The 144,179-nt window shown below is 39.0% G+C and overlaps 2 long non-coding RNA genes across 2 annotated transcripts, besides 4 other annotated features; one reads left to right on the forward strand and one right to left on the reverse strand.

Annotated features, from left to right (window-relative positions):
• The first annotated feature begins 26,381 nt into the window (after positions 1 to 26,381).
• Positions 26,382 to 89,119, forward strand: LINC01980 (long intergenic non-protein coding RNA 1980). Its single transcript, NR_146630.1, has 5 exons — positions 26,382 to 26,705; positions 31,558 to 31,644; positions 53,444 to 53,542; positions 77,495 to 77,558; positions 88,881 to 89,119. It is a non-coding gene; the product is annotated as a long intergenic non-protein coding RNA 1980 (long non-coding RNA).
• Positions 49,975 to 50,523: an enhancer, noted in NCBI's record as "NANOG-H3K27ac-H3K4me1 hESC enhancer chr3:27862672-27863220 (GRCh37/hg19 assembly coordinates)". NCBI's record gives its function as "activates a minimal SCP1, AML or CMV promoter by ChIP-STARR-seq in naive and primed H9 embryonic stem cells {active_cell/tissue: H9 hESC(naive and primed)}" and the evidence as "EXISTENCE:reporter gene assay evidence [ECO:0000049][PMID:30033119]".
• Positions 50,524 to 51,071: an enhancer, noted in NCBI's record as "H3K27ac-H3K4me1 hESC enhancer chr3:27863221-27863768 (GRCh37/hg19 assembly coordinates)". NCBI's record gives its function as "activates a minimal SCP1, AML or CMV promoter by ChIP-STARR-seq in naive and primed H9 embryonic stem cells {active_cell/tissue: H9 hESC(naive and primed)}" and the evidence as "EXISTENCE:reporter gene assay evidence [ECO:0000049][PMID:30033119]".
• Positions 51,083 to 51,283: a silencer, noted in NCBI's record as "peak4580 fragment used in MPRA reporter construct". NCBI's record gives its function as "represses an SCP1 promoter by STARR-seq MPRAs in K562 erythroleukemia cells {active_cell/tissue: K562}" and the evidence as "EXISTENCE:reporter gene assay evidence [ECO:0000049][PMID:32103011]".
• On the reverse strand, positions 59,680 to 62,930 carry LINC01981 (long intergenic non-protein coding RNA 1981). Its single transcript, NR_132438.1, has 2 exons — positions 62,793 to 62,930; positions 59,680 to 62,376 (listed from the first exon to the last, which is right to left on the reverse strand). It is a non-coding gene; the product is annotated as a long intergenic non-protein coding RNA 1981 (long non-coding RNA).
• Positions 111,963 to 112,554: an enhancer, noted in NCBI's record as "OCT4-NANOG hESC enhancer chr3:27924660-27925251 (GRCh37/hg19 assembly coordinates)". NCBI's record gives its function as "activates a minimal SCP1, AML or CMV promoter by ChIP-STARR-seq in naive H9 embryonic stem cells {active_cell/tissue: H9 hESC(naive)}" and the evidence as "EXISTENCE:reporter gene assay evidence [ECO:0000049][PMID:30033119]".

Raw genomic sequence — 144,179 nt, forward strand, 5'->3', positions numbered from 1 at the left:
AAATGTATGGCTTCTGTTTTTCCAACCAAAAGAGTACAATAATGTGTGCGGAAGGTGGCCAGTTCTTTGCTGTATTTTATAGGGCTCATAAAAGTAATTCATCTTATCTTTTTATATACATGATGCATTCCTAAAACTAAACTCTCATCAAATGATAGTTTTGCCTGTTATAATGAAATTTTTATCTCAGAGAGATAAAATCTAACATCCTTTATTTCATCTCATGTTTTAGGCATAGTCTTCAACAAGGTATTTCCAGATACTATGTATATTTTTTAATTGTGTCCTTTTTAAAGAAAATTGTGGCTGGGAGTGGTGGCTTATACCTGCAATCCCAGCACTTTGGGAGGCCAAGGAGGATGGATCACCTGAGGTCGGGAGTTCGAGACCAGCCTGACCAACATGGAGAAACCCTGTCTCTACAAAAAATACAAAATTAGCTGGGCGTGGTGGCACATGCCTGTAATCCCAGCTACTCAGGAGGCTGAAGCAGGAGAATCGCTTGAACCTGGGAGGCGGAGGTTGCGGTGAGCCGAGATGGCACCATTGCACTCTAGCCTGGGCAACAAGAGTGAAACTCCATCCAAAAAAAAAAAAGAAAAAAAAAAAAAAGAAAATTGCACACATTGTCAATAAGCTGAAATTCTTCAGCATCTCATTAAAGGTAAAACTGTTTTTGAGATACTGAAAGGTTTTTACCTTTGTGTCATCTGTATTAATTTGTAATACTTATGCTACATAAAAGCAGTGCCAGCACTTTTATTTTTCTGAATGGGATCATTCATCTCCAAAATGTTTATTCATCAAACAGTATGAGAGCATCCATATTTGGGCATACATATATACAAATATACAAACGTATCTATCTATCTATCTATCATCTATCTAGCTACCTTTCTATCTCTCTCTCTACCTGTCTACCTGTCTAGCTATTTATGTATCAAACTAATGAATAAGTATTGTGGATATACAATGTTCAAAAGTCTGAGGCTGCTCAAAAACTGAATAAGTAACATTTTATAATAGTGGCTAATTAGAAAAAAAATGAAATATTGCAAGTAAAATAAGATATCTTGAGAACTGTGCCATAGCATAGTTAAGAATATAGCAATGCATATCTACATAAATAGTTCAAAGCTTTTAATTCAATTATTTAAGTCTATTATTTTCTTAAAATAGTCATCCTAGAAGCACCTTCCACTTATGCTCTTCTCCTTTCCTGTTCCAATGTCATCTTCCCTCCTCCCCTCACTCTCCTTTTACCATACTTCCCTCAATTTCTTTATTCCTTCCACAATTATTTACTAACTGTCTATTTCTGGCTTTGCTCAGTGTTAAGTGTGGATATGGCAAAGTATTAGCAAATGGTCCTTGCCATTTGTAAAGTCATCAGGGAGACCATGTACATGCAGCTCTGTATGAGTTAAGCAGCTGCACATGAGTTAAAGAAACAGATCAGATATTTGTAGTAGAGATATCTAAGGGCAATGTACATAATAAGAGGCCCCAAAGAATCATTCCCATTAAAGGCTATGAGCTCACCAGAGGGGAAGAAAAGGTTCTCTGAGGACTTGAGTAGACAGGGCAAGACTCTTTGAGAAAGTAAATCTTGAGCTGAGCCTACAAGGATTGCTAAGAGCTGGATGAGCAGAGAAGGCTGGGCAGGAAATTTAAGAGGATGATACTGGCCAAAGCAGGCTGGTGTTGCAGAGTTGGAGCATAGGAAAGTCTAGCTAGAGCAGAGAAAGACTCAAAAGACGAGGTGATGGATATGACTGAGGATCCAAATTGAGTTCTTGCTATGGGCCCATTAATTACCAGTCTAATGATCTAGTCCCAAGAGGATTCTTAAACTATGGCTCCTTGTTAGGGGTTCTCCAGGGCCAAATCTGAGTGCCCTATCCATATCCCCTTGGCATTCATTTCTACACATGGATAGCTATTTATACCTATAAATTTTGCCTGTGGAATCTTCCCCCTACTAGATCCCTAGCCATAGGAGCATGCTTGGTTGGTACAAAGGACAGGCTAGAAGTGTCAGAGAGGTAAGCCCCTCAACCAATGTTGTATGGGGACTTGGTGGATACTTATTCCACCTTCATCTCTCAGTTGGGATAATACTATGGCTTGTTCTTCATTGTCTTCTGGAGTTACCCATCAGGAATGGGCTCCAGTTTCCCACAGTGGACACTGTGGTGGTAATGCACCATTTATTGGCTCCCTTCCTTTCCCTATCTCACTTTCCTACTTTTTTACTGGTGTTTCTCGGTGTCACTTTCCGGATAAACTATTTGTGCTTGAATCCATGTCCCAGAGACTACTTCTGGGGAATCCAAACCAAGATACAAAGTTTCCTCCATTTCTGTATATCAATTCTACTTATTGAAATTGGGCCAGGCATGGTGGCTCATGCCTGTGATCCCAGCACTTTGGGAGGCTGAGGTGGCCAGATCACTTGAGATCAGGCATTTGAGACCAGCCTGGCCAACATAGTGAAACCCCGTCTCTACTAAAAATACAAAAATTAGCTAGGCATGGTGGCAGGCACCTGTAATCCCAGCTACTCGGGAGGCTGAGGCAGGAGAATCGTTTGAACCCAGGAGGCAGAGGCTGAAGTGAGCTGAGATTGTGCCACTGCACTCCAGCCTGGGCAACAGAGCGAGACCCCATCTCAAAAAAAAAAAAAAAAAAAAAAGAGAGAAATCTGAATGATTCTCTTTTACATGCCAGACACCTCACTCACTCTTAGAAGACATTTCAGTGGATACAAAGATGGTGACTTTCAGATCAAATGGAAACTTTGATGTATTCGTGTCTAATGCTAGATGTTATAATACCTAAAGCCCCAGTGGAAGTTTATTTCTCACTCATCTAACACTCCAGTGAGGCTTTCTTCTGGACAGCCAGGCAGTTAATTAGGGACTCAGTGTAGCGGAGTCTCTGCCATTGTCATTGTCTGCCATTGCCATGTGACTTCCAGGTTTTCCTGAAGGTCATCTTCACCTCAGCTGGTGGGAAGGAGGAAAGAGTGTGTGGAAAAGTGCTCATGGGAGGGATTTTTGTTTGTTTTGTTTTGTTTGGCTCAGACCTACAAGTGGTACACATCCCTTCCACTAACATTATATTCCACTCAAATTCAACCATGTGGTCAAATCCGAGGGCAAGGGAGGCTGGACAATGTAGTCCAGCTGTGTTCAGAAAGAAGAGGAAATAGGTTTCAATGTACAACAGTCTTCGCTAAAAACGACATATTAATTGAGGTGATGGGCAAAAACAAATGTAAAACCAAAAATAAATATATATTTAATATATGATATGCTTTTAAAAATATATTTTATTGAAAAAATAAATATTCCATAAGGGCAGGGAATGGTGTCTGCCTGGCCCATCATTGTACACTCAGCTGCTTGCACAGTGCTTGACACAGGCAAGGCAGTAAATATGGGTTGAGTGAATGCCATGTCTCACCAGTTCTTCCCTGAAGGGCTACTTTGGGTCCCTACTTGTCTATTACTTCCGTGGTTCCCCTTGATGCTTACCTTGGGGTCTCAATTCATGTGACAATGAACTGGGAGCTGGTGGCATTTCTGTACTGAGGGAGTGTTCAGACCATACTGTCTAAAAGAAGAGAGACTTTCTTTATTTTCCAGACTTCGGAGGTTCAAGTATGATTCTTATTTAGATAGAGAGGTCATTAGAAAGGTAGAAAAAGGGAATGAAGATGTTTATTTCCTAACAAATGCTATATATACCTTAACTGAAATACTGAACTTATCTAAGCTCATGTCACATTTTTCATGCCTTAAATAGAACACACTTTCAAAGCTCTCCCAATGCAAAATAAGCTGACTGTTTGCTGGAATTTTGGAGGAATATTCTTCTAATCCTGATTAATATTTAAAACTTTTCATTGAAGTAAAATACGTATATCAAAAGTCTATAGGTCAATGAATTTTCACAAACTGACCACACGTGTGCAGCCAATGCCTAAATCAAGAAGTAGATATTACCTTTACCCCCAATGCCAACCTCAGGCTTCATTCCTGTCCCTACCTCCTCCTGAGGGGTAAGTGTGATTCTGGCTTTTATCAACATCACCAAGAGTTGCCAGTTTTGTCCTCAGAAAAGTTAAATAATGCAGCATGTACTCTGTCCTGTCTGGCTTCCTTCAGTCAACAGCATATTTATAAGATTCACCCATACTGTTGTACATAGTCTTCATTGCTGTATGGTATCCTGTTATTCAAATATATGACAATTTATTATACAGTTCTACTTTTTGTGGGCCTTTAGGAAGTCTTTGGTTTGGGGCTATTGCAACTGGCTAGTACTGATTAAGTTTTTAAAAAGTAGTTCTTTGTTATGAAGCCAATATACATTCAACCAGTGATTTGGTCACCAGATTCTATTAACAGAGTTATGTTATTGTAAGTTATTCCTTTTTCAGTGCTTAGACTTTTTTCCTATTAGTAAAATAAATGCACCAGGTATGGTAGCTCACACCTGTGGTTCCGGTGCTTTGCGAGGCTGAGGCGGGAGGATTGCCTGAGCCCAGAAGTTTGAGACCAGCCTGGGCAACATAGTGAGACCCTCATCTCTACAAAAAACTTAAAAAATTAGCTGGGCCTGGTGGCATGTACTTGTAGTCTTTACTACTCAGGAAGCTGAGGTGGGAGTATTGCTTGAGCACGGGAAGTTGAGGGTGCAGTGAGCCATGATCGTGCTGCTGTACTCTAGCCTGGGTGACAGAGCCAGACTCTGACTCTACAAAACAAACAAACAAACAAACAAACAAATAAATAAGCAAATAAATAAATAAAGGGCATAGTAGGGAGAGAAATAAGGGAACTAAATAAATTGTTATTTATTGCTGCACAGTAAAGAACCTCAAAACTTAAGGCTTAAGAAAATAACAGTTTTATTATTTCTCACAGTTCTGCGGGTTGACTGGGATCCGCTGAGCAGTTCTTTGGCTTCACATGGTGCAGCTGAATCCCTCATGTGGCTGAAAACCAGCCTGGGAACATCCACGATGACTTCACTCACATGTCTAGAGCCTTGTCTCCACGGTTGGAGTGGCTGAAGGCTGCTTGCATCACTCTTTCTCTCTACGTGATATTCCGTCAGTTAGGAATTGAGCCCAAGTTTCATTATGTGGTGGCTGTGTCCCAAGAGAGGAAAAATGGAAGCTGCCTGGCCTGTTGAGGCCTAGGCTCTAAAACTCAGAGAACATCATCTGTATTTTGCTAGTCAAAGCAAATCGCAGAGCCAAACTCAGATTCAAGATGAGGGGAACTGGACTCCTCCACTTGATGGAGAAGCTGTGTGTCAATTGTTGGTAGCCTTCTTAGCTGATCATCTACCACATAATCTGTCTTGTCCCCTGCCAAAACTTGGGGGAGGAAGGAAGGCTGCCAAGTCTTGCAGGTTTTGTGGAGAAATGAGTCGATATGGAGAAAGGGTGAAGGTGATGGTATAGAGGAGGAAGGGTTGCTACACAGGTTGGGAAGTGGCAATGGGAAGTCAGGATAAACATAACATCTCCTGCTCTTCATTACTTTGGATGTATTCATTCATCTAGCAAATATTTAACGTGGGAGCCTTGAGGCAGTGTGATAGACTGACAGGCAATTTCTGGAAGCAGCATTATTCTAAGAGGCTGCCTGTTCAGAGGGTGGTAAACATTTGGAAATCAAATTGCTCAACCAGAAAACAGAGAGAGGCACTGAAGTAGGGATCCAAATGACATTGGGACACACAAGTGTCAGTAAGTAAGGTGGTTACAGAAGCCATAGAGTGGGGAGGGCCTGAGGCGATTCCTGAGCTTCTCTATGGGCTGCAAGTGACTGGCAGGTTCCTACACATTTTTCATGTGGGTCCAATTTAAGGAGCTAAGTTGAAAGTGTAGGAAATTTCAGTATTGCTGTGGAAGTAGAAAAAAAAAGCAGTCTGTGAAGCTGCTAAGTCAGTGTGTTGGCTGTAGGTGATGGTTCCAGAGGGCTGCAAGGAACTTGGCCATTGGCCAAATTACTGGAGAAGGGTTCGAGATTAGGAGAACCTGGTCGTCATGTATTTTTGTAATTAAATGAAGGTGAGACATAGTTTGGAATCAGTAGTCCTTAAAGTTGCAGTCAATTTCAGGTGACATCACTGGTGGTTACTGGCTCAAAAGGGATGTCAGGGTTCCAGGGTCCAGAAAGAACTGGTCAGTGATAGTGCAGTCGCATTATTGGTGCAGCACTAATATCACCCCTGTACCACTTTAGGGCACCCCAGTCTATCAACTGCCAGCACCTGATTTTCTTTGCCTGAGGGCTCTATCTTGTCATTGGAACCAGCTCTGCCACCAGAATAGACAGAATATTAATGTTTCTCTCTTGTCATCCCCTTACCAGTGACTGATAGGATTTTATGTGTAAATACCCCAAATTCCCTTGCCCCTCAAAGGAATAACTTTGAGGTGTATGTTCTGTTCTGGCTCTAAGTGAAATTAAATTCCAGTAGCTCACATTGGTAGTTGGCTTGAAAATATACCCTTTAGTGACTGCTTTTACTTTTGACTTTCTTTTAAAACATGATGAATTACTAAAAAATATAAGTATAATAAGGACAACAGATCACGAGATGATTCCTATTGTAAAGATAGTTTATTACTCACAGTTCCAGGAGGAGGGGGCATGCCATCCCAGCAGGGGAAGGAGGGTGAAGTATTGGGGGTGGTCAGGAAGCAGAAGGAGGGAGGAACTGTAGGTTTCTGAGGAAAAGAATGGGTGAGGCAGGGTAAACAGGACTGGCTTATTTGAACAATTTCAAAGGGCTCTGAGATATAGGGGCTACCCCATAGTTGTCTGGTATCTGGCTCTGGAATGATTAGACCAGATGGATTATGGCTGGGAATGTGACAGCCTAATAAAGGAGGTGTTTAGGGTGTGGGCTGTGGATTGGTGGGTTTGTATTTGAAAACTGCATTCATAGGCAAGTTGTTAACCATCTCCAGGAACTGGCTAACCCTGCGCGTGGCAGAACTTCCAGAGTCAGCCAGGCCCCAGATGTCAGAGCATCACAATTCAGAAATAGAAGGCATGAGTAATACAGATGCTTGCTTCCCTTCTCCCATGTGAATGATTCTGTCTCCTCTCAAACAAACTACCCGAATTCAAATCCTTTTCTTAGGCTGTGCTTCTGGGGGGAAATCCAAACTAATCTAGACAGTGATGGTGTCTCTTTTAATAATCTGGATTTTAGGTGACTAAGGTGGTGGCAGTAAGAATGGAAAGAAAGGGATTCTCTAGAATGTGTACAATATTTTCAATCTTGGAACATGTTAGTTGAATAGAAATATATATGATTTACATGTATATATTCCTCTAAAATGAATTTAATCCCAGTCATTATTATTAGCTGCTTAAGAAGTGGGCTGGTGCCAGGTTGTATCACCCCTTGAGAATTGATTACTAAATATCCAGAAAACTTGAAAGCTGGTAGTTAAACTTTTGGCAGTTTGAAATTTGCCATGGTGAGAGTATTTACACAACCAAAACTGGCAAATGCTGCAAATCAGAGCTTTTCTCCACAGAGAGATGCTTTACCAGCACACTACTGCAATTATGGCAAGTTTATGAATAAAAGAACATATTGTCATGGAATTTTGGTGTTGAGAAAGTCATCGGGAATCATCTAATCAAAAATCCTGAGTTCAAACAGATAATGACACCCAGATAAATTTAAGGGAATAAATTGCCCAGAATGAGAATTGGTGGCAATGCATAGGCTAATACCAGTCTCTTGGTAAATAAGAATCCTCACAAATGTACTACCTGGGCTGATGCATTAAATCATTATAAATATTACTAGTGTTGGCATTTTTAAATGTTCACATTGTATTTACAGAGTAGTGTGTGTGTGTTGAGGAGGAAGAAGAGGAAAAGAAAAAGGGGGAAAGTTTTTCACACTATTGACAGTGCAATTTAATAAGGGTATTTTGTAAAACGCTGAAAGAAATAAATAAAAATTCCCTGAGCATTCATTGACACTGTAAATATGGAAAGTCTGTTATTGAACAACAGTTAAATAGATGCCAAGGGAGAACATTGTGACAAAATCTCAACAAAATATCGATATGAACATATTTCTGTTTGTGTGAAAATATGTTCTCTCCATATGGGAAGGGAAACTGTAAGGAGAGAAATGTAAACAACACATTGAAGAAATGTTGAGTGGAGAAGCTGTTTATCTGCCAGAGCAAAGCACTCCTCTTCATTCTGTGAATTTTCCTAGAGAGGTTGTCATAAAATTTATTTACACAAATAGGAAGCCAATTCTTCCATTCAAGGAAAAATGACAGATTTTAAGGGCTGTTACTTGGTAAGGATGAAAACACACACAATATGGTTATATTCTGAGCAGGTATTTTAATTGAATCACCAGAACTTTATAAGCTCCAGAGAAAGATTAAATGATTTTATTTTTAGAGAATTATGTATAATAACATATTAACCTATAGAAATTTATATTTGGCATCATTGTTCGTGTTCCCAAGAGTCCAGCATGTCTTAAACTCAGGAGGTCTAACTGGGAATTCAGTCCACAGTTTAAAATATTTCATAACAGGTTCTAGATTAAGAAAAATCGGAATACCATCTTCCTAACAGTTTTCTTCTTCTTTTTTTTTTTTTTTTTGAGACGGAGTTTCACTCTTGTTGCCCAAGCTGGAGTGCAATGGTGCGATCTGGGCTCACTACAACCTCTGCCTCCCAGGTTCAAGTGATTCTCCTGCCTCAGCCTCCTGAGTAGCTGGTATTACAGGTGCGTGACACCACGCCCAGGTAATTTTTTGTATTTTTAGTAGAAATGGAGTTTCACCATGTTAGCTGGGCTGGTCTCAAACTCCTGGCCTCAGGTGATCCACCCACCTTGGCCTCCCAAAGTGCTGGGATTACGGGCATGAGCCACCACGCCTTTCCACTAACAGTTTTCTTTTTTTTCCAAATATAAAACATATTGCTATAGACTGAATGTATGTATTATCCTCAAATTCATATATTGAAACCTCATTCACATATTATGAAAGTAAGAATATAAAAATTCTTATGAAGATAAGAATTAGGTTTCAAAATATGAATGTGTGAGAGCATTTGAAGATAGGGCCTTTAAGAAGTCATGAGGGTAGAGGTTTCATGAATGAAACCAGTGCCTTTATAAAAGAGACCTCAGAAACTCCTTTACACCTTCTGTCATGTGAGAACACAGGGAGAAGAAGGCTGTCCATGAACAAGGAAGCATGGTTGCTAGATACTGAATCTCTTGGCCCTTGATCTTGAACTTCCCAGCTTCCAGAATGGTGAGAAATACATTTCTGTGGCTTATAGGCCAGGCGCGGTGGCTCATGCCTGTAATCCCAGCACTTTGGGAGGCCGAGGCGGGTGGATCACGAGGTCAAGAGATCAAGACCATCCTGGCCAACATGGTGAAACCCCGTCTCTACTAAAAATACAAAAAATTAGCTGGGTGTGGTGGTGGGCAACTGTAGTCCCAGTTACCCGGGAGGCTGAGGCAGGAGAATCACTTGAATCTGGGGGGTGGAGGTTGCAGTGAGCCGAGATTGTGCCACTGCACTCCAGCCTGGAGACAGAGCAAGACTCCATCTGGAAAAAAAAAAAAAAAATTCTGTTGCTTATAATCTATCCAGTCTATGTTATTTTTATTATTGCAGCATGAACAGATTGAGATACGTATTATTGAGACTAATTAAAAGGAAGAGATCAAGCTAGCTAGAAATATGAAAAATAAAACATCTCCAAACACATTCTACTAGCCTAGCCATGAGAAATACCTCAGACAAACTCGGGTAGGGGGACATTCTACAGATATCTGACCAGTATTCCCCAAAACTCTCTAGGTCATCAAAACAAGAGTCTGAGAAACTGTTACGATCAAGAGAAGCACAAGGAGACAGGACACCAACAGTAATGTGCTATCCCAAAAGGGATCTGGGAACAGAAGAACAACATTAGGGAAAACTGACAAAATCTAAGTAAACTATGGACTTAAGTTAATAACATATCAATGTGGATTCATTAATTGTGATAATTCTACCAGGCTAATATAGGAGGTTAATAATAGAAAAAACTGGGGGTGGGGAATACAGGAATTCTGCAATAATTTTATAAATCTAAAACGGTTCTTAAAAGTTTATTAAAAATGAAGCAGAAGCTTACATTTGGGGAAAATAAAAGATGTTCATTTTAGCTTTTGTTTTTTATGCACTATTTATGTACAGTCTTATCACACTGCTGTCATAAGAAACAGCCATGTGCTTTATGCAGGGAATGGAGAAATAAGAGGAGTAAAGAATATAAAGGCAAAAATCAGCGATGACAATTGAGGACTCTGCCACTGACAGTGTACGGTGGGGGTCAGATGAGCTCTGATACGAAAATTACCCAGTATCCCAACCACTGGGCACCTTATGCCCATGAACCCTTTTATTCTCAGTGAATAACTGTGTTAGCAGGAGGTATCTTGAAAAAAAAAAGAAATCAAGATGCAAAGTTCAAAGATCTTTATGGAGCCCTGGTGGGGGAAAAGAGGTCCATTGACAATTAAGAATGCTTTTCACACCTATGTTTGTTTCCTGTGTGTAACCTTTTTTGTAGTAGGCAGTCTCCAAGGATGTCCACCACCAGTTTCTTCCCTCTATGTATATACATGCTGCTCTTCACATTAAGAGTCAGAATCCGGCTGGGTGTGGTGGCTTATGCCTGTAATCCCAGCACTTTGAAAGGCTCAGGCCAGAAGATTGCTTGAGCCCAGGAGTTTGAGACCAGCCTGGGCAACAGTCTCTACAAAAAATAAAAATTAAGAAATTAGTCAGGCATGGTGGTGCATGACTGTGGTCCCAGTTACTCAAGAGGCTAAGGGTGGGAGGATCCCTTGAACCCAGGAGGTGGAGGCTACAATAAACCATGATCATTCCACTGCAGTCCAATCTGGGTGACAGACTGAGACCCTGTCTCAAATAAATAAATAAATAATAAAGAGTTGGAATCCAATCTCTCTTCTCTTGCATCTGGGTTGGGCTGAGTGACCTGCTTCACTAATAGCATGTGAAGGAACTGACATTTTGAAACTTCTGAGGTTGTATCATAAGAAGCATATGGCTCCTCCTGGGCCACTTGGGAGGCTAGCTCGTGTTCTCAGGATTCTCCTTGGAAACCAACTACCATACTGAGAGGAGAGCAAGCCACATGGAGAGGCTATGTATAGGTACTCTGGTTGAGAGTCCCAGCTGAGCTTCCAGCCTCCAGACAGCCAGCATTAGTTGCCAGCTATGTGAGTGAGCCATTTTGGATGTCCAGCCTGTCAAGCATCATATGATTCCAGTGTTCCATACGTCTGTATGGAGATCCCAAGGACTAATATCTCAATGTGCACAGTCGACCCATGGAACTGTGAGAGAAAATAATAAATCATTATTTTAAGCCACGGAGTTTTGGGGTGATTTGTCAATCAGCAATAGATAACTGGAATTCTCCCTAAAAAAAGCAACCTATCTAGATATTTTCCAAAGTTTGACCAGTAGATGAGTTAGGCTTCTGAGATCCAATCTGCACAGTCCCTGTAGTATGTAGCACTATTGAAAATCAATCACACTTAGTTAAACATAGCATACACTGAAAGTATTTAGCACTGGTGTTTGACAATAAACAAGACAGATTTAAATTCTGTTCTTATAAATAAGTGGAATAAAGCTATTAAGGCTCAAAAAAGGTTATATCTTTAACAATTTTTTAATTGGCTATATTTCCCCTCAGTTTTAATACCTCTTTCACTCCCTTAGGATTATAGAACTGTATGTAAGAGTAAGAGCTAGAAAAATTTTTTAAAAAATTAATTGTTACTTTTTTTGGGTCACCCTTAAGTTACAGCATTTTTTGTGTGTTCAAAAGAAGGAAAGGAAGAAAGCAAGAAGGAAAGGAGGGGAGAAGGGAAGGAGGAAGGGAGGAAGAAAGGAAGAAAGAAAACCAGCAAGCACTTCGTAGTTTGAGTTGACTGCCTTCTATGTTTTATCCTTCTATATCTCTGCATATGTTTACCAAAGGAAAAATTATTTATCAAGTTTTTGCTACATACCCTAGGTATTGTTCTAAGTGTTTCATGCATATTAGCTAATTTAATAGCCACAACAACCCTGTGAGTTGGGTACTGTTATCATCTTTACTTTAGAGTTAAAACATACTGAAGCACAGAGTGTTTAAGAAATTTGCCCGGGATCGGCTAGTTAGCATTAAAAGGGGATTTCACACTGAGGGCATCTGATTCCAAGACTTGTTTTTAATTGTCACTAAACATCTGCAAAGTTTAATAAGGCAGATTTCAATTTTAGTTATTTATATTATAAATAAATAATATAAATAAATAAATACAAATAAGTATATTTAAGGCACAGTTACAGTTAGCTATGTATTTCCACCTTTGGTTTATTATCAACTCAACAGCTCAAGATAGCTACTTTTGCAACACTTGAGTAAGGAGACCTGCATTCCTTGTGTGCATGAATATGAACATGTATCCTCTTTCAAAGTTTCAGCTTTGATAGACAAAAGTGTTGGAAAGCAGCAAAAACAAGAACAAGCCACCGCCAGAAAAAACAAACAAACAAAATCAAACCATAGGGTCAGATAGACTTGGTTCTGCACCTTGACTCTAGCTCTTGGGCAAGTTATGAGACCTCTGCTTCATTTCCTCATCAGTGAGGGGGGCCCTAATGGCACTTCACCACAGGGTCACGAGGAGTAAATGCATTTCTGTACATTTAGTACCTGACACATTGTAGAAGCAGCTAAGCACAGTGATTAAAATCTTGGGGTTTGGAATCAGAGAGACTGGGATTGGAAACCTATGCCTGGGTTATCTATGTAACTTTGGACAAATTACTTGATAATTACTGTGAGGAATAAATGGGATAATGTTTGTAACACATCTGGTATACAATGAGAGCGCAGAGTCTAGTTATGGTGATGCTAATGTCAGATCTACTCTGCCCTCTCTACCTCCTTCCATTCCACACCCTCTCATCCTTCAGTAGAAACTGGCATGGTTGTGTCAATGGAAGTTGTCTTCCTCACTTTGTTTTTATTAAGGAATAATCTAGATACAGTAGCTTTACCATTTTTAGTGTACATTTCCATGTTTTGATAAATGCATACAGTTGAGCACAACAAGATGTCATATTCCATCATCCTCCAAAATTCCTACCTACTACTTTCCAGTCAACTCCTAGCTCAATCCTCTTGGCAACCGCTAGTTTGTTTTCTGTCCCTACCATTTTGCCTTTTCTAGAATGTTATATAAATGAAGTCATAGAGCAGGTAGTATTTTGAGTCTGATGACTTTATTCACTTAATATAATACTTTCAGATTCATCCCCAATAGATTTTAGTTGTTTTTAAAAATATACTTTTTTTCTCTCTGTTGCATCATGCTGATTGACATAGATGAACTCATTAAGGGTGGAATCTCAAGAGTCTTTCTTTCACTCAGAAATTATTCATTCTTTGGTTCACTGAAATACCGGCAAACAAAACAAAAACCAAAAAGCACAAAACAGCACTGGGATACGAGTTTCAACAAACTTAAAATAGTATACCATGACAAGAAAAATATAATATCCCCCCCTTTCACAATTAAAAGTTAAAAAAGGAAAAAAATCATTATTCTGATATCCACCTTCCCTAAGTTTTCCCTTCGTTATACAGGAATGCTTTCTTTAGTGACTTGACCACACAAATCTGCTGCATCTCATTTGACTTCAATGACTTGAATACCATTTTGAGGCACTTACATCTTCTGCTTTTAGCCATAATGTGATTTATACATTCATGCTGACTCCATACATGCTAGTTGGCAATGGATTGAAATGAAACCTGCTGAGGAGAATCCGCTGACAGTAGGAATTCAGGAAGATGAACAGGCTTAGGAAAAATGGCCATGATCTTTTCCCATGCTTTTTTCTCATTTTAACTCTTGGAGAATTCAAATCTTGGCTTCTCAGAACTTATTGCAGGTCTTAAATAAGGACATAGAGAAAAAAAGGACATATGAAATTATGTTTTTTTTTCCTGGTATTGGGATGGGGAATGAGAAAAAGAAGGTTAGAGATGATTAAAATGGGATGGCTACAGCAGAATTTGGGTGAATTAAAGCTATTAAACTTATCATCAATTTAGTGCAATAATTCTTCCAAACCATAATCGTAAACTTGAAGTGCATTAGTATTTCTAAATCTTTAGTTGACATTTCTGTTACAGAAACTGATAGTTGATCTCTGATATCCATTCTGATGGCAATCTAGTAGCCCAGTTTGTTCATTCCACAAATAATTTTGAGTGCCTACTAGGCATGATACTAGATATAGGAGTTCAATGGTGAGAAAAACAGCCAGCTCTTGTCCTTATGGAATTTACAAGCTTGTATGCTGATGATAACCTCCCAAGATTTCTAAGAATGCCATGGTACAAATGTACTCACATAACCATCCTCCAAAATATGGCAGTCACTTTGATAGGAGGAGGAACATATGAGAAGTGGTATGTTTGGTTTGAAAAATAAAAGAGCAGGACTTTAGAGACTTTGAAACTGAATATTGTCAGCCAAAGAAATTCCTGGATACACAGAAGGTGTAAAACCTATCTTTATTTTATTGTACCTTATTATTTTCTTACAATGGCACTTTTAAAAAAGATTTGATATGACTATGAAATAGAGAATTACAGCCAGGTAAAACACACACATACAAACGACAAAAACAACAAAGCAAAAAGGGAAAAAAGGCAATTTCCCAAATGAATTAGAAGAAAATCAGGATAGATATTTTGAAATATTGGAACAAAGTTAAAGTGAAATTGTGAAGTTAGAACCCTAAATGCATAGTATAAGAAATGCATTCCCTACAGAATGTATGCTTGCTAGAGGCAGATCACAAATTTGAACCTCCTCTGATTAGTAGCAGGAAAGTATTGATCCCATGATTCACAACACAAATATAAAAGCAAAGAGCTGCTTAGAAGAAGCAAAACTATTCTTGGTACTGAGACACAGGAGACATTTCTTCTGTGAGTCTTTTGAGGAAATGGTAAAGTTGGTGTTAATAAAAGTAAATATCCATTTCTATTGTTATACTTATTGCCTGTGGTAACATGGACACAAAGGGTTGGAAATAAGACATTTATGAATTTTCCTTGGTTCTCTGATAATGCCATGTGTTCCCATATGGAAGATGTATCTAGATATTTTCCTATAAACATAAGGGATGTGTTCTTGCGAGCACCAGAAGACTGAGAACTCTTCGACCTCCAGCCTGGCTCCAAGAGCTCTGCTGTAGGAGGCTACTCCCACCAAATGCTCTTCCTGCCTGTGTCCCAGGGCTTGAGACCATTGGCTACAATGCTGAAGGTGATCCCAGCCATCTATTGTCCTCTTCTATTCAAGGGACCTCCTCTCCTTCTGTCTGCTGCTCCTGACATTCTGCTCGTGTCTTGGTTTCCATGAGACCATGCTTTCTGATGGTCCTCAAAACTTTTTCTTTGGTCTCCGTCTCATGTCATCCCTCTTGACTCATAAGTTTTGGCTTGTTGGTCAGCATTGACATCCCCCATGGGTCATGAAATTAAGGTTCTTCTCCTTTCTATGCTAAATTCTGAAATGAAGCCAGAAACAAATTATCTTATTCTCCTAACTTATTGAAGTCCCTTTACTGGTAGACTTTTTCATTAGCTTGATTGTTAAAGCCATGAAGTCTTTTCTTCTTAGTAACTAGGGTCAAGATTTTTGAAGACTTATCTAGAAGCCAATTTAGTTGCAGAAAGGACTGTTCTGGATCTAAACTGTTTTTTCCCCAAAGCTCAGCCAAAGCTAGCAAATTGAACTTAAGGGCCTTGACCTTCCTTGGGACAGGGACTATCACCACGGTTTTCCTCCCATCTGCTTAGGGATCTTAGCCCTAGAGTTTCTACCGTCGCTCCCAACTAATTCAGTTATTTCGTCTTTTAGGAGGCTCATCAATTCCATATCTCAATAAAATCATAGCTAGCCCCCTTCATCTGCTCACCCAGGTAGGCCAGGACATGCTCAATTCAACCAGTTAGGCAGTCAGTGAATAGTTTTTGAGTGCCTTCTATGTGCCAGGTGCTGCTCCAGGCACAGAATAAACTGGCTTGCTTTCTTCTTTTAGAGATAGTAATTGAGTAATACTTTCAGTGAACAAGCAGATTAGATTCTCTCTGGGACCTTCACTGAATTTTCAGGATGGAAAATTCTTCCACTGTCTTTTTAGTCTCTTATGTAGGCAAGTTCACTTTTTTTTTAATTGTAATTAGACAAGTATACATAACATCTTTTTATATAATTGCCAAAAATATATCATAGCTTCATTTTAGTAGCATTTTCCACTGCTTGTTAACTCTGTCTCATTGGCAATACATTTTCCTTTTTTATGAAGGGCTTTATTATTCTTATGTTACATGTGAGGAGATCTCAGGCACAGCAAGGCGAAATGACATTTCTGAACTCACCTCCTTATAAGAGGTAGTATCAGGAGTGGACGATGTATTTATCCACTTTGTTGTCTCAACAGGTGATACATTTTCTATATATTCATATCCCTTCTCTTTCCTGATGCCTGTTTCTTAGAGTCTGGCTGGGTAATGAGGATGATAACTCAACATCCCTTACAGAAAGTAATAGTTAGGCACATGTGTATGTTGTAACCAGAATAAGAATCCTGGCTACTGCAAATAACCTCTGGATGAAATTTATTCATCCTTCCTAGAACTTAGTTTTTTTATGTGTACAATGGGTAAAAATAATTGCACCCTCTTTCCTCATGAGATAAAAGCAGTCAATAAATAATCTCCATTATTATTACTTAATAGTAACTATAACATAGTAAAATTAAAAAGGATGTTAGAAATAATCTATTGATACATAGTTGATGCCATCTTTTGACATAATTTTTCTTCAAGTTAAACAAAAGTTTTCCAATTACACTTTGCATTTTGGTCTGACTGCATAGATTGACGTGAATATTTGGGATTGAAAAATATTGGAGACCTAAGTAGTTTAAAAATTAAGTTTGGAGCCAGGTGTGACGACCCATGCCTGTAATCCCAGCATTTCGGATGCTGAGGCGGGTGAGTCTCTTGAGCCCAGGAGTTTGATACCAGCCTGGCAACATGGCAAAACCCTGTCTCTAGCAAAAAAAAAAAATACTAAAAATTAACCAGGCATGGTGGTATATGCCTGTAGTCCCAAATACTCAGGAGGTTGAGGTGGGAGAATTGCTGGAGCCTGGGAAGTGGAGCTTGCAGTGAGCCAATATCACACCATTGCGCTTCAGCCTGGGTGACAGGATTGAAACCCTGTCTCAAAAATAAAATAAAATAAAATAAAATAATAAGTTTGGATTTGGCACCTATTAAAAAAGTTTCCTGATTCAATGAAAATAAAAATAGCTCTAAAAGAGTTATTCGCCCCAAGTTGATTCATATCTTAGTTAAGAATGATTACAATAAGGCCAGGTGCAGTGGCTTTCGCCTGTAATCCCAGCACTTTGGAGAGCCAAGGCCGGTGGATCACCTGAGGTCAGGAGTTCAAGACCAGCCTGACCAAGATGGTGAAACCCCCGTCTCTACTAAAAATACAAAACTTAGCTGGATGTGGTGGCCTGTACCTGTAATCCCAGCTACTCAGGAGTCGCTTGAACCCGGGAGGCAGAGGTTGCAGAGAGCCGAAATCACACCACTGCACTCCAGCGTGGGCGACAAGAGCGAAACTCCATCTAAAAAAAAAAAAAAAAAATCACAATGGTTATACCTATCATTTACCTGGTTTCTATTTCAGTTAGGAAATGGCTTGAATAAGGAATATTCTCATCCATCTTGTTTCTCATTTGGTATCGTATAGGACGTTACAAGGCTGGACTGGGACTGTGCCAAGGGGAACTTCCAGAGAAACAGTAGGCTGCCATCTAATTCAGTCTAAGAAGCTTAGCAAGAGTTTATGTGGGAGATACCAGAGATGAAGGGCTTGGTTACAGAATATAGTTGATGTTAAAGAGCTATGTCTCTTGGAAAACATACATGCTAATGGGTATCTATGAAAATTGAGACGGGGGAGACACCATATATGTTACACAAAGTTTTAGACTGATGACCGTTTTCTTTCTGCGTATTTTTCTTAATATTTTTGTTGCGGTGGTAAAATACATGTAGCATAAAATTTATCATCTTAACCATCTTTAAGTATACCATCCAATGGTATTAAGAACAATCATATAGTTGTGCAAACATCACTACCATCCATCTCCATAACTCTTTTCATCTTGCAGAACTGAAACTCAACACCCATTAAACAATAACCCTGCATTCCCCTTGTCCCCTAGTCCCTGGAAACCACCATTCTGCTGCTTCTCTCTGTGGTTCTGACTACTCTAAGTACTTCAAATAAGTGGAATCATATAGTATTTGTCTTTTCATAATTGTCTTATTTCATTTAGCATAATGTTCTCAAGGTTTACCCATGTTGTAGCTTATGTTAGAATTTATTTTCTTTTTAAGAATAAATAATATTCCATTGCATGTTTATACCACACTTGATGTGGAGCGATGGGAACTCTTATATACTGCTGGTGGGGGTGTAATTTGGTAAAACCAATTTGGAAAACTGCTCAACAGTATCTACTAATGATGAATATAAAATCAACAATTAAATAATTCTACTCTTAGGTATATACCTTACAGAAATTTGTACCTGTGTGTACCAAAAATCACGTATGACAATGTTCATAGAGTTTCTATTCATGATAGCCCCAGACTGGAAACTACCAAAATGCCTAATAGTAGAATAGGTAAATAAATTGTTGATATATTCATACAATGGAATCATTTATGGCAATGAAAATGAACAAACTGTTAGTACATGTAACAACACGAATGAATGTCACAAATACAATATTGAGTGTAAGAATCCAGTTACAAAAGAGTACACGCTGTATAATTCCACTTCCCTGAAGGTCAAAAACTGACAACTGATCTATCGAAATAGAAGTCAAGATACTTGTTACCTTTGGAAATTTGAGTATTGATAGGGAGGGGTAATGAGGAGGGCTCTTCGGTTTTTGTTAGTGTTTTGTTTGATCTGGGTACAAATTATGTGAGTATGTTTAGGTTTGGAAAATTTTTGAAGCTGTATACTTAAGATGTGTGTGTTTTGCTGTATGTTTTTAAAAATAAAGATGTGTACTTTAAAAATAATGATTAATAGCCGGGCATGGTGGCGCGTGTCTGTAGTCCCAGCTACTCGGGAGGCTGAGGTAGGAGAATCCCTTGAACCTGGGAGGCGGGGGTTGCAGTGAGCCAAGATCGTGCCACTGCACTCCAGCCTGGTGACAGAGCGAGACTCCATTTCAGAAAAAATAAAATAAAATAAAATAAAATAAAAATAAAAAAAGGATGACTGAGGCCGAGTGTGATGGCTCACTCCTGTAATCCCAGCACTTTGCGAGGCCGAGGTGAGTGGATCACCTGAGGTCAGCAGTTTGAGATCAGCCTGGCCAACATGGTGAAACCCTGTCTCTACTAAAAATACAAAAATTAGCTGGGCTTGGTGGCAAGGTGCCCGTAGTCCCAGCTGCTAGGGAGGCTGAAGCAGGAGAATCGCTTGAATCTGGGAGGCAGAGGTTGCAGTCAGTGGAGATCGCACCACTGGACTCCAACTTGGGTGACAGAGTGAAACTTGGTCTCAATAATAATAATAATAATAATGTAAAAATTATGACTGAATTTTAACTATCATGTGTGTTATATGTAAGTGTTCATGGAGCACATGCAGTTATGTGTCTATTACCTGAGTGGTAGGATTTTTGAATGTGTATCTATTTATACCACCATTTTTACAATATTATTAGTGCAACAGATAATTAAAATTAAAAAGAGACCATTTGATATTTATTTGCCTTTAATTTATCCAATTTTTTTCAGGGAGATAGCTTAAATAGTAGAACAGAGGAGAGACAAGCTAGAGCGGGTGATGACTAGAGTAGAAGATAATGAAAGACATAATCATATCCGTTTTTAAATAAAAAATTACTATGTTGCCAGGCGTAGTGGCTCACACCTGTAATCCCAGCACTTTGGGAGGCCAAGGTGAGAGGATCCCTTAAAGCCAGGAATTCAAGACCAGCCTGCCTGGGCAACCAGGCAAGACCCTATCTCTCCAAAAATAAATTTAAAAATTAGTTGGGCATGTTGACATATGCCTATAATCCTAGCTATTTGGAAGTTGAGGCAGGAGGATCACTTAAGCCCAGGAGTTTGAGGTTGCAGTGAGTTATGATCATGCCACTGCCCTCCAGCCTGGGTGAGGCCCCACCTCCAAGAATAATAAATAAATAAATAAATTACTATGCTTACTTTTCATTGAACTACTGAAAGCAAAGCTGCCTATCCAAGAATCACAGGGCTTTAGTTATGAAAAGGGCCTTAGAGTTTACAGAGTTGATCTCCTTTGCTTCATAGATTTAAAAAAGTCAAAGCCACAGTATTACACAGTTTGATGACAGCAGGATCAGGACAAGAATTCAGATTCCTGACTCAGTCCAGTGCTCTTTTTTCAGATCAGCTGCTGATTGATCCACAAAGCTGTGACAGGACCCAGGACCAAGTGGGGAAAAACAAATCTCACTGGGAAGATAGTCAGAAAAAGTTAGTAATTCTCCACTCCTTCTTGAAGTCATATGCCTTTGCAATATGACTTTAAAAAGATGAAGTACCTTTTTGACCCCTTGAAGCTGAGCTTGGCCATGTGAGTTGCTTTGACCAATAGAATGAGGCAGAAATCATGTTGTGCCAGCTGTGAGTCTAGGCCTCCAGAAGCGTGAGCGATTCAGCTCTGTCTCTTTGAAGCCTGCCAGCTACCAGGTCAACAAGCTTGGACTAGCCTTTTGGAAGCTGAGAGACCATGTGGAGCAGAGATGAATTGTTCTAGCCCCCAGCAGATTCAGCAGCTGACCATAGATGCATGAGTGAGACCAGTCTAGGTCAGAACATCTCAGCCAAGCCCAGTTCAAATTGCTGACCAATAGAATTGTGGGTTAAATAAATGATTTTGTTTCAAGCTACCAAGATTTAGGGTGGTTTGTTTATAGCAAAAGTGAATGGATATCACATCAATTGATCATATTAAGCCATGTCTCATTCATCTTTCGTGTTGCAAATTAGTGTTCCTTCCCTCTAATTTTAAAAAAGAAAATCTCTTCAAATGAAAGATACAAATTGTAAGGAGGCAAAGGAAATATTGGCATTTACAGCATCTTTTCAAATTAGGCCTGGACACTTGCTCCCTTCTCTGGAAAGACCTCCTGAGGACATTTGACATTACATAGCATTCTGTTGTTCATTAAATTCTGTTCTCTTTCTTACTCCAGACAAATAAATTCAGATACTGTATGTTGCTATCACTTTCTCTTTCTTCTTTATTATCACTCAGGGATGACATAGCTCTATCCCCTTCAGAACCCTTTTTATTGCAGTTGCTGTTACTTGTCAGCTAGAAGTTTAGCATTCTGCTCTCAGAAGCTTTTGCAGGTTTGGCAAATGCCTTGCAGAGATGTCCTCTGTTCCTGCAGACAAAAAATCGAGTTAAGGTATATTTCTTTCAAGAGAAATAAGCGTTCATTCTGACCTTTTCCTGCTATTCTGCCCACTCCTAGAGCACTGTGTGTGCTCTGGTGGTGACCATGGCCCTGAGCCAGAGGGAGGGAAGTCTCACCATATTGTTGTCAGAGTAGATAATCAGTGGGGCACATGAAAGGGAAGTGCTCCAGGATTTGTGGGCTGCTTAGGCTCAAAGATGCTCTCTTCTCATCCAGCTAACGGGGACTAATGGAAGCAATAAAACCCATGTTCATTAGTGAATCTCAGGCTCCCAGCACCCTGGTGGGAGGGTGGCTGAGCAAGAAGCCAACTATAGTGGCTTCTCCTTCCTTCTTTGGAACACACATGTGCACACACACACAGACACCCAGCACTCTCACTTAAAAGGTGTGACAGCTTTCGGGAGTAGAGTTGTAGCTATATAAGATTAATGAAATATGGTTATCAGAGGCTTTGGTTCCCATACTTTATTATTTGTTAGTTTTTTCTTTTTTCATTTTCATGGCTGCTTCATGCTTTTATTTTCACAGACAAACCTTGGTGAAGCACCTACTCTGTGCAAGGCAATGTGTTAAGTACTACCATGAGGACACAAAGGAGGACTATAAACTGCCTGTAAGATGGTAAAAGTCTATTAAACAGGAGCGCACCATAAGTAAGTGAAGAAATTAATCATAAAAACTGCTAGTCAAAGAAGAAATACCACGGTAGATTAGAATGTTTCTTTTCTTTTCTTTCTTTCTTTTTTTTTTTTGAGATGGACTCTTACTCTGTCACCCAGGCTAGAGTGCAGTGGCACAATCTCACTACTGCAACCTCCACCTCGTGGGCTCAAGCGTTTCTTTTGTCTCAGTCTCCCAAGCAGCTGAGATTACAGGCTTCTGCTAACACGCACAGCTAATTTTTGTATTTTTAGTAGAGATGGGGTTTCATCAGGTTGGCCAGGCTGATCTCGAACTCCTGGACTCAGGTGATCTGCCTGCCTCGGCCTTCCAAAGTGTTGGGATTACAGGTGTGAGCTACCGTGCCTGGCCAGAATGTTTCTTTTCATGAGAAATTCTTATTCTGTGGATCTATGAACTTTTGGTTCTCTTCCTGAGTATAGTGACTTTTCTCCTTTCTTATTGGTTGGAAACTGCATTCTCTGCCAGTCAACTCTGTCACACCTGAGGAGATAGGGCTGCATTGGACTAGATGGCTGCTGGGAACAAAGAGGAGTGCTTACAATAAAGGAGTGAATGCAAACACTGCCTGAGACACACTGTTTAGGGAGAAAGCCAGAGAAACAGAATTGGTCGCCTAATATATATCGAGTAGTCCCTCTTTATCTATGGTTTCACTTTCCATAGTTTCAGTTACTTGCAGTCAACCATATTCCAATTATATTATCTGGAAAATTCCAGAAATAAAGAATTTATAAGTTTTAAATTGCACGCTGCTCTGAATAGCACAGTACAATCTCAAGCTATACCCTACTCTGTCTAGCCTGGGATGTGAGTCATCCCTTTGTCCAGTGTATTCACACTGTCTACACTAGCCACCCATTAGTTACTTAGCCATCTTGGTTATCAGATTTACTGTCTCAATATCACAGTGCTTGTATTCAAGTAACCCTTATTTTGCTTAGTAATATCCCCGAAGCACAAGAGTGGTGATGCTGGCAATTTGGATATGCCAAAGAGAAGCCATAAAATGCTTTCTTTAAATGAAAAAGTAAAGTTCTTGACTTAAAAAGGAAAGACAAAATGTTGTATCCTGAGGTGACTAAGATCTATGGAAAGAAGAAATCTTCTATCAGTGAAATTGTGAGAAGAGAAAGAAATGCATGCTAGGTTTGCTGTAGCACCTCAAACTGCAAAAGTCACAGCCACAGTGTGTGATAAATGCTTAATTAAGATGGAGAAGGCATTAAATTTGTGGGTGGAAGACATGAACAGAAAATTTTCAATTGATGGTAACATGTTGCGTCAGAAAGCATTGAGCCTATACGAAGACTTCAGCAAGGCATCCCCTGAAACGAGTGACAGCAAGTCATTTACTGAACGTAAGGGATGTTTATACAGATTGAGAAATAGGTTTGAACTGAAAAATATAAAAAGTATTGCAGTCTGCTGAAGAAGTTGCTGCCACATTTCTGGCAGAGTTGAAGAAGTTGATTAAGGAGAAAGAATAGTATCCAAAGCAAGTCCAAATGCAATGAAATCGAGCTCTCCCAGAAGAAGATGCCCAATAGAACCTACATTCATAATGCAAAGGAGGCACCAGGGCATAAGGCATGGAAAGACAAATTAATTCTGGTACTAGGTGGCAATATTACAGGACACATGATAAAGCCAGGTATAGTGTACAGAGGAAAGAACCCATGCATTCTCAAAGACAAAAACAAAAATTATCTGCTCATGTTCTGGCAACAAATCAGAAAGTATGAGTGCCACCCATCTTGATTGTGGAATGGTTCTACCAATGTTTCATCCTAGAAGTGAAAAAAATAATTGGAAGAGAAAAAGTTGGAATGTAAAGTGCTATTAATAACAGACAATGCTCCCTAGCCACCCTGAATCTGTTTGCTATGAATATGAAAATGTTGAGGCTGTATTTTTACCTCCAAATATAACCATGTCATTGTTTCAGCCCCTTGACAAGGGCATCATTTGGTTTTTCAAGGCCACATGCAACCAGCAGGTACGTGATTGCATTTGATCAGCAACTGACACAGACTCTAATCTGAATATAATGCAGTGCTGAAAATCATTCAGTGTTGCTGATGTAAAAACATTCATTAAAATGACAATGGATGAATTAAAACCAGAAACTAAATGCCCACTGGAAGAGCTTATAGAGTGACGCTGTGAATGATTTTAAAGGCTTCCTGGGGATTGATGGAGAAGTTAGGAAAATCATTCATGCAGCATGACAAGTTGGTAGAGAAGGATTTGTCGACATGCTTGATGAAGTGGAAGAACATATTGAAGACCATTGAGAAGTGTTAACAAGTGAGGAATTAGGAAAACTTGTCATCTACAAAGGAAGAAGAAGAAGAAAAAACTGAAGCAGAAACAGCAATGTGGACATTACCAAAATTGGTTGAAGACTTTCAAATTGCAGGGACATTAAAGCACAAAATTATGGAATATGATTCTCATGTGGGACAGTGTCTTAAAGTCACTGGTATGATGATGAAAAGATTACAGTCTCTGCAGCAACACTTTGATGAGTTAAAAAGAAAGAGACAATAACTTCCGATTACAAAGTTCTTTCAGAAGTTTTCTGCAAAAACCTCAACTACTGAGGATCCCTGACTATTGACATTGTCTGTTCCTGACATCAAGCCAATGGTATCATCATGGCCTCACGATCCAGGATAACCCAAAGCAAATAATCCTTTTTCTAACAACATGTCAGAGGGTCGATAGTAGCATCATAATGCCTATATCACTCACCTCACTTTCTGTTTTTTTATAGGGTCTCACTTTGTCACCCAGGCTGGAGTGCAGTGGCATGATCTTAGCTCACTGCAGACTTGTCCTCCTGGGTTCAAGCAGTCCTTCTGCCTCAGCCCCCTACGTAGCTGGGACTACAGGCATACGCCACCACACCTGGCTAATTTTTTTTGTATTTTTTTGTAGAGGAGGGGTTTTATCATGCTGCCCAGGCTGTTTTCAAACTCCTAAGCTCAAGCACTCCACCTGCCTCAGCCTCCCAGAGTGGTAGGATTACAGGCATGATGCAATGGCCATGCCCGGTCTCATTCACCTCACTGCATCTCATCATGTAGGCATTGCATCATCTCACATCATGACATGAACAAGGGTGAGTACAGTACAATCAGTATTTTGAGAGAGAGATTACAGTATATTGTTATAATTGTCTTATTATTAGTTTTGTTGTTAATCTCCTACTGTGCCTAATTTATAAATTAAACTTTATCATAGATACATACGTGTGTATAGAAAAAAATATAACATGTATAGGGTTTGGTATTAACTACAGTTTCAGGCGTCCACTGAGGGTCTTGGAACATATCCTCTGGGATAAGGATGGACTAATGTCAACCTAAAGGAAGCAGCTGAGGCACAAAATGTAATTTTAAAGAGTTTGCTTGAGCCCAAATGAGCACAGGGGCTGGGAAAACACTTCCAAGTTGCCTTGGGAAGTGCTCTGCTCAGCCTTTGTTACAAGCAGGTTTTCAAAGGCAAAAGGGAAGAAGGAGCGGGCTGATACAAAGTTGTTTGACAGGAATCCTCATTGGTTTACAGATATAACATTGATTAGTGATTGGCCATATATGATTGAACTATAGGATATGAGTTATGGTGTCCAGTGTATGGCATTGTTAGGTTAACTTTGTGGCCACTTGGCATTGGTCAGCCTAGAACCCTCATGGTAAGTGGCTTCAAGAGGTAATGACTTAGCTCAAGGGGCAGAATGAGACTGATTGCTGTCACATTTCAATGCCTCTCTCGGCTTGATAATTTAAAGGGGCTTGCATTTTTCAGATTAAAAGTTTCTTTTCTTTATCACTACTGTACTCTGGATAAATGAACGTAAACTTTGCCCTTGTCTTCAAAATTTATCTTAGCTGCTTTTCCTTTCTGATTTTTGACTCTTGAGCTACTTCCTTCTCTTTCATGCTACGGGTCACACTTGGGTTCATCTTCATGAGGTGTAATGGCGCCGGGATGCGCTCTCCTCTTCTCATTTGCCAATTTATTGCAGATCCCTCCTCAAAAAAGTTTTGGGACTAACTCAGCCCCATGGAGATCAAGGTGAATTAGAAAAACAACAAAACAAAACAAGATTCATTTTAACATCTCATTTTTCTATCTCCAACTTTCCCTCCCCTCCTCCCACCCCAGGAAGAAAAGACTACGTTTGTTTCTGGTGATACATTCATTGTAGGTGGGTGGGTGACTTCTAGAAGAGGAAAATCAAGAAGATTTGGAGAAGGAGTCTTGGAAGCTCTGGTGAAGTTTTCCAAAACTGGGAAGGACAGAGGTATGTGATTACTGGCATCCTGCCGCCGCACAGTGCTCCCGGGAGGAGGGGGAGTATCAGAAGGGAACGGCTGGCTGGACCCCCTTTGCAGAGGCTTCCAGAATTGGCAGTCTTTCCTGTGCTACAGCTTTGCACAGCAGCATTGAGGTGACATGTATTTTTTGGACATTTCCAGAGGAACAATTTACACTTGGTCTATGGTGAGTGGTACCCTCTGGAATTGTTTATCGTAGCAGTCCTATTAGGAACCAACTGGACAATGAACTCGTCGGTAGAAACCAGGGCAGAATATCGCAGTGACCTAACACTGCAGGCTGCCTCAGACCCCTGGTGCCTCCTTAAGTTTCCTGAGGTGGTGGCGGAGGTGGTGGCGAAGGTGGTGGTGGTGAGTGCTCATAAAACCCGGGAATTTCTCTACAATCCAGCAGGATGAGCACTTAAAGGAGGCAAAATTTGAATGATCAGAGTAAAAAAGATGATATTTATTCCTTTTAAGTTTTCCAACAGAACAAAATTCACAACGACCTCCATGTGTTTTACTTAATGAGAACTTAAAATGATTATTTTGTTTCCATTTTTGCTGCGGATTCAGAGCAGATACTCATTGGCTAATGACTAATTCAGAGACACAACCATCCTTTTTCGTAGTCACAAAAAGAAACACCGGGCCGAGTGCAGTGGCTCATGCCTGTAATCCCAGCATTCTGGGAGGCTGAGGCGGGTGGATCCCCTGAGGTCAGCAGTTCAAGCCCAGCCTGGCCAACATGGTGAAACTCTGTCTCTATTAAAAATACAAAAAATAGCCAGGTGTGGTGGCACATGCCTGTAATCCCAGCTACTCGGGAGGCTGAGGCAGGAGAATTGCTTGAAGCCGGCAGGTGGAGGTTGCAGTGAGCCGAGATCGTGCTAACCTGGGTGACAAGGCGAGACTCTGTCTCAAATAATAAAAAGAAAAAAGAAACACTGGATCACTTGGTGAAAATGAGATTACAGGAAAGCAAAACATGCATGAAAAGTAAATAGTAGGGCTTCCACATCTCACCCCCCAGGATTTCACATATTATTGATGTTTTACTGCTTCCAGTTTTCAGATATTCTTTTCTGTGGTTAAAAATAAAGAATTAAAAAAAATTTGCCGGAGTTCAGTATAGAGAATGTATTTCCTAAGGGCACTCTATCTTAGGGTGGTTATAAGTCATAACAATAGCAGCAGCAGAAGCAATGGCTATACAAGACAGTATGTTCACCATACAATATGGAGTGTTAACTTCCTTTTGTAGTTAATCCACATGCTGTCTATTTAGCACCTTACTCCATTTATTTCTGATTATTTCATCTTCCTAAACACAGAAAAGCAGTACAGATTACATCCAATTCACTCATCTTTTTAATTTAGTTAAACACTCAAGTTAGTTATTCTAGGATGCAGGACTGGATTATTGCCACCTACAAGCTAATTGTGCCATTGTAACCCTTCAGGTCAGCCTGAAATAGTATAAACTTCTCCCAGCTACCCCTGGGAGGGAGAGATTTCGGCAAACAGATGTCACCTACTGTGGAGGCTGCCCTTCAAGCCAACAATAAAAAACAATGTTGGTGATCTGTATGTTTTGATGGGGTGCAAAAGAGACATGCTGCCGTGCAGATGGGGCCCAGGGGTTTAGAGGTGAGCAGGAGTTGGATCTTACAAATTCTTCTACTGCCAGTTTTCTCGATCTTGGACACTATTGACATTTGGCGCCAGATAATTCTTTGATTGGGGAGTTTGTCTGCGTATCATAGGATGTTTAACAGCCTTTCTGGCCTCTAACTACCAGATGCCCTTATGCAGTACCCTGCCCCAGTTATTTCAGCAAAAAAAATGTCTCCAGTCATTGCCAGTGAGGAGGTCAAAATCACCCCAAGCTGAGAACCACTGTTCTACAGCAATACCTTTCAAACCTAGTATTAGTTGGTAGCTGTGCTATAAGTCCCAATAAAGTGATAACATTTGGGAAAAAAAAAAGAACTCTGAAAATTTAATTTTTATTATTTTTTAATTTTTTTTTTTTTTGAGACAGAGTTTCACTTTTGTTGCCCAGGCTGGAGTGCAGTGGCATGATCTTGGCCCACTGCAAGCTCTGCCTCCTGGGTTCAAGCAATTCTCCTGCCTCAGCCTCCCAAGTAGCTGGGATTACAGGCATGCATCACCACACCCAGCTGATTTTGTATTTTTAGTAGAGATGGGGTTTCTCCATGTTGGTCAGGCTGGTCTTGAGCTCCCGACGTCAGGTGATCCACTGCCTCGGCCTCCCAAAACGCCAGGATTACAGGCATGAGCCACGCCACCAAGCCCCACTGAAAATTCAATTTTTATGAACTAGACCAAATGTATGTTTATCCCTCTTAGAATGTTGTTGGTAGATACCAACAAAGATATTTCTTGAATGGAAGAGACGGTGGAAATGGAAATGAGATGTGTGCATGATATATTTTTTCCCTACTCCAGCCTGCAGTGGGTTACCAGAGATGAATCACTCATGGCTGTGATGTTATGGGGAAGTGCAAGGCTTTGCTTGCTGTCTTTAGTTCTGAGAATTTGTGAAGATCTGGTCACCCCAGTCACCCCCACTGGTTTCTCATGAAGCCATCGCCTGAGTTGCAGCAGACATAAGAAAGCTTGAGTAAAAACTGCTGATCCATAGCCCAAACAATTATTCGTCTGACACAGCCAACTGGAATGAAGAACTTTTTTGCTTCTTTTCCTACCTCTGTCTCAACTAGCAGGAGAATACCATATCTCATGGGAGTAATGTATCTTGCTGACCATTTCAACTGAGCATATTTATGCAAAGAATAGTAACTAACCATATGGGAGCTAAACTTAATCAGGCAAATTTGTTTAAAAAGTTGGAATTGAGTGTCTTCCACCAATCCTATTAAAAAAAGATACTTCATCCGTATTTATGCTGCTGTCTCTACTATGATGCTTGCTCAAAGAATGAGCAAGTTCAATCTCTTTGGAATACCTCTCTATGTTAGCAATGAGTGTCCTTGGCACCAGTAGGTAAGAAAGCTGAGAGAAGAGGGCTTACTTATACCCAGTGATAATTATGGTGATAGTCTTTCCTGAGGACTAAATTCCATGGTTCTTCAAGGAGCAGTGGGGTGCTTGCTCTGTCTTTTACCTTGAATGCCTCTAAAGCCATGACTCTCTGTGCTCAGCCCCTAAGGTTTTGCGGAGGCAGGCCTGGATCAATGGTTCCCAGGCCTAGCTGAGCATTTATTCACCCAAGGATCTCAGAAGAAATAATCAAGATCATACTCAGTTCTAATATGGTTTTGGGTGTGGGATCTCTGAATATGTATTTTTAAGAATTTCCTCAGGTTTTTCTGATATGCAACTACTTTGAATACCTCTAGAATAGTGAAGATGATGATGGTGGCTATGTTGATATCTACAGTGTATGGAGCTCTTACTGTGCTCCAGACCTGTGTTTAATGCTTCCCATGCATTCACTCATTTCATCCTTCCCAAATCTCTATGAGTTACTAGTATTGTTCCCATTTGAAGGTGAGGAAACTGAGGGTCAAAGAATTTAGTAATTTTTTCAAGTTCATGCAAGTCGCACTTGGCATGCCTCCGGAGCTGGAGTTTTTAACCATTAAACATTTTTTCCTCCCTACCATTTTTTTCAACTGTAAGGGGGGTGGGGGTTAGAATAATCAAGACACATGCAGATCATTGGGGGAAAAGATCTCTCTGAAAATGTCTGGAATTTCTGTAGGCCTCTGAATCTGGGCCTTTTTCTCAGAGTTAAGGAGCCGTTGGGCTGACAGGCACATTTAGGTGTAAAGTTGATTTTGTCATATCTCAGACAGGGAGTCTTGCAGCTCCATAAACAGGGAATGGAGGCTACAGAACTGCCTGAGGGAAAGGGTTCATAAAAATGATATTTTTACTAAGCACCAGAAAGAACATTTTCGTCTTTAAATATGCAGAGACACTACAGCAAGTATCACAAATTCATTCTGGTGATGCAATCAACAACACTTAATTATCAGCTCCACAAGCAAATTAGGTGAGAAAATTACTTGTCTTTTTATATTTATATTATTTCTAAAAGAATTCAAAGAAGATAAGGATTTAACTACCACAGCATATTACTCATAAATGCCTTCTCTTCTTTAAATGTTGTTTTTTTTCTCTCCCTTTGCTTTAGCCACAGGTCTGCCTGTTCTTTTGCTTTGCCATTTGTGTGGATACCTAGTAGAGCAATTTGGGTGCCATTCTTTGAGGAATCCATTGGATCTGTCAGAAAGCTGAGGTAGAGACAGTTGGTGTTAGGGTTAAGTACCAGGACTGGAGATATGTTCCTGAGTGTCTCTGTCTGAATCCATCTGTTTACAACATATGAGGCCAATTTTCTAAGAAGACTGAGCTGCCCTGCCAAGACTGTTTACCAGAGGTGGCTTTTAGGTGATATTTGTGCAGCCATTGATGCTAACTCATAGTCTGCAAATCCTAGCTCCACATTTTCTTTTTCCTGTGAGATATTGTTTTGAGGATATGGAGCTCTGTGGCCTAAGAAAGCCCACAGAGTTAACTCTGCCCATGGAGTTAGGCAGGGCAAAAAGAAAGCCCACCACTCCCCAGCAAAGTCATATTCTCCTCCACTTTCTCACACCTCACATGGCTCTATTCCCAAGGGATCTTTCTGAGATGCTTCTAGAGGGGAAGCTATCGCTTCCTCCTTAGTATTTTCTGAAAGCAATGAAGTCTCAGCTATTTTACTAAATATGCTTGCAACAGTTAGAGGCCAAAGCTTGGTTTCTTCTAGTTTCCCTAATTTGTAAACCTCTATGTTCTCAGTCTGCTCAGCCTGTGTTAGTGGAGAAGAGGGAAGGAAACTGGCTGGAGGCCGCTGGACCCACAGAGGACAATAGACAATCTCCTGCTGTAAGTCACTTCTGGTCCCATCATCAGTTATGCCCCCAGCAATTTGGTTCTCTATCTCCAAAAGCTAGAACAATTAGAGATTCTAGAATTTGTCTAGTCTAGTGTTTCAGAATCAAATGCCAGGCCTGAGGTGGCCAATGCAAAAAAGTGAAGTGAGTCAGGAGGGGACTGTGTGAGCTGGAGAGCACATACCTCAACTGCAGGAGAAGCTGCCTTTAGCTCCATCAGACTGTTGTCAGGAGGCAATGTGAACCCAGGGTGCCAGATCTTTCCAAAAGATTTCATAAATCTGAATTTTTTAAAAAGAAATTTCATAAATTTTTAATGTTAACAAATCATTCATTTTTTTTCACTTATTTTATTTTTTATTTTTTTGGAGATGAGATCTTGCTCTGTTGCTCAGGCTGGAATGCAGTGGTGCAATCACTGCTCACTGCAGCCTCTACCTCCTGGACCCAAGTCACCCTCTTGCCTCAGCCTCCTGAGTAGGGTCACCACACCTGAACAATTTATTTATTTATTTATTTATTTATTTATTTATTTATTTTTGTAGAGACAGAGTCTTCCTATGTTCTCCAGGCTGGTCTCAAACTCCTGGGCTCAAGCAATCCTGCTTTGGCCTCCCAACGTATTGAGATTACAGGCATGAGCCACCATGCCTGGCTCTGAATTTTTAAAAAACTGCTTTGTGGGCCAAACAAAACATGTCTGTCAGATATGGTCTGAGGGTCACCAGTTTGCAACTTCTGCTCTAGTTCAACACTCTTTTTTTTTGGAGACGGAGTCTCGCTCTGTTGCCCAGGCTGGAGTGCAGTGGTACAATTGCAGCTTACTGCAACTTCCGCCTCCTGGGTTCAAGCGATTCTCTTGCCTCAGCTTCCCGCGTAGCTGGGACTACAGGTGCATGCCACCACTCCTGGTTAATTTTTTGTATTTTAGTAGAGACCAGGTTTCACCATGTTGCCCAGGCTAGTCTTGAACTCCTGAGCTCAGGCAATCCGCATCCCTTGGCCTCCCAAAGTGCTAGGATTACAGGCGTGAGCCACTGCGAAAGATGGATCTCCCAGAGGGCACATGGTGTGTCAGCCATTCACAGAATCAGAACCGAGATCTGATGTCTGAACTAGAGGTCAAGCATTCTTTCCTTTACATTTTATCCTCAATTCTCTTGATTTTCATCAACTCAAGGATTCATTTCAACTAGTGATGATTGAATACTTTCCATATACAAAGAACTGTGCTGTTTGAGATTACCAGAGAGTTACATAAAATAATCATCCTTCCCTTCAAGGACTGGTAATTTTCTTGAGAAAGGGCAGAGAAATATGATTTATAATGTGTCTCCTCTGTGCCAGGCACTTTATATCCAACATTTCAAGGACTTTTTAAGAAATTCTATGAAATCAGAATTGTTTACCACCTTCTTTTGGTTAACAATATTACAGATCAGAGAGATTAAGTAACTTGCCCAGGGTCACACAGCTAGAAAGATACAGAGCTGGGTATTGAACTCATGTCTTCTGACTCCAGAGCCCAGAATTTTCCGTTCTTTTTTTTTTTCTCCTTATGAGAAATTGGGGCTGGGCGCAGTGGCTCCCGCCTGTAATCCCAGCACTTTGGGAGGCAGAGGCAGGTGGACCACGAGGTCAAGAAATCGAGACCATCCTGACCAACGTGGTGAAACCCTGTCTCTACTAAAAATGCAAAAATTAGCTGGGCATGGTGGCATGTGCCTGTATTCCCAGCTACTTGGGAGGCTGAGGTAGGAGAATCTCTTGAACCTGGGAGGTGGAAGTTGCAGTGAGCTGAGATTGCGCCACTGCACTCCAGCCTGGTGACACAGCAAGACTCCATCTCAAAAAAAAAAGAGAAATTGGGAGTGTTCATTTAATGCATGTTAATATTTTCCCATGCTTTTCTACTAGACCATACAATAATAGAGTCACCAAAACACAGTATTCAAGAATGCATAGAAGAGTTATTATCACTCTCTAGAAAACTAATTGTAAAGAATATGCAAACTTGCAGAAACAACACGGAGGGGTCAGAGTGAGAAAAAGTTTGACTAAGGAAAGTGTTAGGTTGGGTACAGTGACTCACACCTGTAATCCTGGCACTTTAGGTTCGCTTGAGGTCAGGAGTTGGAGACTTGCTTGGGCAACATAGTGAGACCCCTCAACTGTACAAAAAATAAAAAATTAGCCAGGCACAGTGGCATGTGCCTGTAGTCCTAGCTACTCCAGAGGCTGAGGTAGGGATATCACTTCAGTCCAGGAGTTCAAGCCTGCAGTGAGCTATGATCATACCACTGCACTGCGGCCTGGACAACAGAGGGTGACCCTGTCTCACAAAAGTAGAAAAAAAAGGGATAGATTCCGAGTAGGTGAGCGTTGAGAATGCGGAAAAGAGCTAGCATTGGGTTGTGTGTTCTCAGCCTTTGAATAGGTCATATAAAGAAAATCTATTTTGCCTATTTCTAAATACAGTTCATGATGACTCAGAATCTAGGGGCAGTGGCTTAGAATCAGTTTAGAATCAGCTGAAGGTGCCCCTTGCAGCAGGTCTGTGCCCCAGTAGAGGAGATGAAAGCCTGTCATTCAGAGGGACTTGATGACTTACCCATAATCACCAGGGCCCGGATGCCCTGGCTCTCAGCATACCAGCCTTCCTGTGCAGCACACAAATTCTTGCTCCTTAGCCCCAGCTTCTCACACTGAGCCAAGGCCCAATTTCCGTCTCAAATTTACTTTGTTCTTCTATAAGCATCAAACATTTGACATTTATCATGAAAGGTCTGAACTATTCATCTGACAATTAAACATCCTCTGGGGGCATGCTGAAGGCTTGGTATTTATGTTTGTGCTTTTATTTTTTCTCTTTAGTAACCCTTCCTTTGCCTCAGTAATACTTATATATACTGCTTCAGAACACGTAAAATATTAGTCTATGGAAGAACTATTTATTTTTAATTTTCACTAAAACTATGCTATATTATAGTATCATTTATTCTGTTTTTTCCAGGGTTAGAACTCTTGGGACATAGCTATCAGGGGCTCCCCCAACTTTCCCACATTTATGTGTGTATGTATAGATCCCTACCCCAGAAAACACAATGTCTTTATTTAATAGCCATTGAGTTCACAATTTCTACTTATGGGGACTTGAGAGATGGGAGGCCAAGGTAGGAGGATTACTTGAGGCAGGAGTTGGAGCCCAGCCAAGGCAACGTAGTAAGACCGTGTCTCTACAAAAAATAAAAAATAGCTGGGCACGGTGGCATGCACTTGTAGTCCTAGCTATTCTGGAGGCAGGACTACACACACATTTGTGTATGTGTATACATTCCTACTCCAGAAAACAGAGCATCTTCAGTTAATAGCCCTTGAGTTCGTGATTTCTACTTATGAGGACTTGACAGGTGAGCAGCATATAGCTTCTCCTGGCAGAGGGGTTGGGGCTGGGAAACAGACATAAGGCATGAAAATATCTCATTGGCTCAAACAGCAAGCATAACACCATTGCTATCAGTTACATGTGACCATCTCAGCTCAGGGTTTTTCCACTGATTTGGTGTGCTAACAAAGTGTCTTGGTGATTCTAGAGAAATGACAAACCAGTATCTTGAGTAAAATAATGACTTGGACTGTAAGAAATTAATTAGAAAACATCTGTGCAATGTAGTGGAAGAAAAAGAAAATGAGACCCAGAAGACCCAAATCACAAATCAAAAGGACCTCACAGAAGATTCTACAATTGAGATTATTTATCCTGGGTAAGACTAGAATTTTTGTCTAAGGATATGATGAGAAAACCTTCAGGAGACAACTTTGTCTTTTCTGCTGGGAAATCTGAGAAGTGGCTCAGAGTCTCAGCAGGGGCACCTCCAGCAGTGGTAAGCAATTCCGTGACAAATTGCTCAAGAGGGAAGTCAGTGCTCCTGTCTGGGATGTGTTTTGTACTGCTTTTCAGTTAAATAAAGAGTTCAGAGCAACTAGATTTCTTTATGCCAGTTAGGCAGAAAACCAGGGTTATATTAAGAATCAAATGATAATAGTCGAATATTTGTCGAAAAGCGTCTGACTGTACATAGGTACATAGAAGTTTTTATGTAGTCTGAACTTGATTTCAATTTTATATTAGAGGTCAGCAATTGGCTTGAATGATGGTTTTATTAAGTGGTTATATTTTTAATAAAAAACACATATAATGCATTTTTTATTATACTTTAAGTTTTAGGGTACATGTGCACAATGTGCAGGTTTGTTACGTATGTATACATGTGCCATGTTGCTGTGCTGCACCCATTAACTCGTCATTTACATTAGGTATATCTCCTAATGCTATCCCTCCCCCCTCCTCCCATCCCACGACAGGCCCCCGTGTGTGATGCTCCCCATCCTATGTCCAAGTGTTCTCATTGTTCAATTTCCACGTATGCGGTGTTTGGTTTTCTGTCCTTGCAATAGTTTGCTCAGAGTGATGGTTTCCAGCTTCATCCATGTCCCTACAAAGGACATGAACTCATCCTTTTTTATGGCTGCATAGTATTCCATGGTGTATATGTGCCACATTTTCTTAATCCAGTCTATCATTGATGGACATTTGGGTTGGTTCCAAGTCTTTGCTATTGTGAATAGTGCCACAATAAACATACGTGTGCGTGTGTCTTTGTAGCAGCATGATTTATAATCCTTTGGGTATATACCCAGTAATGGGATGGCTGGGTCAAATGGTATTTCTAGTTCTAGATCATTGAGGAATCGCCGCACTGTCTTCCACAATGGTTGAACTAGTTTATGGTCCCACCAACAGTGTAAAAGTGTTCCTATTTCTCCACATCCTCTCCAGCACCTGTTGTTTCCTGACTTTTTGATGATTGCCATTCTAACTGGTGTGAAATGGTATCTCATTGCGGTTTTGATTTGCATTTCTCTGATGGCCAGTGATGATGAGCATTTTTTCATGGAAAACACATATAATGCATTTTAACTTGAGCTTTCCGTGCCTCAGGAAATCCTAACTATTTTAAGAAACAGAATTACCTGTGTTTTCCTTGTCTCCTGGTGGCAGCTACCTACTTAAACGCATTTATTCCTTCCTAGCTAAGAAGGAATCAGTGGCCTTAAGAAGACAATCTTGAAAAAGGACCTAAGTGATGGTAAGCACCAGATTCATCTTCCTTCTTGGCACCACTCTTGACTCATTAAACATAATGTGATGATAGCCAACCTTCAATAGGATGTAAGCTCCATGAAGGCAGGGACCATCCTCTGCTTCATTTGCTGCTATATCTCAGGTGCCTAGCTCAGTGCCTGGCTTGTAGCAGGCATGCACACACATGCAATGCTTAAAGAAATGAATGACCAGGAGTCAAGAGCAAGACAGAATTTTAAGTTTCCAATACTGAAAATCTCATCGTCAACATTTCTTCATTTTCCTTTTTGTTTGTTATTTGCCTGAAAAGCCTTCTGTTAGTGCTGTATAAATTATATATGTTGCCTATTTTACATCCTAAGGCTATGAACATTATCTGTTCAGCTTACAACTGATAAGTGCTCACCACAAGATAAAGTGATATGTGTACCTAAAAAATTCCACTTGATAAAAATTAAACCCTAAGCAAAACAAGAAAATTAAATTCTGAATTTACAAAATTAGGAAAACACTAGAGGCTGCCTACAGCAATGTATTATAACTTCCTGGCTTCTTTTCATTAGTAGTGAGAAATTTCTCAGGTCATTTGTTGCTAAAAATAATCATAGCAAACATTTAATTATTTTTCCTGTGCCACATACATAGTGCAAAGTGTCAATTATATACGTTATTTTATTCAAACCTCTCAACAGCCATTTTACAGATGAGAAAATGTAGGCTTTGAGAGCTTAAATAATGTGCCCAAGGTCACCCAACTAGGAAGGGCTGGAGTGGGGATTAAGACTCTGTTAGTCACTCCAAAGCCCAATTCCAAACCACCAGGTTACATTTCTCTACATATTGCTCAAAGTGGTTAAAATACTGGAATTAGTAAACGAGATGCTGTTTTTATAAATTAGAGTTGGGTTTTTCTAGATTCTTGTCTCTCTTAGTCATGCGCAGTTTTATTTGCTTCTGGAGTGGAAGTAAAAAGGCGACGTTACACATGGAGTATGGGATCAGTGTATGTCCACCTTATGTGAGTCCATACTTGGCAACTGCTTCTGAGGTACACTATTAAATGTTGTGGCAGTTAACCCCCAAGTGCGTGGGTGCACCTTGAATGATCCTATGTCTTTTATTTCCTCTAAAATCTGTTTCATCCAAAGAAACATGAATTCCTATTCCAGAGTCTTAAATGAACGTGTGTACTGAATTCTCCATAAGAAGTAACAAAGTGAGAAATCTACGCTGCCGCTTACAGCAAAAATGTTGGCACATTCTCTTGAGGTGACTCTTTCCTCGAAGGTCCCCCAGGCTTAGGAGCTCCATGTCTCTCTCTCTCTTTCAAAGTCCTGCATGGCTCTTCTAGACTTTTCTTTTGGGAAATGGCTCCCTGGCCTTTTTTAAGGAAATCAACCTACCAGCTTTTCCCAGCAGCCACAGTTCTGTATCTCTACCTAACTCGTACCCTCTTTCTGGTACAAGTCCCAAGTATGGTGACTACCAGTTTACCAAGGATCTGGACAGGTCAGGATACTGTGTAGGGGAAGGGGGCATGAATAGTTATACTTAAAAATGTCTATTTGTGTAATCAGGGTATTTTTTCCCCTCCAAACCTGAACATCTCCAAAGGACTGTGGCAACTGCATAATATGTATCCTGGGGTTAAAGATTGAAAGCCGTGTATTCAGAAATCATCGTATTTTTAAAAATTACTAAAAAAGCAAAAAGGCTAATATTTGAAGTCATCTTGCCAAAATAGCAGTTGGTCTATATATACCTCTTCGCTTTTCAGTGTGATTTGGTGGTAAGATGAAAAGGCCTTAGTCAAATGTAGACATACTTTCAAGTCTCAAAACACCCTTTTACAGGACCCAGGCTCTATTAAACTTCCCAGCATGCTTTCCTCATTCATCTCCACAAATGCTACATTACAGATTATAAATAGCTCATTTACATGTCCTAATGAGCCATAAGTACATTAACAAGTTAACAAACTTTTGTACAATGTTAATATTTACTCCACCTTATGAGTCCCTGGAATCAAAATCCACACATCTATCACCACTGGTTACATATGAAGGGCACCCGTGCAACTTAGTGGGCATGGATGTGGACGCCTGCAATCCTGTACTGCCTGAAGGGCTGCAAGACCGAGTCAAGCATGTTCCCTATGTGCAATGTGTCAAGGATGATATGTCAACCCATTACCCATGAAAGCCATTTGAGGTTTGTTAGCAAATAGTGGCCTGATTATGAATGGGTGTAGAAGTGCTTTGTTGCATAGGGCTGTTTTGATACTGCATCTTGATGAAGGCAGCTTTCAACAATCCAGCATTACCTAAATTACACATTACTTCTAAGTTAAAGGACACAATTGAAGCAGATGTATTTGAAGCTCTAGAATTGATTCTTCCTATTAAACAAAATACAATGATATCTGAATAAGGGCTTATGACTTTTACAAATATTTATTCTAATATTAATGTGTTAAATATATTTTATCTCAGGATGCTTCATGAGTACATATTTTAGTGAGTAGAATTACATACACACACACAAACACTCACATAAATTACCCAAAGTTGATAGCTTTCGCAGGTCAATTGTGTAATATTAATTAGGCTAAAATTATAATATGTATCTATATATTTAATATATGATATTTGAGTGGGTATAAATGAATAAATAGATAACCGTCACTGTAGAAAGAAGTCTGATTTCCAAATGCCTTTTAAATTATTATTACATGCTATTTGGTTGTTTTTCAGGGGAAGAGATTATATTTAGGTCCTCTTCACCAAATTATTCAAGCTATTTTGAAGAGTTTAAGATAGCAATGTTTAATCTGTATATTGGCTAAGAATTCCGATCACAAAAGTATCTAACAAGGAACTCATATTTCCATTTGAATGTCTCAAAGGAACCTCAAATGAACATACCCAAATCAAATTTATGATCTTCCCCCAAATTTGGTTCTTAGGTTTCCCATCTCAGGGAACATCAGCACCATTCATCCAATTGCATAACCAGAAAGTAGGGAAAAATACCTCTTCTTCCTTCACTCCCAAATTGCAACCAACACCAAAGTCTGTTGATTTTGCAATCTAAGTAATTCTCCAATCCAGCCCCTTCTTGTTATCACTCCAGATATTCCCCAGCCCAATCTGCCATTATCTTCTTAGCAGTGTCTTCTTGCTCACATGAAAAAGCTACTGACTAGACCCTCATCAATCTCTGCAACCTTGTCTCTCATAGGCTGCCCCTTTATTTCATTTCTTCAACCACCTGGTCCTTCTCTCAGTCCTAACAAAATGCATTATGTATCGTGGCCCTTTGTGTTCTAGGTCTTCCAGCATGCTGATCTTTCTTCCCTATTCATCTGCAATTCTCCCAGTAAAGTCCCTTTAGATATCAACCAATACATCACTTTCTTAGAGCTAAGTCTTCTCTGATCTTGCTAGTCTTGGTCAGTTTTGTCAAATACATATTCATAGTACTCTGTGGCTTTTTCTAATAACATTTTAATGTAGTCTTACTCATATATTCAACTGTATGATTATTGTGGTTAAAACCTGTATCTCTCTCTGATTTGATTATAATTTTTCCAAGACCCCAATCTATTCTACTCACCACTCTATCCACAGTAATCATAGGACCCGGAATGAAGTACCTATCCCTTACATTTTGCTAATTGTATGAGTTAATGAAGAGCTATGGATATCAGATATTAAACAAATCTGTTAAGGAATTGAACAGAGAGAAAGACTACTGAGTGACAACTATAGAATTTCACTGTCTTGAAGAAGAGGTTTCCAGACCAGATAACTTCATTAGAAAGTATCTCTAATTGTAGGATGTGACAAATCTCTTGAATTCCTTAGATACAATTACTGTGTGGTGCATCATGAAGTAGGGCAGAGCCTTCCTGAAGCTGCCTTGATATCTATTTCTTTTCTGTTGGACAAGTAGTGTCTTTGCCTCTTTTTCTTGACAAGCAGAAAGTTTTGAACAGCCAAATGGCAAGATACTTGGCAGCAGAGAGCAGGTTTGGGGTGCTAAGCCTCATAAACATGTGGCTTTTCTTTCTCCCTAGTGAAGGCCCAGCCTCATGCATTATAGTTATAGCTCTGTCAATATTCTGAACACTTCATCACAAAATGTATTATAGACTAAGTGAGCTTTGCAAAAGGAAAAGTCATCTTCTTTAAACTACCTCTCAATATGGGAATGCTTGCTGGGTGCAGTGGCTCATGCCTGTAATCCCAGCACTTTGGGAGGCCAAGGCGGATGGATCACCTGAGGTTAGGAGTTTGAGAACAGCCGGACCAACATGGAGAAACCCTGTCTCTACTAAAAATACAAAATTAGCCGGGCATGATGGCACATGCCTGTAATCGCAGCTATTGGGGAGGCTGAGGCAGGAGACTCACTTGAACCCAGGAGGCAGAGGTTGCGGTGAGCCGAGATTGCATCATTGAAATCCAGCCTGGGCAACTCTGTCTCAAAAAAACAAAAAAACAAACAAAAAAAAAACAAAAAAATATGGGAATGCTTTCTAAATTATCTCTAAGAGAAAACAACTCTCCATTATGTATTGCTTAAAGATACAATAAAATTTCTTTCACTGGAAATTTCTTCCTTTTGGTTGGAAGTCTTAGATGATAAATGTAATCCCTCTTTCAAGCCCTTCAAATACTTTGAGGCTGATACAAAAGCTGTTCCTTTAGTACTACATTTTTTCCCTCTTTGTGTTTTTCTGTTTCTCAGTGAATGTTGGATTGTTCTACTTTGAGATATTTTTTCTATTATTATTAATATAGGTAGACTGCAAATTTAAGACAGATGTTTTTGGCATTCCTAAATTCAGAGCCTAGATTCACAAAACCTTGCTGTCTTCCAAAACTTACTCACCAATCTGTGCTCATCTTGTTCTGTAAATTCTTAGCAAGGTCCACTTGGTAATTACACATACACTTAAAATTCTAGTAACATTTTACACATATTTTTTCTTTTCTGTTAGATTTATAGATTGTTTGTATTCCACACTAGCATTGCCTGTTGAAAGCTTATTTGCAATAGGTAATCAACAGAAACACATTGTTTAATTGATCTACGAGTCAGAAATCTCAAATTGTAATCCCAATGGTGTTCAGACTCTAATATTGTTTGGACCTACCTCAACAAACCTTGATTTTTCTCATTTGTGAAAGATATCAAGTCTTAATTTCAACAACTTCATAAGGCTACTTTGAAGATAGATGGAACAATATTCTGAATTTAAAAAAAAATTTAAGAGGTTTAATTTTATTTTCAAACTCCCTGACAATTCCCATGGGATTGTGATTCAAGCTCACACCTCCCCACTCAGTTGTATTTGCCTCTCTGTGTCCCTTTTTCAGCATGAAGATAGACCTGGCAATTGAACTCCTCAGTTGCATCGGGACTGTTGCAAGACCCAGAGTTTTGAGATCATCTGGCTTTGGGGAGAACATTTGACATGTGTCTGCAGATAGTATTACAGGGATCCAAGGGTTGAAGTCACATTGGGCCTGCAGTGTCTTTTTTCATGGGCATAATCAGCTGTCTATATGACCAGATTAAAAAATCAACATGGAAGGATGAGTGAAATAAATATGTGATTTTGGATGACAATCTTTGGGGAGGATTAGGAAGAAGGAAACCAGATTCATGATTGGAGATGGTCAATCTCCATTTTAGAAGGCTGGGACTGCCTGCAGGGCTTTTAAATGCTGACAAAGGTCTATCAGGCTTTAATTGGGCAGTCTAATGTTTTCTTCTTTTACCTTGTGCTCTGATGGAATATCAAAGGGATGATTCTCTCCTGGATTTTGAAAAACAAAATAAATGAATACCAATTGCTCTTCAAGACCAAAACCTATATCCACTTCTCAGAACCGTCAAAGTGCCTTAGGAAGCGGTTTTTGTTTTTAAAAGAAGCCGTCTCTTAGAAGTGTTTTGAGACTGGAAGGAACTACACCAAAATGATAATAGTGGTTGTTGTTTGAGACCTGGGCCTGTAGACAGGGTTTTGTTTTGTTTTGTTTTTCTTTGTTTTCCTATTCTTTTTGAATAGCCTGTTATTGTATTATGACTTTTATTTAATTTATTGTTTTATTTGTATAAATTTAGGGGGTACAAGTGCAGTTTTGTTACATGGATATTGCATACTGGTAAAGTATTATGACTATTTAATGATATAAGAACATAACATAAGAATAAAATATAATATAAATGTTATACATAATATAAAAATAATATAGTATACGATAAAAAGAAAAGAAAAACAACAAAAACAAAGCCACCCCTCCCAAACAAAAGCCCTTCTAACAAAACTAGTTATTCTACCCTTTTATTTTACCGCTTTCAGGGTGCTCTCTTTAATATATGGAAAACATTTCTATTTCAGCTGGACACCAAACTCAATAGCTTTTGTTTAATTTTTATCTCCTCCCTATTCCCAATAAGTCTTTCCTTTATCAAAGTTTGGATTTCAGCTTAACTGAGTATGTAGGACTCGGAAATTGCTCAAAGATGGCAATGTGTAGAATTCCATTTTTTCCCTCCATTTTAATTTCCTTTAGCAATTTAGCACTTCTTTTCAAATCACACATATAGAAAAAACAGAGAAATTTCTTAACACCTCTTTGGCAAGTCACATGGAAAAAACCGCCACTGTTTCTATTTACATGCTTTGGGCAAGTTATATTTCAAATAAAGAGCTTCAACCAAGAACCAAAGGAGAATTTTTTAAAGTCCTTTTTAAGCAACTAATTCCTTCAGACAAGATGTACTATGAAAAGCAAAACACAACCTAGAATTATATACAACAATGTAAGAAGGATGTACAACTTAAGTGTTTATAATACTAAATATTATACTTCAAACTATTGATTTTTAGAGAAAATACAATGTAAATACAAAGTACACTTTATATTTTTCTTATAGGATATTAATACTGACTTTATCTGGAATATATATTTTTAGTAAAAATAAAATCATATGTCCCCAATTGTGCCTCAGATGAAGCCTTCAAATCTTATTGTTTATACTTACTTTCAGCAAAATACCACATTTGGCAGCTCCAGTAAGCTAAAAGAAAGGGCACAATCCTGTATTCACCTAGTTTTTGATTAACATACTTTTACAATATTCACTTCCTTATAAAGCTCGCTTTTGTTTGGGAGGTAAATTATAATTTACTCAAGGAAAGAAAATATGAGGTCAAGGAAAAGCAAATATTGTGTTTAATAATTAAAGCAAATTATTACATTATTTGCTTTAATTTAAACAATTGTTAGATAATTAATTTAAACAATTATTTATTATATTTTATTTTTTTCATATGGTAAATGTATATTTTATAAATTATCGTTATTATTTTTGAGATGGAGTCTCGCTCTGTTGCCCAGGCTGGAAGCGTGATCTCTGCTCACTGCAGTCTCTGCCTGCCGGGTTCAAGCAATTCTGCCTCAGCCTCCTGAGTAGCTGGGACTGCAGGTGTGGGCCACCATGCCCGGCTAAATTTTTGGATTTTTAGTAGAGACTTCACCATGCTGGCCAGGCTGGTCTCAAACTCCTGACCTTATGATCCACCTGCTTCAGCCTCCCAAAGTGCTGGGATTACAGGCGCGAGCCACTGCACCTGGCCACTTTTTTTTTTCTTTTCTTTATTTTATTTTATTTTATTTTTTTTGAGACGGAGTCTCGCTCTGTCCCCCAGGCTGGAGTGCAGTGGCGCTATCTCAGCTTACTGCAAGCTCCGCCTCCCGGGTTCAAGCCTCAGCCTCCAGAGTAGCTGGGACTACAGGCACCTGCCACCATGCCCTGCTAATTTTTTGTATTTTTAGTAGAGATGGGGTTTCACCGTGTTAGCCAGGATGGTCTTGATCTCCTGACCTCGTGATCCGCCCACCTCGGCCTCCCAAAGTGCTGAGATTACAGGTGTGAGCCACGGTGCCCTGCTAACTGGCCACTTTTTAATTATATTTTAAGTTCTGGGATACAGGTGCAGAACGTGCAGGTTTGTTACATAGGTATACATGTGCTATGGTGGTTTGCTGCACCCATCAACCTGTCATCTACATTAGGTATTTTTCCTAATGCTATCCCTCCCCTAGCCCTCCACTCCCTGACAGGCCCTGGTGTGTGATGTTCCCCTCCCTGTGTCCATGTGTCCTCATTGTTCAACTCCCACTTATGAGTGAGAACATGCGGTGTTTGGTTTTCAGTTCCTGTATTAGTTTGCTGAGAATGATAGTTTCCAGCTTCATCCATGTCCCTGCAAAGGACATGAACTCGTTCTTTTTTATGGCTGCATAGTATTCCATGGTGTATATGTGCCACATTTTCTTTATCATTGATGGGCATTTGGGTTGGTTCCAAGTCTTTGCTATTGTGAACAGTACCGCAATAAACATACATGTGCAAGTGTCTTTATAGCAGAATGATTTATAATCCTTTGGGTATATACCAGTAATGGGATTGCTGGGTCAAATGGTATTTCTGGTTCTAGATCCTTGAGGAATTGCCACACTGTCTTCTGCAATGGTTGAACTAATTTACACTCCCACCAACAGTGTAAAAGCATTCCTATTTCTCCACATCCTCTCCGGCATCTGTTGTTTCCTGACTTTTTAATGATTGCCATTCTAACTGGGATGAGATGGCATCTCGTTGTGGTTTTGATTTGCATTTCTTTAATGACCAGTGATGATGAGCTTTTTTTCGTAAGGTTGTTGGCTGCATAAATGTCTTCTTTTGAGAAGTGTCTGTTCATGTCCTTCACCCACTTTTTGATGGGGTTGTTTATTTTTTTCTTGTAAATTTGTTTAAGTTCTTTGTAGATTCTGGATATTAGCCCTTTGTCAGATGGATGGATTACAAAAATTTTCTCCCATTCTGTAGGTTGCCTGTTGACTCTGATGGTAGTTTCTTTTGCTGTGCAGAAGCTCTTTAATTAGATCCCATTTGTCAATTTGGCTTTTGTTGCCATTGCTTTTGGTGTTTTAGCCATGAAGTCTTTTCCCATGCCTATGTTCTGAATGGTATTGCCTAGGTTTTCTTCTAGGGTTTTTATGATTTTAAATCTTACATTTAAGTCTTTAATCCATCTTGAGTTAATATTTATATAAGTTTCTGTAAGGAAGGGGTCCAGTTTCAGTTTTCTGCATATGGCTAGCCAGTTTTCCCAACACCATTTATTAAATAGGGAATCCTTTCCCCATTGCTTGTGTTTGTCAGGTTTGTCAGAGATCAGATGGTTGTAGATGTGTGGTGTTATTTCTGAGGCATCCGTTCTATTCCATTGGCCTATATATCTGTTTTGGTACCAGTACCATGCTCTTTTGGTTACTGTAGTCTTGTAGAATAGTTTGAAGTCAGGTAGTGTGATGCCTCCAGCTTTGTTCTTTTGGCTTAGGATTGCCTTGGCGATGCGGGCTCTTTTTTGGTTCCATATGAACTTTAAAGTAGTTTTTTCCAATTCTGTGAAGAAAGTCATTGGTAGCTTGATGGGGATGGCATTGAATCTGTAAATTACCTTGGGCAGTATGGCCATTTTCACGATATTGATTCTTCCTACCCATGAGCATGGAATGTTCTTCCATTTGTTTGTATCCTCTTTTATTTCCTTGAGCAGTGGTTTGTAGTTCTCCTTGAAGAGGTCCTTCACATCCCTTGTAAGTTGGATTCCTAGGTATTTTATTCTCTTTGAAGCAATTGTGAATGGGAGTTCACTCATGATTTGGCTCTCTGTTTGTCTGTTGTTGGTGTATAAGAATGCTTGTGACTTTTGTACATTGATTTTGTATCCTGAGACTTTGCTGAAGTTGCTTATCAGCTTAAGGAGATTTTGGGCTGAGACGATGGGGTTTTCTAGATATACAATCATGTCGTCTGCAAACAGGGACAATTTGACTTCCTCTTTTCCTAATTGAATACCCTTTATTTCCTTCTCCTGCCTAATTGCCCTGGCCAGAACTTCCAACACTATGTTGAATAGGAGTGGTGAGAGAGGGCATCCCTGTCTTGTGCCAGTTTTCAAAGGGAATGCTTCCAGTTTTTGCCCATTTAGTATGATATTGGCTGTGTTTGTCATAGATAGCTTATTATTTTGAAATACGTCCCATCAATACCTAATTTATTGAGAGTTTTTAGCATGAAGGGCTGTTGAATTTTGTCAAAGGCCTTTTCTGCATCTATTGAGATAATCATGTGGTTTTTGTCTTTGGCTCTGTTTATATGCTGGATTACATTTATTGATTTGTGTATATTGAACCAGACTTGCATCCCAGGGATGAAGCCCACTTGATCATGGTGGATGAGCTTTTTGATGTGCTGCTGGATTCGTTTTGCCAGTATTTTATTGAGGATTTTTGCATCAATGTTCATCAAGGATATTGGTCTAAAATTCTTTTTTTGGTTGTGTCTCTGCCCGGCTTTGGTATCAGAATGATGCTGGCCTCATAAAATGAGTTAGGGAGGATTCCCTCTTTTTCTATTGATTGGAATAGTTTCAGAAGGAATGGTACCAGTTCCTCCTTGTACCTCTGGTAGAATTCGGCTGTGAATCCATCTGGTCCTGGACTCTTTTTGGTTGGTAAACTATTGATTATTGCCACAATTTCAGCTCCTGTTATTGGTCTATTCAGAGATTCAACTTCTTCCTGGTTTAGTCTTGGGAGAGTGTATGTGTCGAGGAATTTATCCATTTCTTCTAGATTTTCTAGTTTATTTGCGTAGAGGTGTTTGTAGTATTCTCTGATGGTAGTCTGTATTTCTGTGGGATCGGTGGTGATATCCCCTTTATCATTTTTTATTGTGTCTATTTGATTCTTCTCTCTTTTTTTCTTTATTAGTCTTGCTAGCATTCTATCACTTTTGTTGATCCTTTCAAAAAACCAGCTCCTGGATTCATTAATTTTTTGAAGGGTTTTTTGTGTCTCTATTTCCTTTAGTTCTGTTCTGATTTTAGTTATTTCTTGCCTTCTGCTAGCTTTTGAATGTGTTTGCTCTTGCTTTTCTAGTTCTTTTAATTGTGATGTTAGGGTGTCAATTTTGGATCTTTCCTGCTTTCTCTTGTGGGCATTTAGTGCTATAAATTTCCCTCTACACACTGCTTTAAATGTGTCCCAGAGATTCTGGTATGTTGTGTCTTTGTTCTCGTTGGTTTCAAAGAACATCTTTATTTCTGCATTCATTTCGTTATGTATCCAGTAGTCATTCAGGAGCAGGTTGTTCAGTTTCCATGTAGTTGAGCGGTTTTGAGTGAGATTCTTAATTCTGAGTTCTAGTTTGATTACACTGTGGTCTGAGAGATAGTTTGTTATAATCTCTGTTATTTTACATTTGCTGAGGAGAGCTTTACTTCCAAGTATGTGGTCAATTTTGGAATAGGTGTGGTGTGGTGCTGCAAAAAATGTATATTCTGTTGATTTGGGGTGGAGAGTTCTGTAGATGTCTATTAGGTCCGCTTGGTGCAGAGCTGAGTTCAATTCCTGGGTATCCTTGTTGACTTTCTGTCTCGTTGATCTGTCTAATGTTGACAGTGGGGTGTTAAAGTCTCCCATTATTAATGTGTGGGTGTCTAAGTCTCTTTGTAGGTCACTCAGGACTTGCTTTATGAATCTGGGTACTCCTGTATTGGGTGCATATATATTTAGGATAGTTAGCTCTCCTTGTTGAATTGATCCCTTTATTATGTAATGGCCTTCTTTGTCTCTTTTGATCTTTGTTGGTTTAAAGTCTGTTTTATCAGAGACTAGGATTGCAACCCCTGCCTTTTTTTGTTTTCCATTTACTTGGTAGATCTTCCTCCATCCTTTTATTTTGAGCCTATGTGTGTCTCTGCACGTGAGATGGGTTTCCTGAATACAGCACACTGATGGGTCTTGACTCTATCCAATTTGCCAGTCTGTGTCTTTTAATTGGAGCATTTAGTCCATTTACACTTAAAGTTAATATTGTTATGTGTGAATTTGATCCTGTCATTATGATGTTAGCTGGTGATTTTGCTCGTTAGTTGATGCAGTTTCTTCCTAGTCTTGATGGTCTTTACATTTTGGCATGATTTTGCAGCGGCTGGTACCAGTTGTTCCTTTCCATGTTTAGCGCTTCCTTCAGGAGCTCTTTTAGGGCAGGCCTGGTGGTGACAAAATCTCTCAGCATTTGCTTGTCTGTAAAGTATTTTATTTCTCCTTCACTTATGAAGCTTAGTTTGGCTGGATATGAAATTCTGGGTTGAAAATTCTTTTCTTTAAGAATGTTGAATATTGGCCCCCACTCTCTTCTGGCTTGTAGGGTTTCTGCTGAGAGATCCGCTGTTAGTCTGATGGGCTTTCCTTTGAGGGTAACCCGACCTTTCTCTCTGGCTGCCCTTAACATTTTTTCATTCATTTCAACTTTGGTGAATCTGACAATTATGTGTCTTGGAGTTGCTCTTCTCGAGGAGTATCTTTGTGGCGTTCTCTGTATTTCCTGAATCTGAACGTTGGCCTGCCTTGCTAGATTGGGGAAGTTCTCCTGGATAATATCCTGCAGAGTGTTTTCCAACTTGGTTCCATTCTCCCCATCACTTTCAGGTACACCAATCAGATGTAGATTTGGTCTTTTCACATAGTCCCATATTTCTTGGAGGCTCTGCTCATTTCTTTTCATTCTTTTTTCTCTAAACTTCCCTTCTCGCTTCATTTCATTCATTTCATCTTCCATCGCTGATATCCTTTCTTCCAGTTGATCGCATCGGCTCCTGAGGCTTCTGCATTCTTCATGTACTTCTCGAGCCTTGGTTTTCAGCTCCATCAGCTCCTTTAAGCACTTCTCTGTATTGGTTATTCTAGTTATACATTCTTCTAAATTTTTTTCAAAGTTTTCTACTTCTTTGCCTTTGGTTTGAATGTCCTCCCGTAGCTCAGAGTAATTTGATCGTCTGAAGCCTTCTTCTCTCAACTCGTCAAAGTCATTCTCCATCCAGCTTTGTTCCGTTGCTGGTGAGGAACTGCGTTTCTTTGGAGGAGGAGAGGCGCTCTGCGTTTTAGAGTTTCCCGTTTTTCTGTCCTGTTTTTTCCCCATCTTTGTGGTTTTATCTACTTTTGGTCTTTGATGATGGTGATGTACAGATGGGTTTTTGGTGTGGATGTCCTTTCTGTTTGTTAGTTTTCCTTCTAACAGACAGGGCCCTCAGCTGCAGGTCTGTTGGAATACCCTGCCGTGTGAGGTGTCAGTGTGCCCCTGCTGGGGGGTGCCTCCCAGTTAGGTTGCTCGGGGGTCAGAGGTCAGGGACCCACTTGAGGAGGCAGTCTGCCCGTTCTCAGATCTCCAGCTGCGTGCTGGGAGAACCACTGCTCTCTTCAAAGCTGTCAGACAGGGACATTTAAGTCTGCAGAGGTTACTGCTGTCTTTTTGTTTGTCTGTGCCCTGCCCCCAGAGGTGGAGCCTACAGAGGCAGGCAGGCCTCCTTGAGCTGTGGTGGGCTCCACCCAGTTCGAGCTTCCCAGCTGCATTGTTTACCTAAGCAAGCCTGGGCAATGGCGGGCGCCCCTCCCCCAGCCTCGCTGCCGCCTTGCAGTTTGATCTCAGACTGCTGTGCTAGCAATCAGCGAGACTCCGTGGGCATAGGACCCTCCGAGCCAGGTGCAGGATATAATCTTGTGGTGCGCCGTTTTTTAAGCCTGTCCGAAAAGCGCAATATTCGCGTGGGAGTGACCCGATTTTCCAGGTGAGTCCGTCACCCCTTTCTTTGACTCGGAAAGGGAACTCCCTGACCCCTTGCACTTCCCAAGTGAGGCAATGCCTCGCCCTGCTTCGGCTCACGCATGGTGCGCGCACCCACTGACCTGGGCCCACTGTCTGGCACTCCCTAGTGAGATGAACCCGGTACCTCAGATGGAAATGCAGAAATCACCCGTCTTCTGCGTGGCTCACGCTGGGAGCTGTAGACCGGAGCTGTTCCTATTCGGCCATCTTGGCTGCTCCCCGGAAGTTTCTTAATGCATTTAAAATATTATTTGCTTGGCCATCATTTTTAAGAAACAACTATTGTAAAAATTAAGATGCTCTTTTATCAATGAATGATGATTGTTTTCAACCAAGAGCTCTAGGCAGAAATTAAGTTGGAAATAAGATCAACACTACCATTTGTATAGGGCATTTATGTTTTCTTGGGCTGAAGTTTTTAAAATCTTCTTTAAAACCCTCAGAATAATGGGTAGCCTTTGTGATGCCCACCTTACCTTACTCTCAGCAGTGTTATGGAGTAAAGTTAGGTTTTTTTTTTTTTTTTTTTTTTTTTTGTCAAATGTGTCTAATGGTCTAACCAATATGTACATTCTCCCTTGTAAAGACCCCAGCTGCCCAACTACATTTCCCATCCTGGGTTCCCTTATATCCCTGTAACTACTCCCCACCATGAAATGTGAGTGGAAGGGATGGGTATCACATATGGGTTGAAGTTTTTAAGAAGCGGGTGTGCCTTCTGCATTCTTTCCTCTTCTGCCAAAGGCCCCAAAGTTCTACGAGATGGTTAAGGTGACCAACTGTCCTGGTTTGCCCTGGACTGAGGGAGTTTCTGGAATGTGGGGCTTTCAGTTTCAAAACTGGGACAGTCCAGGAAAACGGGGGATTTACTGGTCACCCTAAGAGACTTTTATGGGTGTGAAACAGGACTTTTATGTCCCATATGGGACTTTTATGTAATTGTGAAATAAGCCAGGAAAATTTTGAAGTTAATTCGTTGCTACTTACTAGCTTTATCCTAACTAATACAGATTGGAATTACTACTCAGGAAGTGGCCTTGTTCAGATAGACACATGTCAATGAGAGGATATCAAAAAGCAGAAATGCTGGCTCTCGTCCTCAGCAGCTCCATGATCTAGAATGTATTGTTGGCCTAATCTTCTAGTTGGAGTAGATTAATGGTTCTCAAAGCATGGTGTGAGAATCCACAGGGTTCCCTAAGATCTCAGGGTGTCCATGAGGGCAAAACTATTTTCATAACAGTGGCAGATGTTATTACCTTTTCATTCTCATGCTATTAGGAGTGTGCAGTGGGATTTTCAAGAGGCTACACGAGGTGTGATGATGTCATGGATCTGGTGGCTGATGGACTATGTGTTTGTGAATTATTGTGTTTTAAAATTGTCTTGGTCTTAATTTCTAATATGGTCAATATTAATAGATGTAACTCACACTCCAAAAACTCTTCAGGGTCATTAATGATTTTTAAGAGTGTAAGAACTCCTGAGACCAAAAAGTTTGAGAACTGTTGATGTGAATAATTTCTAAGGTTTTGTATATTTCTCAAAGTTTGTGAATTAGTACTCATATATACCCAAGCCAGCTACAGAACTTTCTTTTTTTTTGAGATAAGGTCTTGCTGTGTTGCCCAGGCTGGAGTGCAATAATGGCACACTGCAGCCTAGAGAGCCTGGGCTCAAGTAATCCTCCTACCTCAGCCTCCTGAGCAGCTAGAACTCCATGCATGCACCCCCATGCCCAGCTAATTTTTTTTTATTTTTTGTAGAGATGGGGGTCTCATTATGTTGCCCAGGCTGGTCTGGAACTCCTGGCCTCAAGAGGTCTTCCTGCCTCAGGCCCCCAAAGTACTTACAGGTGTGAGCCACCATGCCTAGCCTCATTACAGAATTTTTAAGTTGATATGTCTTTCATTATTTTTCCATCTCTATCTCTATTTTTTTGTGTGTGTTCTATCTCTCTTTTTTTTTGAGACTGAATCTCACTCTGTCACCCAGGCTGGAGTGCAGTAGCATGATCTTGGCTCACTGCAACCTCTGCCTCCCAGGTTCAAGCAATTCTCCTGCCTCAGCCTCCTGAGTAGCTGGGATTACAGGCGTGTGCCACCATGCCAGGCTAATTTTTGTATTTTTAGTGGAGGGGGTTTCACCATGTTGGCCAGGCTGGTCTCGAACTCCTGACCTCAGGTGATCCACCTGCCTGTCTCAGCCTCCCAAAGTGTTGGGATTACAGGCATGAGCCACCACAGCCAGCCACTTTTTTTTTTCCATCTTAAGCTGTGGTGGGGATAAAAAATGTTTTGGAATCTATTATTAAAAGATCTCTTTCCAGAAAAGTATAGACACTTCCTGTTTTATATATTAGGAATTATACAGAGTTATTCCCCTTATGATATGGGACGGTTGCCTTAAACAAATCATAAAGTAGCAAAAATTAAAGTATATTTTTTCCCTTCAGAGGAAGGACATTTTGCCGTTTCAGACAAGTAAATCTGACAATTATGTTTCCAGCAACCTTAGAGAAATAGCTGTTGTGCTCACCCAGGGTTCTGGATAAAGATGCTTAGTGTACTTTCCTTGGAAGCAAATCAAATGCAAATTTGGTTGTGTCTCTCTCTTGCTTAGACGCTTTCAGTAGCTTCCCTTGGGTCCTTAGGATAAAGCCCCAACTTATTCAAAGTCCTTTCAGGTCTTCACCTGCACACTCCCTACCCTGGTCTCCCTTCTGTGTGTTTTCTGTCTGGTTCTCTTTACTGAACCTCACAAGGGCTGACAGACGTGAACCCTGTTTCAGTTTCTGCTTAAAAGCCTTTTCTCCAGCCTGATTTATAATCTCAGTGCACCTATACTTCTAACACCTCAGAAACTCACTTGTAATTCTCTGTTCCAGGATGCCCACTGGATCCAAAGAGAGAAACTCTATAGAATTATGATCTAGGTTTGACTGACTCCTGGCAAGAAGCCCTACCCGCCAGCCAATTTGGATGAGGTGAGGGCTTTTTCTTATCCCGCAAAGGAGATGTGCAACATGCTGCTCAGGCTTTTGAAGAAATGACTCAGAAAAGGGCTGTCCTCATAGCCAAATAACAAAATGTTTACTGAAAATGCAAAAGTGAAGTCATCAAATACCTGAATTCACTGGACATTGGTAAATTTAGAAAAAGCCAAGATCTGTCATCTATTCATACACACACACACACACACACAGACATACACACACAGACACACACACACAGACACACACATACACAGACATACACACACACAGACATACACACACACACACACACACACGCACAAACACGAACACCAGAGATCAATTCAAAATCCAGATTGTCATTTGAGGAATGTATAGTTGCTAATTTATTTTGACAAATTCATGGAGTTGATTTAAATTATTTATGATAATGCTTCACAGTATATTTTATAAAAGTAATGAAAGTGTAATTTTAAAAACGTTCTTGGCTTTTACACTTTTCTTGGGGAGAAATGAAATAATGCTATTTTTTTCTTTTAAAAAGCATTGAAACACCAGAACTTATGGAGTGAAAATATGAAGGAAGTCTGTTTATATTTTAGGAAATATATATACTTCTACAAACAAACCTAGTAGAATATCTGACACAAAAACCGTACAGGCCTCTCCCAGCTCCTTATATGAACTCAGCTGCTGGTGAATGAGGAGATAATTCACCCATCTATATACATAAATTTCTGGATAATAATAATGATAATGGTAATTGGCATTTACTAAGCTCTTACTGTGTTCTGAACACCTTATTTGCATGATATCTTTGAATGCTTATAACATTCTAGAAGGTAGGTGCTGTATTGTTTCCGATTTATAAATAAGAAAATTGAGCCACAGAGAAGTTAAGTGACTTACCCAAAGTCACACAGCAACAAAGATAAAATTCAAAATGATGTAGGCTTACTTCATAGCCTAGTATTCTTTACTCCTAAGCCATACTGGGTTGTACAGTAATTGCTAAAGGAACAAATTTCAAAGTCTTCCTTGTAGGTAACCTTTCTTTCTATTTGTACAAAGGATTATAAACTGTAAGAAGTTTTATGGCATGTTGAATTAGCTCAGTAGTTCAATTGTAAGAGTTTCTCATTAATTATTTAAAGCTATTCATTTTTATTAGGAGTACCAGAGCTAGACTCAGGACAAACCTCTATTTCATTCAATTCAATTTAGCTCAATTTAGTTCATGTTATTGAATATACATTACATGCTGGGTTTGGGGAGGGAAGATTGTAACTGTAATTAGAAAGGTATTATCTCTGCTTTCTAGGAACACAGAATCACTTGTGGAATTAAGAGATAAGGACAGCAAGTAGACCAAACTATAAGCTGAGGTTCAAGGTGGCATAGGCTGGGTGCCACAGTGCTGTGTCTCAGGTGGGCTAGAAGTGCGAAACGGACAGTACCAGAAGGAAAACTTGAGGGTAAACTTGGGTTTTTTACCATTCCCAGCCTTAGGAGGCCAAAGGCTGAACAAATACTTGTCAAATGAATGATTAAGATCCCTTAAGGTACTAAGTAGGATATGAAAAAAATTCGTGGAGAAGAAAGCATTTGAAGTGAATATCTTTAAATTTTAGGGGAGAAGAGCATTACATTCTGAGATTGCAGGATATGCAGAGGGCAGATGCTTAATATAAAAGTGCTTAAAATGATGATGGCAGAAGCCTGCTGAATGATGTGGAATAAAGAAGTATGTGATAATGATTATGACTTGACTAACATCTATTATACATCTCCATTGTGCCAGCTGTTTTCAAGGGCTTAATCTTATTTGCTCTGCAGAAATTCAGTTTTGGTGGTAGACATAAAGGTGCAACCTTGTTCTCCCTTCAAAGAGAAAGTGCTTCCCAGCTGTAGGGGGTGTGGTCAGCATACAGCCTCTGTTCAGCTCTCAGCTCCTTCAGAGTTGGCCTAGGCAGCAGACAGGCACCTGGCCCATAATTGTGCCCTTTTTAGGGAAAGCCCATGTCCCATAATTGAGGAAGAGATATAGAGGTCAGGTCATTCCCACCCAACATAGACAGACTCTGTAGGGTTTTGTTTGCTCCTGAGCTCCCTCCAGGATTGGCTATGGCACTGTTAGGCTTTCATTGCTCCCTTCCCTTCCCATCACAGCTCAATTCCTAATCAATGTCTTGCTTAGTTTAGAGTCTGCTTCCAGAAAACCTAATCTGCAAGACCGTTAATCTCCCACATTGACAGGCTGGAAACTGGAACACTGAGAGTCGATGCATTTCCCCAAGGCCACACAACTAGTGAATAGCAGAGCCAGGTTTTAAATTAAGATTCATTTAACTTCTAATTGAGGTTCTCCTCAGAACCCCACACTGGCTACAGGACCAACCTGTATTTAGCCAAAGTTGCATTCTCGCACATGCACACATCAACAGGAATCTCTCCACTTGTCGGCCCAGATAGATGTTTTCTGTCAGGAGAGCTCTGAGTCATCTGTGCCCCCTAGAGGAAGCCAAAACTCTAGGTCATCTGTGCCCACTCTTGGCTTGATTACCCCTATCAATCTTTCAAGTCTTAATTCCTAAATCAAAATTAAGTTTTCTGGTTACAAGCTTTCGTAGTACCTGTCATAGCACTGGACACAATTTGCAATCACATATTTATTTTCTCCTGTTTGTTTGCTCCACTAGGCTATAACTTCAGGAGGGCATGGATTATGTTTGTTGAGTTTAGCACTAACTTCCTAGCACTTTCCCATACTTTTGGGTGTGATAGGAGCTCAATGTACATTTATTAAAGGGCTGAGTTAAGGGTGTATGATAAATCCTGGGTACTTATCTCAGTCAATATTATTTCTAGTTTTCTTCTCTTATGGAACTATATAAGATATTCACAAAAATATCATTATATTATGGCAGATATTAATTATTATGATTATGATTGTTTTTAGGCTCACACCATACCTTAGACCATTTTCAAATGACCAAGTTGGATGGTCAAAAATTAATAACTTACTCGGAAACTGTCCTTATATTTTTTTGCTGAAGTCATGTTTAATTTTCTTCAGGAGAGATCTTGATCCTAAGACAATGCTGACATTTCCCAAGAGTGGGAATTCCATGAGCTTTCTCAGATGGCTGCCCCAATGTCTGGAAACCTCTTGAAGGTGATCTCTATCATTTTGTCCACCTAGATATTTGATTCATAAACTCATTCTTTAAAACCAAAGTCATGGGTGGCACCCTTTGACCTCGTTAAAGCTCATAAATCTCCCCTTTGTGAAGATTTTTCATCTTGAAATGTGGCAAAGGTGTGAACTATTGAAGAGGTGTTCTCTTGAACATTTGCCCTACAAACTCACCCAATAGAAAACCAGATTCAGGCATTTCCGACATGGGTCACTTCTCAGAAAGGCTATTTCAACTTCACTCTATATTATGAAGATTTTATAGACTTCAGTTATGCAGACTTTTTAGCTTTTTCATTTTCAGACTAGTCCGACTTGTTTTTTTATAATTTTAAATGTATTCAAAAAAGTCATATTTTCAGACATCATATGTGTTTCCATTTGTGAGTTTTTCTGGTGTATAGAGATTATGAAATTCAAGTGGGAGGGAAAATGTTTGTTGAAGGCTCATTCTTCTAGAGTTGCTCTAAAACCAAATTTAAACTAATCTCTAACAGTTGTGACTTAGAATTAGAAAACTCAGTCTTTAGGCTCTGTTGTCTAACAGCTGTGTGTGTTTCTACAATTTACTTAACTGCTGAATCCAGTTTTTTGTTTTGTAAGATAGGAATAATAATTCCTGTTAGTGACCTAGTAGGAATGTATTAGAGAATTAAGTGAGAAACGGCAAAATCCCTTCTGAACCCCAATAAACATAAGCTACTTTTATTACCGATCTTTTTTTGGATCTTTTTGTTAGATATGAGTTCTAAATTTCTTTTCAAAGAATTAATATGTCAGTATGTTCAATTCTTTGCCGTCTACTTTTAAACTTAACTTCCTCGTAAAGCAACCTTTTTCAATCACCTGCTCCACCCTACACTCCAATCACCTGCTCCACACTAACTCATTCCAATTACCTGCTACCTGCTCTGCCCTGATTCCCGCCAAAGCACTCACCCCGTCATTCTCTTTAAATTAGCCAATCGGAATTAGTTTAGCCTGTGTGGTCTAACCCTAGCCAATAGGGGAAGGACACATTAGGGGCCACGTGCGTCAGGGATAAGAACCCCTTCCCCTCCCTTGTCCAAGTGTGCACTCACCATTGTTTCATCTGTAAGGGCGCAACTTTCTATATAGAAGTAACTTGCCTTGCTGAGAATTAAAAAGAAAATTTTATATTCGAGTGCTCTTTCTTTTGTGGCACCGAAACTTTATATATAACATTTTCTGAACAATGTTGTAGCAATGCTATTGGTACCCACCCCCCTCATATTCCCTGGAGCTTTACTATTGTAGTGCCCACAGGCCCATCTCTAATTACCAGCATTTGCCTCTCTTTGCGCAAGGACTTACTCTGACAGCCAGCTTCTGGTATATGCTCACAAAAAGCAGGCTGAAACCAGAGAATTAGCATGCCCAGATCAGTCTACAACCAATGACTGAAGGAAGTTGGTATATAAATACCTTGGCTGCCCTGTCCATCAGATGGGATTACACTGAGGCTTATAGTCTACACTGGATCTCAGTTTCCCTAGAGCTATTAAGCTGCAGGTGCCCACAGTGACAACCGGCTCAATTATACACCATTTTTGGCTTCCTGAATCATTTATTGGCTTTATTCCATTCCACTTTCTGATTTACTTCTCCACTTTCTAACTGATATTTCCTGGAATTACCTTTCAAGTTAACTACTTGTACTTGAATTCTTGTCTCAGGCTTTGCTTCTGAGGGATTCCCAAACTAAGACAGTGTTTATATGAATTACAATTGTTTTGCATGGAAGTGATATACACTTACTTTAACTCAACAGAGCTTAGATCCGAACAAAGAAAAAATCAGTTCATTGACTTATATTAATGCAATGTCTAAAGATGACAGAATCTTATTTAAGAATGGCTAGATACAGGAAACTTATACAATGCCATTGACTTTTTTTTCTCTCACTCTCTGTCTCTCTGTTTTTCTCTCTCCCTCACACACACACACACACACACACACACACCCCTACCTGTTTTCCTCTATGTACTTATTTTAGGATAGAAAAGATGGTGCTGTAATGTCACTCTAAGCTTACATTGCCTCTACAGCATGAAATAGCTGAGAAAGTAAAATTGTCTTTTGTTCATATCCATATCAATTCCAGAAAGAGTCTCAAATTGTCAGTATTTTCAATGTATGCTGACCTCTAGAAAAAATGACTGGGTCCAGGTGGCTGAAATATGCTAGGTGGTCATGCCAGGGAAGGTGACAACTCTAGCAGAGCTATATGAAATATGCGGGAGTGAGCTTGACTTTAAAATGATAAGTGCAGCAACAAGCATCCCACAAAGTAAAAAATACTATCTAGTGTTTCCATCCTTTTTTTTTTTTTTTTTTTTTTTTTTTTTTTTTTTTTTGAGACGGAATTTCACTCTTTTTGCCCAGGCTGGAGTGCAATGGCATGATCTTGGCTCACAGCAACCTCCGCCTACTGGGTTCAGCGATTTTCCTGCCTCAGCCTTCCAAGTAGCTGGGATTACAGGCATGTGCTACCACACCTGACTAATTTTGTATTTTTAGTAGAGACGGCGTTTCTCCATGTTGGTCAGGCTGGTCTCGAACTCCCAAAATCAGGTGATTCGCCCATCTCAGCCTCCCAAAGTGCTGGGATTACAGGTGTGAGCCACCACGCCCTGCTGTTTCCATCTTTTTTTTAATGATATCTTACATTTTTGGACCTTTTCATCTCAACAGAAGCAATTACTAATATAATATCACAGTTGGACCAGTGACTCCTTTCCCAGGTTCAGAATCGATGGATCAGATGTCATCATACTATAATGGAGGGACAGGCAAATAATATACTCATTAAATAGTAAAAATAGTGGTTACTGTTTGTCAAACACACATAGCATAAGTTCTAAATTCCATGCTAGGTATTTTACAAAGGTGATTCTACTTAAATCCCAGAAACAAACCCTGCGACTAGTCATAGGTGTGACTAGGATTTTTATTTAATGAATGAAGAAACTAAAGCTTAGTGAAATTAGAGACTTGCTGAAGGTTTTCTTTTTTTTTGCTCGTTGATTGAAGAGGCAATATTTGCATCCAGGTCTGTGTAGTTCAAAACCCATTTCTTAGCCACCTTGCTGCGTTGCCAGCTTGAAGCACTGGTGCTTTGAGAACATTGCTTTTGGTGGACTTATTCTAATACTCATCTGCCCTTAGGTTCCTTTGCATTCATTTTTTGGTGGAACATTCGGAGTCAATGAAAGCAATTTGAACTCTAGGAGAAGATCAACTCTTTCCTTCAAATCTCATACTTCAGGTTGCAGACTTTTTGGTTCACACTAAATCCTTGCGATCTGAGAACCTGAAAACCTTACACTCAGAATCAATGGGCCTAGAAAAACCTTTTTATCTAGCTGTAGCACAACCAGAGCTAACTAAGTTACCATATTGGTTGTCCTTTTCCAGTTAGCCTAATGAAGTCTCCTGATGGAGTAGGCAATAGATCAGACCGGATTTAATGAAAACAGAATTAATTCATGGAGTTGTTTCATCAGCTTTCCAAGACCATCTCTCTCACTCGGACTGTAGGCAGCAGTTCTAAATATCTGGCACTCTGTAAAAAATAACTCTATTTGCATTCTTTTTATACACTTTGAGATTTTGTTATTATTTAAAGATATAAGAGGTAACTGAAGTGTGAATCTAATTATCTTCATGATCAGTTGACAAATGAATTACCCACATAGTTGAAAGTGCTAAATTCTCTCATTGGTTTGCCAAATATTGATTACTCTCTTTTTTGTATGTCAGACACTATCCTAGGTGCTGGGGACATAGCAGTGATCCAGATGGAAACAAGTTGCCCCACAAATAAATATATAATTACATATTATGATAAGAATTAGAAGAGAGTTTAACAGGCAGACTTGTATCAGTCAGGCTCCAGTGAAGAAAAGAGAAAAAACTCTAGGTATTTTAAGCAGGATATGGATTAATTCAAGGAAGAGGATGTTTGTAAAACTCTTTTGAAGGGCTGAAGAGGCAGTTTAATCCTGGGTCTTCAGGGGTATTTCTCAGAACACTGCAGAGCTGGCCCCCCTGGGGAGCTCCCATATGGAACTTTGCAGGTCAAGAACACACTGCCACTTGCTTAAATTCTCTTATTGAAACTGTGTCTGAACACCTGGGTCGCTACAAAATGGATATCCAAGGCTGTGATTCATGATTTAGCAAGCCAGTCAACATGCCACGATTGCCACTAATGCCCCTGCACCCACTAAGTTCATTCTCAGGAATTTGAAAACTGGCACAGTACAGAGAAACCTCATGTTTCCATGATAGTGCTTGCTAGTAGAAACTGCCAGGTGGAACCACATTAGCATCCAGACCCTTAGCTGCAAGGGAGTCAGTAGTGCAGTTAGTAGCATTCTATCCTCTTCAAATAGGAGGAGAGTGGAATGGAGAGTGAGTGAGATGATCTACAATGTCCAGCACAGGATGTTGATTGAGTTTGAAGCTGGTGAAGACTTCTTTCAGGTAGTAATATTTCAGCTGAGACACAAAAAATGAGCTGAAGGACAGCAGCCAAGGAGTTCAGTGTGCTCCACATGGAAGGAATAACATGAGAAAAGGCCTTGCATTGGGAAGGTGTTTGGTGTGTTTGCACAGCTGGATGGGAGAGTGGTGGGGCAGAATTAGTCAGAAGGAATGGTACACAGCTGGAGAGGTGGGAAGGACCTGGTGTGTAGGCTCTTCTTGATCATGTTAAAGACTTAGGATTTTTCTATAACTGCAATAGGACCATTTAAGTAGGGGAAGAAATCAATCTGCTTTATATTTATAAAGGTTACTCTTGCTGATGTCTGACAACAGTTTAAAAGATGGTAGTTTAGAGGAGGGTGTTTTCAGTGGAGGTATTGGAGAGGAATGGAGTAATAGGAATTACATTTTGGAGGCAGAGCTAATAGGACTTGATGTTAGGCCAGTTGAAACAGAGGCAGGGGTAGGGAAGAGAAGCACCCAAGCATGGCCCCTGAGTTTCCCATGTGAGTACGTGGATGGGATGTTCATACCACAAAGTGCAATTGGTAAGATGCATAGAACATGTTCTGTGGCAAGATCAATATTCTGTTGGACATATTATGCTTGAGATGCCCCTGAAACATCCAAAAGGAGATTTCCAGCCTGTCTAGAAATGCATGCATGTCTAGATAATGATTGGTATGAACATGCAGGTGGACCTTGGGGAAGCCAGAGTGAAAAACAGGTATAACCTAAATGAGTCAGTGCAGCAAGGATTATGCATTAATCTACTCCAAAAGGAAAAAAAAATCTAAAGGTAGTACAGATGTAACTGACCACACAGTAGTAGTAGTAATAGTTCTTGTTTTTCCTCTTGCCTCTTTGTTCTCCTCTTCCTGTTTCCCCCTTTTCCTTCCGTCTCTTCCTCCTCTTCTTATTTCTCCTTCTTTTTCTCTCTTCCTTCAAAACATTCTTCTACGTTAATCTTCAGGCTGTTTCTTTTATTTTGAGCACAACCTCAACCTGTAAGAGCTTCCACAAAAAGAATTATTCTAAACTTTTAAATTGTGCTGATTCTTTGGAGGGTTGTTTTGTCAGGTAAAAGTTACATTGTTATCTGTTTTATCTTCATTTCTTTTTCTGGTTTGAGAGAGAACTGAGGAAAAGAACAAGATATTGTGTAGATTATTTTTCTTCTGGTCTTTGGGGCAAGCCAAGATCTTGGTTATAAAGAAGTACAGAAATCAGCAACAGTAATATTTGGAGTGAGGGATGTGTGAGCTGACTTTACATACAGGCCTTTTTTAAATGGAAAGAGTCAACAAAATAGAGAGCAACTTGGAAGGGGGAGAAAAAACAAACTGAAACAAAACAAAATTGCTAAGCAGAAGAGCCAAATATGATAGAAGATGAGTGACAGCTAATTAACACTTTCCATTGATTTTATAGAAGACAAAGTTTCTGTATAAAAAAATGTGGAAATTTGCAATTAAGTAGAATAGATTGGAGAGGAGAGAGAGAGAGAGAAATGGAGCAAGAACATTGAAAAATAAATATCATCCTGAAACTTGCCTTTCAGTAAAATTGAAAGGGGCCTCTCCATAGGTTGTCTGGACTTCCTCACAGCATGGTGGCTGGGTTTCAAGAACAACCATCCCAAGAGAACCAGATAGAAGCTGCATTCCCTTTTGTGACCTTGCCTCTGAAAACACATAATGTCAATTCTCCCATAGTTACAGGTACACCCAGATTTAAGGCAAAGGAACAAAGACCTTACTTCACAATGAAAGGAGTTTTAAGGCATCATTGAAAGAAGATCATGGGAGATAGGAAATACTGTTATGGCCATTCTGGAAAATATAGTTTACCACACTATCCAGAAACAGGGTGCTCTTTTTATTTATTCAAGTCTTCTGTTGTGTCTCTCTATAGATTTTTAGATTTTGTTCACAGAGATTGGGCAAATCTTATTTTCTTTTTTAATTTTTAAATTTTTAAAAAACTTTTAAGTTCAGGGGTACATGTGCAGGATGTGCAGGTTTGTTACATAGGTAAACGTGTCATGGAGGTTTGTTGTACAGATTAATCACTCAAGTATTAGGCCTAGTATCCATTAGTTATTTTTCCTGATTCTCTCCCTCCCCACACCTTCTGCCCTTTGGTACGCCCCAGTGTGCATTGTTCCCCTCTATGTGTCCATGTGTTCTCATCATTTAGCTCCCACTTATGAGTGAGAACATACGGTATCTGGTTTTCTGTTGCTGCATTAGTTTGCTAAGGATAATGGCCTCCAGCTCCATCCATGTCCCTGTAAAGGACATGATCTCATTCCTTTTTATGGCTGCATAGTATTCCATTGTGTAGGTGTACCACATTTTCGTTATCTGATCTGTTATTATTGGGCATTTAGGTTGATTCCATGTCTTTGCTATTGTGAATAGTGTTGCAAAAAAATATGTGTGCATGTGTCTATATAATAGAACAATTTATATTCCTCTGTGTATATACCCAGTAATGAGATTGCTGGGTTGAATGGTATTTCTGTCTCTAGGTCTTTGAGGAATTGCCACAGTCTTCCACAATGGTTTAACTAATTTACACTCCCACCATCAGTGTAAAAGTGTTCCTTTTTCTCCACAACCTTGCCGGCATCAGTAGTTTTTTGACATTTTAATATATAATTATAGCCATTCTGATGGGTGTAAGATGATATCTCATTTTGATTTTGATTTGTATTTCTCTAATAATCAGTGATGTTGAACTTTTTTACATATGATTGTTGGCTGCACAGATGTTTTCATTTGAGATGTGTCTGTTCATGTCCTTTGCCCACTTTTAAATGGGTTTGGTTTTTTTCTTGTAAATTTGTTTAAGTTCCTTTTGGATATTGGATATTAGACCTTTGTCAGATGCATAGTTTGCAAAAATTTTCTCCTATACTGTAGGTTGTCTGTTTACTCTGTTTAAATAGTTTCTTTAGCTATGCAGAAGCTCTTTAGTTTAAGTAGATCCCATTTGTCAATTTTTGCTTCTGTTGCAATTGCTTTTAGTGTCTTCATCATGAAATCTTTGCCCGTACCTGTGTCCAGAATGGTATTGGCTAGATTTTCTTCTAGGGTTTTTATAGTTTTGGGTTTTACATTTAAGTCTTTAATCCATCTTGAGTTTATTTTTGTATATAGTTTAAGGAATGGGTGCAGTTTCAATTTTCTGCATATAGCTAGCCGGTTCTCCCAGCACCATTTATTAAATAGGAAATCCTTTCCCCATTGCTTGTATTTGTCAGGTTTGTCGAAGATCAGATAGTTGTAGGTGTGCAGTTTTATTTCTGGGTTCTCTATTCTGTTCCGTTGGTCTATGTGTCTGTTTTGTACCAGTACCATGCTGTTTTGGTTACTGTAGCCCTGTAGTATAGTTTGAAGTCAGGTAGTGTGATGCTTAGAGGGCACATTTTAAATAGGGTATTTAGAGTTATGATGTTTCATTTGGTGCTATTGTCATGAGAACATTTTCTTTAATTGCATTTCCTAACTGATTATTGCTTGTACAGAAAAGCTAAGGTATTCATGTGCTAATTTTGTAGCCATTCACATTAGTAAATGTCCTGGGGAAGTACCAATTTGAAACATTCCTCAGTTACCAGGTCATAATGTGTTTGTGGTAAATTTTTACTGTCTTGTGACAAAGTTTCAATAGTTTACTCAAACCCAAAATACAACAGAAATAGAGAATCTTTCTTTTATTGTATCATTCACCAAAAGTGTCTCTGATTCAAACTTAGTAAATCTACTTTATCTTTGTATAAAACAAAGATATATACTTTGTCATAGATATATGCTATGCTTTCACAGATATATGCTATGACATGATGGAAGAAATAATTCTGCTTATGGACCTTTTGGGGAGCTTGTGCCTTTCAAGGTCTGCATTTTACAAAATATATGGAAGAGTTTGAAGTTGGCAATTTATTTTAATGTGGTCATAAAGCTAGATTGTAGAACATTGCTGAAGTTTCACATTGAGCAGATTCCATAGACCAAGACCTTTTTGGAATTAAAGGACAGTTTGAGACTCAACTTGCTGACTTGTTCTGGCTCAAAAACTATACCTCTTTACTGATAAAACTACAATTTTTACTGAACAAAGTAAACCTGAAGGCAGAACACTATTCTCAATCTGCAAAGAAGTAAGGGTGTTCAGATTCCAAATGAATCTATAAAGCAAATATCAATTTTTATTCTTCACTGGTAAAAAACTCTAAGCTCAATGGAATTACACTTACGTAAGGATTGCAGAGTGTATTACTGAGGGTTCTCCAGAGGGACAGAACGAATTGAATATATGTTTATATTGAAAGGAGTTTATTAAGGAGAAGTGACTCACATGATCACAAGGTGAAGTCCCATGATAGGCCATCTGCAAACTGAAGAGGTAGGAAGCCGTTAGTGGCTCAGTGCAAAAGCCTTAAAAGTGGGAAAACTTGACAATGCAGCCTTCGGTCTGTGGCCAAATTCCTGAGATCCCTGGGCAGACCACTGGTGTAAGTCCAAAAGTCCAAAGGCCGAAGAACCTGGAGTCTGATGTCCAAAGTAAGGAAGTATCCAGCATGGGAGAAAAATCAAAGCCAGCAGACTCAGCAAGTCAACTTATCCCTTCTTCTGCCTGCTTTGTTCTAGCCGGGTTGTAGCTGATTGGATGGTGCTGACCCACATTGACGATGGGTCTTCCTCTTGCAGTCCACCAACTCAAATGTTCATCTTCTCTGGCAACACCCTCACAGACACACCCAGAAACAATACTTTACCAGCTATCTAGGCATCCTTCAATCTAATCAAGTTGACACTTAATATTAACCATTGCACAGAACTACTTACAGGAAATGAAACCACAAATTTACAAGTAAAAGTGTGTAAACAAATACAGTTATGGCTGCCTTTGGAGTGCAAGCTTCAGGATGTTTCTGAAATATGTCTTGGCTTTGCAGTTAGCACTTACAACTAATATATTATATATATTTTGCTTATTTATTTTGTTTATTACTATTTTCCATTTTAACATTAGCTCAATGATTTTCATCTGGTTTTTAAAAATTCTATCTTCTCAGTACCAGATAATACCTAGCTTCCAGTAGGCATTCAATATGTATTTACTGACTGAATAATTCAATAGACAAATGAGATTGGAAGGTGTTTGAACTGAGACTGAGGTATCCACAACAGAAAGGCATATTATCTGTTGTTCTTTGGATGTGAGTATTGTGAGCTTTAAAGTTGTAATTCTACTAGATTCTGTGGAAGAACATTTTCTTTCACAAAATGAACTGAAGGTGAGAGTCACCATTAGTTGTGAAAATTTTGAGTTAGAATTGATGTATCTTAGTTGGAAGAAAAAAAAAAACCTGGAAAGAAATAGACCAACATTGACAGTAAAATGGATTGTGTGATTTTTTTATGCTCCTTCTTACTTTTCTGTATTTTACAAATTTTCAACAACAAAGATGAACTACTTTTGAAGACAGAACAAAAACAAAAAAGAAGTGGAAAACTATTGTGCCATTAAATTTGTTGTTGCTGTTGTTGTTTTGTGTTTTTTTGAGACAAGGTCTTGCTCTGCCCCCTAAGCTGGAGTGCAGTGGTGCGATCATGGCTCACAATATCCTTGAACTCCCAACTCAAGCGATCCTCCCACCTCAGCCTCCAGAGTACCTAGGACTATAGGCATGTGACACCACGCCCAGCTAATTTTCTTTTTTAGAGATGGGTTCTCACTGTGTTGCCTAGGCTGGTCTTGAATGCCAGGCCTCAAGTGACCTCCTCCCTCAGCCTCCAAAAGTATTGGGATTACAGGCATGGGCCACCACACCTGGTTCCATTAAGTTTGTTAAAAAGCAGCATCTTACTAGTAATTAATATCAGAATATATGAATTAGAAGTAAAAGATGTATAACTGCACACTTAGGCACACATAAAATCAAACCACGTTTTCTTCTGTTTTGAATATAACTACTGAAAAAATCTATATTTGAATAAATGACATATTCTTCTTTCCTTGTGTTATTAATAGTGGTTCCATGGCATCCCATCGACATATAGTTTTTTTTTCTTCTTTAAAAAAGTATAGAGATGGGATCTCACTATATTGCCCAGGCTCGTCCTGAACTCCTGATCTCAAGAGATCCTCCCACCTCAGCCTTTCAAAGTGCTGGGATTATAGGGATGAGCCACTGCACCCGGCCCCACATATAGATTTTTGAGTATAAGTTTAATTATTGAAATAGTTTTGACTATATGACCTTTAAGTTACCTTTGACTCTTATTCTCTGCCACACTAAATTGGGCTTTATTTACATCAAAGGATTGTGAAAACTAAATAACGTGCAGATATATTTTCATACATGAGAAGACACTCTAAATTATAAAGGCCCACATACGTTAAATAATATTATTTATTAATTATCGGAAAATTGGTTGGAAGAATACCTCCCAGGACCTAGTCTAGTTCTCTCAGCCTCCCCGTTGGTGGCTGTTTTCAACTTGGAGGGAGCTGGGTGGAATCTTTACTTGTCTGGGAATAAACGGGAATAAGGGAACACTTTTTTCCTGTGCTGTGAGGCATCAGTCTGTAGGACACAGTTTAAACAGAGGAGACTCCAGGCCCATAACATATGTAAATGCCTGTGCCAAGGGAGTAAGACCTGATGGAAAACTTTCCTGGAGTGTGGGGCTGCCCCAGCATGGGTCCAAAGGAGGCATTTCCCTACAAGTTTGCTAACTTGGGAAAACTCCCAGCTAAGGGAACCCAAATCAAGTTTGTCTCTTCTGGAATGATACTGGTTTGCGTTCTGTTCAGAGGCCTGCCACCCCAAATTATTGAGATCGTGGAGGGCATTCGATGGCCTGTTTTATCGTGTAGGCTCCATATTAATAACAAGAGGAAGGTGGGTGTGTCCTAGCATCCAAACAAATTATCATTTGTTATTAAATTAGCTAATATTAAAATAAAATTTTAATAAGAATAAATTACTATTATATTATTACTAGTGCTTATTACTATTAAAGCTGCTTTTTATTCTTATTTATTTTTTCTTATACATGTTTTTCAAGTTTCTATGTAATGCTTACATAATAAAATGAAATATTAATGCAAGTTACTTATAAGACATTTAGAAAATGCAGGCAAGTAAAAGGAAGAACATTGAAATTATTTGGAATCCTGCTGCTTGGAGATAAGCATGGCAAACATTTTAGGATCAGATCTTCCAGATCAGGGAGGATTCCTTAAATTCTTTAAACAAAAATGGTCTTATGCTCCACGTACTATAGTCACCCTGTTCTTTTGCTTATAAAAAAATACTGTGAGCATTTTCTTATACTAATAATGTTCTTCATATGTAACATATCAAAAACTGCATATCTAAGGCTTTTCATGCATATTAACTAGTTAGAAAAGTTGAATGTGTCCACACTCTGATCAGTGGTGTAATCCAGTGCCCAGTCCCTCCCTCACTCTCATGTCAGCCTTCCCAACATCAGCAACTATAATAATTGGAAAATCTTGGTCAGTAATGGTATCTAATTATTGTTTTAACTGGTATTTTGTTAATGACTAATAAGATTGGTCATTTTTCCCCAAAAGGTTTATTGAGCAATTGCCTTTGCCAGGATTGCTTCAAGATTCTATAGCAGTAGAGTAGTGAGAGTGGCATCTATGTGGTGGAATGAGTTTTTATATGTAAATGTTTAATATTCAAGTTGTACTATCTCTAAGCTCAGTCTCTTTTAACACATGTATACTCACTAAATCTGCCTTCTTATTCATTAACACATTTACTGATGGTCTACTCTATGGCAAGCCTTGTTCTGGGTGCTGGTAATATAACCAAACAAAATTGACAAAGTGTCTGGTGCATACATTCTAACGGGGAGAGACAAACAACAACAAAGAAAGAAAGAAAAAACAAGGTGAGATATTGCTGTAGTGGAACACAGAACAGAGTATGGGGGTTACAGAGTGTCGGAGTGGGAAGGAGGTGCTGTATATTACTGGGGGATCAAGGAAGACCTCTCTGATGAGATGATATTTGGGCAGAGACCCAGATGAAGCAAAGAATGAGTGGACCATGCAGATGTCTGGAGAAGACCATTCCAGATAGAAGGACCAGAAAGTGCAAAGTCCCTGAGGCAGTAAAGTAGTTGTTTTGATGGGGGAGTGGCTAGAGCAAAATGAGAGGTCTTAGAGACAACAATGCAAGATGAGATCAGAGAAATTGAGGGGTAGTGGAGGGCTGTTCACATAGAATCTTGTAGGCCGTATCCAGGGAGGACTTCAGATGTATTCTGAAGGAGCCCAGAGAGGAGACAAGGAGACCAGTAGGAAGCTACTGCAATGGTCCAGAGAGCAGTCAATAGTGTACATAGATATAAGCCATTTCTCCTTTATAAGCCTGCCCTTCTCTGTCAAGCTGAAGCCATTGCCCACCTCTGGTGCCACCCAATCCCTCTCCTCCTGTGGCCAGATCATGGGTAGATATGAAAGAGGTGGAGTGGGTGCCTCCTATGAGGTCTGTTGGGTGCTAAGAGTCAGTGTGACAGATAACCAAAATATCTAAGAGTGACAAGGCAGGATTAGTGGGTGTCACCCTCAGAAGTCAATTTGACAATCTTGGTCTAGCACTTATGGGTCGAGAAGAACATGCTGGTAATACTAAAGAAAAAGCAAAACAGAGGCACCATAGACTTCAGTAAGAAGCCTAAAAAAGAAGTGGCAGACACAAACATGTAGTGTGTACCAAATCACTTCATATTTAATCTCTGTGATGAAGTACCTGGAAATCTGTAAATGACAGCAAGAAGCAGCTTGACAGGCTGCTGTGTGTTCTACTTGGCAGTTACAAACTAAGTGGAAGGTTTTCTCAAATCTGAGATGTCACTTTTGAATACAAAAGTAAGCAAAGCGGGTTCAAAGTCCAAAGTCCAGGCCTCTATCTTATCCATAAACCAAATCAAAGAGCTATTAAACAAGAAGGGCAGAGAGAATAAATGGCACCATTTATTTAGCACTTTATTGTTCTAGAGTGTAAACTTCATGAGGCTAATGATATTTTACTCACTCCTATGCCCCCAATTTGGGAAACTGTGTGTGCAACACAGTAGGTACTCAATGAACAGTCTTTATATGGATGAATTTTAAATTCCTTTGGGTTATATGTATATTCTTGTAAGCCTAGTGAGGATGAGATTACATTTTATTTCTTCCCATCTTTTTCTCCTCTCCTTATTTCTCTTCCATGTTACTGTAACAGATGCCATCAGCGACCTGCCCGTATCGCCTTGCCCCACCGAGAAGTCAGGCCACAGACAGTTCCTGTATATAGCAGTGCTTCTTTTGGCTTCTGTCTGTAGGTGTTTTCTCACCACAGAAGAGTGCTCAGCCCTCTGGAAGTTCTCTAAAGAGTTAGATCTCCCAGGGGTGATCATCTATCAATGAAGGATGGGAATTGGTAAACAACTATTCCAGATTCCTTGCTTCTCAGTGGAATAATTCTGAGGTGCATTCTACAGTTTCTCAGAAGGAATCGAGCCCTAGTTATTTGCAATGGTTTCTCACTCATTAATGCATCTTTATGGCTTTACTACTTTCCGTATCTGAGGTCATCACTTTATCACTATTTCCTGGGACCACTTCCTAAATAAACTATATACACCCAAATCCTTATATCAGGGGCTGCTTTGGGGGAAACCAAACTAAGACAATTACCTACAATGCTTAGAAAAGCTGTCCATAGGCGGTTCTTGTGATGATTGAGGGAGATAATGCAAATCAAACATTTAGCACAGTGCTCAGGGAGTAAATGCTCAGCTCTCAGCCACCATTGCTGCTGTTGGGGGTGCCCATTAAGTATTTATGCATGATTAATTTTGGGGGAGGAATTTTGAGGAGGAATCAAAACAAAGACCAATGGGTAACCACAATAACAACAATAATGGTGGCAATTTATGAGGAAAGACAGAGGCAAAGATCGATGACAAAGCTAGGAAAAATGGTGTCTATACTAGGTGTTAATCTGAGTGGCACCAATAGCATAAGAAGGAAGACTTCACCCTGGGCACCAATGAGTAGAGCTTCCTGTATTTTCAACAGAATTGATGAAAGCCTCATAGCTAGCTAGAGTATAAAGATATTTACATTCAAATGGCAAGGGCTCTATTAATACAATCCTGGAGAGAAGGGTCAAAAATTTGACTCCCTTTGAAGGAACAGAAAGATTCCATAGGTCTCATTAAAGTGGAGCAAGGTGGTCCAGTCTCAGGTAAGTGTAGATGGAGAACAGGAAAGCAAAGGGAGCTAGAATGCTGAGGTTGAGAAAATCAGAAAAAGGTGAACTGCAGAGCTCTGCACCCAGAAAGAAGCATTTAAATCTTTGCCTTTTTGATATTGTATATTAAATGCTGTGTGAGTGACACTTGTGCTAACTGTATCTGAAAGAGGTCAGAGCTCATAGGGGAATTTTGCCATTAACTCTAAGCAGTGGCAGACCATTGGGATTATACTATAATGTCAACAAAGGTAAATGGTGCTAGTAATTTTTTTCAGGACTGAGGCTTGTGCCTGACAGTGTTTGATTCTGTAGAATGCTCAAAATTGGAAGTCTCTTTGAGGCACAGATAGTGTCCTATTCACTTTTAGATTTCCAGTGTCTCTCATTGTGCCTAGCATGGAGTAGGTGGTCAGTAAACATACGTAGAAGAAGGGAAAAGAAAAACAAAATCAGTGACATCGAGGTAGGAATGGAGAGAGAAGAAGAAATTAGTAAGTCCTCAATAAATGCCATAGTCTATCGCTTCTCGGTCTTTTGGCTAAGATCAAGTGTAATGCCACAGTCTGGGTTGGGTGAGCAGGTACCAGTGGTACCAGGTTGGCTGCTTTTTCCTCCACTCTGCTGGTTGGGGCAAAAATAGACCAGAGGTTCTCACTGATGTGGTTTCTTGTTAAACCACCACTATGATATACAGCTCATCCTGACCTGGTGAAGTTATGTCTTCTCACCTACTTTTTATGAAAGATGGGATTCCACAATTGGAGAGAGGATGTGAAGTAGGACAGGAAAGGAAATGTACATACTCTTGTCCATATGGAAAGGAGGCCTATGGCCAAATTAATCAATAAAACATTTAGGTGTGGAGCCCAGGCTCGAAGGGGCATCCGGAAAACAGGACTATGTGAGAGTTTGGATTCATTCTGACTCCTACGAGGAGACATTCTCCTACTCACTTTGGTCCCTTGGATTCCAAGTGTGTCTTACGGGTAATTACAGCTCATAAAGTGAGTCTCTTGTTTTATCAGTGAGATACTGTTGGTGAAAGTGCAGATACCTAACATGTTAATAAAGTTACCATCACATTTTATTTCTTGAATTTAACTCAATGCCTGAAGCCCATATGAGTTATACTTTGATTCCTGTCATGACCAATCACCTTATGATATTTGACCAAAAGCATGTATATTTTCCCCCATTTTGTTAGTTTTATTTATTTACTTTTTATTTCAATAGTTTTTTGGGGTACAGGTGGTTTTTGGTTACATGGATAAGTTCTTTAGTGGTGATTTCTGAGATTTTAGTGCACCTGTCACCTGAGCACTGTACACTGTACCCAATATATCATCCAAAAGCACAATATATCTCTTGATTGGTGTCCCATCTGAACCAGTGAGCAGAAGGAGAAGAGTGGTTCCTGGACTTTCTTGATGTCTACAAAAGTTCATGAGCAAAAACAGAAACAAAAACCCAGTGATGTCAAGCTCATGTTCTCCCAGTATCAAGGGTGTGGGCTGTGGTGATCACTTCTTCTCTGGGCTTCAGTGTCTTCCTCTTGAAATGAGGTGCTTAGATTATGTAATGTTTGAGGTTCCATCTCAATCTGTTATTCTATGATTCCGATTATATACCAAAATTAGGAGAAAAGTTAGGTGTCAGGTGCTATGGGAGATTGCATTGTTAAGGCTTTTGCCCCAGCTACCTTGCAGAGGAGAGGTTTCAGAAAGTTTTGCATTGTGTCTTTCTGAATCATTCTACTTTTAGTACCTGTGGTAACTGAGTAATTCAATGATTTGTCAATTAACTTTGCTTATGCCCCTTCAGCTGTAAAATCATTTTAATTTCTTTTTAAATTTTGTGTTCATAGGATCAAGAACAATACATTTAGAAAGGCTTACTTACTCTAAGATTATACAAATATTCTCCTATGGAATTTTTCTATAGTTTTTGGATTTATTTTTAAATATCTAAATCCTTAATGCATCTGAAATTTATTTTTGCAAATGGTGTGAGTCAGGAAATGTAACAAATTTTCTTTCCAACTTGGCCCACTATTTCTTGGCTATTTGATAATTTATCCTTTTCCCCACTGATTTGAAATACTATTTTTATCCTATACAAATTCTCATAAAAATGTGACTCTTTTAATTTCTATTTTCTTAATATTAAATTTGTAGTGGATAATGTCGGTATACCTCCTAGATCTCTTAGATCCCTTTTAATGTTTGTTTTGGAGTACTTTGGACAGAGGTGTTTGTGAGTTTTGTACCTCTTAAGGTATAATCCCAATGGTCTGCCACTGCTTAGAGTTGTTGACACCTCTCTGTTTCTCTCTCTTCTTCCCTCTCCAAATTTAACCAGTCCCAAAAGGGTTGGGCATTTAAATTGTTTTTAGTGTTTGTCTGTAAAAAAAAATGCTGCAATAAACATATTCACGGCATACTTTTGGATATTTCACTCACATATATTTCTGGAATAAATTCCTAGCAATGGCACAGCCAAACTTCCTGCAGTTTTTTTTTTTACACTATCACATATTGTAATTAACAGTGACTATTTTTTTTTTGGCAGCTTCTCCAACATTGGTTTTATAAAAACTAGCATTTTTTGACAAGTTGGAGGATTTATAGTCTATTATAGCTTATTTATAGTTCTTTTAGTATATGCTGGTATCATGGAGTTAGTTAATTCTCCAATGAAATTCATGCTTTCCTTTTCTTCTGAATTATTCCTTAGATGTGGCTGGCCAGGGAGGCCTATTTTCTACCCCACTCCCTCACCCTTTTTGTGTCTAGATGCAGCCAGATGTCTAGTTCTTGCTAGGGGATTATGAATTAAAGTGATGAATGACATTTACCAACTAAGACTTTCAAGAAATAGTGTGCTTTTTCTCATTTCTTTCTCCTTCTGCTGGTAGGATGCAGAAGAAGATCAACCTAGGACTGGCAGGGTCACAGGATGGAAAGGGCCTGGGTACCCAAATCACCACCTGGAGGAAAGCCACTTACCAACCCAGAATACTCACCTTCTACTGTTACATAAATAAGAAACAAATATTATATTAAGCCACTGAAATTTGAAAGTTTATTTGCTTTAGGTGCCAACATTACTCTTATGAATATAGGTTACTTTGTAAATTAATATAACCTACTTAAAATTTGTTTCTTTTTTTTTTTTTTTTTGAGACGGAGTCTTGCTCTGTCACCCAGGCTGGAGTGCAGTGGCGCGATCTCGGTTCACTGCAAGCTCCACCTCCCAGGTTCACGCCATTCTCCTGCCTCAGCCTCCAAAGTAGCTGGGACTACAGGCACCCGCCACCACGCCCGGCTAATTTTTTGTATTTTTAGTAGAGATGGGGTTTCACCGTGTTAGCCAGGATGGTCTCGATCTCCTGACCTCATGATTCACCCGTCTCAGCCTCCCAAAGTGCTGGGATTACAGGTGTGAGCCACCATGCCCGGCCTAAAATTTGTTTCTTGATTTATTATTTTGAACATTTATTTTTCACCCCACTATGAATGATGAGTGAATTGGTACACTTATGTTCCTCTTACCTCCCTAACCTTACCATCTCTCTATTTTTATCAGTATTCTTGTCATTTTCAGGTCTACTATTGATTTATACTTATAGTAGATTTATATTCTTACCTTATACTTTAAAATAATAATATATAGATTGATTTCTTGATTTTATTAGAGAGTATCACTTAACTCTGTGATATAAAATACTTGTTTTATACTTGTACTTCTTCTACCTCTATTTTCTTTTTTTGCTTTCTTATTTTAGCTAATTATATTTTACTTTTACTTTGCTAAAGCTTAAAACTTTTTTAAATTCTGTTCTATAATATTTATTCCCATAATGAGGTTTATCCTTCTTTTACTGGATTCAAAATTATGGCCAATTATTCAGTTTTTATTTTCCTAATTTTGTTAATTTAATTCAACCCTTTGTTATCTGAATTTTGTCATCAAATCGTTTTTGCACATTGGAGAAATTCTGTCTCTTGCTGCTAATTTTGAATGACATCATTGTAATGAAGAATTCTGAAGGCAGTTTTATTTTTCTTTCTTATATTCCATCACTTTTTTTTATGCATGCATTTATGAACTTTTAAAAATATAAGTGACTTCAACAGCAGGCCCAGTGGCTTACACCTCAGTACTTTGGGAGGCCAAGGTGGGTGGATTGCTTAAGCTCAGGAATTAAAGACCAGCCTGGATAACATGGCGAAATCCCATCTATACAAAAAATACAAAAATTAGCCAGGTGTGGTGGTGTGCACCTGTAGTCCCAGCTACTAGGGAGGCTGATTTGGGAGGATTGCTTGAGTCCAGGAAGTTGAGGCTGCAGTGAGCCATGAGCATGCCACTGCACTCCAACCTGGGTGACAGAGGGAGACCCTGTCTCAAAAAAAAAAAAAAAAAAAAGTGACTTCAGCAGTCTATGTCTCTCCCTCCCTCACTTTCTTTTTTTAATATTAAATTTTCTGAAATTTCTTGTCCCTTAATTTAAGTCTTCCATCATTTTGGGAATAACTTCTTACATAAATATTTTTCAATTCCATTAGTTGTAGTCTCTTTTTCATGAAGCAAATTGTATGTACGGTTCACCCTTCATATCCATTTATGCAATTCAACCAACTGCAGATCAAAATATTTGGAAAAAAACAACAATAAAACAATAAATAATAATACAAATAAAAACCAATACAGTATGACAAGTATTAATATTTACATAGCATTTATGTTGCATTCAGTATTCTAAGTGATCTAGAGATGATTTAAAGTATACAGGATGATATGTGTGGGTTGCACATACTATGCACATACTATACCATTTTATATAAAGGACTTGAGCATCTGTGGATTTGGGTATCCATGGAGGAAAATGGTCCCTGAAACCAATACCCTGCAGATACTGAGGAAAAGAAACAAAAGTCAAATGGTTTTACTTTGCCATAATACCTTAGAAGTTGTTGACTTCTTTCTTAATTTTTTTTAGAAAATCATTCTTGGTAAAGATTTTCCTCTGGAATGTTTTGTTCTTATCTAAAAATGTCACCTTTAATAGCATAGCGCACACAAGTCATCAATCTTAATTATGGCTCCATTTCAGAAAACCAAGAATGCAGCTGGGCGCAATAGCTGATGCCTGTAATCTCAACACTTTGGGAGGCCAAGGCAGGTGGATTGTTTGGGTCCAGGAGTCCGCGACCAGCCTGGGCAACATGGCAAAACCCTGTCTTTACAAAAAATACAAAAAGTTAGCTAGGCACGATGGTTGTGCCTGTAGTTCCAGATAGGAGGCTGAAGTGGGAGCATTACCTGAGCCCGGGGCTCAAGGCTGTAGAGAGCTATGATCATGCCACTACACTCCAGCCTGGGGGATAGAGCGAGACCCTATCCCACCCCCCCCCAAAAAAAGAAAACCAACAAAGCAAAGCAAAACTGAGGTTCCAGTCCATCATTCCTGAAGAAGGAGCCAAGGGCAGCTTTGAATGCTGTAAATCATGCTGTAAAACTCATTGGCAGGTGTTGAAAAAATCCAGTGGGTTTTGGATCAAATTCTGCACTATGAGAGTTCATTATTCCCTCTGGTGAATAAGTGCATTCATTGATAAACCTGGCAAAATTTGGAACAAAACCAATTTAAAGTGCCATATAAAAATTTGTTCATTTGATAACCTTAAAGTGATTTCAGTTCTGTTTTACATTAGTCATCAAAGATAAGAGCAAAATTGTATTTATGATGGCAGTGGCTTTCAGTATCTTGTATAAGAAAGGGGCTGTTAAGACTGCCACCAAGGAATGATGATTTCAAAGTTCTCATTATGTACTTCAAACTTTCCAACACAGTTGTTATTATTGCTATAGTAAAGAGAAACAAGAATCCAAACATTTCCTCTTTTTCCTCCTGATCAACATCTTCATCCTTTCCTTCCTTGTCACCCTCCAGGTCACAGGGGTCATCCATCTTTCCTTCTATGTGACTGGTTTGCTCTTGCATATCATGTTTTCCGGTAAGATTGACTTGGAGGTTATTTCTGAGGGGATTTTTAATATTTGCAAGTGATATTTCCATAGATTAATAACAATCTGACTTTTAAAAAGTTTTAAAGAAATCTTAGCTAGATCTCCCCACTTCACCTCCTCTTAACTTTTTCCCCTTTTTAAAAGCCTATATAAAAAAATGAATAGTGAGAACCTCCCACTAGCAACCCACATATTTTCCCTCCAAATGGGCTGCTCATCTTTTGAGGCAGTTTTTCACATGGTTTTGGCTTTCACACTTTTGGTCGTCTGTCATGTTTTGTTTACTAGAACAGGTGTAGATTTAGTTCTATCTTTACAAAGCATGTACAATGGAGAGGAAAATACAAGACTTTGCTTTATAGAAATGAAAGAGGAGGAATGAAGCCTTAGGCATACAAATAATAAACTGGAAGCCTGGAGTTAGTTTTCCTTATGCTGTCCTGACCTCTTTGATGAGTCCAGGTTTTTGTTTAGTGCCCCTGGGAAGGATCCATGTGATCGTAATTTTCGGGGAGAAGATCATCCAGCGTCTAGTGTTGTGTCTTTACTTTAGCTGTGTCTCAGTGGGAACCTAGTAATTTAAAAAAATCCATGTCAAGTCTCGGGAGGCTGAGCTGGGAGGATCACTTGAGCTGGCGAGGTGGAGGCTGCAGTGAGCCAGATTGTGCCACTGTACTCCAGCCTGGGTGACAGAGCAACACCTTTTCTCAAAATAAATAAATAAACAAATAAAAGAAAAAAATCCATGTCATTGGAGTTTTCTCCAAGTTGTTCTCTTTGTGTAACATCTAAGATGGAAGCCTCAATCCTACCACTGCCACTCCTCCAATTCACAGCCGAGTATTCTGCAACTTCGAGCTCGTAAGGACCAGTGTACTAATGGCAGCAGAACATTCAAACTCAGTAGAATGCTGCCCAGTACTGTGGCTATGGGGGCTGTGGTAGTCAACAGAAGAGGCAGTGGCTCCCAGGGAGTGTGATGGTGCAAAAGAGGAGAGTAGTTGGGGAAAAGGCAGACTGCAGATGAGCTTGCATGGGAGCCCTCTTCAAAGTACCATAGAGGAGGGATTTTTACAGGCACCTGGGGTATGCATTAGCAGGAGCTAGTAGAGAAGGGAATGGAGAGCCAGCAAACATGTGTTATGATATCTTCTGAGAATGATATCTTACCAGATTTATTTAATATTTCCCTCTCTATTGTCAGTGAAAATGTAATGGTATAAGGGGAGAGTTGATGGAAGAGTGCTTACAGATTTTGGTACTTTGGTTATCTTTGTAGTAAAATTTCCTAAACTCACAAGTAATTCATGTTCTCAACATAAAGATAACAATGAAAGAGTCTTACACTCCTGTGAGGCTCTCTCCTTTTCAGAGGGCCCCCTATAGATGCCCCTCATGCACAGTATTTCAGTGAGGTTGACAGACCATGTATTTACTTCCACTTTGACAGGGGCAACCTGAACCTTCGAGATGTGGAAGTATTTCCAAGAGTGAGGCAGCTAAGAAATGGAGGGACTAATAAACCCAGTTATTCTAACTCCAAGATCATACTCTTTCTACCAAATCATGCTCATTATATTAATTTTTTAAAATAACAAAAATGGCTTACATTAATTTTTTATAAATTTATATGAAATATACCACTGGGCTAAGCTGATTTCTATAGTTTCTATAATGTAAATAGAATAATGATACTATGTAGTAATGCATTATGCAATTTTCAAAGCACAGCAAATTTTAAATAGCATAAGAAGTTAACAGGCAAGTTATTGTTACCTGTATTTGACATAGAAGGAAACTGAGGAAAAAGGAAGTTAAATAACGTCTCAAATCTTCTGATTCCCTGTCATCATCTAAGAGTAGATTGCTTCTTAAAATTCTTCACATCATCACATAAGTAACCTTTATAACTATGATATAGCCACATTTGTATATTTACTGTCATGTTCCTAAATTTAACTCATGATTTTTCTTCCTTCATATGCTTCGTATATTGTCCTGGGCTCTCTTTTCAGGGCATTTATGGTTAACTCTGAAGCAAAGTTGCTTCCATCTGTAATTAAATAGTTCATTGATTTTCTTGGAAGCAAAATAAGATCATCTCAACAACCACATGCAAACATCCCTCTTTACCTCCCTCCCAAACCCAGCCTTTAAAAAAAAGCATGAAGCTTGTCAAAAATGTCACCTTTTATATTGGCTATGTATTAGAAAAACAAAAACAAAAATTGATTTGAAAATAATTGAGGTGTGTGGATGTCAGAGGTGTTGCCTGCTGTGCTAACTGCCTTGCTGAGACTGATTCTTGGTATCTGTTGGCCTCCTTGAGATAGCTACTGGGCTTGCACCTTCACCAAAGGAGACATAATAAAAAGTTTGCAGATATTTAAGAAGGAAAAGAAAAACAGCCTTTTTTTTTCTTTCCTATAGCAGTCAGGAAGGACTATATATTGTATATATTGCTATATATATATATATAGCAAATCAACTGGGAGAAACCACCTTCAGCATTGAGTCTGAAGCACATCCCTCCAGAATGCTAAGTTCCTTTCTCTTCAGCATCAAAAGCCAGAACACTCTTCTTGGATCCCAATCACTGAAAGAAGCTTTTCTAAAAAGAAGTAATTATGTATCGAACTCTCTACTGAAGAGAATAATTATGTAGAATAATTAAAGGGGATATTTTAGAAATTTTTCCCACTTTTTGATGTCTACTGCTCCATGGAGAAAGTTAATGTAATTCAAAGATTAGCTAAAAATTTGGCAGGAAATAGGGGGAGCTAAAACCATTGTGATGTGGATGACTGGGATGTAGACTCAGAGAGCCTTTCAATGTGTGGAGGCTTCATCCCTAAAACTGTAAAATAGGAATATGGAGAGGACAGTAGTAGTTACCTGGGGATAATAATTCATATGTAAAATCTTTGAACATTCATTGAACTGTTGTCCTCCTTCCAGTTTCAAGGAGAGGAGCCTTAGCATATGTAGCACCTGCCATATCAGGGAATGGCTATTTAGTATTGAGAATACATGGAGGTGCATTTTAAAGTCAGATGGTATTTATTTCAACTCACAATCTCTACTTTTTACTTGTACTTGGATGTGATTAGACTAGGGAGGAGGAGGAAGAAGGACTACTTAACTGAAGTTATCAAATATAAGGCTTTCCCACAGAATAACTGTAGATGTGATGGTTATGTCAGTCATGACCATTTTGGTTGACCAGAACATCAGAGACAAACCATATCATTCTGCACCAGCCCCTCCCAAATCTCATGTATTTTCATATTTCAAAACCAATCATGACTTCCCAACATTCCCCCAAAGTCTTAACTCATTTCAGCATTAATGCAAAAGTCCATAGTCCAAAGTCTCATCTGAGACAAGGCAAGTTTCCTCTGCCTGGGAACCAGTAAAATCAAAAACAAGTTAGTTACTTCCAAGATGCAATAGGGGTACAGTCATGGTATAAATACTCCCATTCTAAATGGGAGAAATTGGCCCAAACAAAGGGGCTACAGGTCCTATGCAAATCCAAAATCTAGCAGGGCAGTCATTAAATTTTAAAGCTCTAAAATGACCTCCTTTGACTCCCTGTCTCAGGGAGTCAGCTCCCAGTGGATCTACCAGCTCTCAGTGGATCTACCATTCTGGAGTCTGGAGAATGGAGGCCCTCTTCTCACAGTTCCACTAGGCAATGGCCCAGTGAATACTCTGGGTGTGGGTTCCAAACACACACTTCTCTTCCACACTGCCCTAGCAGAGGTTCTTCATGAGGGCTTCACCCCTGAAGACTTCTGCCTGGACATCCAGGCATTTCCATACATCCTCTGAAATCTAGGTGGAGGTTCCCAAACCTCAGTTTTTGACTTCTGTGCATCTTCAGGCCCAACACCACATGGAAACCGCCAAGGCTTGGGGCTTTCATCCTCCGAAGCAATGGCCCAAGCTGTACCTTGGCTCCTTTTAGCAATGGCTGGAGTTGGAGTGGCTGGGACACAGGGCACCAAGTCCCTGGGCCTGGCTCACAAAATCATTTTTTACTCCTAGGCCTCTGGGCCTCTGATGGGGTGAATGCTGTCAAGATCTCTGACATGCCCTGGAGACATTTTCCTCATTGGCTTGGTGATTAACATTGGCTTCTTGTTATTTATGTAAATTTTTGCACCTGGCTTGAATTTCTCCCCAGAAAATAGGTTTTTTCTTTTCTTTTCTTTTCTTTTTTTTTTTTTTTTAGATGGAATATCTCTCTGTTGCCCAGGCTGGAGTGTAGTGGTGTGATCTCAGTTCACTGCAAGCTCTGCCTCCCAGGTTCACGCCATTCTCCTGCCTCAGCCTCCCAGGTAGCTGGGACTACAGGCGCCCGCCACCATGCCCAGCTAACTTTTTGTATTTTTTTAGTAGAGATGGGGTTTTACCATGTTAGCCAGGATGGTTTCAATCTCCTGACCTCGTGATCCACCCGCCTCAGCCTCCCAAAGTGCTGGGATTACAGGCATGAGCCACTGCGCCTGGCTAGGTTTTTTCTTTTCTATCACATTGTCAGGCTGCAAATTTTTCAAACTTTTATGCTCTACTTCCCTTTTAAACATAAATTCCAATTTAAAATCACCTCTCTCAAGTTCAAAGTTCCATTAGAGCAGGGGCAAAATGCCACCTGTCTCTTTGCTAAAGCATAGCAAAAGTTACCTTTGCTCTAGTTCCCAAGAAGTTCCTCATCTCCATCTGAGACCACCTCAGCCTGGTCTTCATTGTTCATATCATTATCAGCATTTTAATCAAAACCATTCAACAAATCTCTAGGAAGTTCCAAATTTTCCCACATCTTCTTATCTTCTTCTGAGCCCTCCAAATTGTTCCAACCTCTGCCTGTTACCCAGTTCCAAAGTCACTTCCACATTTTCTGTATCTTAATGGCAGTGTCCCACTCCCAGTGCCAATTAACCTCATTAGTCCATTTTCACACTGCTATAAAGAAATTTATCTGAGATTGGGTAATTTATAAAAAAAAATTTATAAAATTTACTCACAGTTCCACATGGCTGGGGAGACCTCAATAAATTTACAATCATGGCAGAAAGGGAAGCAGGCACCTTCTTCACATGGAAGGAGGAGAGAGAATGTGTGAAGGAGAAACTGTCAAACACTTATAAAACTATTAGATCTCAGGGGGACTATCATGAGAACAACATGGGGGAAACCTCTCCCCATGATCCACTCACCTTCTTCCCTTGGCACATGGGGATTACAGGTCCCTCTCTGGACATGTGGGGATTACAATTTGAGATAAGATTTGGGAGGGGACACAGAGCCAAACCATATCACCCAGTAAGATACTCCATGAGAAGATCAACCCCAAGATACACAATCATCAGATTCTCCAAGGTTGAAATGAAAGAAAAAATGTTAAGGGCAGTCAGAGAAAAAGGACAGGTAACCTACTAAAGGAAGCCCATCAGACTAACAGTGGACCTCTCAGTAGAAACCCTGCAAGCCAGAGGAGATTGAGGACAAATACTCAACATTCTAAAAGAAAAGAATTTCAAACCCAAAATTTCATATCCAGCCAAACTAAGCTTCATAAGTGAAGGATAAATGAAATCCTTTACAGACAAGCAAATGCTGAAGGAATTTATCACCACCAGGCCTCCCTTGCAAGAGCTCCTGAAGGAAGTACTAAATAAGGAAAGAAAAATCTGTTGCCAGCCACTATAAAAACTCCATGAAGTACATAGACCAGTGACACTATGAAGCAACCATATAAACAAGTCTGTGAAATAACCACCTGCCATCATGATGACAGGATCAGATTTACACATGACAATACTAACCTTAAATGTAAATGGGATAAATGCCCCAATTAAAAGACACAGAATAGCAAGCTGGATAAAGAGCCAAAACTTATCAGTATGCTGTCTTCAAGAGACCCATCTCACATGCAAAGACACATACAGACTCAAAATAAAGGGATGGAGGAAAATTTACCAAGCAAATGGAAAACAGAAAAAAGCATGGGTTGCAGCCAGACATGGTGGCTCACACCTGTAACCCCAGCACTTTGGGAGGCCAAGGCGGATGGATCATTTGAGGTCAGGAGTTCGAGACCAGCCCGGACAACATGGTGAAACCCTGTCTCTACTAAAAATACAAAAATTAGTCAGGTGGTAGAGGTGCATGCCTGTAATCCCAGCTACTCAGGAGGCTGAGGCAGAAGAATCGCTTGAACCTAGGAGGTAGAGGGTGTGGTGAGTCGAGATTGCACCACTGCACTCTAGCCTGGGTGAGAGAGTGAGAGCCTGTGACACACACACACACACACACAGACACACAAAAGCACAGGTTGCAATCCTAGTTTCCGACAAAACAAGCTTTAAGCCAACAAAGGTCAAAAAAGACAAAGAAGGGCATTACATAATGGTAAAGTGCTCAACAAGAAGAATTAACTATCCTTAATATATATGCATGCAATGCAGGAAGACCCAGATTCATAAAGCAAGTTCTTAGAAACCTACAAAGAAACTTAGACTTCCATGCAATAATATTGGAAGATTTTAACACTTCACTGACAATATTAGACAGATCTTTGAGACAGAAAATTAATAATGATATTGAGGACCAGAACTCAGCTCTGCATCAAGTGCAACTGATAGATATCTACAGAACTCTCCAGCCAAAAACAACAGAATATACATTCTTCTCATCACCACATGGCACTTAATCTAGAATTGATCTCATAATCAGAAGTGAAACACTCCTCAGCAAATGCAAAAGGACTGAAATCATAACAAACAGTCTCTCAGGCCACAGAGCAATGAAATTAGAACTCAAGACTAGGAAATTCACTCAAAACCACACAACTAATGGAAATTGAATAACTTGCTCCTAAATGACTCTTGGGTAAACAGTGAAATCAAGGCAGAAATCAAGAAGTTCTTTGAAACTAATGAAAACAGAGACAACATACCAGAATCTCTGGGATGCAGCTAAAGCAGGTTAAGAGGGAAACTGATAGCACTAAATACCCACATCAAAAAGCTAGAAAGATCTCAAGTTAACAACCTAACGTTATATCCAAAACAAACAAACAAACAAACAAAAAAACTAGAGAACCAAGAGCAAACAAACCCCAAATCTAGCAGAAGACAAGAAATAACAAGATCAGAGCTGAAATGGAGACAGAGACATAAAAAAACTCTTCAAAAATCAACAAATCCAAGAGCTGATTTTTTGAAAAAAAAAAGTAATAAAATAGTAGACTGCCAGTTAGAGTAATAAAGAAGAAAAGAGAGAAGAATCAAACAACACAATCAGAAATGATAAAGGGGATATCACCATTGACCCCACAGAAATACAAACAACCATCAGAGATGACTATAAACACCTCTATGCACATAAACTAGAAAATCTAGAAGAAATGGATAAATTCCTGGATACATACACCCTCCCAAGACTGAACCAAGGAGAAATTGAATCCCTGAATAGACCAATAATGAGTTCTGAAATTGAGGCAGTAATAAATAGCCTAACAACCAAAAAGCCTAGAACCAGAAAGATTCACAGCTGAATTTAACCAGAGGTACAAAGAACAGCTGGTACCATTTCTACTGAAACTATTACAAAAAAAGGAAAAGGATAGATTTCTCCCTAACTCATTCTATGAGGCCAGTATCATCCTGATACCAAAACCTGGCAGAGATAAAACAAAAAATGAAAACTTCAGGCCAATATCGTTGATGAACATCAATGTAAAAATTCTCAATAAAATACTGGCAAACCAAATCCAGCGGCACATCAAAAAGTTTAACCACCATGATCAAGTTGGCTTCATCTCCAGGATGCAAGGTTAGGTCAACATAAGCAAATCAATAAATGTGATTCATCACATAAACAGAACTAAAGACGAAAACCACATGATTATCTCAATAGGTGCAGAAAAGGCCTTCAATAAAATTAAACACCCCTTCGTGTTAAAAACTCTCCATAAACTAGGTATTGAAGGAACATCCCTCAAAATAATAAGAGCCATATATGACAAACCCATAGCCAATATCATAGTGAATGGGCAAAAGCTGGAAGCATTCCTTTTGAAAACCGGCACATGACAAGGATGTCTTCTCTCACCACTCCTATTCAACACAGTATTGGAAGTTCTGGCCAGGATAATCAGACAAGAGAAAGAAATAAAGTGAATTCAAATAGGAAGAGAGGAAGTCAAATTATCTTTGTTTGCAGAAGACATTTTCCTATATCTAGAAAACCCTGTTGTCTCAGCCCAAAAGCTTCTTAAGCTGATAAGCAACTTCAGCAGTCTCAGCATACAAAATCAATGTGCAAAAATTGCTAGCATTCCTACACACCAACAACAGGCAGAGAGCCAAATCATGAATGAACTCCCATTCACAATTGCTACAAAGAGAATAAAATACCTAGGAATTTAGCTAACAAGGGAAGTAAAGGATCCTTTAAAGAGAACTATAAACCATTGCTCAAAGAAATCACAGAAAACACAAGCAAATGGAAAAACATTTCATGCTCATAAATAGGAAGAATCAATATCATGAAAATGGCCAAACTGCCCAAAGTAATTGATAGATTCAATGTCATTCCTATTCAACTACCATTGGCATTCTTTATAGAATTAGAAAGAAGAGTTTTAAATTCATATGGAAGCAAGAGCCCAAATAGCCAAGATAATCCTAAGCAAAAAGAACGAGGCATCATGCTACTCAACTTCAAACTATACTACAAGGCTACAGTAACCAAAACAGCATGATACTGGTACAAGGACAGGCATACAGACCAGTGGAACAGAATAGAGAACTCAGAAATAAGACCACAGACCTACAACCATTTGATCCTTGACAAAGCTCACAAAAACAAGCAATGAGGAAAGGATTCCTTATTTAATAAATGATGCTGGGATAACTGGCTAGCCATATGAAGAAAATTGAAACTGGACCCCTTCCTTTTACCTTATACAAAAATTAACTCAAGATGGATTAAAGACTTAAATGTAAAACCCAAAACTATAAAAACCCTAGAAGAAAATCTAGGCAATACCATTCAGGACATAGGCATGGGCAAAAATTTCATGACAAAAATGCCAAAAGCAATTGCAACAAAAGCAAAAATTGATAAATGGGATTTAATTAAACTAAAGAGCTTCTGCATAGCAAAAGAAACTATTATCAGAGTGAAGAGAAAACCTACAGAATGGGAGAAAGTTTTTGCAATCTATCCATCTGACAAAGGTTTAATATCCAGAATCTATGAGGAACTTAAACAAATTAACAAGAAAAAAATAAACAACCCCATTAAAAAGTGGTCAAAGAACATGAACAGACACTTCTCAAAAGAAGACATACATGCAGCCAACAAACATGAAACAAAGCTCAACATCACTGATTATTAGAAAAACGCAAATCAAAACCACAATGAGATACCATCTCACACCATTCAGAATGTCTACTATTACAATGTCAAAAAACAATAGATGCTTGCAAGGTTGCAGAGAAAGGAATGCTTTTACACTGTTGGTGGGAGTGTAAATCAGTTCAACCACTGTGGAAGACAGTGTGGTGATTCCTCAGAGACCTAGAGGCAGAAATACTATTTGACCCAGCAATCCCATTACTGGGTATATACCCAAAGAAATATAAATCATTCTGTTATAAAGATCCATGCATGTGTATGCTCATTGCAGCACTATTCACAATGGTAAAGACATAGAATCAACTTAAATGCCCATCAATGATAGACTGGATAAAGAAATTGTGAGATATATACATACATATATATATATGTATGTATATATCTCCAATGGAATACTATGCAGCCATATAAAGGAATGAGATCATGTCTTTTGCAGGGACATGGATAGAGTTGGAAGCCATTATCCTCAGCAAACTAATGCAGGAACAGAAAACCAAACATCACATGTTCTCATTTATAAGTGGGAGCTGAATGATTAGAACACATGGCCACATAGTTGGGGAACAACACACACTTGGGCCTGTCAGAGCAGGGTTGTGGGGAGGAAGAGCATCAGGAATAATAGCTAAGGGATGCTGGGCTTAATACCTAGGTGATGGTATGATCTGTCCAGGAAACCACCATGGCACATGTTTACCTATATAACAAACCTGCACATCCTGCACATGTACCCCTGAGCTTAAACTAGAAGTTAATAAAATAATATGAACATTTCAACCATAGAGCAGGGTAGGAAATAAGGAAATAAATAAATGGCAAGACAGTGTGGACTCCAGAGCCCATCAGTGGCCTATCAATCATGAGTCTACCACTTTTTAGCTCTGTGATCTTGGGTAAGTTACTTAGCCTGTTACCACATCTCAAAAATAAAGATAAGGACTATACTTATCTCACTGGTTTATTGCGAAGATTAAAAAATTGCCTACCAAATACTTAATACATTATCTGGCAAACAATATGTGCTCAATAAAATATATGCATTATTATTATGGGTAACTTTACTGTTCTCTCAGACTATAAGACCCAAACTCTCAAATTCCAAATTTATTTGTGATGGCTCCTTTTTTTTGGCACTATCTTTGCCCACCAGCCAGTAAATAGTTAAATTATTTAAATTCCATGATCTCAACCCTTTATCTCCTTTTCTAATACCTCCTCTGAAATGCAGCTCCTCATGACTTTCCTCCTAGCAACAGAAAATCTTTTCTAATTGCCTTTGTAGCTCTGAGCACATCATTTCTTTTTAAGGATTGTCTATTGCAACTATTTTATTTAATTTCATTTTATTTTTGGAGACAGGGTCTTACTCTGTCAACTGTGTTGGAGTGCAGGGGGGGCAATCATGACTCACTGCATCGACCTCCAAAGCTCAAGTGATCCTCCCACCTTAGCCTCCTGAGTAGCTGAGACTCCAGGTGTGCACTACCAAACCTGGTACAATTTTTTAAATTTTTTTTGTAGAGACGAGGGTCTTGCTATGTTGCCCAGGATGGTCTGGAACTCTGGGGCTCAAGCAATCCTCCCGCCTCAACCTCTTAAAGTGCTGGGGTTACAGGTGTGAGACACTGTGCCCTACCGCACATTATTTCTATATTTAAGATCTGCCCTTACATGACATTGCAATAGATTATAATTTTGGTCATAATTCTTCACTCCCCTGTGATAGGATTGTACATTCATACCTTTGTCTGGTAACTTTGCTGTGCCCTCCTGCTGGGTTTGTTTCCTCACCCCATGTGACTTGCTTTGGCAATGAAATATGAGTAGATGTTGCAAGAGCAAAGGTCTTACCTGTGTTTTTTTATGATTTGGCTCAGCTCTTATGCTCCAGATCCATCATGAGAAGAACATGCCCTGGATTCCTGCTATCCCTTTAGCCATGGCTCCAAAATTAACACACACAAGGAAGACCTGAGGTCAATCCACAGCCTGGATTCAAGTCACCTAATACATAGGAGAATCAGAGCTACCCAGCCACACTCAATCTACGTTAACTGAACCTCAGCTGACCTGCAGATTTATGAGTATGAGAATAAAGGCTTGTTAATGTATATCATTAAGTTTTGTGGTGCTTACTATACATCATAATTGTGTTGATACCTGACTAGCACAGATTACTTTTCCAGCTTCACCTCTGACCATACTCTTGTAAATATGCTATAGTCCAGCTAATTATAACAACTTGATGACCTCTCCCTGTGCCCTTGGCTTTTCTACCTTTGGTATCCTGGTCCTCCTCTCCGTCTTCACATGAATATATGTAGCTGGTAGTTATTGGTTCTGGGCTAAGTAATCATGGGCGACCACTCTGTAACCTTCTCCACTCTCAGGGCAGGCTGCCATGCCATTCATGATTTTGAATTTTTTAGTTTACCTTTTCATATTTGTATAGTTTGATTCCATTACTAAAGAGAGACCTTGATTTTTAATAAAGAATTATTATTTATTGAGGGCCTTTATGTTCTAGAATTCTAATTGGTATTTTATATACAATGTCCATCCATGAGGTAGAGATTATTTTCCCCAATTTTATAGAAGGGGGAGGGGAGATTCAGAGAAGTTATGGAACTTGTTCAAAATGTGAACAGTAGAGGTAAGGCTGAAATCCACTTTTCTCCTGTTTCTCACTACTATGCTTTTTGGCTGTGCCATTTTATCTTTTACAGTTATAACCTCAAAAAATTAACACGTTAATTGATTTTTTAAACAGATAAGTGATAGAAACAACAGTTGTGAAAATCTGGAACATAAAGTGCCACATCTTAGTGGTTTTATTAAAGAAATATTAATTTAAAAATTAGATTTTAAACCTTAAATGGCTCATGCCTCCATCTCTTGAGGCCTGCCTTGTGTATTGCCAATGTTTGTGTCTTCAAGTTCTATAGAACTCAAAAGGAAACCACAGAACAACCACCCCAGGATAGCAGAGAGAGTCTGACCTAAGCCCACAGAAGCCAAAAGTAGCAGGGTTGGAGTTGAAAGCTTACACTTTGTCTTCAGCTCACACCCTGACACCTTTAGGCTTTGTCTTTTTTTAACATCAGGGTGCCAGCCTCGAATTTTTAAACCTTAACTCTGAATTTCTTGACTTTCCATATGTTTAAGATACACTTTGTGTGTTACTGTTTTGAAACAGCTGTTTGTCAGAGCTAGGGAGGAGGGAGGGAATCAAAGTTTAATGGGAGGTGCTTGTCTTAGAAGTGAGGCTGCTGAGCTCGATTCTTACAAGTTGAAGGGCCTCACTCTAAATCAGGGTTTCTCAGCCTCCGCACTATTGACTTTTGCGGCCAGGTAGTTCTTTGTTGTGGACGTCCAGGTTCCTTAAATATTGGTTAGCAGCTTTCTGGCCTCTACTCACCAGAGACCAGTGACACTGCTTTCCTCAGCTGTGACAATCAAAAGTATCTACAGATGTTGCCAAATATCTGTAACCTTCCCTGTGGCAAAATTGCTCTGATTGAGAACCATTGCTCTAAATGAATTAAAAAGACTGAGATCATTTTGTTGTTATTGTTGCTGTCTTTTAGAGACGGGATCTCACTCTGTCACCTAGCATAGAGTGCAGTGGTGAGATCATAGCTCACTGCAGCCTTGACTTCTTGGGCTCAAGTCATCCTCTTGCCCCAGCCTCCAGAGTAGCTGGGACTACTGGTGTACACCACCATGCCTGGCTAGGACTGAGATCAAACTCAGAAAGGAAGGCAAAATAAAGAGATGACAGATGAACATATCTAGAAAAATTATCCTGGTACTAGTTAGATGGACTATGAATGCATTTTACTTTTTAAACAAATCTTATTTATATTATAAATATCTTAGGAAACAAAAAATCAAATAGAAGGGCCATTACTAAATGACCGTTCTCAAAAAATCAAGCAACTTGCATAGATATACCCAGTAAATTAAAGGTGAACCCTAAACTAAAACTTGTCTCTCAGAGCAGGTTATGTATATTGGTGTAGTGACTTGGTAGACTAAGAGCAAAAGTATTCTTGATCTTGGAGTTCAATGTCCGCAGAGCCAGAAAACCTGAGAGCTCTGCTATTTTTAAGCTGCTACATATTGACTGCCTCAATTGCTTCAGGGGCTTTGCTTTGTGTCTTACTATATGAGGTAGACATTATTGTTCCCATTTTACGGATGATGAATATGAGGTATACAGAGGTATCACTTGCCCAGGTTCACGGGGACATGGTCAAGAATTAAAATCAGGTCTGCCTGGCTATCAAGCTTGGGCTCTTCAATCATTATGGTTTCGGCATCCCACAGCTGGGATAAGGCCACGGATTCATTGAACTTGACAAAGTAATCATCACATTTGTTATCTCACCTCACACTGAACCCAGGCCTGCTCTGTCCTCTGATGCCTCTGCCCAGAGCTGACCACGCAAGGGCATTCAAGGAGATTGTTGTCACATAAGATTGTCTCATAGAAGTCTCTGGCTCAAATATTGCATGATTCTGTGATTCTAATGAATGTCGTCCAGAGAAAGGAAGAATGCCATGACATTATTTATACTGAGCTAGCAGGAGCTATTTGGAAAGAAGCACCCAAGTGATGCAGAAAAGTAGATCTAGTGTTTCTGTCAGGAATTCCATATTAGTGCAGGCAGTGGGATATTAGATGGTGGGATATTATATGTAACCTTGTTATAATGGGTGCAGAAGATATGGAAACCCTCTAGTAGGGAAGGCATGGGGGCCTATGGGACCAGACAAAACCAGATGTCATAATGAGGGGCTTCTTGTATTGCTGAAATTCTGTTAAGACACTTATATTCCTCGGACTCGAGCTAAACCTAGGTGTTGCTCATTATTAAACAAAATGTCAGTAAATGTACAGTATTCCAGGCATTATTGATGGTGAGTTTTATTATTTCCCTGAGCTTTACTAAGGTGTTATTGACAAAAAATTTAGATATTTACAATGTACATGTGATGTTTGATATATGTATACACTGTGAAATGATTTAATCAATCAAATTAACTTGCCCATTACCTCACACACTTAGAATTTTTTTGTGTTGAGAGATTAAGATCTAATCTCTTAGCAATTTCCAAGTATACAATACATTATTAATAATTACAGTCATCATGCTGTACAATAGATCTCCAGAAGTTATTCATCCTATCTGACTGACATCTTGTATCCTTTAAACAATATCTACCCATTCGTCTTACCTCTCCGCAGTTCCTGGCAATCAGCATGCTACTCCCTGTGAGTTTCACGTTTTTAGATTTTACATAAAGTGCGGTCACGCAGTATTTGTCTTTCTCTGGTTTATTTCACTTAACAAAATGTTCTCCACATTCATCTATATTGTTGCAAATGACAAGGATTCCTTCTTTTTTAAGGCTGAATAGTATCCCATTGTGTATATATATTACATTTTCCTTTATCCATTTATATGTTGATAGATCTTAGGTGAATAATGCTGCAGTGAACATGGGACTATGGATATCTCTTTGACATACTGGTTTTATTATACATTTTTTGGGGGGGGGTTCTATACCCAGAAGTGGGATTGCTAGATCATATGGTAGTTCTTTTTTTTTTTTCTTTTTAAGAAATCTCTACACTGTGTTCCATAGTGGCTTTACACTGTGTTCCATAGTGGCTTTACTAACTTATATTTCCACCAATAGTATACAAGGTTTTCCTTTTCTCCACATCCCCACCAACACTTGTTGTATTTTTTCTTTTTGGTAGTAGCCATTCTAACAGGAGTGATGCAATATCTCACTGCTAATTTGCATTCTCCGATATTGAATGTTTTCTTCGTATATCTGTGGGCCATTTTTATGTGTTCTTTAAAAAAATTATATTCAGATCTTTTGTCCATTTTTCAGTGGGCTTATTTGTGTTCTTGTGATTGATTTGAATTTCTTACATATTTTCACTATTAACCCCTTGTCTATATATGGTTTACAAATATTTTTTCCTAATCTCTAGGTCACTTTTTCATTTTGTTGATGGTTTCTGTTGCTGTGCAGAAGCTTTTTAGTTTGATGAAATCCCACTTATTTATTTTTGCTTTTGTAGCCTGAGCTTTTGTTGTGATATCCAATAAATCATTGACAAGGCCAATGTCCAGGAGGTTTTCCTCTGTTTTCTTCTAGGAATTTTATGATTTCAGGTCTTACAGCTAGGTCTTTTTTTCCATTTTAAGTTGATTTTTGTGTTCAGTCTAATAGTCCAATTTTTGCTTTTGCATGTGGAAATCCAGGTTTCCCAGGACCATTTATTGAAGAGCCTATACTTTCTCCATTGTGTGTTCTTTTTTTTGAGATGTAGTCTTGCTCTGTCACCCAGACTGGAGTGCAGGGGTATGATCTCGGATCACTGCAGCGTCCACCTCCTGGGTTCAAGCAATTCTTGTGCCTCGGCCTCCAGAGTAGCTGAGATTACAGGTGTGCACCACCACTCCCAGCTAATTTTTGTAATTTAGTAGAGACAGGGTTTCACTATGTTGGCCAGGGTGGTCTCAAACTCCTGACCTCAAGTAATCCACAGTGTTGGAATTACAGGCGTGAGCCACTGCGCCCACCCATTGTGTGTTCTTGGTAACTTTTTTGAAGACCAATTGACTGTAAATGGGTGAATTTATTTCTGGGCTCTCTATTCTGTTCCATTGGTCTACAAGTCTGTTTTTTTTGTTTTGTTTTGTTTTGTTTTTTTGTTTTTTAGCAGTATCATGCTGCTTTGAGTACTCTAACTTTGTAGTGTACTTTGAAATAAGGTAGTATGATATCTCCAGCTTTTTCTTTTTGCTCAAGATGGCTTTGGCTATTCAGGATCTTTTGTGGTTCCATAAAAATTTTAGGATTGTTTTTTCTACTTACGTGGAAAATCTCATGGAAATTTTGAAAGGGATTGCATTAAATCTGTAGGCTACTTTGGATAATATGAACATTAAATAATATTAATTATTCCAATCAAAGAATATAGGATATCCTTCCATTTATTTGAGTCTTCTTTGATTTCTTTCACCAATGCTTTATAGTTTCCAATGTACAGATCTTTCACTTTCTTGATTAAATTTATTCTTAAGGGCCAGGTGCAGTATCTCACCCCGGTAATCCCAGCACTTTGGGAGGCTGAGGCTGGTGAATCACCTGAGGTCAGGAGTTCAAGACCAGCCTGACCAACATGGTGAAACCCCATCTCTACCAAAAATACAAAATTAGCCGGGTGTGTTGGTATATGCCTGTAATCCCAGCTACTCAGGAGGCTGAAGCAGGAGAATCATTTAAACCTGGGAGGTGGAGGTTGCAGTGAGCCAAGATTGCGCCATTACACTCCAGGCTAGGCAACAAAAGTGAAACTATCTCAAACAACAACAATAACAACAAAACAAACAAAGAACAACAACAAAATCAAAATACCAAATTTATTCTTAAGTACTTTAAATACTGTATTTTGTTTTTTATTGTAACTAGTGTAAATGGGATTGTTTTCTTGATTTCTTTTTCAAATAGCTCATTGTTGGTACATAGAAACACTACAGATGTTTGTATGCTGCAACTTAATTGGTTTATTAGTTATAACAGTTTTACAGTTTTTTTTGGTGGAATTTTTAGTGTAACTACAAGATATGCCATCTGCAAACAATTTTACTTCTTCCTTTCCAATTTGGATGCCTTTTAGTTATTTTTCTTGCCAAATTTCTCTGGCTAGGACTTCCACTACTACATTGGATATAAAGAGAGAGTGTGTAAGTCCTTGTCTTGTTCTCATCTTAGAGGAAAAGCTTTCAGCTTTTCACTGTTGAGTATGATGTTAGCTGTAGACTTGCCATACATGGCCTTAATTATGTTGATACATTCATTTCATACCTAATTTGTTGAGTTTTATAATAAAATGATGTTGAATTTTGTCAAATGCTTTTTCTATATCTATTAAGATGGTCATGTATTTTTTCTCTTTATTCTGTCAATGTGGTGTATCACATTTATTGATTCATGTGTGTTGAACTATCCTTGCATCTGAGGGATAAATTGCACTTAATCACAGTGTATGATACCTTTAATGTGCTGCTGAATTTGGTTTGCTAGTATTCTGTTGAGGACTTTTACATCTATGTTCATCAGGGATATTGACCTGTAATTTTATTTTCTTATAGTGTCCTTGCCTGATTTTGGTATCAGGGTAATGCCGGCCTCATAAAATAAGTTTGGAAGTGTTCTGTCCGCTTTACGTTTTTGGAAGAGTTTGAGAATGATTGACATTAATTCTTCTTAAAATGTTTGGTAGAATTCACAGGTGACATTGTCAGGTCTTGGTCTTTTTTGTGTTGAGAGTTTTTTGATGATGGATTTAATCTTATCAGTCTGTTCAGATTTTGTTTTTCACAATTCAGTCTCAGTATGTTATATCAGAATTCATTTATTTCTTCTAGGTTACCCAATTTGTTGATATATAATTGCTCATAATAGTCTTTTATGATTCTATGCATTTTTGTGAAATCAATTGTAATGTCTCCTTTTTTATTTCTAATTTTATTTATTTGAGTCTGTCTCTTTTTTGCTTAGGCTAATGAAAGTTTTGTCAATTTTATCTTTTCAAAAAACCAACTCTTAGTTTCATTGATGTTTTCTACTGCTTTTCTATTCTCTATTTTATTGATTTCTGCTCTGATCTTTATTATTTTCTTCCTTATGCCAACTTTGGGGATAAGTTGCTCTTTTTCTAGTTCCTTGAGGTATAAATTACAGTTGTTTGAGGTCTTTATTCTTTCTTAATGTAGGCATTTATTGTATAAACTTCTCCCTCAAAATGTTTTTAACGTGTTCCATAAGTTTTGGCATGTTGTAATTTCAGCTTTATTCAAGACTTTTTTTGCTTTTCCTTTTGATTTTTTCTTTGACCCACTGGTTGTTTAGAAGTGTGTCATTTCATTTCACGTATTTGTAAATTTTCCAGTTTTCCTCTTGTTATTGATTTCTAGTTTTATACTATTGTCAAAACACATACTTGATATGATTTTGATCTTCTTGGATTTGTTAAGACTTGTTTTGTGCCCTAATATGTGATCATCTTGGAGACTGTTCCATGTATATGTGAAAAGAGTGTGTATTCTGCTACTGTTGGATAGAATGTTCTATATATGCCTTCTGGGGTCATTTGGTTTAAAGTATTATTCAAGTCTGCCATTTCTTATTGACTTTCTGTCTTGAAGTCCCTTACTATTGTTGTAATTCTATCTATTTCTCCTTTCAGTTCTATTAATATTTACTTATATATTTAGATGCTTTGATGTTAAGTACATATACAGTTGACCCTCTATATCTGTGGGTTCTCTGTCAGTGAATTCAACAAACTGTATATAAGAAATATTTGAAAATGAAATAGATGGTTGCATCTATACTGAACATGTACCAACTTCTTTTTTCTTTTCATTATACCCTAAAAATACAATGCAACAACTATTTACATAGTACTTACATTGCATTAGGTATTGTAAGTAATCTAGAGATTACTTAAAGTATACAGGAAAATGTGTGGGTTATATTCAAATACTATGCCATTTTGTATAACAGACGTGAACTTTTGTGAATTTTTGTATCTGCAGGGTGTCCTAAAACCAATTCCTCACAGATATTGAGGGACTACCATATACCTACAATTGTTATATCCTCTTGGTGAATTACTCCATTATCATTATATAATGACCTTCTTTCTCATTTGTAGAGGTTTCTGATTTAAAGTATATTTTATCTGATATAAGTATAGCCACTTCTGCTCTATTTTCAGCTTATGTGTGTCCATAATGCTACAGCATGTCTCTTGTAGGCAGCATACAGTTGAATCTTATTTTGTTTATCCATTCAGTCACTCTTTGTCTTTTGATTAGGGAATTGAATTCATTTACATTTAAAGTAATTATTGATAGGTAGGGACTTACTACTGCCATTTTGTCAGCTGCTTTTGACTGTCTAGTTGTTTCTTTGTTGTATTCTTCCTCTCTTGCTGTTTTTCATTGTGATTTTATGATTTATTTTTTGTAGTGGTATGCTTTTGAATCCTCTCTTGTTGTCTTATGTGTACCTCCTATTGAATACATGTGGTTACCATGAGGCTTACATAAAATATCTTATAGTTGTAATTGTCTGTTTTAAGCTGACAACTTTGACTGCATACAAAACTCTACATTTTAACTTCTCTTCCCACCACACTTTATGTTATTGATGTCACAATTTACAACTTTTATGTATCTTGTATCCATTACCAAGTTACTGTAGCTATAGTTATTGTTAATACTTTTGGTTTTTAAATTTTATTCTAGAGTTAAAGTGATTCATACATCACCATTACAGTATTAGAGTTTTCTGAATCTGACTTAATTCTTACCTTGGCAGTGAGTTATATAATTTCATATGTTTTCACATTGTCAATTAGTTTCCTTTTGAACTTGAAGAACTCCATTTAGCACTTCTCGTAAGGCAGGCCTAGTGGTGATGAACTCTCACAGCTTTTGTTTGTCTGGGAAAGTCCTCATCTCATTTTCATTTTTGAAGGACAGCCTTGCAAGGCATTATATTCTTAGCTGGGAGTTTTTTTCTTTCAGCGCTTTAAATATGTCATCCCTCTTTCTTCTGCCCTGAAAGGTTTCTTTTGTTCTCAAAATCACTGAGAGTTTCTCAAAATCACTGAGAGTTTCTCAAAAGAAACTGACAGTTTCACGTGTGTTCCCTTGTATATGACAAGTTGCTTTTCTCTTGCTGATTCCTAAATTCTCCTTTGGACTTCTGAGAACTTGATTATAATTTGTCAGATGAAGATATCTTTATATTTAATTAATTTAGAGGGTCTTTGGGCTTCATGGACCTGGCTGTTCTTTTCCCTCTTCAGATTTGGGAAGTTTTGTTCATTATTTCTTTAACAAAGCTTTATTCCTCCTTCTCTGTTCCTTTTGGAAATTCCATAATGCACATATTGATTAATTTGTTAGTGTCACATTATTTCTGTAGGCTTTCTTTGCTCTTTAATTCTTCTTTCTTTTTGTTCCACTGACTAGGTAATCTCAAATAATGTGTCTTCAGACTTACTGATTCTCTTTTTGCTTCATGGAAATATGCTGTTAAAGCTCTCTATTACATTTTCCAATTCAGTCATTGTGTTCTTTTAGCTTCAGAATTTCTATTTGTTGCTTTTATCTGGTTTTTATCTCTTTGTTGGACTTCTCATTTTGTTTTTGTTTTGTTTTCCTGAATTTGTTTAGTCATCCATTTGTGTTCTATCACATCTCACTAAGCTCCTTTAAGACAATTATTTTGAATTCTTTGTCAGGTAATTCATAAATATCTATTTCTTTAGGGTCAGTTATTAGTGTTTTATTTTATTCCTTTGGTGGTATTATACTTCTCTGATTATTCCTTATTTGTGGCCATTCATTGGTGTCTGTGTTTTTTAAGAAATAGGTACCTATTTCAGTCTTACATACTGGTTTTGGCAGGGAAAGCTCTTAACCAATCAGCTGGTTTAGAGATCTTAGTTAGGTTATATGGCAGGGTACATGGACAGGCTTGCTGCTGAAGTTTTTGGGCAGGCAGGCCTGGTGCCAGCCTGGTTCTGGGTTGGACTGGAACCGGTATCAGTGGGATCTAGCCCAGACTCGAGGTCTGTGGGTGCCAATCTGGTGCCAGGTTGATTTTGGAGGCTGGGTCCTAGGGGGCTGGCCTGGACCTGGGGTCCAAAGGTACTGCCTGGTGCTAGAGTGGGTCTAGGGCTCTGGGGCTGACCTGGAGACTAGGACTGTGGGGTCAGACTGAGTTTTATTATAATTTACTATAGCTTTTCCCAAATTGTATGTTGTATAAGAACAAGGAAGAAGTTGATCAAGGTTGGTAGACATTGGCTTGGGTAGTAATAAGGATCTTATCCAGAGTGAACACAGCAGGAAAGAGAGGTGAAATACTTGGACACATATCAATTTCATTCCTTTACTCATTCATAAAATACATTTATTGAGTATCCATTGGGTGCTAGCTACTCTGTTAGGTATTGTGATTATAGTGGTGAGCAAAACAGTGGGGGAAAGAGATGCCTTTCAAATAAACATATAATCAAATTTGCAATTAATTCCTACAATAAGGGCTCTGAAGGGAAGTGCAGGGATCCTTTGACAGGAATATCTGGTTTGTCTGAGCAGTTAAGAAAGGCTTCTTTGAGGATGAAATTTTGGAGCCAAAATCTGTGCAATGTGTAAAGTAGCTTGGAAAGGGGAATTTGGTATTAGAGGTAGAGGAAAGCTTGTGCAAAAATCCTGGGGCAAAGAGAATCTTTCATCTTTGGAAGAATTGAAGGCTGGCTTACAAGGCTGGAACTCACAGGGCAAGAAAAAGGGGTACAGGAAATTAGACTAAAGAGAGGGTAACAGGCCGGATTATGTTAGAGATTTTGTTCTTTGTCCTAAGAGGAATGTTATTGACATATTTGGATTGGCCTTCTCAAAAGATCTCTGATTACTGTGCAGAGAGGAGTTTAGGTGAACTAGAATTAACACTGAAGAAATTATCTCAATAGTCCTGACAATAGAAGAGTGTCATGGTGGTGGCAGAGATGGAGAAAAGAAAATAGACTGAAGAAATACTGAAGAGGATGAACCAGTCTCAAGGCCTTAGCCTGATTTGGAACCCCAGGTTCTGGGGTGATTATGATACCACGCTACATGATACATGTTTCCCGTGGTCATTAAATGTTATATTTGGGCATCATGTTCTCTGGGTCTTTCATTTTATAGATAAAGAAGCTGAGATCTGAAAAATGAAGTGACTTGCTCAAGGTCTCATGATAGTGTCTGCACCAGACTAGAACCAGGTATACCAGATCAGCCACCTGGGATTTCTTGGGACACCAAGGTCAATGAGCATACATGTTCCTTAAAGTCATAAAAATGTATTTAAGAGTGATTGGGAGGTGGGAAGAGGTGGCACCCTGAACCCCATTTCTGGTACATGGTAGGCTTTATATAAGTATAAGCCTTCCTTAAGTGTCTTTGCTGTCTCCTAGATGGCATATTACTTTTCATAAACAAATGTAAGAGAACTTTGAAATATACCTAAGATGGGAAGTGGATAGGTTGTATGCAGGGATAGATTTTGTTATCAGACTAATAAGACCTATGTATCAGTTCATAAGATATAGAGGGCATAGAAGGAATTTGGATTTCTCAGTACATTAAGTTAAGGATTGATTACCATAGGGTTCTTTGCTTACAAACTAGAGAAGCATACTCTGACAATTTAGAAAAAAAGAATAAAACAAAAACAAAAACACAATATACAACAAAAAACAAATGAAAAACCATCACTCAACCAATTTACCAAAAAAGCAAAAACAACAAAAGAGGAAATTATTAGGCTATTAGGGATTTAGAGAAACAACAAGAAGGATGATGGAGAACTGGATCTGGGAAGACACAGGGATGAGGGTGGCACTGGAGGTTGGGAAGCAGGAATCAATACAACACTCTCTCGCTGGAAACCATCTTGACAGAACTTTTCTGCTAGAATGACTATAGCCACAACATTGTCATTCTCTTGTTATTCTGTTCAAGATTTATATTTCAGGAGAGACAGCTGATTGGCCTAGGTCGTGTCATATGTCTGCCCTTTGGCTAGAAGAGTGTGTGATCCCTGAACATAGTACCTGTGATATTGTAATATAATAGGAAAGATATATTTGATCTTCTTCCCTGGTTCTTGGCTCAAGAGCTCCTGAAACCCTTGCAATTTTCCGAGTGATAGAAGTGTGAAGAGCATCTTTCATTATTCATAATAAGCCACTTTCAACTATTTCTGAGTTTTTGTTAATAAGGCGACTCTGGTGGGGCCCTAAATAGCTTTAGGGTAAGGGCTGGTCACCATAAAGATCAAGGCATGATTAGACAATTGGGACATTAAGCTCCACTCACCTCGTCCAGAGGGGAGAGAAGCTAGAGGTGGAGTCAATAATCAATGGCTAATGATTAGCCAAGCTTATCCAACCTGCCTTATTTTGTTGTTGTTGTTGTTCTGTTTTGTTTTGTTTTAGGCTTTTAGCAGCTTGAAGCCATGGTTTTTAGTTTCTGTCTAGTGATAAGCAGAAAAGAGGGATGAGGAATGGGCTTTACTGGCCCAGCCAGAAATAGAAACTGTAAGAACCCATGACTGTATTCTCTCCCTTGGATACCCATGAGTCCTGCCCATGCAATCTTGATAAATACCCTAAATGATGGGGTTCCAAGTGCTTCTAGCTTAGTGAAAACATTGAGGTACTGGGAGAGTAGCAGGCCTGGAGAGGCCCTGGAAGCTCTTGCCTCCCCTCCCCACATGCCTTGCCCTGTGCATCTCTTCCATTTGTCTGTTCCTGAGTTGTATCCTTTATAATAAACTGCTAATAGTAAGTAGTCTGTTTTCCTGAGTTCTGTGAGCCATTGTAGCAAATTATCAAATATGAGAAGGTGGTTGTAAGGAGCCTCAATTTATAACGGGCCACTCAGAAGTTATGGAAAGCAACCTAGGACTTTTAACTGGCATCGGAATAAGGCGCAGTCTGAGGTGGGGGTAGTCTTGAAGGATGAGCTCTTAACTTGTGGGGTATGACACTAACTCCATGGAATTAAGTCATTGGACACCCAGTTTGTGTCTGGAAAATTGGTTGTTGGTGAGGAAAAATCCAACATTTTTGGTATCGGAAGTGTTCTGTGTGTAAAACAGATCATAGTATTGCCTCTGGAGAGTATCCACATGGGGAGAGCAAAAGCAAACTTACAAGTGTCATCAGAAGAAAAATTCTCATGGCAAGGTTTAGTGTCAGGCATATTGTTTCTTAATAAGCCACAGGGAAAGACCCTCTTTTCTTCTTTCTATTCTGTTTTCTCACCCCATCTCTATGGTGTCTTCAGGAACTATGATCAGAGACTGCTCCTACCTCTCTCAGGTCAGCAGAAATTGGGTGGAGAAAAGGCACCAGCTTAAAGTGGACACCCAAGCCTAAGTGGTTTAGGACTTAATTACAAGGCACAAAGCTGAAAGGAGGTAGATGTCAGGGGGTCATTGGGCAGATAGATAAATGGGATGACTAAATATTATAAACAGTGGAAAATGAAGGGTGAAAGATGAATGTTAAAGCCAGGCGTGGTGGCTCATGACTGTAATCCCAGCACTTTGGGAGGCCAAGGCAAGCAAATCACCTGAGGTCAGGAGTTTGAGACTAGCCTGGCCAACATGGTGAAACTCTGTCTCTACTAAAAATACAAAAATTAGCCAGGTGTGGTGTTGCATGCCTACAGTCCCAGCTACTCAGGAGGCTGAGGCAGGAGAATCACTTCAACTTGGAAGGCGGAAGTTGCAGTGAGCCAAAATTGCACCATTGCATGCCAGCTTGACCGACAGAGTAAGACTCCATCTCAAACAAGCAAACGAGACAAACAAACAAAAAACAAACAAGGAAAGATGAATGTTAAGGAATGAGGGAGGTCTGTAGTGCATTTCTAAAGGCTCAGGGACTACAGTTAAGGTCTCCTATCCTGCCCTAGAGACCAGGAAAGTGAGATGTTTGTTACCTTTATGGAAACTGCAGCAACCCTGACCCTGTATGATTTTGAAACATAACCTAAATCTTGAATAAATAATTTTCTATTCTTTACTCAAGAATAGAAAAGTTATGAGTCAATGTTTCTTGAACAGACTGAAAAAGCAGCCTCCCTACCATGTAGTTTCCACAAGCAGTCAGTAACTGTGTTCATTCTTGATTAAACAGGTTGGGCAATGTTCTTCCGATTGTTTTATTACTAGTGGATTTTCTACCTAGAATGAACATTAGAACCACTTCAGGACCCTTTTAGTATCTTGATGCCTAGTCTCCAATTTCACAATATAAGTTTAAGTGATTTGAGGTTCAGGATTAGTGTTTTTTTGTTGTTGTTGTTTTTTGTTTGCTTTTTGTTTGTTTGTTTTGTTTTTTTGTTTTTTGACAGAGTCTTGCTCTGTCACCAGGCTGGAGTGCAGTGGTGTGATCTTGGCTCACTGCAACCTCTGCCTCCCTGGTTCAAGTGATTCTTCTGCCTCAGCCTCCCAAGTAGCTGGGACTACAGGCGCACACCACGATGTTCAGCTAATTTTTGTAGTTTTAGTAGAGATGGCGTTTCACCATGTTGGCCAGGATGGTCTCTACCTCTTGACCTCGTGATCTACCCACCTCGACCTCCCACAGTGCTGGCATTACAGGTGTGAGCCACCGTGCCTGGCCAGCGTCAGTGTTTTTTAACACTCCCAGGTGAATCTAACATGTAAAGTTAGATTCTTGAGGGTTGAGAATTCTATGTGCATTTTTAAAAGGGGAGATGTTGTTAGCATTTTTTGACACTATCAGTGTGGAACACTGCCATTGGGCAGAGCCACTTCATCCAAGCCCCAGCACATTAATGGTTGCCTCTGGCTGACACTGTAGTGCCTGGGCTGACATAACTGGGCCCACTGAGATAAAAACAGCAACAGAAGTAGAAAATATTAATGGATACCTATGACAAGTTCTGGGGCTTCCTAGACTCCTCCTCTAAACCATCTGATATACCAGGTCACTGGGATTCTAATAGAGTGCTCTCTATTAATTAATTAATACTGCATTAATACACTGTGCAATGCCTAAGAGTAAGATGAGCACCTCACACCATCCTCTGCATTCCTAATGTAGACCCATCTCAACCCAGCAGCTGCTCTTGGATGCTATCACCAAAGCATTAAGTAAGTCCTTCTCACTCTGGATTTCCTAAAAGGGAATCAGACTCCAGTACACAGTCTGCTTTCACTTTTTAAAGTGTAAGCCAAGCACCAGTCCCCAGTATGTCACAGTTCAAGGATTTCCAAGGAGTCCTTCTGAAGACCCATTATTATGCCTGGGGTTTAACAGAAACAACTCTCCTCTAATTTCCCCCCAAAGCAGCATGGTGGGGGCAGGGGACTCAGAACTACAAGCCTTCTATCCAAACAATCCTCTTAACCAGTGTTCTGGTTACACTGTTCCACCGAAGTGCCCCTCACTGGACTTGAGGTGAATAGGTACAGGCCTGCCCCCTCCTCCCCAAATAGGCTCTTGGCAGAGAGGTGCACACAGGGCTCACAGCAGAATTTTCCAGTGGTAGCCACTTTCCTCTTATCTGTGCTGGTAAATTCTAAAGTGAGACTCTAAAGTAAGAAATTGTGCCGTGCTGCCCTAACCAAAACATAGTTAAGGACAGGCAGACACTGACCAGAGATTACTGGCCTTGCATGCTCCATAGCTAAACTCTCGAGGTTTTCCGGAGAAACCCTAAACAGCTAAAATTGTGTCTTTTGATACTTCCGTGGGGCTTATTCTAATACAAAATGTCCATTCTAACCTCTCAGCTAGCTGTCAGCTCATTAGTTTACCCAAATATGTTCAAACAAGATGACCTGTTTTTATACTCTACTGGCTCTTCTTTCCTCTCTTTTCTTTCTCTAAAATCACGTTTTTGCCTTTGATCTTTGACTGCATCTTTTATTCAACTTCCTCACAGATGAGTTAACAATTTGCATCCTTAATAACAAACAGTAAGAAACTGTATGCAACATAACCATAAAAGGTCTCTGAATTATTCTTTGATGGTGCCTCAATCAAAAAAATGAGGCAGGAAAAATTCTAATTATCATATCCTGTGATGGCTCAGTAGGCAATTGTGGCAGAGGCTATTAGCTATCCCCCAATATCCACTTTCCTCTTATGTACAATAGTCAGTTGTCCCCCGCTTTATCTATTGTTTTGCTTTCTATGGTTTCTGTTGGCCATGGACAACTGAGGTCTGAAAGTATTAAATTGAAAATTCCCGAAAAAATTTATAACTTTAAAATTGCATGGTCTTCTGAGTAGCATGTTATAATCTTTTGCTGTCCTCCCCTGTCCCACCCATGATATGAATCTTCTCTTTTTTCAGCATATCCACGCTGCATATACTACATGTCCATTACTGTATTTAGAAAATTATGTGTATAGGATTCGGTACTCTGCAGCTTCAGGCATCCACCTGGGGGGTCTTGGAACAAACCCTCCATGAGTAAGAAGGGACTACTGTATTTTAGAAGTTCTGCTTTTTAGGTGGCATATGACATTGTGAAGAAAGACCCTCTTCCCCCATGAAGAAGGACTCTTCCTCCACCCTCTGATGGTTCGATAACTGATTCTGTTAAATAAACTGACAAAAGGGAGATTTATAGGAGAAAAAGCATACAAATTCATCACGCGCACAGGAGCATCGCATGAAAGAAACGTAGATATTCAATAAACAGGTGAGATTCGGGAGCTTATATGCCCTCTTCATAGGGGAGAGGAAAGGAGGGATGCAAGCAACTTAGGGGAAAGTAAACGATTTGGCAGAAAGATGAACCCTTAGAAAAACAGAAGAGAGTCTGCAATAGTTAGTGACAAAGATTGTCTAGGTGGGGTATCAATTTCTTGTCTCCTCTCCTGTGATACGAGTTAGTCTTTCCAGATTGATAAAACTCCCAGAAAAGAGACTGATGATAATCGAACTCCTTTGGAGGGTCTGTCTTCAGGCTGCAAGGGGAGTTCAGTGAAAGTCTCTCCCTGTGTTACTGGAAAGGGGTCCTGATCCAGATGCCAAGAGAGGGGTCTTGGATTTTGCCCAAGAAAGAATTTGAGGTGAATCCATAGAGTAACGTGAAAGTAAGTTTATCAAAGAAGTAAATGAACAAAGGAATGGCTACTCCATAGTCAGAGCAGCAGAGTGGGCTACTTGACTAAGGATTCTTATAGTTATTTCTTGATTATATGCTAAACAAGGGGTGGATTATTCATGAGTTTCCCAGAAAGGAGTGGGCAATTCATGAAACTGAGGGTTCCTCCCCTCTTTAGACCATATAAGGTAACTTCTTGACGTTGCCATGGCATTTGTAAACTATCACTGGTGCTGGTGAGAGTGTCTTTTAGCATGCTAATGCATTATAATTAGCATATAATGAGCAGTGAGGACAACCAGAGGTGACTCTCATCGCCATCGTGGTTTTGGTGGGATTTGGCCGGCTTCTTTACCACATGCTGCTTTATCAGCAAGGTCTTTGTGAACTGTACCTTGTGCCAACTTAGAATGCTTAACCTCCTGGGAATGCAGCCCAGTAGGTCTCAGTGTCATTTTACCCAGCCCCACTCAAGATGGAGTCACTCTTGTTCCGAGACCTCTGTCACCTTCATTTGCTGTTTTCCAAATGCCTTCACCTCAAAGGAATTAGTAAAACAAAGCAGCATATTTTGGTATGGCATTTCCTAAACTCCATCCCTTTATAACAATCCTTAAAAAACCCAGGAAGGATTCTAATTGGCCTGGCCTTGGGTTGTTTACTTTGCAATTAATCAATATGGCCAGAGGATAAGATTAGGACAAATAGTCCCTGTGAGAACCACATGGTTAGCCTGGAGAGAGAAGCAGTTCTCCAAAAGAGAGTCTGTCTGTTCCTATAAGAAGAGAGAGGAGATGGGCAGATAAAAGAGTAGAAGTTCACAGTAGGGACTTTAAAAATTTCTGAGGCTGGTGCTTCCTGTTTGGATCACATAGCGCTTCTGTGGTCATTGTGGAAGGTGGTCTAGGCTAATTGCCAATTTGATTCTAAAGTAAGAAGGCTGAGTGTTTTCTTTGATCTTGAACTTGCTTTTATTTCTCGCTTGTGCTGCCCTGATAAATCTACTTATTATCACTTTCTCTATTTTGCCCCATATTCTGCCTGGTCTCTGTTATGTTTCTGTTGAAAATCTTATTCACACATTTGTGTGCTTGTCTTGATTATAGAAAATTTCATTTTTAATGCCTCCCTGTCTTTGCTTTACTTCAAGCCCACAGACTCAATCATCAGGTCACACACATGCATCATGCAAAAAACAATCTTGAATGACAGGAAGCAAAAGTGAAAGCTTTAATACCATGTGGAAATCAAGGCAAAAGCCAACTTTTTGGATAAGCAGACCCATCTTAAAAGCATAGGGTGTGTGGTTGTGGCAGGTGGTGACGATGATAGGGAAACTTTAACTCCCACATTAGGGAATTAATAGGAAATGGCTAAAAGGAAAATTCAAGTTGGACTATATTATTTAACTATTTGAAAGCAATGACAAAGGAGACAGCGAAAGCAGCTAAGTGGTTGATTCTGAGGAGTAGGAAGGAGTGGGAAAAAGAATATGGCCCCCAAGGGGCTAACTTTCATAATAAATCTTGTTGAACTATAATATACAATTATGTGCATAACTTGATAAAATAGAAATAAAATGAAAGGAGCCCTAAATCTGAGCCAAGGCTCTTCAATTCTGGCCTGCCTTAGCTGATTGCTCAGATTTTCTCTTTCCTTCTCTTATGAGTTGTCTTTCCCGTATTTATTCTTCTCTTGGTTTAATCTCTTAATTTTTTAATTTTTTTTTATTTTTTGAGACAGAGTGTCTCTCTGTTGCCCATGCTGGAGTGCAGTGGTGCGATCTCGGCTTACTGCAACCCCTGCCTCCTGGGTTCAAGCGTTTCTTCTGCCTCAGCCTCCCAAGTAGCTGGGACTATAGGTGCGCGCCACTACCGCCTGGCTAAATTTTGCATTTTTAGTAGAGAAAGGGTTTCACCATGTTGGCCAGGCTGGTCTCGAACCCCTGACCTCAAATGATACACACGCCTTGGCCTCCCAAAATGTTGGGATTACAGGCATGAGCCACCGCGCCCAGCCCTAATCTCTCATTTCGATGGTGTGTCCTATAATTGTTTCCTGAGAAAGGATATAGGAGATTAAAATGTTAAGCTCTTACATATCTAAAAGTGTCTTTAATCCACGCTGACATTTTACTCCTTGTCTTGGCATAGAATTCTAAATTGGAAACTATTTTCCCTCAGAATTTCCCCATTTTTCTGTTAGTTTCTACTGTTTTATTGAGAAATCTACAGCCATTCTGAATCTTGGTCCTTTTAATGTAAGCATTTTTTTTTTTTCTTTTCTGAAAGCTTTGGGATTTTGTCTTTGATCCTAGTGTTCTGAAGCACTACACTGGTGGGCCTCAGTGAGGATTTATTTTTAATTTTTGTGGTGAACCTCAATAAGACTTTTAATTCTGAGAAATTTTCTTAAGCTGTAATATTGATTATTGTATCTGTTTTCTTTTCTAGAATTTCTTCTACTTAGATGGTTAGTCTTCTGGACACTCTCTAAGCTCTAATTTGCAAATTTTTTTTGCTCTCATTTTCCATGTCTTGGTCTTTTTGCTTTACTTTCCAAGAAATTTTTGTAAATTATCTTCTAGCACATCAATTGAGATGTTCATTTCTGCTTTCAGGTTTTCATTTTCTAAAACTCAGTCTCGTTGTCTGCATGTTTGGTTTTTTAAAAATAGAATCCTGTTTTTATTTCATGCATATAATATCTCACTCTACCACCCAGGCATGATAATAGCTCATGGTAGCCTCCAAATCCTGGGCTGAGGTGTTCCTCCTGCCTCAGCCTTCTGAGTAGCTAGGCATATGCCACCATGCCTGACTAACTTTTGTTTTTTGTAGAGATGCGGTCTTGCTATGTTGCCCAGGCTACTCTTGAAATTTTGGCATCAAGCAATCCTCCCGTCTTGGCCTTCCAAAGTGTTGGGATTACAAGTGTGAGCCACCACACCCAGTCTTTTCTTAGACTTCTGACTTTCATGTTGTGTGTTTCCTCAGATGTCTGGTGATCAGCTTTCTTTGGTCTATTTAGTCAGTCAGTTATGTGCTCTTCTGCATTCCAACTTCCAAAATTTTATCACTATCATGAAAGGAGAGATTTCCTCAAAAAGAGAATTCCATCAATGAGGAAAGAGATATTGTCCCATTCTTCTCCTTGTCAATGTATGCCATTTAGAGGAGAGGCTGGGCAGCAGTGTGGAAGCTGGATAGGGAAAAAGTACTATTCTTGCTCAACTGTCCAGACCAATTTGCCTTTAATCCCAAACTTATGTTGGGGCTTAGAACACAATACCCCAAATATGGCACCTTGGTGTGCTGAGTACTCTGAACTGAAGGACACATGGAGGGCCTCAGAAACAAGGTCTGCCTGACCTTCTCCCATCCTCTGGTTTCCTGCCCCTCTTTCTCTTCAAAAGCAAATCACAGAAACCAGAATTTCACTTTTGCAAGGTGGGTCATAGAAACTAGTCCTCCTCTCACCCAAAGCAAGCCATAAAAACTAAAAAGGTCACTTTTCCCCTTCTCCCTTCTTACTTGAAGACCTCATTCCGAGGGCCCTGTCCCATATCCAGGAGGAAGGAATGTTACACAGAGAAGACAAGAAGATTCTGGAAAGGCCTTGCTGGGTTTGCCACCTATTATCATTAGATCATACTCTTTTGTCCAATCACATTTCTACATGGCTGTCTATTCTTCATTGAACCTAAAAAAAATAGACAGTTTTCCCTGGATCTCCCGATCTTCATTTCTAAAGGCACCCGTGTCACATAAAACTTTGATTAAATAACTGTGTTATGCTTTTCTCTTGTTTACCTGTCCTTTTTATAGGTGTGTAGGCTTGGATCCTATGACTGCTGAGGAAAATATCACACCTTTCCTCCCCTAAGCTTACTCAACCCAGCACAAGAAAAGCTCTGTGCCCAAATTTCCCATCCCTTCTTAGAAGGCAGCTTGAGCTCTATCTATCTCAAGCCTCTTTGGAGGATTAGTTCTGCCCCTTCTTTTTCTTCCCCTAAGCGGCTTGGTAAAGCAACCCACATGTAAGTCTTTTCTGAAAGTGGTTTTGGGAAATAGCATTGTCTTCATTGTATTTCATTTCCAGTGATTTTAGTGCCTTGTAAATGCCAGATGACTCCGTCTCTTTTTTCCTGCCTCTGCTTTCTTGCTACCCAGCCCAGTCTCAGTCTCCTCCTCTATAAAATGGGGGACATACTACCTCCCTTACTGCACTCTGGTGAGGAAGAAGTAAAACAAGGTAAATTGGAAAGCCAGTAGTCAGAGCCTGCCACTTCAGGAGCTTCTTGGCCTTTGACAGCTCTAAGAACTATGAGCACCATGGGAATATCTTCTCCCAATGTCTCCTTTACTAGGGGGCCCTTGATGAGGGTTTGCAGTTTTCTCCATCAGGGCTACAGTGTTTGCAAAAGTGAAAGTAACTTTAAATCCCTCGCGATCAAAACATAAGGTGAAAAACACCCAATAACTAAATTCTCACCTTAACAACTATTGCAAGTAAAACCGAGGAGGGAAGAGAAGATATTAACCTCCCTAGACCTACATGCAAGCAACAGGGTAAGTAAGCAGCATCAGTTCTCTGCACAAACCCAGAGAAGGTGTGAGACACTGTGGAGTCTGCTGCTTCTTTCAGACCCAGGGAATGTCTGCTTGACACCTCTCTTTCTGCCTCCCCGCACCCCACTTCCTTCTATTTTTGTAACTTAGAGAAGAACAGGAAGGGGTATTTTTTTTAATGTTTTTAAGCATTCAGGGTATGCCTGTGTTCTAGAAGCTGGTGAAGCTGTGAACTTGCCACAGAAAATGATTGTGACCCAGGACAAGGGCTTCAGCGTCTCTACCTTGTCAAAGGAGGAGCTGATCCTACCTGGTTGGAGAAAATTTTGTCATCTCCCTCAAGCTGGTGCAGGGAGTTCTAGCACACACTACTGTATGATATTCAAATCCAAAGTTAAAAAAGACTCCAAGATTGTTTTACTTAATCAGTGAAAGGGAAGGCAGCAACAGAGTTGAGTTTCGAGAAGGTGGCCCCTGAGCCAGCCTGCCAGATCAATTTGTGTCTCCTGGGAGAGACCTTTGGTGCTGGCTTTTCCCTTCAAGGGCTGGTAAAACCCATGAGGACCCATTGATTAGGCAATGACAAACTGATGACCGAGGCTGCTGAGATTATATTCATTGCTCAGTGGTTCAAATATGTCCACGATTTAGAGTGGAACCCTGTATAAAAATAAGAAACAGAAAAAAACCGTATATGGTTTTCAAATAAAATATATGCTGTCAGGATAACTAACTGGGGATTGGTTTGCTTAGTTGTTTTTCTTCGCTAGCAACCACTTCCAACCTACTCTCTATTTCTTGTTTTCCCACTTAGCTTCCAGTTATATTTTTTTGCTTTGTCCTTTTGTCAGATTAGTTACAACTTTGGATAGGTTTACCATATTTAGAAAATAAAAACATAGTTAAATTTGAATTTCAAATAAACAACAATTTTTTAGTACAAATCAGACCCATGAAATATTTGTATACATTTATAGAAAAAAAATATGTATTATTTATTTGAAATTCAGTGGGACAAACTTATACTAAAATATTATTTATTGTTAAGTTTTCAAGAGTTTAATTTAAAATTATTGTGCATATTGTGACAACTTTCTTCTTGATACATCGAATAATAATGGTTTTATATTTAATGGCTTGGATTTGGTAAAACAGCATGGAATTTTACTATTAAAATAATGCATCATTACACATAAAATTGAAGGGCCTTTCTTCTCCCCTATCACTCACTGTCATGTTCACCTGTGTCATTTTTCTTCATTCCCTTGAGGCAATTATCTAAATTTGGTGTGTATTTTTCAGGACATAATTTTACATAAATCTATATACATATATGTTTTTCTTAATATATAGTATTATTCTCTGTTTTATTGTTCTATATATATTGTTTCACATCTGTCTTTACTTGCAATTATGTTTTTAAAAGTCTATTCATGTTGATCTATGTAGTGATATTTCATCTGCCGAATTACATTTCGGTGTATGCATATACTATAATTAATCTGTTTTCCTGTTGATGGACATTTCAGTTATTTTCCATTTATTTTTCCAGTTTCATACTATTATAACCAGGGATTCTCTAATACATATTAAGAAATGGAATCTCAAGGTTGTAGAGTACTTTTTTTTAACTATTTTCAATTTATCTTTAATTTAAATAAGCCTCATTTAGTGGTGCCTTTAGGTTTACTGAGTGAAATCTGAATTTGTTACTGTACAAAGTTTGTTTTTTTTTCTCCTCAAAGGAAAGCCCTTTCTATTTTGCCTTTCACCCACCTCATTACCAGCAATCATAACAGTAACAGTGATAAAATCACTCTCTGTAAAATGTCACCTTTGAAAGTTCTTTTGTGATGATTTGTGGGCCATCAGTCAACTGAGCCACCTACACTTCCCAAATCCTTTGTTGTATTTCCAAAGACTATCTGCTTGAAAGAACATACAAGGCCCCCCTCAGGCTTATATGTCAATCTCCTGGTGGTGGAGAGACAAGTAACATCAGTGTGAATTTTAAGGAACTGCCAGTAATATGTGTCAAGGTCCCAGGAGTCGGCATCCTCATTTGGTCCAATAGTGCCACATTTAGGAATTTACTGTAAGCAAATAGGTAAATATATGCACAAAAATAGTGAGGTATTAACTACAAATAAAATTTTAAAAGTAGAAAATTAGAAACTCCCTTAGGATTCTATAATAGAAGGTTATATAAATAAATCAAGATGGGTTTCTACAAAAAAAAATTGACCCAGAAAGTGTTAATACGATGTTAAATGAAGAAAATGTGATAAAGGCTGGTTTGAAGAAATACGACTTTAAAAGATATATATATATATGAATATATATATGAAAGATATATATATATGAATATATATATGAAAGATATATATATGAATATATATAAAAGATACATATATGAATATATATAAAAGATATATATATGAATATATATAAAAGATATATATATGAATATATATATAAAAGATATATATATGAATATATATATAAAAGATATATATATGAATATATATATAAAAGATATATATATGAATATATATATAAAAGATATATGAATATATATGAAAGATATATATATGAATATATATGAAAGATATATATATGAATATATATGAAAGATATATATATGAATATATATATGAAAGATATATATATGAATATATATGAAAGATATATATATGAATATATATATGAAAGATATATATATGAATATATATGAAAGATATATATATGAATATATGTAAAGATATATTCATATATATGTAAGATATATATATTCATATATATAAAAGATATATATGAATATATATGAAAGATATATATGAATATATATGAAAGATATATGAATATATATGAAAGATATATATATGAATACATATATGAAAGATATATATATAGATGGAAAAATATCTGGAAGGATATAACTAAAGGCATTAACAGTGACTATCTCTGGAGTGTGGAATTTATAGATGGAGTTTCATTTTCTTCTTTTGTCATGTATTTTTTCTAATTTTTATACAGTGAACATATATTATTTTGGCAACAAAGATAATTAAATGTAGATATGCCAGAATTTTGTTTACTTGGGTCATGGTTATGTGTGGAGAATGAACACTAAGAGATAGGCAGGTTGGTAGGAGAATTTAGGAGCAAGATGAGATGGAGAAGTAAGTTTAATAAAACACGTTATCTGGGAACAATTTTGGATTTTTCTTGGACATTTTTTTCACCCTTGTTCTCCAGACTTTTTAAAGGATTCTAAAGCATAAAAGTCCTGAATGATTGGTGTCTAGCAATGAATAATCTAGATTTCCTTTTGTTTCTGAAATATGTCTGCACTTATTCCTTCACTGTAGTAAATTTATGCTCCCAGTAAAGACCTGCAGAAAAGACAGATTTGATAGCCTTCCTTGATAACAAATTTAAGAAAGATATCTAATGCTTCTTTCATTATTTTTAAAATTTAGTTTGGAGGAGATCAAAATCTCTTCTAGAATAACATTCTTTTTATAGCTTCAATATCCCTTCCTTGAATCACCAGTGTGGCAAAAATAAAATAAAATAAATACAAAATAAAAATCACTTGGTTAAGGCAAAAACTCTGTTTACTATCAGTTTCTATCAGCCTCAAAATGTCCAAGTTACAGTATACAGAAAGAGAGTATGGTTCCATGTAGATGGATTCTTTAATGGATGAAGATACACAGATGCAAATAACCTAAAATTGGTACTATACTAAACTCATCAAAACAACAAAAAATGATAAAATCTAATGCTGTCTGGTATAAAGCTTATGGAAAAACCAGCATTGATGATAGCACTTAAAACTGGTTCAGTATTTATGGAAAGAATCCTAATAACATGTAAGAATTATCAAAAGGTATTTTTTTTTACTCTCCCTAAAAAGAAAACGTTTTTTGTATAAGTATCTTTCTCCCAAAGACCATTTGCTTACTACCCTGTCATGATGTAACTTTAGAGGAACTGTACCACAAAATAGAGCTTGAGATCCCTAACATCACAGAATTTTAGAGAAGGAAGCTTGAAAATGTAATTTGCTGGCTTTAAAAGCTTCTAAGATTTTCCTAAGTTCCCTCAGCTAAAAACTGAAGATGCTGAGCTTGCTGTTGATGACTCTGTAATTATAAGTTATGAGTCTTTCATGCAAAACCCATGCCCTCAATAATGAGGCAGCTCCTAGGGACCAGAAGGGAGCTGTTGGTCTAGGCAGAAGCAAGTGTTGGTTAAAGAGTATATACGGCTTGCTTGCTCTGCATTCCAGACAGACAATTGCTCTGGAAGTGGTGTGAATTGCACCCCACCCCCACAATTAACCTCAAAGATGTGTTAATTTCTCAGTCAAACTGAGGACCATTTAAATTCAGGCAGTGTCAGAAAACAAGCATTTATTTGGAACCAAAAGAACAATTTGTCTCTTCTTTTTCATTGTCTGCCCATTAATTTTCCCAGAATAAAACCTCTTCAAACAGACTTTTCCTGCTCCTAGAATGTCCCACATCCCAGTCTAGGCAAACAGGATTTTTTCAATGAGAAGAAAAATTACTCCCTCATTGTTTGGTGAAGAGAGAAGAAAGAATGGATGGTTGCCTTTAAAGAGGACCATTTCTGGAAAACAAAGCTAGGACAGTACACACTTGTTCTTTTGAGCATCCTCTTTTATTAGAGATATGATGACGTCCTTCCAGAGTCCATAACACTTAGGAAAGTGTGGACACTTTTCCTCTCAAACCACTGGTTTTGTTTATGACCACATGATTATGATTTTGGGTGATAACTTTACCTACCTTTTCTTCATCTCATGGTTTCTTAACCTGGGGCACTACTGACATTTTGGGACTGGATAATTCTTCAGTGGAGAGAGAGGTGGGGAGGAAAGGGGGGCAGTCCTGTTTTTATAGGACTGTTAGCAGTATCCCTGGTTCCTCCCTCCTGCCCCCACCCCTGCCATTTATGAAAACAGAAAATGTCCCCACACATTGCCAAATGCTAAGTATCCTATATAATAGCAATATCAACTATGTATTGAGTGCAACTATGTGCCAGGTTCTGTACTATGCACCTTATATTCTCATAACAACCCAGACAATTAGGTACATGTTGTCCCCGTGCCACTCAAATGTAAGATCCAGGAGGACAGGTACCATATGTCTAGCTTATCAATGTACCTCCCAAGCTTTTGCACAGTGACCAGCACATACCTGTGTACACCACAATGCCCAGGTAATATTCTTTAAAATGAATCAGTGACTGAAATTTACTAAAGAAGATCATTTACTTCTTCCTCTTGTAAACCAAGTTTTCAGCACATTCTGTTTTCTCCACTTTCCAAATATACTCAGAATGTATTCATCTCCCATCACCTCAAAACTACCACCCTGGTCCAAGCCAGTATGATCTATCACCTGGATAATCGCAGCAGCCTCCTAATTGGTCCCCATGCTTTTGCCCTTACCCTGCTGTAGTCTATTATTAACCCAGCAATGAGGGGATCCTTTGAAACATAAGACAGATGAGATAACTCTACTCAATACCTTCTAATGGCCTCCCATCTCAGAATGAAGTCAAAGTTCTTTCAGTGGCCTACAAAGTTCTGCATGATGTATTCCCTGTTACCTCTCTGAATTTATTTCCTTCTAGTCTCCCTTACACACTCAGGTCCTTCTACATTGGCCTTCTTGTTGTTATTTAGATATGCCAAGCACACTCCTACTTCAGAGCATTTGCATGAGCTGCTCACCCTGCCAGGAATACCCTTCCCACAGCCCTCTCTTTTAAATCTTTACTCAAATGTCATCTTCTCTGTGAGGTCTTTCCTGGGCACTCCAAACTTGCACTCCTCCTGACTCTCTTTGCTACTTAATTTTTCTCCATTGTCACCCTCCAATGAACCAGAATGTAAGCTCCATGAAGAGGGATTTCTATCTGTTTTGTTTGCCATTAAATCTCCAGCATCCAGTATTAGGCATACAGTAGGTGCTCAAATGTTTGCTAATTGTTAAAAGAAAGAATGAATGAGTGAATAAAGACACAGAGATGTGAAGTGGCCAGAGGCTGACAGCCTCTAAGTCCTATTCTTCCAGTGATTCCCAAATTTGGCTGTGCATCAGAATCACTTCGGCGAGAAGGGTATGATTGTTAAAATGCAGATTCCAGGGCTTTGTGCTGGACCTTAGGAGTCAAAATACAAAAGAGGAGGGTTCAGGAGATTGTAGTTTACAAAAACTCCCTGGAAAACCCTATGCAGCTCATTTGCTGGCTCAGTGGATCTATAAATGGAAACTTAAGGAGTGATCTGGGAGCCACCTGCAGCAGAACCGGCTAGGTCAAAGTCTGGGACCTCCAGCCAGCCTCTCAGGCTGTGAATCCTTACTCCCCTGCCTACTAGCCCTACTACTTTTCACTTTTATTTTTCCTTTCTTTCCTTTTTTTTAATTTTTGGTTTTTATTTTTTGAGATGGAATCTTGCTCTGTTGCCCAGGCTGGAGTGCAGTGGCATGATCTCCACTCACTGCAACCTCTGCCTCCAGGGTTCAAGCCATTCTCCGGTTCAGCCTCCAGAGTAGCTGGGACTACAGGGGCCTACCACCACACCCAGCTAACTTTTGTATTTTTAGTAGAGATGGGATTTCACTATGTTGGCCAGGCGGGTCTTGAACTCCTGACCTCAAGTGATCCACTAGCCTCGGCCTCCCAAAGTGCTGGGATTACAGGTGTGAGCCACCTCACCCAGCCACCTTTCTTTCCTTTTTCTAATTAGAAACTCTTTGAGTCAAGGACCTCAATATCTAACTGTGCTACATTTTCTCATAGTAGAATCCCTTGTCTGTAATTTCTAATTGGATGACATTGGTCAAATTATTTAACTTCTTTATCAGTTTCTCAGTCGGTAAATTGGGGATAACACTAGTCTTGATCTCATAGGATCACTGTGAGGATTTGAAATTCCAGAATAGTCCCTGATATATAGCAAACATACAATAAATGTTAACTATTATTATTGTTAACACCACTCATTTCTAGGCTCTAGCCCAGATCATGAGATCAGCATCTCTGGAGGGAGGGCTCTAGGACATTTAAAATGAGCATTCCATGTGATTTTGGTGCACACAGAGGGTTAACCTGCCCTGCCTCACTCCGCCCCATGGGGAGTAGGAGCTACTGTTCTACAGCCTTACAGCCAAATGTTCAATAAATGCTGGAAGCAGCAGTGATCTGACCCCTTGTGGAACACAAGAGACTCCTGGTCTTGCTAGTAATAAGGCAAGGTCTGGAGTGGCAAAGTAAGCTTGAAGATGATTTAGCCTAAACCCTCATTTTCATAAATAATGAAGCAGGCCCCCAAAGTGATTTCGTAACTCATGTGCTAATACTTCAAAAATGAAGGAATAGGATTCCCCTATAGCCTTGTTATTCAGTGCAGTCCAAGGACCAAGAGAATCTGTATCACTGGGAAGCAAGTGTGTCAGATATGCAGAATCCCAGTCCTATTCCAGAATTACTGCTCCAGAAACATTGGTCAAGACCCCTGGTTCTCAGACTCACTGCACAGTGGAATTATTTGGAAAGCTTTACAAAATACTGGTATCTCAGTCTCATCCCTGGAGATGCTGATTCATTCAATCGAATGTAAGAATCGTACTACACGTATATTTATACAGAAATATGAATACATATATATGCTATCTCATCTCTGGCATTACACGTTTTATTTAATAAAGGAAGAGATGAAACAAGAAGGTTAAATTTAAAAAAGAGAGAAAAGCAAAAGACCTAACACCTGCCATCCAGCCACCGAACCACAACATCACTTTTCATTGAGTAATATGAATTTTAAATACTAAAAGCATATTTTTCCCCTGTTGACTTTGCTCACGCTGGTATTCATTTTCAGATCTACCAAAGTGGATGACTACATTTAGCCTTGTGTTTTTTTTCTTGTTTTCCCCAATTAGATTGCTGCTAAGGATTTTTCCCTTTATAAGCATCTTTTATAAAGAGAATGAATAATTGTCTCTTGAACTCATCCCATTATCTGTCTGGCACTTCAGCTCGCTCTTCTGTGACCCAGAGATAACTTCTAGCCTATCTTATTTGTGAGGAAAGTATATGAGATAATAAAGATGAAGACACTTAAAAAGGATAAAGGAGCTTAAGACCAGTTGAAAAGAGGAAATCTTAATATCATTTTGTTTGTTGAGGACTAATGCACCAGGCATTGGGTAGTTTAAATATTTTGCGTCGTATGTTCACACTAACCCTGCAAAGTATTACTAACCTTGTTTTATAAATGGCAAAACTGAGGCTCGGAGAGATGCAGAAACAAACTCAAGGTCACACTGCCAGTAACTGAGAAAGCCAGTTTTCAAACCTAGATTTCCCTAACCCTGACGTCACTTCTTTGAGCAGCCATTCAAAGGCATGCATATGATATTATAGACTTTGTTATTAATTATATATAATATATTATTATTTAGATATTATAGAAAGTGCAATGTCAAAGGAAAGGAATAGACAAAGGGCTATAGAATTAGAAGGGAAGGAAAATATGTTGTAAGTTGAAGTAGCTCACACTTCAGTGAGTGTGTAAATTATTTGGCAGATAAATTCCAAATCAGAGTGGTAGCCCTCTCTGACTGGCTCTACTAATTTAAAATAGAATCATTTAAAGAAATTATTAGATATTCACCAAAATTTTACAGTGAACATTTAATTTATAAACTATATTTATCTGTCTAGACATATACTTCTGAGAGGTACTGAAAATGGGCTTGTCTTAAGTTGAATATGTGTATGTCTGTATGGTGAAAGTTGACAAAAGCAAGACCTTCAGAGGAGAGGACATATCCCAACTCTCCCATTCCCTTCGCCAACTTCTCTCTCTCTTTCTCTCTCTTGCTCTCTCTTTCCTCCTTCCCCTCTCCCTCTCGCTCTCTCTGAGATATTTCAAAATGAGACAAGACAGGAAAACTTTTCTTAAGAGGCACTAGAATTAGGCTTATATTCTCAAATTTACTGGTTATCCATTTTGTCTACATGTTGGAGCCACCTGGACAGCTTTAAAAATAACCATGTTTGGGTCCTGCCCCCAGAGATTTCTGATGTAATTGGTCTGTAGCAAAGCTTGGAGTTGGGGATTTTTGAAAGATCTGGTGATGCTAATAGGCAATAGTGTTGGAGAATCACCAGCCTAACCACAAAGAAGCTGAAGCCTTGTGACTAAATTGCTTTAAAAAGTATGTAATAAAATTATACATGGTCAAAAGTACATCCGTCTAGCCAAAACTATAAGTAGAAATAGCCATTACTTTTGAGTATGACTTTAGATAGCTATAGATGTTCTGGATATACTCACAGCATGCCTTAACACAGTATTTAATTAATATTTGCTGAATATGTAGTGATTGAGTGGTGGATAAATAAACGAATGAAAAATAAATGTGTAAAGTTGAGCAACTATACTAGGAAAGGTGCATTCTTTTCAGTTTTTTTTAATTGTTTGTTTATTTCTTTCTTTGCATATAGGCAAAATTAGAAAAATCCTGGATTTGAAGTCAAGAGACTTATATTTGAATATCCACTCTGGAAAAGTCAGATAAGTTCTCTTCTCTCTGACATTCAGTTTTTTATTTGTTAAAAGAGGGAAACAATTCTAGGGCTTTCATGATAACAAACAAGATTATTGTCTGAAAAAAAAAACTTTGTAAATAGTAAAGTGATGTAGAAATGCAGGGGAATATTTTTATTTTTATGATACAATCAAGAAAAACCCAGTAAGTATAACTTTGACTAGTGGTTCTTAGACTTTAGAATGGATTAGAATCCCCTGGAAAGCTGGTAAACATGCAGATTCCTGTCCTCTCCTCCAAAGATCTTGAGCCAATACTTGAGATGTGGGCTAAAGTCCATAAACCCAAAGGTGATGCTGATGCTGCTGATCCACAGACTGTACTCTATGTAGCACTGACTTAGACAAAGTTATGGGGTGATGTTTAACCAATAAAAATATGTTTTTCCGCCTTTTTCTTTCTCCTAAGGCATCTCAACTCCTCCTTTAATTTCCCTTACCCTAACCTCAGAACCTGCTTTCTAGAAACAAAACAAAACAATATCATTCACTAATATTTGTGAGGAAATTGATATCTGTGTACTATTTCATCTTAGAATATTAACATTTTAAGACAAAGTATGGAATAGAAACTTGCTCATTTCCTTAAAAAAGTAACAGGTTTTAACCAGTAAGAAGAAATGTTATTTTATCATGGAGGGTGGTGGGAGAGAAGGTAAAACGTTAGGCTAATGTTTGAGAACAGAACAAAGATGGAAAGGGATGGGGGTGGAGTAAGATGTCTACAGGGAGGTGGAGTTATTACTTCAAAGTTTTGACTAGTGTAAGCCCTGAACTAACATAGTAATTCTGGCTTTCACTTGAGTACTCTTTTTGTATTTCTCTGAAGTGAAAGTAAATGAGAGAGTTTGGAGGCAAAATGTATATGATGGAACCCAAGTTTCAGCATAATGTTATATTATAACATCCTCCTCCTCCTCCTCCTCCTCTTTCTCCTCCTCCTCCTCCTCCTCTTTCTCTTCCTCCTCCTCCTCCTCCTCCTTCTTATTCTTCTTTGCTCCAGGCAATTAAGAAAATCTGTATTAAACCACTAGTTGAAATTTCTGTCAGACAACAAAGCTAAAGGAACAGAGCCTTCAGAGACTACTTATAACAAAGAATACAGTTGTTACAAAAATAGTTTAGAAAGGCCACTAAACAAACAACTGCAACCCATAGGAAGCAATAACCAAAAACCCCAGGGAGGGAGATATTTAATTTTCAGAGTTTTCATGATACTCAAAATTGCCAGTTTTCAAAAAAAAGTTGAGACATGTAAAGAAACAATAAACTATGACCCACTCAAAGGTAAAAAAGTAAATTTATAGAAATGCTAATGAGAAAGCATAGATATTAGACTTAATAGTCAAATACTTTAAACCAACTTCCTTTAGTATGATAAAAAAGCTAAAGGAAACCAAAGTAAAAGAACTAAAGCAAACCAAGACAATAAAGTCTCACCAAATAGAGAATGTCAACAAAGAGGATGGAAAATATAAAGAGGACCCAAATAGAAATTTTAAAACTAAAAAGTACAAGAAATAAAATGAAAAATTTATTAGAGGGATTCAACAACAGACTTTTTAGCAGAAAGAAAGAATACCTACATTTGAAGATTAGTAAAATGAAATTATCCAGTCTGCATAGCAAAAAGAAAAAACAATAAAACAACAGTGACAAACAACAATTTAAAAATAAGCAGAGCCTAAGGAACCTGTGAGACAACTTCAAGTGTACCAACAGATGTGTAATAGGAATCCCAGAGAAAGAAGAGGGGTTGAAGGGGTTGAAAGAATATTTGAAGAAGTTATGCTCAAAAACTTCCCAAATTTGATAAAATACATGAATCTATACATCCAGGAAGCTAAACAGATGCCAAGCAGAATAATTACAAACAGAACTGCAATGAGACACATAACAATAAAATTGCTGAAATATAAAGAGGGAGTCTTGAAAGCAGCAAGAGAGAAGTGATTCATTATGTACAAGTGATCCTCAATCAAATTAAAATTCGTCATCCAAAACCATGAAGCCAAAGCAGCAGTGGGATGAACGTATTTAAAGTACTCAAAGAAAAAAAAATTGCCAACCAAGAATTTTATATTTGTCAAAATTATTGTTCAAAAATGAAGAAGAAATTAAGGCACTCCCAGGTAAAGTTGAGGGAGTTATTTGCTAGTAGACATGTCCTACACAGGAAGTGCTAAAGGGAATCCTTCAGGATAAAATGAAAGAACACCAGCCAGTACCTTAAAGCCATATGAAGAAATAAAGAACAATGGTAAAGGTAACTACATAGGTAGATATAAAAGCCAGTATTACAGTATTTTTAGTTTGTAAAAATACTATATGACTCTTTTTTAACTATATTGCTTAAAAGACAAATGCATAAAACAATAATTTTAGATTTATGTTAATGGGCATACATCAGTACAGATATAATTTGTGACAATAATGATATAAATGGAGACCAATGGGAAAGTATAGAAATATAATTTATAGATGATTGACACATAGTTTGTATTAGTTCAAACTAGATTGTTAAAAGTACAATATATTGATTTTAATTTCCAAGTAATTACTAATGTAATAACTAAAAAATATGGAAAAGGAGATGAGAAGGGAATCAAAATGGTACACTAGAAAAAAATCAGTTAAACACAAAATAAGATACTAATGGAGGAATTGAGGAAGAAAAAAGATATAAGACATATAGAAAACAAATAGCAAAGTGGCAGAAGTCCCTTCTTGTCAATAATTACTTTGAATGTAAGAAGATTCAGCTCTCCAATTAAGTACCAGAGTCAGCAGAGTGGATTTTTAAAATCATGCATCTATTTGCTGTCTAAAAGAGATTCACTTTGGCTTTGAAGACACAAAGAAGTTGAAAGTAAAAAGATGGAAAATATATTTATTGCACACAGCAACCAAAAGAGAGCTAGGGTGGGCTAAACTAGTATCAGATAAAATAGAGTTTAAAGCAAAAGTTGTCACAACAGACAAAGAAGGACATGATATATTGATGACAGAGTCAATCAAGAAAACATAATAATTATAAATATATATGCACCCACTGAGAGAAACTCAAAACATATGAAGCAGAAATTAACAAAAATGGAGGAAGAAATAAAGAGTTGTATAACAATAGTTGCAGATGTCAATACCCCACTTTCAATAAAGGATAGAACAACTAGACAAAAGATCAATAATGAAATAGAGTACTTGAACGATACTGTAAACGAATTAGATCTAACCATCATATACAGAACACCCTACCAAACAACAGCAAAATATACATTCTTCTCAAGTGTATATGGAACATTTTCCAGAATAGACCATATCCAGGATAGCGACAAAGCAAGTCTTAGTAAATGTTAAAAGATTGAAATTATTAAAGTACTTTCTCTGATCACAATGAAATGATGCTAGAAATCAACAGTAGAAGAAAACTGAAAAGTTCACAAATCTGTGGAAATTAAGCAACACACTGTTAAACAACTAATGGCTCAAAGAAGAAATCACAAGAGAAGTTAGAAAAATTTTGAGGTAAATGAAAATACGAGCACAACATATCAACACTTATAAGATGCGGCTAAAGCAGTGCTCAGAGGGAAATGTATAAGTGTAAATATCTACATTAAAAAAGAAGAATAATTCCAAATCAATTCCCTAACTTTATACTTTTAGGAACTAGAAAAAGAAAAGCAAACTAAACCTAGAGCTAGGAAAAAGAATAACATATTAAATATAAGAGTGAAAATAAATAAAACAGTACAAAATAATAAAAAAATTAAACCAGAAGTTGATTTTTTAGAAACGATTAACAAGATTGACAAAACTTTAGCTAAAATTTAAGTAAGAAAAGAAGAGAGAAGACTCAAATTGCTAAAATCAGAAATGAAAATGGGGACATTACTACCAACCTTACAGAAATAAAAATGATTAAAACAGAATAATATGTACCGTTGTACAACAACAAATTAGATAACCTAGATGAGACAGACATTCTTAGAAACACGCAAACCACCAAAACTGAAGAAATAGGGAATGTAATAGACCTATACAAGTGAAGGGATTGAATCAGTACATTGCTGGTGGGAATGTAAAATGATCCAGCCTCTGTGGAAAACAGTTTGGTGGTTCTTCAACAAGGTAAACATAGAATTACAATATGACCCAGAAATTACACTCTTAGGTATATAGACCAAAGAATTGAAAAGAATTGTTTAAATAAAAACTTGTACCCAAATGTGTATAGTGTCACTATTCACAGTAGTCAAAAGGTGGTGTGTTAGTTCATTTTCAGGCTGCTGATAAAGACATACCCGAGACTGGGAAGGAAAAGATGTTTAATTGGACTTACAGTTCCACATGGCTGGGGAGACCTCGGAATCATGTCGTGAGGTGAAAGGCACTTTTTACATGTCAGCAGCAAGAGAAAATGAGGAAGAAGCAAAAGCGGAAACCCCTGTTAAACCCATCAGCTCTTGTGAGACTTATTCAGTATCATGATAATAGCATGGGAATGACTGGCCCCCATGATTCAATTACCTCCCCCTGGGTCCCTCCCACAACACGTGGGAATTCTGGGAGATAAAATTCGAGTTGAGATTTGGGTGGGGACACAGCCAAACCCTATCAGGTGGAAACAAGGCAAATGTCCACCAACAGATGAAGAGATGAACAAAATGGGTTATAGCTACACAATTAACTATCATTGAGCCATAAAAAGAAATGAAATAATGATTCATGCTACAATGTGAATGAACCTTGAAAACATTATGGAAGCTAGACACAAAAGGTCATATATTGTATGATTCTATTTATATGAAATATCTGGAATAGGTAAATTTATAGAGACAGAAAGCATAATTGTGGTTGACAGAGTCTGAGAGGAGGGGAGAATGAGGAATGGCTACTTAATGAGTATGGCATTTCTATGGGAGTGATAAAAAAGTTCTGGAACTGGATAGTTGTGATGGTTGTAAAATATTGTGAATATACTTAATGCTATTGAAGTGTACACTTTAAAATGGTTAAAATTGTAATTCTATATTGTCTGTATTTTGCCACCAAAAAAGGGAAACATGAAAAGGCATGTTGAGAGAAGTGCTTTAGTCCTATACCTGTATCTACTACTGGATCCCCTACTCCACCCTGACTTTTGGAGGTAACCATTTAGGAGTTTATTGGTTTTTTTTCCTGATATATATTTATGAAATATAACAAATACAGATATATATTCCTCTATTTTCCTCTATATAGCTCTCTATTTTTCCCCTAAAATCTACCGTGCTATGTATACTAATCAGTGCTTCATTTTTCCAATTAGCTATATATTCTGGAGATACTCCCACATCAACATAGAGAGAAGGTTCTTCTCTTTTAGAACTGCAAATCCTCTACTGTGAAAACATCCATTCCTCTGGAGACTCACTGAGTATTGTTCAGCCTCTTGAAAACAATTATTACCCTTTTGAAAAGTTTAAGACCTTTCTTCCTTTATTTCCAATCTCAGTGACCAGTTCTGCCTTCCATTAAAAGCTTGAAATATCCAAATGATCCCAAAAGCAAACTCCTTACTAGGATTCAAATACAAGATAATGAACTTCCTTGTGATCTTGTCTATACATCTACCACGGTCTTCACACTGCTCACTGCAGGAATATTTGGGGTTGGTGATAACAATTGAGAGCTCAAACCATGTGAGATTCTGCAATGTATAAACCCTAACCATTGCCATTTTAGCATTTTCTCCATATCTGAAGATAAGTGGGGAAAAAAAAAAAAAGAAATAGATCATTTGCTCCTGCATGCTTCAGAATTTCCTATTGGCACCTCCCAACCCAAACTTTGATTCTGATTCTTGAAAGTATTACAGTAAGATGGGTCAACTTTCAGAGGACTGTAAGGGTTTCAAATAGCTTCTCTCTTGCATCAAAGGAAATCAGCACTCTCACAGGTGCTTCAGTAATCTCAATCAGAAAAGAAAGTGATTAGTAACTTGCTGAAATAAACCTAATCGGGCTCTGGATTTCAGCAACCATGAAAGATTATTTTCTTCACACATATGTTTAACATAATGAGTGAAGAGATGAAAAGAAAATGAGTTTGCATGAAGTACTATGGTTTGTCTTGATTACAATTCAGCAAAGATTCCTTGCTGTAGATTCTTTCCAACTACAAGTTAAATTTCTAGTAACTTGGCATGGCTGCCTCTTGGGTGAAAACAAAGGCAGTTCTCATGTTGGCATGAAAGAGCCCATCCCTCAGCTGCCTGTCTCAATCCTAGTAGTCCTTCAAGAGCAGGACAGACTGTATGTTCTCATAGCCCTTCTGGTGATGCCATCTCACAATGACTTTCTTCTTCACTCTGCATCACTGACACTCAGGGGCATCCACAGTGTCTCGAACATAGTAGGCACTCATTAAATATGTATTGACTATTGAATGAAGGTTATTACATTCTGCATTTTAATTCTATGTAGTCTCTTGTACAATCAGTGTTCCCCAGAGAAACAGAACCAGTAGGAGACAAATATGTACATATACATATAAATGTATGCATACATACATATATATTTGTTTTATTTAGAGATTTAAGGAACTGGCTTACATGATTGTTGTGTGTCTATCAAGTTCAAACTCTGTAGGACAGTTCAACAGACTTGAAACTCAGGAGTTGATTCTGTGGTATTTAAGCAATTTCTTCTCCAAGAAACCTTAGTTTTTGCTCTTAAGACCTTCAACTGATTGGATGAAGTTTACCTGCATTATTAAAGATTAATCTCCTTTAAAGTCAACTGATTATAGACATTAACCACACCTACGAAAATACCATCACATCAACACCTAGGCTAGCATTTGATTAAATGCTTGTGTATTATAGCCTAGCCAAACTGATAAATAAAATCTAACATTGGCCGGACGCAGTGGCTCACGTCTGTAATCCCAGAACTTTGGGAGGCCGAGGCGGGCAGATCACCTGAGGTCAGGAGTTCAAGACCAGCCTGACCAACATGGAGAAACCCCGTCTGTACTAAAAATACAAAAAAAGTTAGCTAAGCGTGGTGGTGCATGCCTGTAATCCCAGCTACTTGGGAGACTGAGGCAAGAGAATCGCTTGAACCTGGGAGGTGGAGGTTGCAGTGAGCCGAAAACGTGCCACGGCACTCCGGCCTGGATGACAGAGTGAGATTCTGTCTTAAAAAAAAAAAAGTCTAACATCACACTTCCTCATCTGATTTATACCTCAAAGGCTGAAATGCAGTTATGTTGAGAGCTTAGGATATGCTTCTATTGCATTCCACCTACCTCAATTATTTCTGACCCAGGTTCCTTATTTGTTCTGAAGATACCTCTTGTATTTTAAAGCCCCAGTCTGCTTTTATTCTTGATGCAGGCTGGTTTTCTTTTTCTGGGCTATCCAGCAATATGCCTCACCTGGTCTGCAGCTCCAGTGCTCAACTTGTAGCTGGTTACTTGAATGGTATAAGATTTTGTAGCTACCTTCTATGCCATGGTTATTATGTACAGTTGTGAATGGTAACCCTAGAGTGATGCAGTGTAAATAGAGAACCCACTTGCGACCATCATTCATCTATTCATTATTATCCCATCATCATTACTTACCCCTTCAGCCATCTCTGGGAAATCTATATTCAAAACTCCTTTCATTTAAGGAGACCAAAGTGAGGTGAGATCACCTAAAGTTGCAAATACCTGAGATCAAGTTTAAAGTAAATGACCCTCAGTCATGAACTCCTTAGTGAGAGTAGGGATGGTGGCTTTTCTCTGAAGGCAGATCTTGGTAAGACTTAGATGGCCGATGTCATTCATGACAGGGTTTCAGAGTACTCATCAGAAGACAAAAATTTATGAAAATGCACTTCACAAATTTCTCTACAGTTATCCTGATCCTACTCTGCTCTTAGCACTTAGGATAAATTTTGATCATATCTCTCTAACAGGGTTACTTGAAATCCAAATCTCTCTTTAAGCTCACAGTCTCCTTCTCTTTCTACAGCTGACTTTGGCCTCAATTATGCATTCAGCAAATACTTGTGTGTTGCCTGCTATGCATCAGGCACTGGTCTAGACACTGGTCATTTTCCTGTTGGTTCTTACAGTCTAGTCTCCCATTCAAGATGACAGGCCCTGCCCCTCTTCTAGTACCTTTGAAATTCCAAAGACATTTATTATCTCAGGGCTAAGACAGAAATAAATCTGGTTCATTCAATAAGATTTAGGTCACGGGATGATAGAACATTGTCAAGTGGTGCACACTGAAGGCGTTATACAATAGACACTATCCCTAGTGCATGCAATGAGTATGGTTGCCTTAAGGAGAAATTAAAGGGCTAGTAATAGGACAATGCTATTAATAGAGGTAAATAAAGAAAAAAGAGATGTCTCTAAAAGAATTCTGTAAACTTTATGCTTCCTTTTAACAACAAGTTCATTAGGTGAAAATTAACTTTGGCTGTAAGTTTACGTATGTGTTCTTTTGCCTAGGAGTCTAGAAGTCCACAACTCCTAACCCAACGGAGCCCAGGAAACTGATCTTTTTTAGACTGATGGGTTGTTTTCTGACATGAGCAAGGTTGAACTATCTCTTCATCCAGAAATCTATATCCCACCAACACAGTTTTAAGGACTCTTACAAAATTACATGGATTGCACCAAGATTAAAAAAAAGCAGAAGAAAAAAACCAAGAGAAAGAAAAGTGAAAGAATGTCTTTGTGAGCCTAGCTTCCTATTTTCCTTAAACTTATTTGCAACAATGTTGTTTCTCATGCTTGCCACTTACATAATTTTATTTTCTAATATCCATATTTTATTCAGATTTTACATCTTAGAAACAGAAAATCCTTTTGTAAAAGATGACATCTTAGAAAAATGAAATGTAGTAAACTAGTACCCTAGAACTAAAGTCATATCTCATTTGCTAATCATCTATTTCATATGAGTTTTAATTATATTTTCAATTGCTTCCCATGCCTATATTTTGTTTTTCAATTAAAATGGTAAATCCTTCAAGGTAGACAGTCCCCAGTGGGTCCTAGTCACTTTACAGACACTGTTTTATTCTGAATTCTTTTAATTACACTGTGTGATATATTACTCCCATTTACTAACAAGGAAATTGAGGCTCAGGGAGGTGAAGTCACTAACCTAAGATCTTATAGCCAACTTAATAGCAGAATCAGAATCTCACTGATGAGCGCAGGGTTGTGGCAGTACCTCTCTGCAAGGATGTAAGGGTGGGAGTCTGTGTGGTTTTGACAAGGGTGGGCAAGAATTCACCCTGGAAATCTTGACTAAAATGTTTTTGTGGGTCTCGGGCACAGTTAGGTTCACACCTAGGAAACTCTCTGAGGGTAAAGCCACAGCTTGGTTAAATTGGGTGACTCACAAGTGTGAAGGTTCATATTTTAGCACTTGGTAATCAAAGGCAGAATTAAACTACTTAAAAATGAACATTGATGAAAACTCAGAACCTTTGCAAGAAATCCAGGCCACAGCATATATTAGACTCTGAATTGCACCTAAGGGTTGAATTACCTTCTAGCCCATCTTTGATTCATATTAAAGAAATATAAAGCGACAACCCTGGGCAGATGAGTAAGCCTTTGAGTCCTGTCCTGGGGTCATGTTCTCTGCTGGATCAGATTTGATTTCAGGAGCCCCTCCTGAAAAGCAGATTCATCATGGTATTTATTGGATAGGTTTGGAACAGGGTAATCATGAGGTCCTGAAAGCTGTAATGCAGATTTTTTAAAATCCAAGCCTCAGAAACTTACAGAGGTAAGAAAAGACAACTGTAGTTGTACAAGTGTATCTAAAATTCAGTACTTCTTTATTTTGAAAATTGCTTTTCAGTTTCTTCAGGAAAAATTACAATTGTGGGGGACAATTAAGGGGAGAGAAGGGAAAAATGTCCTACTTTGTATGGACATTGTATTCTCTATGCCTAAATTATTGAGCAAAGAATCAAAGGAGTTAGTAACCTCAGCCTACTTCATCTCACTACTTCTCTACCTGGAATAATTTACAGATTTCTCGAGACGTTTGTTTAATATATATATATATATATATATATATTTTTTTTTTTTTTTTTGAGATGGAGTCTCGCTCTGTTGCCCAGGCTGGAGTGCAGTGGCACGATCATGGCTCACTGCCACCTCCATCTCCTGGGTTCAAGTGATTCTCCTGCCTCAGCCCCCCGAGTAGCTGGGACTACAGGCGCATGCCACCATGCCTGGCTATTTATTGTATTTTTAGTAGAGATGGGGTTTCACCATTTTGGCCAGGCTGGCTACGAACTCCTGACCTCAAGTGATCCACCCACCTCGGCCTCCCAAACTGCTGGGATTACAGGCATGAGCCACCACGCCCAGCCCAACATCTCATATTCTGTTTGGGCTTCTGCCAGGGCTAGCAACTTATAGAAATGATTAAAGCATGAAAATGGGGATATTTTGTTGCCGACTTGCAGATGAAAGTGTTGGTGGTAGACATATGCTTGTAGTTAATTACTCTGCCCCTTTCGTCAGCGTTTTGGCCCTATTGGTCATTTTATGCTTCATAGATTTTTTTAAAAAAGATATTTAGACTTCCCACTTTTTACGGTTTTTCAGAACTTGTCTTTCCGCACATTTTGAGACGTTCACAGTAATAACTGAAGGTTATGCAATAACCGAAGGTTATGTATTAGTAATACAGATGCCAGGCATCCACTTTGCTAAGGGGCTCCTAGACTTGAGAAGGATTGGAGGAGGGGATTCATATATAAGGTGATAAAGAATCTTGGTGCTGGAAATTAGAATCAAGAGAAATAATAATTGGATGTTAAACTTAACCATTTAGACGGCTTATTTTTCCACTGGGCTATGACAAGCTCTATAAGTAGAACAGGTCTGGTGTTGCCCACCATTGAATCCCATATCTTGCACAGTACCTGGGACATAGCTGGGACTATATAAATATCTAGTTAATAAATTAATAAGTGAATGAAACAGGGAAAGAACCCTGCCTATCTTGTTCTTTATAGTATTCCTAGACCATAGCATAGAACCTGATGCTAGTAGATGCTCAATAAATAATATAGACTTGGATGTCTTCCTGGAGCTTAAAATATCAAAATGTTAGGTTTTGTGAAATTCAGCCGCTATTTGTTGTATGACTGGGTTGGTTTTTAGAGATCAGATGATTTTTTCAGGTTGATTGTTCTCAGAGTAAAAACGGCTGGGTTTTATCTTGCAAACGGCTCACCATTTTTTTTTTTTTTTTTTTTTTTTTTTTTGAGACGAGTCTCGCTCTGTTGCCCAGGCTGGAGTGCAGTAGTGCAATCTCGGCTCACTGCAACTTCCGCCTCCAGGGTTCAAGCAATTCTCCTGCCTCAGCCTCCCAAGTAGCTGGGATTACAGGCCTGTGCCACCATGACCGGCTAATTTTTTTGTACTTTTAGTAGGGACAGGGTTTCACCATATTGGCCAGGCTGGTCTCGAACTCCTGACCTTGTGATCTGCCCACCTCGGCCTCCCAAAGTGTTGGGATTACAGGTGTGAGCCACCGCGCCCGGCCATGGCCCACTATTTTTTTTAAAATTTCATTTTATAGCATCTCTGTAAGTACTGACACCTTGCCTGTCTTTGAAGGGGCCAACTGCTGACTTGTTTTTTCTGACTCTTTATTACGTATATCCACAATCAAATTAATTCTTGTTCTGTTACAGGAATAAGGTAGAGTGCAGAAGTCCATATAATAGAGCCATGTTATAGAAATTAGAATACATGGTAGTGCCAAGAATGCATGCCCCTGGATACAATGTAACACAAAGTGAAGAATAATGACTTAGGGGTCTGAAGGCTCTGGTTTTGGTCCCTGCTTTGCCAAAAACTTCAATGACTTGCTTAACTTCTTTGAGTCTTTTTCCTTGGTTGTGACAAGATTATCCTTTTGAAGAAACAGTATCAAGAAAATCATGTTCGGGGTAGAAAAAAATTACAGTTAGGTGGTGCATGTATGTGACTGAAAATAAACAATCAAGTAATGAGTATTAATTTGCTTATAAGTCAGTTTTTAATGACGAATTTCTGATGCTTTGTTAGAGAGCCTGGAAATTCAAATACAAGTATTTCCCCTTCCTTCTAAAGGAGCCCATAGATGCAAACTCTGAAGGCTTATTTGATGCATAAGAAAATGTCTCTTATTTTCATAAGTTGTCCTAATTTATCTCCCTTTTTCTTCCTTTTCCGGGTAAAATAATATTTGCCAACTCTATTTTAGGGTTGGATAGGATTTATTTGCCTCATTATCTATATAACGTCTGATTAAATCATTTTGAGTCAAATTAAAACATTTTCTCAATGTGCTATCAAAGAAATTCTAAACATTACACATCAAGAGCTTACAGGAAATCACCATCTTTATGTTAGAAAAGAAACAGGAAGCACTGCTTATCTCTGGCACCTCAAGATTTCTGAAGGACTTACCTACTCTGCAGAGTTTCTACTGAGGCACCAAAATCATCAACTCATTTGTGGCACTTTCTAAGACTTAACCTAGTTCTTCACAATATCTCCGGCTTGGGAAGAATTTGCCCAAGAAAACATTTCTATTACAAAAGTTCAAACGCCAGGAAAAATGGGTAGATAGTAAAGCAATTTAACATCAAATAATAATAATTTGGTAGTGTTTTAAAATATTGCTTAATATGAATGGAAGGATCTGATACTGTGTATACAATAGGACCTCAATTGCTCACTGTAGGTGGTGGGTGCAGAACATAGTTTTACGTGCTTCTTTCTGCTTATCTCTGTTATCCATATTATATACAATAAACATGTATAACTTTTTAGATCAGAATAAGTTATAGAAAGTATTATTGAAAAGTATACTAAATTAAACCATAGGCCTTTGCAGACATTTCACATTGAGAATTATAGACTTGAAAAGAGGGCATCCCAAAGGACATGAGTCTAAACACTATAACTAAATAGAGGAATAAACCAAGTCCCAGAGAGGTAAAATGACTTGCTCATGTCTGGAAGTAAAGGTGGGTGGGGAGGTGGGGGAAGCCTGAATTAGAATCTCAAGTCAGAACTCTTTGAGTGTTATCCATATAGTTTCAATGACAGACATCCTTTAACATATGTGTGATATGCAGATAATTTAGTTGTCCAGATAAAAACTACTCTGAGATCTTCTCTAGGAGTTCACTGGGAGGAAACTGAAAATTTTCTTAAAAGCATGATCAAATGTCTAGTCCCACTTGACTTGAATAATATGCCCAAATGTAAGATAACAAACTTTGTCATTCCTGGCAACAACTAACCTCAAACACATCACACTGATTGGGCTGCTCTACAAGGTGGGCTTGAAGCCCAATATTTGCCCTCTCCTATAATGACCTAAACAAATCACCAGGTATCAAAAAAAAGGCTAAGCCCAGAGATAAAGGAGAAGTGCAGTGAGTAGACCCCTCCATGTAAAGGAAAAGAAAAATCATATTTTGACACTGCCAACAGGAGCCCCAGGTGAAATACTCTGCTCTCTGTATCCATAGGTTCTGCATCTGTGGATTCAATCAATGGCAAATGGAAAATATTTTTTTAAAAATGGATGGTTGTAGCTGTACTGAACTATGTACAGACTTTTTTTCTTGTCAATATTCTCTAAGCAATACACTATAACAACTATTTACATAGAATTTACATTGTATTAGGCATTATAAGTAATCTAGAGATGATTTAAAGTATGTGGGAGGATGTCCGTAGGTTATATGCAAACACTACATTATTTTATATCAGGAAATTGAGCATCCATGGATTTTGGTATCTGCGGGGGTCTTAGAACCAATCTCCATGAATAATGTACAATAACCATTTGAGAGAGGTTTTTTAAAAAATCCATTTTATAGATGAGTAACTGAGATTGAGAAGCTAGTCTATTTGTACAAGCTCATAGCTAGTAAATATGAATGCAGGTTATCTACCACCCAGACTATTGTTTTTCCCAATTTTTTCTACAGCTATGAATCCCTAGTTATAAGTTAACATAATACCCATTGCATAAAATAGATATAATAGAATGTGAAATAGGAAGTGTTGGATCAAATGGAAGGATACAGATGATTATCACAGACTATCAGACAGGAGGCTTAAAGTAGTCAATAATCAGATAGAGTCCGGGCGCAGTGGCTCACGCCTGTAATCCCAGCACTTTGGGAGGCAGAGCCTGGTGGATCACCTGAGGTCAGGAGTTGAGACCAGCCTGGCCAACATGGTGAAAACCTGCACTAAAATACAAAAATTCGCAGGGCGTGGTGATGGGCGCCTGTAATCCCAGATACTTGGGAGGCTGAGGCAGGAGAATTGCTTGAACCTGGGAGGTGGAGGTTGCAGTGAGCTGAGGTCATGCCACTGCACTCCAGGCTAGGTGACATGGCAAGACTCTGTCTCAAAAAAAAAAAAAAAATCAGAGACAGAGCTGGGATGCATGCCCTACCAAGGTCCCCTTTACTGGGCTATGGCATTCCTCTCCCAGCTGCTATGAGTATTGACTCTGACTGGCTCACAGCTGCTTTTTTATCTAGAGAATTGCCCTCAGCTGGGGACCAATGGGAACTAATGCAAACTGCCTCATCTAGGAGGCAACCCACAGACCACAGTTAACTCATATGGAGGTGTCAAAGGCAGACCGCTTGCCTCAAGGTGAGACACACTATGTGGTACAGTTCATATTCCACAGCTCCCCATGGCATCTGATTGAGGCCTGTCCCCAGCTGAGACCACATCTTTGCTTAGCTTCTTCCTTCTGCCCCATTTTGCTTCCCCCGTTCCCTTTCACCTGAGTGTGCTCCTTCAGTCAATCACTTAAATGAGAATTAGAGTTGCAGATTAAAGAAAAACAAATAAACACATGCAAGACACTCATTTAAATTTGAATTTCAGATACATAAAAAATAATATTTTAATATAAATGTGTCCTATGCAATATTAGGGACATACTCATACTAAATCCTTCAGTGTTTAATCAGAAATTCCAGTTTAATTGGGATATTATATCTTATCTGGCAACCCTAGTAGGAATTTATATCTCAGACTCTGCTTCTAGGGAATCCAACCCACAACAATGTCTCATTCAGATTAAATATATGAAAGGAACTACTTGTGGGAAATTGGATGGATTGTATAGAAGGATTTTTATTGGAAATAGCTATGGAGTTCCAACCACCTTTCCCCAAAGTGGAAGAGTGTGCTGTGCTATCTTCTGATCCTGAGCTAGAGAGAGGGGCTGTCACTGGATCACTCAAAGTGCTTCATATCTATCCTAGCAGCTGGGGCCACGGTGGAACAATTTACCTGGGAGTTCTAACACAGCTTGAGGCAAGAGGGTTTAGGGTACAGTGGGGAAAAATTGCATTCTCCCTGATGGCAGTTAAGGAGTGTGAATTTCAGAGACTAGATGAGGAATTCATGGGAGGAATGGGACCTGGAGTCATTTTTAAAGCGATTATTTCCTAGAGGATGACCTGTTAGGGAAGGGGACCCCAATAGTTTACAAACCTGACTGAGGGGGTTTCAGGAGTAGTCAGTCAAAGGAAAAGTACAGCCTAGGGCAAGGGTTAAAAATTTTTTCTGTAAAGGCTCAGAGAATAAATATTTTAATCTCTGTAGGCCACAGAGTCTCTGTTGCAATTATTCAGCTCAGTCATCGTCACACAAAAGCAAGCATAGACAGTATGTCAGAGGATGGGCATGGCTATGTTCCAATGAAACTTTATTTATAAAAACAGGCACTAGGTGGGATTTGGTCGGCCTGCAATAGTATGCCAAATCCTGACCCTGGACCAAGTAGAGTCAATTAGAGGGGATCAGCAGGGGAAACTACAAAGAAGCTGTGAATTTGCCTAGGAGCAAGTTTTCTTTAAATGTCTAACCATTTTATGTTCATATCAGTCAAGCAAAATTATTTCTGCTCACCTTTCATTTCTTTTCTCCCCAGACTCCAGCTTTGGAAGAGTCAGACACTGAGATTAGTAAAGCAAGGAAGAGTGAGCAAAGAAGACTAAGTTAAATTTGGAGTTTTGTTAAAGGGATTAGATAATTCTAACTATTTTAAATTATTTTTAAAATTATTAAATTATTAAAATTATTTTTAATTATTTTTAAAATTATTAAATTATTAAAATTACTTAATAATTTTTAATTATTTTAATTATTGAAATGAGGTTGTAATATAAGGTAACTGCAGAATTTTCTATTAATTGTGTGACCAGAAAAGGCACAATATTCAGTCAGTTTTTATCTAGTCACTGGGAAAGAATGTCCTCCCCAGAATAAATTTTAAAGGGACAGCAAGAGACAAAAATAAAAATGAGGCTGGTCACAGTGGCTCACACCTGTAATCCTAGCACTTTAGGAGGCTGAGGTGGGCAGATCACCTGAGGTCAGGAGTTCCGAGACCAGCCTGGCCAACATGGTGAAACCCTGTCTCTACTAAAAATACAAAAATTAGCCGGGCATGGTGGCAGGTGCCTGTACTCTCAGCTATTCGGGAGGCTGAGGCAGAAGAATCGCTCAAAACTGGGAGGTAGAGGTTGTAGTGAGCCAAGAGCGCACCACTACACTCCAGGCTGGGTGACAGTAGAGAAACCCTGTCTCAAATAAATAAATACATAAATAAAAATAAAATAAAGGTGCTTTCTTATTACATTTAATTTGTCCTGCTTGTCTGAGGTACTTCTTACATTTATATTTGTAGGTCCTTGCCCAGAATTGAACCTAAAAATATTCCCAATATTGAGAAGTTTCCAAAGCAGGCACACAAAGTGGTTCTTGAGGGAAAAGGTTGGTTTTGAATTCCAGTGAGGCCTGGAGAACACAAAGCTATGCGAATCGCAGGTGAGTCAAAGCATTCCTGTCCCCTTAAGTCTTCACCCTCCTCTCTGTTCCCATGAGGAGTTGGACAGGGGAGGACGCCAGGAGCAAGAACGAGTGTGAGGGGCACTTGGAGAGTGAGAAGAGGGGAAGAGGCTGACCACACTCATTTCCCTGAAGGCAGTAGTGGGCTGGTGGGTGGGGTTAGAAACCTCATCTTTGTTCAAATGTGACTTGATAGTCCACACTTTAATCTCTCAATTAAAACTGTTTGTGACTTACGATGACTATAGGACTTTCCAGTATGTAAGAATTAACAGAAAAGTCATGTGACTGCCTTACTTTGCATCCAGAGGCGGAAAAAGGCTATTCTCCTGGAACAAGACTGAGAGACGAAAGCAAAGTTGTCTCTCTCTTCACAACCCATGAGCCCCACATGTTTAATACACTGGGTAAACAGATAAATGTGAAATGGGGCCGGGCTCTGGGAGCCCTGTGTCAGGGGCCTTCCCTCACTCTGCAGTGCCCTGCTCCCCAAGACCTCCCTAGGAAACCCAGGGTGTCAGGAGGCACAGTTTGCCAATCACTGCGGCATATCTAGCTCTCCCTTAATTCGGAGGCCTGCAGAAAACAGCTTAAAACTGACTAAAAGTGTGATGATACCAATGAATTACTTCTCGGTGTTTTCCTTAGGATGTGCCACAAACTGACATCAGAGTGCATTCCAAAATAATAGCATAGTTCAGGGTCAGAAAACTTTTCCTTCAAAAGACAAGATAATAAATATTTTAGGCTATTCAGGCCATATATTATCTGTGGCAACTACTCAACTCTGCTGTGGTTCTTGAAAGTAGCTGTATATAATGCATAAACATATGAGTGTGATGATATTCCAGTAAAACTTTATTTACAAAAACAGGGATCGTGGACTATAGTTTGCTAACCCTTGCTGTATTGTCTCGAAGCATCCATGTCTTGTTTTTCCAATAAGAGGCCCCATTTTCCTCCAGAATGACCCCTATACCACCAGCTCTACTACCCAGTCTGTGTGGTTCAGGGACAGAGGCTCGCAAATGTCACAAATGTCAAAGCCCTCTCCTCTAAATCCAGGGGAGGACATGTCATTCAGAGCTGGACAAACATGGTATGCCTCCTTGTGTCAACTACTATTGACTTAGGGTGAGTACCTGAGCCAAGGCAATCAAAGTCAAATTAGATTAAGTGAAGGGACTTTTGCTTTAATAGCTTTGGATTTTAGGCTGGAAAGAGGTAAGCTTGAAATATTGGGATGAACAGGGAAAAGGAATCTGCCTGTCTTTGGTGGGATTCCCTAATACAAAGATTTGTTTCCAGGGAAATCTGAGGGAGATATGGGAGTCAGATTGGGAAAGCAGGGAGACCAAGCAAGGATGCAATATCAAGAAAAGCCCCATAAATGGCAGCTTTGGCTAAGTTCTGAGGGAGGTGGGAAAGCTTTGGGGCCAATCTCAACTGTGAAGTTGTTCTCATCAGGGAACTCTGCCCCTGCCAGTCATTGGTTAAGGTCTACCCCTGGAGAACTTAAATTCCTAGGCTATTCTAGCATTCAGGGCAGTACTTGCCAATATTGGCTTTAGAGCATGAAGGCAAAGCACAGGTGCTATCTCTCAGAAGAGAAAGCATTGCTAGGTTAAGGTGTATGAGGATGATGTGTAGAAAACGGACAGCTTCTGCTACACTGCTAGAGAGAGAAGTGAATTTTAAAAAAGTAAAAATAAGAGATGGGGAGAACCTGAGGGCTTATGACAATTTTTGACCTCTGTGTCCAGCTATTCCAGAAACACTAATTTACCCCTGGATTTTAAAGTGACTTGCGAGGAATAGGGGGAGAGGAGGAATCCCTGTAAGTTTTCTATTACTTGCAAGCGAAAGTGTCTTAATGGAGAGAGACACACGATTGATCAGACTTTGCCATAACACAGAGTAGGAAGAAAATAAATCTTAAAAGGTGGCATATTGGCCTGTGGACCTCAAGTCTTGGAAGTAACTTCTCTCAGTGGAGCTTTCGTGTCTCTATTTCTATTCTTAATAACAGCCCAATTGTGGAACTGCAGGGGTAGAAGTCTTTCACACCCTTATAAAAATCCAACTTCTGAGAATGAGGGAGGGCCTGAAAAGTCTGACCCCCATTGGGGACAAACCCCAGGTGTACTCAAGGCCTTAATAAATAATGGAGCACAAGTAGAAGAAAAGGCAAGAAATGTGGGAAATGTGATATCGCAGTTCCAAGGCCCAGTGGACCAACTTGGCAGTCTTGGATAGAAACAGATTAAGTGTGAGAAATCACTCATCCCTAATATATAGTTGTTTCATGGACTTTGCCATTGTGAGAAGCATTCAGCTTCAGTAAGTCACAGACAACAAAATGTGCATTTTTTCACTTCAGAGGATTTAGCCAGTTGATTAACTACAAAAAGAAGGAGCTTCGTGGGTAAAAGACTGAGCTTTCACTTTAGGGAATTCTGGTTGAGCCCTCCAAGAAACGGAGTTCACGTCTCAGCTCTGGGACTCTCAAGGATAATAGCTCACATCAGAAAACCACAGTAAAGGATTTGGCAAGCGGGGACCAGGGCAGGCAGTTGGATGGGCAAGGAATTATGGGAAGTCTCTCCTCCCATCCTCCCAGTTAGGGAAATTCTTAAAGAGATGGCAGAATAAGTGGAAAATATTATAAATCTAGCACTAAGTCTGATTTGAAATTGCCTCATATTTTTAGAAAAACAAAGAATGTGTGGTGCTTACAAAGAAAGATGATGGTCATAAAAATATTCTTCCTCCCTATCTCTGTATGTTTGTTCTTTTTCTTACTTTTAAGGGAAACTACTTACCAATGGGATAGGAAATCAGAAAAGCACAGAGGCTCACAAATGTCCATGTATTCAGGACTGACCTTACCAATAGGCAGATTAGATTAGGTGTAACCAAAAGAAATCACTAACATTTGACAACTTTTGACCTACAAAAATGACAGTTTCATATGACACAGCCTAATAATTTTGATATTGGGAAAAGAGATTCACTAAAACAATTTGATATTAAATAATTCAAAAAAGTATTGCAGCAGCCTTCATAGGAAAAACCAGAATGTTGAATGTTTTTGTGTTTTCTGTTATTTACTTTATAGTTCAGTATTGCCTTTAATTTGAGTTACATGTTGAAGGTGAGGTAGAAGCAGAATAAATTTTTCAGAACTTGGGTATATAAAGATCCCATCTGATCCCTGGTTACATTCATCATATGAATCTCTGCAGGTCTTTCTCTTGTAAATGTTATTATTCCAAACACCTAATAAAGGACCCTGACTCCACCATTTAGTAGTTGTATGGCTTTAGATCACACGGATGTAAGACCTTATATCTTTAAGTCCCAATAATCCCTTCTGTTGAAACATAAGATAATAAAATATATTATTAAATGAGATAATCCATGTAAGGTACCTTCACATCCTAAGCACTGAATAAATACTAGCTAGGATAATACAAGTTATTATTTTTATTATTATTGTCATTATTACTAGGGCAGGTCTGGACAAACCAGAAAAAGCAGGAAGCCCATTTTCCATTTTGTCAGCCTTCCAAGTTCACCTTTCTGAGCATTAATCTCCGGCATTGGCAACAAGGAAAGAATCTGAATGTGAAGTTAAAAATCTGGGCTCCTATCTCTGCATTGCCACTTCTCAACTGTATAACCTTAAGCGAGTTACTTAAAAGTCTCTGAGCCTCAACTTGCTTATCTGTAAAGGTGAGGAATAGCCATCTGATGAGTTCGTAGTAGAGATTAATATAAAATATTGACCCTGTGCCTGATACATAGTAGGCACAGATTAATATCCTCCCTCTTTCCTTCCACCCAGTGACTCCTTGGATGTCTAATGGCCCTCTGTCTGATAGGGCCTGGTCCTTCCCTCTCTGTCTCCCTGTCCTTCCTCTTGCACAGTCAGAACCTCAGTTCCTCAGCTCTTGTTCTACTCTCTTTCAGTCTCATAGAGCAGAGCAGTAAAGGTAGTAATGACATTCATTGACTCAGGAAATGTTCTTGATCACCCACTAGGTGCCAGCCACTGGGGGTACAACAGTGAACAAAACAGACAAAAATCCCTGCCCCCAGTGAACTTACTGAGACAGGGTTTGAGTTGAGTTTTCTGTTACTAGTAGACAACAAAGTAAATGGCATATATAGCATGTGAGATGGTGATAATTTGTAAGGATAAAAATATAAAGTGGAAAAGAGGCATAGGAAACATGTGTGTGTATTTTAAAGAGATTGCCTAGGAAAGGCTGACTAGGAATTTAACTTTGAGTATACCCTTGAGGAAGGGAGGGATATTTGTGGGGAGAGGTGACTTCAAATGCTACAATCCTATTGTATAATACATAATCTATGTGACAGTGTTTTTATATCCAATTCACAATTATTAGCTTTCACCCCTAAATCCATTCCAAGGTTTATTCACCTTTGACAATCTTCTAATACTGCGGATAGGATTAAAAACTGGTATTGGGCAAGCCAGGTTAATAGTTACCTGGTCCTGACATGATAATGTTACAGAAATGTCCATTTCCACTTAATTACCAATGAAGGCATCTTGATTTTCAGTGTCCACCTCTTCTCCCTTTGGTCAAGATTCTTTTGTCCTGAAAATGTTTTCAGTCATATCAAACTAGTGTGCTGCTCTACAAGGCCATGGTCCAGAGGCATGCTCAGTAGTGATTAGAACTCACCCATGAGGACAGCCAACACACAAAGCTTACAGTGTGCTTGGCATGGGGCTAAATGCTTTACATGTATTATCTCGTCTTATCCTCTCAACAACTCTGATGGAGGTTTCTTAATTATCATCATTTTCCAGATGTGGAGAATGAAGAACAGGAAGGTTAAGTAACTTGCTCAAAGCAATGCAGTTTGTAAAGCAGTAGAGATGAGACTTCAAACTAGTTGTACATTTAACCACCATATCATTGGTTTCTAAACTCTAGCATGCTCTAGAGTCACCTGTAAAGCTTGTGAAACCTAAATTGCTGGATTCCACCCGAAGAGATTCTGATTCAGCAGGTCTGGCATGGGACCTGATAATTTGCATTTCTTTCCTTTTTTTTTTTTTTCAAAGCAAAAGCAAGTTTATTAAGAGAGTAAAAGAGCAAAAGAATGGCCACTCAGGCAGGGCGCGGTGGCTCATGTCTGTAATCCCAGCACCTTGGGAGGCCGAGGCAGGTAGGTCACCAGGCATGAGCCACCGTTCCTGGCCCATCTACCACATTCTAGTGGTTAAAGCAATAAGCCAGCTCAGATTCAAGGGGGAAGGGAAAATAAATCCCACCTCTTTATGGAAGGAGTGGTAGCATCACATCACAGAGGAGTATAGACACAGGGGGATGGCTCTTTGGGGGCCATTATTTTAACGACCTACCTTCTGTGTGTCTGCTTCTGTGGACCCCCCAGAACTCTCAGATTCCTCTGATCACATTCTGCCTTTAAAAGTACTGGTGCCATTGTTTTATAGGCACTGGATTGGGAACTCCTAAAAGGAGCTCAGTGCCAGTCAAACCGAACTTAGCATAAGCACCCTGGTTCCCCAGTTTGTTATCAATAAACACAGTGAAAGTTTATTTTTAAGGACAGAAATATTTTTTGTCATATCATCTGAAAAGTCAGTCCCTTCTAGATTAAAGAAGTATAATGCAGCAAAGTGCACATCGCTCCTCTGTGATGTGATGCTACCACTCCTTCCATAAAGAGGTGGAATTTATTTTCCCTTCCCCTTGAATCTGAGCGGGCTTATTGCTTTAACCACTAGAATGTGGTAGATGGGCCAGGAATGGTGGCTCCTGCCTGTAATCCCAGCACTTTGGGAGGCCAAGGCGGGTGGATCACCTGAGGTCAGGAATTTGAGACCAGCCTGACTAACATGGTGAAACCCCGTCTCTACTAAATACAAAAAAAAATTAGTCAGGCATGATGGTTCATGCCTGTAATCCTAGCTACTTGGGAGGCTGAGGCACAAGAATCGCTTGAGCCCGGGAGATGGAGGTTGCAGTGAGCCAGGATTGTACCATTACACTCCAGCCTGGGCAACAAGAGCGAAGCAAAACTCCGTCTCAAAAAAAAAAAAAAAAAAAAAAAAGAATGTGGCAGATACACAATGTTCAAGTTCTGGAGCCTGCATCTTAAGAGCCCTTGCGTTTTTTTGCTCTTGTCCTCAGAGATCATTGCGATGAAGCCCAGGCTAGTTTACCCGCTGGGGGCATGTAATGGACAATTGAGATGCCCTAGCCACAAGCCAGTAGGAGGAGCCACAGACAAGTTTTCAGAGGAAGTGATCAAGAAAGCTTGCTGGATTTTCCTTCCAGATTGGCGGTCTCTGCCTGCTCCAGCCCACTCACCAGCAACTACTGAGAAACTCGTTACAGATTTCAAACCCACTGCCTGCCTGGCATTGGAAAGTCCCATCTTAACCTGCAGGTGGGTTCCCGTATCAGGGTGTTCCTAAGCCTGAGTGCTGTGTTTCCCTACGTGGACCATGAATGTGGGGTCATGACATTATCATAGTATCATATAGAGCTTTTTTTTCAATTATCTTATAACCCTTCTGGTTAGATCAAGAATAATTACACTTGCTAAACAACCTTTAGATTAGCACAAGGAGAGCAAGCTTTGGGCAAAGAACTTTGGCAGCCAACAGTATCTATCCAGGATCTAATAACATCATTCTGTTCTTATTGAGCGTGTGTGCTAGTGTCATTTATGTATAGTGATCCTGGTTTTTCATTTGTGTTTGTGATGCGAAATTTCCTTTTCAAACAAATGTAGTAATTTTAAAACTATATTCGTGTGTAGAGAAAACGTATGATAAATGATAGCATTGGAAGTAAACATACACGGCAAAGCTGTGACAGCAGTAAATAAGCCCAGGCAAGGTTCATGAGGTTGGCTCACAGGGCTAAGACAAGTGTTCTGTCACCTCACAGACCTCCAGCCCTCCTGCCTTGCCCTTTAGAGCATGTGACCCAGTGGTCATGGGACAACTGGCCTGGCTCCCTGTTTGCCTTTCTCTACATTTTCTTCCCCTCTTCATTCCAGGTCCTTGGAGAGGGGCCCTTCCAGGTTTCCAGAAGAGTTGGGGAAAGTGAAGTACTAACTCCTGAGGAAGTGGTCCCCCATCTCTTGTCTCTTCTTTCCCCAGTTAGCATTAGGATCTGACTGTATAGTCTCTTTAGTGAAAAGGTTTCTTAGCCCCTCAAGACCTTTTATTTTCCATTTTTGAAAAATGGAGGTGCTTTTGAGGG

This window comes from Homo sapiens, chromosome 3 (assembly GCF_000001405.40).
Source record: "Homo sapiens chromosome 3, GRCh38.p14 Primary Assembly".
NCBI lineage: Eukaryota > Metazoa > Chordata > Mammalia > Primates > Hominidae > Homo > Homo sapiens.